The 121,896-nt window shown below is 46.3% G+C and overlaps 4 protein-coding genes across 6 annotated transcripts; 3 read left to right on the top strand and 1 right to left on the bottom strand.

Annotated features, from left to right (window-relative positions):
* The first annotated feature begins 30,407 nt into the window (after positions 1-30,407).
* Positions 30,408-54,100, top strand: LOC146189899 (carbohydrate sulfotransferase 8-like). Its single transcript, XM_084603344.1, has 5 exons — positions 30,408-30,530; positions 35,675-35,902; positions 38,665-38,835; positions 51,481-52,045; positions 53,913-54,100. Exons 1-4 carry the CDS (start codon positions 30,408-30,410, stop codon positions 51,982-51,984), a joined length of 1,026 nt encoding a protein of 341 aa, XP_084459470.1. The 3' UTR covers positions 51,985-52,045; positions 53,913-54,100.
* Positions 54,101-57,795: 3,695 nt separating this feature from the next.
* Positions 57,796-94,331, bottom strand: PGAP1 (GPI inositol-deacylase). Its single transcript, XM_084604637.1, has 21 exons — positions 94,040-94,331; positions 93,230-93,297; positions 90,618-90,835; positions 89,542-89,627; positions 86,811-86,907; positions 85,503-85,669; positions 83,702-83,754; positions 83,527-83,593; positions 81,573-81,758; positions 79,178-79,249; positions 79,042-79,109; positions 76,864-77,017; positions 74,720-74,927; positions 71,701-71,770; positions 70,155-70,314; positions 68,814-68,907; positions 65,531-65,621; positions 63,242-63,412; positions 61,914-62,073; positions 59,806-60,068; positions 57,796-58,198 (listed from the first exon to the last, which is right to left on the bottom strand). Exons 1-21 carry the CDS (start codon positions 94,178-94,180, stop codon positions 58,027-58,029), a joined length of 2,766 nt encoding a protein of 921 aa, XP_084460763.1. The 5' UTR covers positions 94,181-94,331; the 3' UTR covers positions 57,796-58,026.
* A 57-nt stretch (positions 94,332-94,388) lies between these two features.
* PolG2 (DNA polymerase subunit gamma-2, mitochondrial) lies at positions 94,389-104,206 on the top strand. Of its 3 annotated transcripts, none has more exons than XM_084604639.1 (9): positions 94,389-94,542; positions 95,355-95,518; positions 95,945-96,033; positions 96,594-96,729; positions 97,916-98,015; positions 98,451-98,639; positions 98,759-98,934; positions 100,744-100,840; positions 101,548-104,205. In XM_084604639.1, the coding sequence occupies exons 2-9, from the start codon at positions 95,409-95,411 to the stop codon at positions 101,617-101,619; spliced, it is 969 nt and encodes a 322-aa protein (XP_084460765.1). In that variant the 5' UTR covers positions 94,389-94,542; positions 95,355-95,408; the 3' UTR covers positions 101,620-104,205. The 3 variants fall into 3 exon arrangements, with proteins under 3 accessions (XP_084460765.1, XP_084460767.1, XP_084460766.1); XM_084604641.1 differs by having other exon boundaries at positions 94,390-94,542; positions 96,594-96,714; positions 101,548-104,203; XM_084604640.1 differs by lacking the exon at positions 94,389-94,542 and adding an exon at positions 94,600-94,662 and having other exon boundaries at positions 101,548-104,206.
* A 5,768-nt stretch (positions 104,207-109,974) lies between these two features.
* LOC146189902 (uncharacterized) lies at positions 109,975-121,283 on the top strand. Its single transcript, XM_084604642.1, has 6 exons — positions 109,975-110,143; positions 110,440-110,536; positions 115,295-115,413; positions 116,090-116,146; positions 116,256-116,300; positions 120,965-121,283. Exons 1-6 carry the CDS (start codon positions 110,089-110,091, stop codon positions 121,033-121,035), a joined length of 444 nt encoding a protein of 147 aa, XP_084460768.1. The 5' UTR covers positions 109,975-110,088; the 3' UTR covers positions 121,036-121,283.
* Positions 121,284-121,896: the final 613 nt, after the last annotated feature.

Raw genomic sequence — 121,896 nt, forward strand, 5'->3', positions numbered from 1 at the left:
CCTCATCTAGATAGGTGTCATACCGTTTTTACTTATGTAATGCTCTTAAGGCATTTTAAAAGCACTTCATGTCATGCCCTTTAGGCCTGTTGTTTCCCCATGCATGACCGAAAAAATTATGCCCCCGCTTCCTCTCACCCACTCACATAAAATATATCACGTCGAATCAATCAAGCTTAGATTGTTATAATATCATTTTGCATAACCAAATATTTCCTTCTTTACTCCGGATATCCGAATAATAGAATCCCCGTTTATTAATGAAGGAGTTGGAAAAAATTTGCTTAATAGCCAATTTTGTAACATCCCACTGTACTGTGAAGTTCCTTTCTATACAGTATGTACCACAGCGTCTTCCGCACTTAGTCCATTTGAACAATTCCGCGTCCAATGATTGTTTCAAAACTGCGGGTTACATGAAAGCATAGCATTTTTGATGAGTAATTATCTATGTATTCATGCTTTGATCGCAGATGGGGACTATGAGTCAAGGAAGGGGGGGGGGGGGGGGGGTCGGAAGAACATCGGTGCCACGGTCGGTATTTTATGTTCCTACACATCACTATTCCCTCGTGCTTCACCACAAAGTAGCATATACGTTTTCCTTTTCTTTCTACTTGCTTCTGGTAAGAATACTGAGCAGATATTTTGTTTTTCAATATCGTCGTCACTCAATCTAGACTTAGTATTCGTCAACTGCGAGAGAAATGCGGACCGTTTGAAAACAAAATGACACTGTAAAGTAAATTTATCTTGGGTATCTACGCTTACGCTAATGGCATCCCTTCTCGCTGAAAAACAATGGAAGTAATTGCCAATAGTAAGGCACTACAAATACTGCGCGACTAGTTTCCCTATACACAAAGCAACAATTTATTAAACAAATTTCTAAAGAAAAAGTCATTCTTGAAATAATATTTTTGCTAGAACCGGACAGTGCGTAAGGAATACAGGAAAACTCACTTGTCATGCCCCCTCCAGGCCGTCGGAAGCACTTCTGCATGGCTGCACGGGAAAAGAAGAAAAATTGTAATTTCGCTCAGCTCCCGCTTTCTTAGTTCTTCCCAGGGGTTAAGCTGCTTGAAATTTCTTAAAGGGTTTTCGCTTCTACTTAGAAAGAATCGACAATAGCCTACAAAGGGTGGAGTACAAACAGAAGACCCGAAGCTCCAAAAAGCAATCTGGATTTAGTCAGGCATGCTGACTTATCCCACATTTATCAAGCTATAAACATTTGCGTTATCAGCTATCAATGCAACAGCTTAAGGCTCGGCAAGACTCGTCATTCGGAGTGTTGTTGAATGTCGAAACCCACCGAGACAGTTAGTATGTTGGAGTCCATAGACAGACTCCTCCCGTGCCACATATGTACAACGGGTACCCACCGAGACATACAGTAAGATGGAGTCCAAAGACAGACTCCTCCCGCACCACTAATATATCGCGGGTACCCACCGAGACGGGACGATCATTTGATATGTTCACTGGAGAGACAATTCCAGTTGGCGCAAGTCTCACCTTATCTATACAGTTAGTCTTGGGATTGCGCCAGTCTCGTCTTGATTCTCCAGTTAACGTCTCAGATGAGAGGCCGGTCTCGTCAGCACAAGATAATGGAATTCAATGCTCGGGGTAGCTGCCAGTAAATGACAATACAGCGGGTGATAGGTGGCCTGCTGGTTTTATTGGGAAAAACCTAGCCACTGATATCGGCTACTGTTTTGCGCACGGTGTAATTAAAGAGGTATTCGCAAAGTAAGCAACGCGTGTGGGGTTTACGAGGCTACCCATGTGCGGCGTTGTGATGGGAGTATAGCATACCTTCGCCGGCTGCCAACGAGGCCAGCGAAACCAGCAGGATTCCCACGAGCGTGACTCTGCCCATTTGTCCCAGCAGAGGCAAAGTGACTGAGTGCCGACAGCTGCACATGCCTCTCTTTAACGTTCGCTACGACCCTGGCCCGTTGTGAACGGTAGACCTTGGTTCGTGGTGGGAGCCTGGCTGTGTAGTATGGAGGAAAGAACGAGGGCAAGTCGGGTGGAATTTTCATACGAATCAGTTACAGCTGTTTTACTGCGACCTAATTTGGCTTTGCCAGTATTTACCGTTATTCAAAAAATTAACTAAATTAACTAATTAAAGAAATATTTTTAAATGGCCACAGAGCTTTTAACCTTTCTTCAACTCTGTATTGTCTGTTTATGCAAAGCCTATGATCTTTTAAATTCGTGTAGCACCAACAGGGAACCTAGTCAGGTCCCCTTATAGCATTTGCTGCACCCTTTTCATCCCCTTCTTCTTTCCGCTCAGAAGTAGGTCACAGCTGTTGAATCACAGTGGACATAGTTATTGCGACGATCCTTTCAGCATAACTTCCTCTTTTTCTCTTTTCTTCCCTCTACTAGTTTTTAAAATATTATTTCTATACAATTTGTACCACTTTGTAGTTCGTACTGATGTCGCATATGCGCATGCATTAAAACGTAGTGGAACGGGGTGCGTTCAATGAAGAACAAGATTAATTTTCCTGCAGCAGGTTGCATAAGCTGCAATTCAGCTGAACGCGTGCATGACTCATTGCCTTTTCCAAACGTTTCGTCTTCTTCATTAAACGGCATTACATGGTCATGAGGCTATGAGAACGCCTGGAACAGCAAAAGACCACACTGTGACGTCACCGAAACAAACTATTGGGCCCACTTGCGCGCACACGAATTTGAGGAACTCGGTGGCGATGATAGCTACCAACGTGATTTGCGACCATCGAGGAACAGTGTGTCCGCCGCTCTGCACCGCGCTCAATTTGTTCTCACGAACACCACTCGATTCCTCCCTTCTCGATTAGCCTAAACGGCGTCCTTTAACTAGCCCCCTGCACAGCGGTCTTATACGAAGACTGCGCAGAGGATGATAGCCTCCCAGGTCTTGTGTTCTACGTCGACGTATATGACGAGTACGTCGTCGGTCGTATTGTTCACGCCGTTGGTCAGCGGATAATATGAAGTCTGTCGCTGGATTCTGTGCTTAAGCTCGGGAGTGAATGCTGCTTCCCTATCTGTAATAAAAACTTCTCAGACGCCGGCAAGCAAAACGACCTGTTCGAGAACAAATACTGCGAGTTCAGCGGAAGAATCATTGGGCATGGCTCTTGTTTCAGCGCACTGGATCAAGTAAAGAACAGCCACGAGGACCCACCCATTCCCAGATTTTGACGTTCGGGAAAGACCAAATACATCCATACCAATTAGTTGAAAAGACTCGGCCGCTAGCGGTATCAGGTTCTGTAGATAGGATGACCTGATCGTTGGCATGTTTCGTCGCTGACTATTATGGCCTATATTTCGACGCAACGTGCAACATCTCCAACTAAACGCACTCACTATTACTAATCTTGGAGTCGGCGGAACGTGCATGGGACACCTAGCTGTCGTGCTCCCGGCTAGCTGTGTGAACCCTAGTGAAGTTCTTCTTGAGGAATTTCTTCTTGAGCAAGTCTAACGAGTTTGCGGTCTTGTTAAGCGTAAAGTTACCGCACTCCACCAACTAGCCCAAAAAGCAGCCTTGCTTTCAATGAGCCCCTCCTGGCTTTGTATGCATGAGTACAGGCAGCCAATACAGTACGGAACGAGCTTCCACAATCGATCTTTCTACACACCTCCCTTGGTGAAAACATCAAGTGTTTTATTCTATTTACGTAAGTGCAGGAGCTAGGGCCCAAAGTACCTCGTCATTCTTATAGGTTAGGCATGTGATAATTTTGATCGTCAAAGCGTGCTCCGTACCATTGTAGCCAGGACTGCATATAAGCTCAAGTCTTGTAACAGAATGAGACTGCTCCTGACCGAATTATTGACAACGAAATAGATGAAAATCATATCCATCAATAAACCAAATACCCGCAGGGCGTAAGACTGGGTACTGTGCCGGGTACTGTGCACCCAAAATTTCAGGAAGGCACTTTGACTCACTGGAGTACTTTAAGGAGGAAGCCTTTCCTGGCACACTGTTAGGCATTGCCGGCAATCCAAAGTTCCAATTCTGTAAGCGCAAACTATAGCTTATCAGTGTATTGTACTTCAGTCAAGTACCAGCACAAGGCATACTTATCAGTAAACCTTAGTTCCTGTTCAGCAAGCACAAACTTGCACTAATTTCCTAATTAGCACTACAATGCTAATTAGCTAATTATTGTAGTTGACCATCACTTCGCTCAATCGTAAGTACACCCTCGCTTGACTGCGTCCACATTTAGGAAACTAAATAATTATGAGTTAACCTAATTATGTTAATTAAACTAATTTGTTAATTAACTAAACTCAGTCTCACTAACTTGGAGCATCACTATACCATCCATTTAATTGGCTGCATAGTTACTAGCCAAAATACAATTGGCCCCGTTTGAAATTCGCGCAATGTGACGTCACGAGCATTTTGACCAATTGAAAAGCGTGACATTTCTGTCGACAATTCCTGCTTACAACGATGAGGCATTAAAAGCTTCCGCCTTAAAGCTCAATGAACCACCCAGATGCAGCAGGGGCACAAGAAGACTGATATTCTTGCGGCAGTCAAAAGCTTTCGTCTTCTTTTCTTCAGTTACGCCCAACATCAGCCCTCCTCCGCACAGTTCATGCTTTCTCAATGAAATGGGCGCTCCTGATCTAACAAAAGTATGGCTCGTTGCTTTCATGCATGCGCGGGATGACGGTACATGTGTGGAATACAGCTGATCCGTGATCTAACCAAGAAAAAAGACGCCGCCCACTCGTGAGTATGCACTGTTATTCCAAAGCCCATGAACTCGATTACGCACTACAAAGGACAACGTCTGGTGTCCCACTTTATCCCCCACGTTATTTCCATGTCCTAGAGCCACCGTGACGACCTATTTAGATCAGTGCATACAAGGGGTCTCTTCACTGGCACCTGCTTTTAAGCTGAGAAGGCGCAATCTGATATGAGCGGCTAGGCCATGGCACAACAGAGTTAAAACATTTTGCACTATGGCAGTGGTATGATTCCGTGGTTATTGACAGTGGCTGCTCATTTCCCCTCATCCCCCCCCCTCCCCATTTCTAGTCATTTGTTTTGTCACACGTTTCAATCCGCAACTCTCACGTAACGCTGATTTTCCTGTTTTGCGTTACAACTGATCCTTTCGTACGGGCACCTTTCTTAATGGTAACTATAGAACCTCTCTAGCATTGCCACAGGGAAAGGCGTGAAAATTTTTTGTAGTGATTCAGTTTACCGATTTACAGAATAAATCAGAGCCAAAACAAAAAACAAGCTTCAAAACCAGTGGATCGAAAGTCAGAAGCCTGCGACCCAATTTGAAGCCATTTGTGAATGATCTATCTGCGAATAAAAGCGCGAAGAAAAGCAAACTATACTATGCCTCGTTGAATAGAGAGCAAAAATAGCTGCTGGCAGCTTGCGTCAGCATCTGTTCACAGAACGCAACCTCTTTCGACGTTTATTTTCGCATTAGGCACCAAGGTGTATTCGTATGGCAACGCTAATGGCTCTGTTGACAGCACCACTAAAAATGATTTACGTTTGCCTGTCAGCATTCGCCACTTTGCAAGCGATAAAAAATGAGTGTCATTAGTTTTTCTTTTGTGCATTTAGTCAGTGTCAGCCGCAGAACGAAACCACCCAATGTTGGTTCCAGCAATCAGGCTGTTCCTCACTTGATCCGCTCTTCAGATTCCACGAAACACAGACTGAATGAAGGTTTTTAAATTTTGCGCCTTATCAGAGTTAAATCTTGCGCATTGCCATTTCACCGCCTTTTTATCGTTTACACCTCAGCTGCCCGTGCAGATTACTCTAGCGTTCCTGCAAGTATCTTGCAGTCAAGAAACATTCTAATCCCAGACAAAATGGTGAGAATTTCTGGTTGGTGGTTTGGTTTGTGGGGTTTAACGTCCCAAAGCAACTCAGGCTATGAGAGACGCCGTAGCGGAGGACTCCGGAAATTTCGACCACCTGGGGTTCTTTAACGTGCACTGATATCGCACAACACACGAGCGCCTTGCTTCTCGCCTCCATCGAAAAGCTGCCGCCGAGGCCAGGATTCGATCCCGCGTCCTTGGGAACACTAGTCGAGCACCGTAACCACTGCGCCACCCCGGCAGGGTCGAGAATTTCTGGTCTGAACCAAACTGTTTACTTAAATAATTTAACTCACCCACGTAATATGCCTATAATGCACAATTCGAAGCGACGATACGTACCCGCATTACGACCGCTTCAGCTCCTATGCAGCTCAATTAGGCTCAGAAATTAAGTAAAGAAGTTGGCTTGTTGAGACTCCTGCATGCCTAAAACACTTTTGCTAAATTATATCTACAAAGAATCACATTCATTAAAAAAATTCAGGCTCAAACATTGCTGCTTCTATTAAAACAAAAACAAAGCAAAGCTAATTTTTTGTTATCGGTGCATCAGACAAAAAAGAAGTAACGCGTGGAACAAAGAATTTTACCTCTACATTTTTGTCCCTGTTGCACTGAAGCTGGCTTATTGTATACATACACCAGGTAACTTCAATGAAGGCGCAGTTAGGTGTATGGGAAGTTCCATGGGCCTGGAAAACAATGCCATGGTCCATGGGAATTGATGCTGCTGTTTCTCACACTTAGAAGCTCAAGCTGCGGATTGTTTTACAACTTTATCACAGCGCTTTTTAACAAACCCAAAATGGTATAGTTTTGTTTTTCGACTGTTGCGTTGCTAATGCTCAGATTATTAGTTATCAACAAGAACATACAGTTCGCAGCAACGATTGCGTTACCTGTTTATTTGTTTCATTCATTCAGCTATTGTGTCACGTTAAACTTGAAACATAACCCTTCCCTGGCATGACACACTATACTTACAAATTCAAAATTACCATTTAACTAAGAAATTTATTTCCTTAGCGAAATGAATTTTTGCAAAGTAAAGTTCAATATTATGAGTGCTCCCGAGAGAATCAGTATTCGAGAAGAAACATGGCGAACAGGGCCAGTTGGTACTACGTCTCATAGCTGCAACCACGACAAAGGGACATGTATGACACGATAGCTAACTAGCTGAGTATATCTAACATTTATGCTCTGGCCTTGACGGTTGTGCCAGAGTTTGAAAGCATGGAACAAATAATGTTAGGAACACCGCAGGTGATAGAAATAACTGCGCAGAGTCCATTCCGCCATTTCTGCTGTGTCCAAACTTTTTCTGCTGCCTCCGTGTATGAGAACAAGATGAGACGGTGAGGAATAGAACAGTTCTATGGAAATTTCTGTGGTGGGTGGACTGCGGATGAAGGGAAGGGGTTGGGCGGAGGGGCAAAAACCAAGTCAGCCGTTCAGAAGAGCGCCGTGGCAAGGTGTCGAAGGCGTGCAAAGCACGTTTCAATGGCCCTCCTGATGGCCACGAACACAGCAGTAGTCGCCACCTCGATCAACAGGAACTGTGTCAGATAGAAAGAATGATGCATTGTTAATCAAGATTTGTTTCTCATTTTCAGTGCACTGAAGGCGTACTTGGAAGGGACGACTTAACACTCGAGCCTGTCAGTGTGCACCATTCACTGATACCAGCAACAATCAGTGGACAGACATCCGCGCGATACTTTTGAGCGCAATTACTGTGCAGATAATGTTAATGAAGATGAACATCCAATAAAAAGGAGAAGTAATAATTTGGACTTCAGAGGAACCTAAATAATACGCGAATGACTTAGTGTTACATTTGGTTGCTCAAATTGGGCATTAAAAACAGTTGTATGTTGTTATTTTTAGTTACTTTTGATGAACTGCAGCGCTTCGCGGCTTTTATTAACCTCGGGTGAGGAAAATTTACAATGATAGCCTTCCAACGGAGCTCATAATATTTTATTTTTTAGCTGAGTTCTGCTGTCTACTTCCCCTTATCTATATGTCGTTTGCTTTTTTTTTTCGTTATTTTATATCGAAGGCATTTTCAGTTTCAATACTTTGCAGACAGAGTGAACGAAACAGCTAAAGGGCGCATAGCACTCAGTTATACTGACGCTGCAAACTTCCCTCGTACACATAGATCACAAGGAGCGAGTAACTATGGTGCAAAATTAAAGAAGAGTAAAGCAAATACAAAAAAAAACTAGCACTGAACGAAAAGGGGACACAGAGCTCGACTTGCACGCGTTCTCCTTTCAGCCTTTGTTCTCAGGGTTGTAACATGATACGAGCATTACGCTCGCTTGACGACCTCATTCAAATCCATCATCTTCGACTTTCGAGTTCACTCAGAGCATTTTTTTTTTTTTAACACAAGTGCTTTCGGTTCACCCTCAAGCGCATTCTTAGTGACAACGCATATGACCACATGATAGAGCAGGCTCTTGCAACGTGTTGCTAGTATGGCTGATGTAACCAATGCGACCACACCGTTAACCTAAAGCTAATACGGTGACTGGTATGAAATGTTGCAAGATGATGTTGGTTGAAATTTTGAGCTCAAACCGTACACTCTCCTACCTCGCTGCCTCTATGTAGTGCATACGCTCGGCTTCACTCACAGAAGCTCTTTATGTCACATGCGCTATATTGTCTAACTGTTCGCATTGGGGGCAACTTCCTTTACGCTACATAAAAATGACATTCTGAAAAGAAAACATGGTGTCTGCGATGAATGATCTCACCATAATCCTTAGAACAGTTATATTCGGTAAAAGACACTGTGCCTTAAACTACCACTTTAACCAATCTTCATGACGTAAAAACATACGAAGAAACCCAAATTGAAACGGCCATATACATCATCAGCGCTGGTGTTCTTGACACAATAATGGCTCATGCGTTATTACAAAAAAATGATGCGTGTAAGTTTGTGGATGGTGACAGCGTGAAAGCAACCTGAGGAACAGTTGAAAAAAAGACGGACACTCCGTTCTTCAGCAAGTCTAGAGTCGGAATAAGTTGGCATGTAATGTATGTGATGCAGCCATGGAATTACGATTACGAAACCGTGAGTATCAAAATTTGCATGCTAAAAAGCAAAACTGCCAATAGCCTCGGAATTTGGCATAAATGTGTAGGATTCAGAAAATAAACTGCAGTAAAAGTTTATTAACGCGTGCACACTGCATAGCAGGTATTCTATAATAAGCTAACAGTCTGTACACTTCCAAATTGAGAAAGGCCAATAGCTTATTACATTAGCTTTGATACTCACCGCAAAAATGAACCTGACGTAATCGATGGCCGATACCTGCAAAGCGGACAGAGAAAAATGCGAGTAAGTACTATCAACGATGTGATGCAAGATTAGCCAAAATGCGTCAACGATAACAATAAGAAAGATAGGAAAGGTGGTGCATTGCGAAGAATAAAGGCCAACCTAAGCATCCGCAAATGAGAAACAATGCTAATGTATAACACTAGAAGTAATTGCATAAAGATATTCCGAGGGGGCATGAAATACATTGTTCGCCAGTTGAAAGTTGCAAGTTTAAACTGCGACGCGTGATCGGCGCGGCCTGGTTTCCTTTCTATACCTAATGCTTCAATATGCATGAGTGCTCGAGGCCAGGGCACAGTTTTCTGTTCAGAATATTGCGTCACGTGCTCTCCTGAACCAGGACGATGGCTTTCGTCTGAAAGTGCTAATGCCGTTGGAAAGTCTCTATCTGGAGGAATCTCAAGGAACGCTTATCTCAGGCAACATCGTACGGGTGCTAAACTAAAGCTTCAATCGTAACTTTCGCTGCTTTGAAACAATTTTTCCCTCATGGCTGCCCCCCCAGCACTTCCTGGTAATATTCTCTAACTTAATTTCACTTCTACGACACTCTACGGAGCAACATTAGCACTGGCACCGGAAATATTCCCGAGTGTACGAGATTAGCTCTCGTCTATCTGCCGTAGAGCTAACATTTCATTACAATCCGTTTTGTGATTTCACCTTCGTACATTGAGACGCCTCGAGTAACACCTACGAAAACTGGTGCGTAGCGCATTTTCCCAGCACATACCTTCCCGGGAACTCCACCCCCGTCGCGAAGCCGGCATGTCGCGTTCGTCACCTGCATTGACGACATACATGATTCATTCGGAGCAGATACGGCTAACTGTTGCGCAAGTGTGTTTTTGTGAATGAAGCCATTCAAATTTGCATTTAAATGGCATTGTGTTTTCAACCTTTAATTCATCAAGCTCAGTTGCGATGGCAGCAAAAAAGCAGGAGGATACATTTCTGAAACATCACATGCTTTAAATGATAAAATTTCACAACTGCCTTTATATCTTAATTTTCTAATGTAACAATTTCCTTAAAAGTTCATGCTCATTCGCACATCTGCAAATCTAGATATAAGAAAATCAAGCTTTTTAACCGAAAATAAAAGTTGATTAAAGAAAGCCTAAGAACAGGACATGGATTACAGGCTTCGCATCAAGGAATTACATAGCTCGGTAAACAATCTCAGCCAAAGAGGTTCTGTCCCACAGAACCGGGAAAACCCAGTTTGTAGAGACGCCTTTAAGCAAATAACGTGCGTTTTTCTACAAAATATTTTCCTGCATTTCTTTTGCACCATACTATACTTGAATGACTTTGCGTACGCTCGTTTGAACGTGTTCTAATTGTTGCAAAATTTGCCAATTTTTCATTGTCCAAATTTACCTGGACTACAAGTGCGCAATCGGCATCAAAGAACCCAAACACCCGAGACAAAAGACGCAACTGCACGACGGCACATCTAAGGCAACTGGGTATCTAAATGGCAAGCAGTCATCCCGCGACCATAAAAGCTCAGTGCTAGAAACACTAACCGCCACCGGGCAGCAGTAGAGATGCGCTATAGATGCCCTAAAGAAAGAAATCAGCAATAGGCTCCCAGAATTAACAGCTAACCGCAGTGCCTCTGGCAGGTCACTCACCGGGATTTTCTTGCTCTCTTAAAGCTCACTATGCCTACTCACCGCGACTAAGGGCGACTGTTCCGCCTCGCCTCCAAAAGCGTCCCAGTCGTCGTCGTAGCCGTCTTGGCTCACCACTGCAGAAGAAAACATGAGCGACATAGAAAGCTTTATTATAATTGTGCGCTCTAATACTCAGACTGCCGCGCCGCAGGTGATGGGTTCGCCAAGTACACCCGTTCGCTGCCGACGCTCTGCGAAACAACATTCGGGGCATCAATACTGAAGAAACGCACCGCAGATTAGGTTCACTTGTCCTCGGCTACAGAGGCAATGCAACCAAAATCGCAGTTTCCTCTCATTTCTCGTTACCAAGCCACTTCCTTCCTGTCCTGTACTTCTATATCAAGAAGTATCAGAAGCAATGCGACAAACTGTCGGACGGTCGCTACCATTCGTCTCTATATAGACAAAAATATAGCTGGTTACTGCTTAGTGCTGTTAATAGTTCACTTTTGCAGAAGAGTGCTGCGAACTTTCGGTGTACCTAATTCGCCATTTTATACTCACCACTTGCAAAATAAATGTAGGGGGGATTAGAGAGGAGGAGGAGGAGGTAAACTTTATTAAAGAAGAGGTCGTAGGCGCGGGGTGGGTTGACGTTCCCGTCCCCGCGGTGGGCTCCTCTTCTAAGCCGGACGCCAGGTGGCCGGCCGACGATGTCGTTCGGCGACCTCTTCGGCTCGCTCAGTGACTCGGAGTTGAACCTCCGGGTCGGAGCTGAGCAGCGCGGCCCCCCACTGAGATTGGGTAGAGAGCTGCAGACTCTGTGATGGCTTGTCTTGATTACATGAGTATAGGATGTGTGGTGTGTCTGCCTTTTGAGGTCCACAGAGAGAACAGACAGGGCTGAACTGCTCTGGGAACCATATGGAGTACATGTACGGATTAAAGAAAGTGTCTGTTTGAAGCTGCCGCCAGGTGACTTGTTGTGTTTTACTTAGAGATCGATGTGGTTCTGGGAAGATTTGTCTTTCTTTCTTGAAGTGGGCAGTAATTTTCTAGGTTGTCATCCGCTCCCTAGCCGACCTGAGCTCAGGGCAGCGCACCTCCCGGTTAACTACGAATCCTCGGGCAAATTGGTGCGCTGCCTCGTTCCCAGGATGGTCCGAATGGGCAGGGACCCAGATCAATGTGATAAGGCGGGTATGGGAGATTTTTTGTAAAATTTTTATGGCTGCGGAGTGGGCCCTTCCTTTTGCAAAATTTCGAATTGCGGTTTTAGAGTCGCTAAGGATGTATTTGGCAGTGGTGGAGGTAATGGCTAAAGCTATGGCAGCCTCTTCGGCCTCCTCCGAAAATTTTGTTTTATTGATTGTCGCCGATGCGAGGGGAGAACCTCGATGATCGACAACTGCCAGGGAAAAGGCATCTCTGTCCGCATGTTCTGCCACGTCCACGTGCGCCGTGTCTTTCTGTACTGAAAATATTTCGTGTAATTTTTGTGCTCTAGCCCTTCTTCTGTCCGTATCATATTCTGGATGCATGTTTTTAGGCAGAGGACGGACTATTAATTGCTCGCGCACGTGTCTTGGAATCGGCAAAGTGTGGGCCCGGGTTCCTTCATATTGTATTCCTGCTTTTTTTAGGATGAAACGTCCCGTTTCAGTGCTTGACAGTCGTTCGTACTGTGCGGTGAGGTGTGCTTCCACCATTTGCGCTAAGGTGTTATGAATTCCTAACTTTAGTAGTGTTTCATTTGGGGTATGACGAGGGAGGTTTAGCGCAATTTTATAGGACTGCCTATTTAGTGAATCCAGGTCGTCTCTTTCTCTAACTGTGAGGGTGAAGTATGGTGTAGAGCAGATAACTCTGCTAAGAACGAAGGCTTCAACTAGTTTCCTGGTCTCAGCTTCTTTAACTCCTCCACGCCTATTCGCGATTCGTCTGAGGAGGAGGGAAATTTGGTTGACGGTGTTTTTCAGTTTCTTAATTAGTGTGTCGTTTTTTTTGGTTTGACTGTATGAGCATTCCCAAGACTCTTAGTGTTGCGGTACGTGCAAAATATTCACTTTGGTGCGCGGTACGCGCCTTAATATTGAACGGCGTGCACACCGTTGAATATTAAGGCGAAAGCCTTCATAAGCTCCTTAGTGTGCGTCCGTGAGTGCGTCCGTCAATCAAATTATGTCATCACCCACCAACGAGTGACGTCCTCTTAAACAAAAAATCACCGGTGACAATATGACACAAATACAAATCAATTAATTACAGAAGTAATTGATTAATATAAAAATATGATTAAAATAAATAACAAGTTACCCAAAATGCTTCATTCTTCAATTGGTAATTAACTGCGTGACGTCATCAAAGTTAATCTCATGATCTCAATGGGTGGTACCACTACTGCGTGAACAGGTCGCGCGAGAGGTGGCGTAACCAGTGATGTCAGAGGTGGCACCACCATATCGCGGCGCTCGCCTGTACGCTGGCACGCAAAAAAAAAAGAAAAAAGAAAGGGCTTTCGCCTCATCACACTTTAGTAAGCCAAAGTGCCCCCTCGAATTATTTCGAGAGTGTACTAAAACACCTCTGGTTTATTGAGCATATAATTTATCGGGATCGAAGCGCTCGCTTATTCGCGTTGTTCTTTTTACGCCTCTACAGTAATTGGCATAAGCTTGCAGGCTGCGGATTCCTGATCAAAACTTATTATTCACAGTCAAGCAAAGTATTCCAACCAAAACCATCTAGTACTGCTTCCTCTGAAGGGGGCCTGCATCTATGCTTTTAACGAGGCAGCGGAAAGACAATGTTTTTTCCCCTAAAACCTTGCCGCGGTGGCTCAGTGGCTCGACGCCTGAACCCAAAGACACAGGTTCGATCCTGGCTGTGGAGGCCGCATTTTGATGAAGGCGAAAAGCAAGGCGCCCTTTTACTGTGCAATGTCGGTGCATGTCAAAGAACCCCAAGTTGTCGCAATTATAACGGAACCTTGCATTGCAGAGACTGTGAGAGCGTTCATTATGAGAAACAAGAATGCTTTAATTCGATATTCCTTCTATTGAAAAGAAAACGCCACTATCATAGTCGAGTGCTAATATCAAATGGCGAAAAACAAATTGGAGCTAAAATCGTGATTTGAGGTGAATCTCAGCAAAAGTTCAAATCCCATAAAGCCACTTTCTTCGAGGGGTCTACCCGATGTACAAAAGAATAATCAAGTGACGCATGGAACTTCTTTGTCCTTTTTTCCGCCAGTAACCGAAAAAAAAACACAGACGGCCGACACCAGATCTCCGAGAACATCCGCTCGCTGAGAATGCGACGTTCCGCTGCAAGTGGAACCAGACCTCATTCCGCATCTTTAGTGTTACTTCAAGGAGGCTGCTGCTGCATGCGGCCGGGCAGCGTGCCAGCCAAACTTGGCACGCGCACTCCGCGAGCAGGAGGGCGAACTGGTTAACGGCTGCGCCTGGGAAAGGTTTCAGGTATCGCACGGTCTGGTACGGTATACTCGGAAGCTGGAAGAGGTCAGCTACACGACGGAGAGGCGTTTCAGGAAGAAGACACTGCGAAAACATGTTCGCAGTGTCCTCTCTACAGCCACAAAACGGACAAGTTGGTCGCAAGGTGGCCCCTGTAAACGCTGGAGCTAGAGAGCCTACACATATTGTGGTGGTGGTGGTGACAAACATTTATTTACTCTTTACACCGACGCCGCTAAACCCAGGAACGGGCGCCAAAGAGCTGCGCTCTAAAACGCACATTACTCACAGGCCAAAGCACTATACGAAGCACGATAGGGTACTAATACATAAGAAACTCCAAAAACATGATTCCCCAGAGAGGGGAAAACAATATAAAGGAGGGCGGGGGGTCTAATAACGTATCTACAGTATCACAGGACATTTCAAGTCTGCACCCAGTACAACATAGAAGCGCGTGTGCCAGCGCTAGAACAGTCGACGTGGAAGATTGCTGACAACCGTCACGAATAACAAACACCCTTTTGCGCCGCACTGGTACAAACAACTCAGCCATGTTGCGCTGGTTGTTTGGTAAAAGCGACTACAATATCCTAGGTCAACTTCCGCGAAAGAACCCGCGAGAAGGTGCTTGTCGCTTAGCTAATCGAAGCGCTAACTTTTGTTACCCGGCAATGCTTGGAGGCACATAATTGACGAGAGAAATAACGCGACTTCACAAATGCGTCCTGCAAAATTTAGTGGCTCGAGAATTAGCCAGCCGAGCGGTGGCGCAAAATCAGGAACCGGAAACCTTCGGTGAGCCAGCCGTATCATACCACGAGCTCACTGCACATTACAAAGCAATACGAAGAACACTCCCACCACCCCATAAAGCACCGACCAGGCCACAAGTGATATGAAGACAGCTACAGACGGGGACCCTCTCCAATCCAAACTACATATCAAAATTCATAAATAAGGATATGAATCCCTTCTGTCAGTTTTGCGGGGAGAAATACAACTTTGAGCATGTGATCTGGGCGTGCAAAGCCCATATGCCTCCCTCAGAACTCTTGCCTGATCTCTCTAAACAAGCTTGGGACAAGCTAAGGTCCAGCGATGACACTCAGCGATGACACTGGCATTCAGTCCAAGGCCGTCAAATGGGCCGGCGTCGCCAAAAGTCTCCACGGCCTGCGGCACGCTGGCTGACTTCCCCTATTCCTCCCACTTAATGCGAATAACGTTTTATCAGCCTCAGCCTATTTGACTCCTGTCCAAAATGGTGCTGAAGCGACTGCGAAAGGGTGTACACAGTTGTACTGCTTCACTCCTTTCTCAACATATACATGTGCTTAATTGATTGGTTGATTGATTGTCCTTTATTGAATGGGAAGGCTCATGGAAATGGATGGGGGTAAACAGAAGTAGACAGAATTTTTATTGTTTACACAGGTCGTCACTCAAATCATACTGCTCTGACCAGGCCACTAAGGGAGCCATACTTGGCAAATATTATCTGTATGTTAGCATCAGTTTCTATAAGAGAACGGTAGCTCAGGCGGTAGGGTTTGATCTTGGAGCGTCCAGTAGAAAAAGCAAGGCAATCCTACATTAGATGAGATATGCCGCCGCGCGTTATAGTCGTACAGCGGAGGCACGTAATCATTTCCTCTGTATACTGACGCCAGCGGGCCATAATACGTGGCGTGTAAGCCGCATGGGCGATGAGCTTATTCAAGAAGACTTCTTGACTTCGGGTGAGGTGGGTTTTACCCCTCTTCATGCTGAACTCCTCGCGATTTGGGGAGCGTTATCAGGAGTGCCTTGCACCGAAACTAGTTCAATACGTATTCTTACTGATTCCTATGAAGCTTACAAGGAAATCGCTACTCCGGTTTCGCAAGATGCAACCGCTACGGCCATACAGCGCCTACTTAAACGCCACCAACTCGCGACCAGAACTGTTGTTATTCAATGGACCCCAGGTCACTCGAACGAATCAGGGGGCAATGCGGCGGCACACGCCGCGGCTGCCTTGGCAGCTGAGATGCCCACATTTATAACTTGCGAGTACGCTTTTGCAGGTTAGTTGGAGCCTAAGCATTCTGTTTTTTTGCGCAAAAAAACAGAATGCCCACATTTACTTCCCCGCTCCCCTTGCTTCATCCTTACCCGGCCTTGGGCGGGCAACACACCCCTTCTCTTGCCCTATTGCACTATACACGGACCAGTCTTCGTAACCTGTCAGCATCGTATGCAGGCGGCCACACCAGACCCACCTTTTACGCACTAGAAAATGTTCTAGCTCATTATACCCAAATCAATCCCTGCACAATTCGTATTCCCGTAGGCGTTCATTAAAACCTACTTTGAAGGATGTTTCGCTCGAGCTTTCTTTTAAGGCGAAAGCCTTACTTGCCTCGTGATATTGGCACCAGCAGGAAGATTGATTGATTGATTGATTGATTGATTGATTGATTGATTGATTGATTGATTGATTGATTGATTGATTGATTGATTGATTGATTGATTGATTGATTGAAACTTTATTTTCCACCGATTTAGGAGGCCCCCTACTCCCCGCTCCTGGCACGCAGGCCTGAGAACAGGGGCTGGAACCTCCGCGACCAAGGACTGGCGAATATACATTGGTTATTCGCGGCCTCAGCCGCCAGGCGGAAGGCTCTTTGCTGGTCAGCGGGGACGCCACTTCGCAGCAGGGTCACCCAGGCTTATTTACTTTTAATGTTGTCCCTAGCGTCCGGAGACTTAGGTCATTCCCAAAGTATATGGTCGAGGGTCCCCCTCGCTTCGCAGGCTTTACATTGATCATTTTTTCTCCCATCTATCTGGGTGTGAAACAACCAGACAGAGTTTGGGAAATTTCCGGCTTGTAATCGCCGCCAGACTATGGCCTCTTCATTATTTAAGCTAGGATCTGGTAGCGGCATCAGACGTCTTCCTAATCTATAATTTTCGATTATTTCTTTATAGGTTTGCAAATGTTCGTCGATCTCCTGGCAGTCGGGCGGCTCCGCGTTTGCCCGGAAGTAGAGATCTCGGACTAAATTATGGGCCGCCTCGTTGCCGGGGACGGATGTGTGGGCTGGGACCCAAATTAGGGTGAGATATTAATTAGGTCAAGCACGGGTCGAACCATCTTAATATGGATGGGTCGAAAAACACATCGGGGCACAGCCGACAAGGTTGCCCTACCACCACAATGTCACGAGAACATCATTGTCCGTCCTCTTCCCCGCGACAAGAACCCAGAATACCACAAGGAGATACGGGGAAAGAATACAGAAGAACTGGTTAAAAGAGCAAAAGAATTCAGAGTAAAAGAAGTTTCCTACGTATACGCTGCAAGCGGCCGATCGGGGGCGGCAGTCGCCGCGGTAGTCGATGGTAGCGGCGCACCAGTCGTCTCCGCCACCATCCGAAGTAGAAACGCGCAATAGCGCTCGCTTGCGTCGGAACGAAGGCTAGATTGATCTTTATCGACAGTAAAACTGCTATCTTGAATATCGAAAAAGGCATAGTCTCGAAAGAAGTCGCCCGAATTCTATCAGCTGCAACAAGCAAGAAGAGACACCAGAATGACGTGATTTAGTATCAAACTTGTGGCCCAATCAAAGTGCATGCAGCGTTTAGGGTGGCGTCATACCATTTCTCTTCGCATTTAGCACCCATCCGCTAGTTAAGTTGGAGATTAATTTGTGATGGGGATCAAAATCAGCGAAATAAGTAATACCTCCAACTATAACTCTAGATGTCTGCAGAGAGTAGATAGATAGAACGCCCTCCTTTCAACAGGGATGAGGAGGTGGTGAAGGGTGGCTATCCCTGGCCCTAAGGGGCTGGGAAGGGAGGTCAACGCCGCTTGCGGCGGGGGCTAGCCAGCCACCGAATTTTTATCTGTTGTAGGCCGTCATTGCACCCGTCACCCTAAGAGGGTGGACGACGGCTGTTGCTGCTCGCGTCTTTCTCTCCCTCTTCTTTCTCTTTCTTCTCTACTTTTTCTCTTCTGTCCGCACGAGGCAGCGGAGGTGCCCCGCCGGGGTGGTGCAGTGGTAAGACGCCCGACTACTGTGCCGGAGTTCCCGGGATCGAATCCCGGCCTCGGCGGCTGCGTTTCGATGGAGGCGAAACGAAGTGGCGTCCGTGTGCTGTGCGATGTCAGCGCACGTTAAAGATCCCCAGGTGGTCGAAATTACTCCGTAGCCCTCCACTACGGCCCCCCTTTCTCTCTATTCACTTTCACTCCCACCTTCATCCCTTCCCTTACGGCGCGGTTCAGGTGTCCACAGAGCAAGTGTGACAGATACTGCGCCTTTCCCTTCCTATGAACCAACCAACCAACGAGGCAGCGGAGGGGGGGGGGGGTCCCTCAATTGGGTCCTGGGGCTCCCCGGATGGGGCTGGGACAGGTAGGTCACCGCCGCTTAAGGCGGGGGCTAGCCTGCCACAGAATTTTTATCTGTTGTAGGCCGTTATTGCACCGGCCATTGTTTTGGTGGTGGACGACTGCTGTTGTTGCGGCGCACGTCTCTCTCTCCCTCTTCCTTTTCTTTCTTCTCTATTTTCTCTTTTGTCTGTACGAGGCAGCGGAGGTGCCCCGCCGGGGTGGTGCAGTGGTAAGACGCCCGACTACTGTGCCGGAGTACCCGGGTTCGAACCCGACCTCGGCGGCTGCGTTTCGATGGAGGCGAAACGAAGAGGCGTCCGTGTGCTGTGCGATGTCAGCGCACGTTAAAGATCACCAGGTGGTCGAAATTACTCCGCAGCCCTCCACTACGACTCCTCTTTCTCTTTCCACTTTCACTCCCACCTTCTCCCTTCCCTTACGGCGCGGTTGCGGTGTCCACAGAAAACGAGACAGTTACAGTGCCTTTCCCTTCCTATAAATCAATCAATCAATCAGGCAGCGGAGGTGGCTCAGCTACAGAGCCAGTAGCAGGTCCGTGCATTTTCTTTTCCTTCTTACTACAGCCGCAACAACAACTCCTTTCCCCAAGACACCAACATTACAGGTTTGAACCATCCCAACCGCCGGCGACTGTGTTTTGATGGAGGCGAAGGGGAGAGGTGTCCGTATGCTGTGCAATGCTGTTGTTGTTATTGTGGCTGTAGGAAGAAGGAAGAGAAAATGCACGGGCCTGCTACTGGCTCTGTAGCTGAGCCACCTCCGCTGCCCCGTGCGGACTAGGATGCCTCGATGCCAGCGCCAGCGGCGCGCTACATCTGAATGATTTATAGAAAGGGAAAGGCGCGGTAATTGTGTCACTTGTTTTCTGTGGACACCTCAACCGCGCCGTAATGGAAGGGAGGAAGGTGGGAGTGAAATCGAGGCACCCTAAAAACTGATTTATTTATAGGCAGGGAAAGGCGCGGTAACTGTCTCACTTGTTTTCTGTGGACACCGCAACCGCGCCGCAAGGGAAGGGAGAAAGGTGGGAGTGAAAGTGAAAAGAGAGAAAGAGGAGCCGTAGTGGAGGGCTACGGAGAAATTTCGACCACCTGGGGATCTTTAACGTGCGCTGACATCGCACAGCACACGGACGCCTCTTCGTTTCGCCTCCATCTCGAGGCACCCTAGTGCGGACAGAAGAGAGAAAGTAGAGAAGAAAGAAAATGAAGAGGGGGAGAACGATGCGCATTGCAACAGCCGTCGTCCACCACCTAAGCGGTGGCGGGTGCAATGACGGCCTACAACAGATAAAACCTCGGTGGCTGGCAGCTCCCGCCGCAAGCGGCGTTGACCTACCGTCCCAGCCCCATAGGGCCAGGAACAGTCACCCTTCACCACCTCCCTCCCTGAACCTGTGATGTCAAGTTGTTGTTGATGTGGCTGTAGGAAGAAGGAAAAGAAAATGCACGGGTCTGCTAACCTCCGCTGCCTCCTGCGGGCAGAAGAAAAAAAAAAGAAGAGAAAGACGCGTGCCGCAACAACAGCCATCATCCACCACCGAAGTGGTGGCGGGTGCAATGACTGCCTACAACAAACAAAAATTCAGTGGCTGGCTAGACCCCACCGCAAGCGGCGTTGACCAACCGTCCCAGCGCCGTAAGGCCAGGAACAGCCACCCTTCACCCCTGTTAGATCCCCAGGTGGTCGAAATTAATCGAGAGCCCTCCACTACGGCTCCTCTTTCTCTTTTTTACACTTTCAGTACCACCTTCCTCTCTTCCCTTACGGCGCAGTTCAGGGATCCACAGAACGTGTGTGACCGACACTGCGCCTTTCCTTTCCTGTGAACCAATTATTATTATTATTAATGTCTTTATTATTATTATTATTATTATTATTATTATTATTATTATTATTATTATTATTATTATTATTATTATTATTATTATTATTATTATTATTATTATTATTATTATTATTATTATTATTATTATTATTATTATTATTATTATTATTATTATTATTTGGACCATCGCATCTCAATGTAGGCGGAGCGGAGAGGCATCCGTGTGTTGTGCGATGTCAGTGCTTGTTAAATATCTCCAGGTAGTCGAAATTAGTCCTTAGCCTTTCATTACGCCCTCATTTTCTCTTTCCGCTTTCTCTCTCACCTACCTCCCTTCCCTTACGACACGTTCAGGTGTCCACGAAGAGTGAAAGACACTAGCCTTTCCTTTCGCATAAACCAATTAGAACCAAATAAAGAAGTATGAGGATGCTTAAGATTTGCCTTAAGAGTAGACACAATAGTGCTTTCAACACCTGTGATTTTAATACAATTAGTAGCCAGCAAATTAGAATGGCACAAACAAATCCTCAAGAAAATTCCAAAGAACCGCCTGAAAGTGACCCCCCACCGCAACTAGTTCCTGTACTTTTTCTTCGCGAAACACAGAACACCTCGTGTGGCAATGCCCGGCATTCACCCCGGAACGCATACGATATCGGCGGGCCAACACGTCGAGTTACAATGAGCAGATACAGCCAAGGCAAGATTCTTCTACCACTTTTACAACCCTGTGGAGCATCGCCCGTGCTTAAAATTTCCACCTTCTAACCTATTATGTAATAAAGTGCAGCAAAGAACTGTACTTATTAGTGCACCCTCAAATAACCGCTTTTTCTTACCCTACTACCCTCACCCATGTACAGGGTTTTGAATATTTGGGGGCTGGGATTTAAAAAAATTTCTATGCAAAATCTACTACATCATTCGAGCTGAAATAACGTTCACAAAGTAGCAAAATATCGTCTACGTTATCTGATAAGTGATTCAACATCGGTACTTGCCTAGATTTTCCGAAATCGAGAAAAACTGCTCTCGGCGGCGTGCACAATTTTCGCAGAAGAGAGTCGAAAAGCTATTTTAACATGATGCGTCATCTGTCGAGCAATGAGACAAGCTCCATCCCGGCCGTTGATGCGCTTGCCTCGCTGCCCGACAGATGACGCACCATGTTAAAAAAGCTTTTCGACTCTCTTCTGCGAAAATTGTGCACGCCGCCGAGAGCAGTTTTTTCTCGATTTCGGAAAATCTAGGCAAGTACCGATGTTGAATCACTTATCAGATAACGTAGACGATATTTTGCAACTTTGTGAACGTTATTTCAGCTCGAATGGTGTAGTAGATTTTGCATAGGAATGTTTTAAATCCCAGCCCCCAAATATTCAAAACCCTGTACATGGGCTTCAGGCCTTCCTTCTGATATACTATTCCAAGAGCATGAACGTTGCTGCTGCACACGGTGTATCCGCACCCATTGTAGAGGTTTCATACAGCGGACATTGAGAGCAGCTGCGCCGTTGACGACATTGTGTAGCAAGCTGCGCAGTAATCCCCGCGTGGAGTAACGTTGCACTACACTGAGCCACCACGAAAACGTTTTTGCACCGGCATGCCTCCTCTCCCAAAGCGCCTACGCATGCTGCGCTACAGTGCACACTGTCTCTCTCTCTCTTTCCACTTTCACTCCCATCTTCCTCCCTTCCCTTACGGCGCGGTTGCGGTGTCCACAGAAAAAACAAGTGAGACAGTTACCACGCCTTTCCCTTCCTATAAATAAATCAGTTTTTTTTAGCTGCGCCGCCGTCGTCAAAGTAGCTAGGGGCGCTCCATAGCGGCGTGTGGTTGCTAGGGACGCCATGGCGGCGCTGACGACGGTCACGACGGCTACGTCGCCGAGATGACGTCACCACATAGCCGTCTCCATTTATGCTTTTGCTTACTCCTCCTCGCACTCTTTTTCCCTAATTATATTTTCGTTTAATTAGCTCTCGTTAATCACTTTTTGATATCAATTATTAGCACTTTTTTGCTCTTACGTCGAAACACACGTCGTCTCGAATGCGTGACCTCGCTCGGTTATTTCGACATCTGATTTGCTTTTTTGGCTATCATCATCATCATCATCAGCCTGACTATACCCACTGCAGGGCGAAGGCCTCTCCCCATGGAGGAAGGATCCATTCATTCATTCACTCATTCATTCATTCATTCATTCATTCATTCATTCATTCATTCATTCATTATTAGGGTGGAAAGGACGTGACACTCACAGCCGGGCACTACGAACGCCGCCACGGTCATCACGCTGCTCCGTGCAAACAATGCCACTTGGCGCAAGCTCACATGAGTCACGAGCGCCACAAGGATGCACTGCGGAGAGATTGGAACGACTTGCTCACCACGTCATATACGCATTGTTAATTCAGAGCAGCCGCGCACAGAACCACCTAGTTGCATTCAATGCTTTCCAATAAAGACATCTCTGAAACGCCGAACTTGTTATCGATGCAAGACTTACCATTGCCTGACATGAGGGGCACAAACTCTACTGTTGCCCTAAATCACAGTTGTTTTAAAATTATCGTATCCAGTTCTATTGCACTTTCTCTCTCCGCCTGTCTGTTCTTGCTTGTATGGGACACACTCACCTAATGATTGAGTAAATCATTGAATTTATTAATAACTATGCCAATATTGCTTAATCTCTTGATTGATTGATCGATCGATTTATTTATTTATTTATTTATTTATTGATTGATTGATTGATTGATTGATTGATTGATTGATTGATTGATTGATTGATTGATTGATTGATTGATTGATTGATTGATTGATTGATTGATTGATTGATTGATTGATTGAACGTAATAGGTGTAACAATTTCGTTTTGCAATATTTCATTTTTCTAAGGTCTTGCCACTAAGTCATAGTGTGCACAGTTTGAAAGTGCTTGGAAAATAAATTTTGCCTCTCGTAGATAACTGCAGGAGCCTGAAGAAGCGTTTACTGTTTCAGGTCTGCCATTTTTTCTTAAATGGCTCCCATGAATCAGCGGTTGACGCCAGTATCCCAACAACATCTGAGCGCGTAGGCATGGGCGAACACTCAGTTCGCAAACCTCTGCAGGTTCTGCAACCCATTAGGCAACTCTACCTTCATCAATGACACGCTTCCTCACTATGGATGATGCCACTCTGCTTCTCACAAAAAATGAACACCTCCGGCGCCGCACACGTGCTCTTGTCCCACCGTGTGCGGTAACCCTCCCCAGCGGTCTTACCCGCGCAGAGGAGGTTGCGCTACGGAGCATCCGGGTCGGGGTTGCCCTCACACCTGCTGTAACACGAATATGGCCTCAATGTCGATATTTATATCAACGTTCAGGATGTCCTGTCTGCAAGTCACAAAATCATGAAGCAGATATTCACCACTTTTTAATTGTGGGTTTTCCCGGCACTGAAGCCGACGAGAATTAGGCACCTGACGGCAGTGGGCCTTTCGCCGAACAACTCATCTTCGTACATTGCTTGGGAGCAAGGACCTTATCATCGCTCTCTCTTGAACTGTATTGGAACAGCCAACCTTTTTTCTTTCATTTAATACCCCTTTAATTGTTTACATATTCCATTATGCCCTGAGGCAATAAACAACAATATTAAAAAAAAAATAGGCACTTGCCACGAGTCGCATTCTTTTCTCCCGACATACTCGTTTTGCTTAGGTGAAACACGGATAGTCCAAAATAACACACCATAAAGTACTTAAAATTTCAAGAGCTATAGTCAGCTCCTCCTTTTCCGTTGATTATACTAAATCACCAAGGACATGGAGGAAGCATAGAACACCCATGTGTGTCTCATTCTGCCTCTGTTCTTGTCCTCAGCTCTCTTTCGTTGCCGATGACTCCAATGAGGGATCGCATGACCCATTAAAAAGGAGATTCACTGTATAACACGTTCCAGCATTTTTGTTGGGTTATTACATTAGTGCACACGCCAATCGCCACAATAACGGCCAGATCAAAATCAATTTGGCACACGCAGTCACTGGAAATGCAACGCTAGAATCTATGGGCAGATTAGATTATCAGTCCCAAATAATCCTAATCTACTTGCTGACTCGAACCATGCATTCGATTTTCCTCTGGCAGTCCAGGAGCTCTACGCATCACTACAACACCCGGGAATATGGCGGCCACACTGAGTTGACTCCATGCGCGTTCTGGGTACATTCTGTGTTCCAGCAGAGGATATCGTGCGTTAAACTTGACACGAGCTCAGTAGGTGGTCTCTAAGCAACTGCAATAATTTCGAACCTTGCATCTTTGCTTTCTCGTATTGAGAGTCACTGCACAAGCACAGATTTTTTTTTTCCCCGTGCTGTCCAGAAGTTCACCGTTTCGTGATTTTGTCACCTGCTGGCCTGAAAACATCTCAACTGAATTGCTCTGTTTTGAAGCAGCTAATACTTGTAAATGGTTTTACGAATGCGCCCGTCTGCTTTTGAACGCAGCATGTATGGTTCGACTTTGGGTGAACTTCTCCACGAGCAGCAACAGCAAGCAAACCCCGCCGAGCTGAGTTCTGTCAAACTGTTCACATTCGGGCTTGTCTCGTCCGTTCGTGAAAATGATCTACTGATCCACGCCTCTCTAGATAAGGTAAGGAGATAAGCGCGCGCGCGACGTCCCTGTGAAAGAACTGCATCGTGATAACCGTTGGTTTGAATCGTCCGGTATAGCATGCGATGGCGGGCACGAACGGTAAAAGGATAGCAGCCTACAAGCAGCACCAGCCAATCAGGTTCTGTTACTAAGACAGTGCTTCCTGTCAGACTGGCAACCGACGTCTCTCAGCAAGTAGGCCATGACCGGAAATTCGAATACGCCCGGTGGCTGACTAAATGCCGGAAACAACACTTACGGTCAACAGCTTCCTCGCCGAGGGCTTGAGCGGCTTTATGTGGTGCCATGGAGAGGGAAAAAGGAGAGGCATTTTAGCGACAGATAAAATGCTATGAGAAGTGAAGGTTTCTCTGTAGCGTACAACTTCGCGTAACACTATATACAGGAGAAATAGCTCGTTTTGCAGCGATTTCTGCTTGCATTTTCTACTGCTTCTGTTTGCAATTCTACTTGGGTGGTGCCAACTGCATGCAAGAGAGGCTAGCAATCATGTGCAGAAACCGAGCAAAAAACTTCTTTTAAATTTATACCTTTTTTACTACAGCTAGAAGTGAAGTATAACAAACACGCTGCCATGAAAGAACTGGTTAATGTTGATTTTTGCGCCTGTAGCCAGCAATACAACCTTGTGAGGGAAAAAAACTGCGGAAAGAACGCGTTCACAAGTAGAAGTTCCCAGGACCACGCTGGAAACCGAACAAACTTATGACGTGCGGTGGAAGGTCACCTACAATCTCGGTACGCCAGCGTCCTCGCATTCTGTACTAGCCAAGAGAAACCGTCGTGGGCGGGATCGAACCCTAGGAATAGTATCCGGTAGTATGGCCTGAAGTGAGTAGCATTGCAATCGACAGCAAAAAAACGAAGCATTGTCCAAAGCAAATTATTTTTTATGCTTCTCAAGGCGTTGTTGTGAACAATATTACTATTTCTGTAACTTGATTGCGCAACAAAATGAAGCAGTAATATAGTTCTTTTCTGTTTACATTTGTCCCCCATTTCGGTGCAAAAACATCTTGATCGGTCACAGCTTTCTTTACCTTGCCACAGGTGCAGAGTTCGTCATTACAGCACTGAAAGAGAGAAAAGGAATTCCGATATAAATAAGTCAAGAAATGCGCCCGAACAAGGATGCTTGCGGAGGCCATTAGACAGAATGTTATCGCAGCTGTGCATTTTCATTGTTAGGTTTGGGTGTTTGGTATGGTATGGTATGGTATGGTATGGTATGGTATGGTATGGTATGGTATGGTATGGTATGGTATGGTATGGTATGGTATGGTATGGTATGGTGTGGTATTGTACGACGCCCCCCCCCCTCCCCCCCATCCCAATTCCCTGAGTCGCTCTGGAATGTTAAATCCCATAAAATCATAAAATCAAACCTAGCCTCCAGAAGCAAAGATGGGCATTTCGCATTTCTTTTGCATTTCATCTCCATCTAGCTGGGGATTCGGTCTAGCGACCTTGGGATCAGTATCCGAGTGAAAAGGTCACTTCAGTGGGTAGGCCTTTTGAATATAAGGTATGAGCATGTACCTGCAGATGCTTAAAAAGTCTTCCCAAGCTGTACTCAGGCAAAGAATAGTTTGCCTTTGTGCAGTGCTCATCAAATGCTTGAAGTAGAGTCCATAGTAAACACATACGTAATTCAGAGTAAAATCCGTTTCTGTGTAATGAGCGTTTCTTTCGCCTCTCTTTGCGCTGCGGCGCGAAGGCAGCCTGGATCTAATAAGAATAGTGCCCATGCCTGCCAGTAGCCGACGGGTCATCACGATATTGGCCAGCGGCAAAAAGCATCGTATAGCCTGAAATCTGGTTAGACGTGCAACGTATTCACGGCCGTCTGCAATCAGGGTGTCATTACCTAGGCTTGCTCTATAGCTTCCACGAAGAGTTACCTTTTCTGCAAGTCGTCAGCACATGACGCGATCTGTGAAACAGCGGCTACTTGAGCGTAGCCGTCTGGCTTCCACATACGCAGATAGGACCACCATTGAGATACTTAGCAGTCGGCGCCACGCGGTGAGCTCAGTGGTTATGGTGCTAAACAAATGATTCGACGAAAGCGGGTTCAATCCCAGGCGCGACGGCCGCGTTTGGATATAGAAGAATTACAAGACGCGTGTGAAACTCTGTGATGTCAGTGCCTGTTAACAACCCTGGATGGTTGAAATTACTGGCGTCCTTCAATACGGTGCGCATCATAGTCAATGTCGTACATTAAGCCCTACAAACCAAACCAAGCCAAAGTTCGCTGTCAGAAGTCCCACAATCGTAAAATAGCCTACCATCCTGGTAGTGCTCTCTGAATTGCCACTTTTCAGTACATCAGTAACGACGAAGGGCACAATCAGTAGCAAGGTCGGTCACCTGTAGATGAGCCTATAGACCACCTATACATATATACTACGCGTAAATCAGCAAGGACCGCAAGATAACCGGAAACGTTACTGAGTCAACGTGTGGGACATATCTCGCACTGCCTTCTGGTATTTGTCTTATTATTTCCAGTCGCTGCAGGTATCATGAATTCCTAATAGGCCTGCACTGCCGTCTTCAGCGACAGCTAATCTCACCTGGGGGCTCCCTTGGTCTGTCCCAGCCGGCTGCATGTCAGCCTGCATCGTCCCCACCGCCTCAGTCATCTTCAGTTCAGCGGCGGACTCCATCGCTAGGTTTTATGATGGTGTCGATGATTGTGACGGCGCTGTTGTTGCTGCTGGCCCCCCAGTTGTAACGGCTTCTATATCCGCTTTAAAGTGGGATCTAGCAGGGATAAAAGACTCGGCAGAATATATATTTCATGCTCGAAATTTATAAACAAACTGAACCTTGTCGTAAATAGTCGAATAAGCTAGAGAGCTTCTAAACTCATCTAACTAAAAAAAGAAGTGAGATAAAATACTGGTAAATCTTCATAGAGCCATTTCACACTTATTGCAATGCCTGTCAGAACATTTTTTTTGCAGAAGTGCGGGTGACGATGACAGTGATCGAAGTAATACGTTAATTGAGTTAAGTATACAATGCCGAGAGCAGGCGAATATACCGCGACTTTAAACTGACACGGCGCTCGCCCAGTCAAGAGAAGTGATAAAGATGACGAAGAGGAACCAACACGTGCTGATTTATTCTTTTCGTTTGTTTGCATCTGAAGTGGAGCAGGCCACAGTCATTATGCTGAACGCAGGAGCAGGCACACTTTGATAGTACTTGGTCCTCAGCATGATTCACAAATATGAAGAGCCTTAATTAAAGGAAGGCGTCGTCGCTTTGCAAGTCCCTGAAAATCACTAGGCCATGCTTACGTGTCGGTTAATGCCAAAAATATGGTTTCTAATTTTGTTATCCGCATTTTAGTCGTACAGATGCCTTCATCGTCAAAGCAGTTCACCCTTTTTCGCCTAACCTTGTGACGACCGCCTACCGCTCCGCTTTCAAGCGGGCCCATTTAAAACGCAAGACCGATTTTTTTTTCTTTATCTTTCGCTTATTGATACTTGTCATTCTCGTCAAACGAATGTCTGCCTCTCCCATGCTTGCCACCATTGACAAACAAGCACTAGCTAACCGCCGCATTTTACAACTGCTGCTCTTTTAATGCTACATGCAGATGGAGCCTTCTAATAACGCCCTCATACTGAATTACTTAACACGCCTCCTCTAGGTCTGAAAATCACCGGTTCGAACTTCCGCAGTTCTGACAAGTCACGTCAAACTCATTTCAAGGACTACGTTGGGAAGGCCTCCATCTCGGTCATAAAACTTAACAGCGAGCATAATTCAAAGAACATCTCCCTTCCTTTGGCCTACTTGTCTGGCATCCTCAATGGCATGCCAGTGAACGTGGGTGCACAATTTATTACGCCGAAGGCGTCCATACAAAGACCGCGCTGAGGATGTATCTTTGAGTTGTTTTCATTGACTCCTAACGAACTACCACCTCGAGCATTTCAATAAAAATTCCACGCACAGCTCCCCAGCATAGAATAATTGAGATACGCTTCAAACTCCAGCTTTCTTGGATATTAGATTAATATGTAAATCAAGTGTGGATATCAGAGCTAACATTTCTACTATTATTTTATCATATCCTTCATCCATCATAACCTATCAATACCATAGCAAAAGAAAATTGAGATACTGTTATGGAAAGATTGAAGGGAACGGTCCAACCTCTATTTCCCAGCAAAAGTTTTATTTTAAAGTTAGTCCTTCGCTCACATTTAGTTGTAATTTACCGTGAAAAGAAATCGGGGATGTTTTCAACGAGAGCAAGAACACCAATAACAAAATTAGCGATTGTTTAGCTATGCTATTTAGAGAATTTCACGAGAAAGCGCTGGTCTCATCTGATACGGTGGAAGACCAAAGTCAAATTTCGATTTTGGCGATATCATGGTCAGAGTTAAAGGTTGTGCTACATGATCAAAGCTTAAAGGCCAAAGGTCAAAATTATGTGACGTTTAAGGGCTATCAATGTGTAGCCAAAGCGCGAACTTACTGTCTTGTGGTTTGGTGAGATCTTTATTGGCTTGATTAGACAGCTTTGCCTCAGTTCGGCAGATACTTCGCACCCAGAGCTGCGAAGTCTGTCGCGAGCCCAGTAGAGCTTTTTGCACTGAAACTATGAGCCTCTAGAGGAGAGATCTGGGTATATATATGATGGTTGCAGTGGAAGTTTACGATATGTGAAAAAATTACGTTCAAAAATCAATCTCCCGTTAAAAAATGCGCTTTTCAATAATTTCTGGAATGTTCATTGACAGCCAAAGGTAGGCAGACAAACTTGTCTCGTCCTCAAACAATGCGGTACACATCTCCCGTCTAGAGCGTGGTTTGCTAAGTTCAGAGTTGTGCTTGAGGCTCCTGCTTTCAGGGGACAAGACAATTCAAAACCCGCGCCATGCCCTCCCCACTCAGCGGGGCCTGCGAGGGTGAACAACAGGTCGCGATAATGGTACGAGTGGTGGTGGAGAAGAGGGGGCTGCGGAACCAACACGTAGAGGCCACAGCAAGGAGGTCGTGCACACATCGCGCAGCCAAGCGAGGCTACGTGAGCAGCGTGAGCGCGGCTCGGCGGGCGGCCGGACGGCACGCATGAGGAAAGCGGCCGCTGCTTGGCTCTTGCTCGTGGCCCTGTTACTTGTCGCCGCTGCCTGGCTTCGCAACAACGGACGACTACACTACCTCCGTGCAGAGAACAACCGACTAGACAGCCAGGTAAAGCACGCTATGTCATCACGTCGTTGCGGCATGCGCTTCATAACGATCCGGAACATCAGCAGTGTTGCAGCCAGCGCGCGCTTGCCATTGCCCTTAGGCGACGCTACGTAGTGAATATATTGTAGCGGTCAGTTACTGTAATCTCTCTGCGCCCGTTACGTACTTGTGGAACTACTGTGCAGTTCATTTCGTGTGCTATAGGTGTTTTTTTTTTTTTTTTTCCTGCACGTGATAACCGACATATAACCACGAATGGTCCGCATTCACTACCTGTCATGACGCGAGTGAGCGAATTAACAGTTGCCGCTTGCTGCGAAAAAGCGGGTCACGGCTAGGATCGATGTTGACGAGTGGGTTCGCGCACGCGGTTTCAGTTATCAGTTGTTGCGTGTGGCTGCGAGTGGCTGCCCGCGGTGTGGCGAAGTTCATGGTTGTGCCACCCCGGCGACGAATCACGGAGCTGCGGTTGCATGCTTGCGTAGGGCGGGGTCCGGCCAATCGGATTTGCACGCGCAAGTTTTGAAAGGGTTTTCTCCGCGGCCAGTACATTGTTTTTCGGTATGTGGCTTTACTTCAGCTTTGAAGCCTCCCCCTCAAGGCGAGCGCTGACAGCTTATTCCTATTCATTATGTAAGCTGCATAAGAGCTTTTCATTGTCAACGCAAAGAATTTCACCACTCAATATGCAAATGGGTTCGTCGCAGTTTAGTTTCTAGCCCTTTCTTCATTGTGCAGATGTGCCTCACTTGAAGTTGGGCAAGCTAGATCTTACAAGTTTCCAAACTCCAAAAAAAGGTTCCAAACTTAAATGTTTGGAGAGCGAGCAGTCAGCGAATTATTTACATGCATGGAAAGAACGTACGGAAACTTTGATCCATGTGTGTGTTTTGATGAAAAAACGGCGCTACAGACGTGGGCGGAGGTCAAGAACAAACAGGACGGGCGCTGTTTGTTCTTGACCTCCGTCTACGTCTGTAGCGCTGTTTTTTCATCATGTCACCGTACCAACTCGCCCAGATGTCTCTTCTATTACTGTGTGTTTTCCTTTTTCAAGAATTTAGGTGAGAGTGACTTGTAATCAGGCATTACTGTGTACTCATATCAATGTTTTGCGGTGCATTACACCATATAAACTTTGTGCAAGGTGAGGGAGAACACTGAGAAGAGTTTTTCGTGTGGCCTAATTCTTGCATAAAATGACGCCTATTGCAAGGATAAAACCAAACCATCATTCCTACAACTCAACTACTTTCAGTTCAGTTCAGTCGTTCAGTCGTGTCCGACTCTTCGTGACCCTATTGGCCATGTCACGCCACGCTTTCCGGTCTCTCACTATCTTCCTAACATCACATAACTTCATCTGCAGTGCCTCGAGGATGCCATCTAACCATCGCGTTCGCTGCCTACTCCTTCTCTGGCGACCCTCAACCTTTCCCAACATCAAATCTTTCTCCAGCGACTCCTCTCTTCTCATAAGATGACCAAAGTAGCTGAGCTTTAACTTTAGAATTTGACCCTCCAATGAGCAGTCAGGGTTTATGGTCGACAATATTGACTGATTTGATCTTCTGGCAGTCCAAGGAACTCTCAAGAGTCTTCGCCAGCACCACAATTCAAACGCGTCAATTCTTCGGCGGTCAGCCTTTTTCACAGTCCAACTCTCGCATCCATACATCACAACTGGAAAGACCATAGCACGAGTTATACGGATCTTGGTTGGCAGACTAATGTCTCTGCTCTTTACTAGGCGGTCAAGGCTAACCATTGCTCTCTTTCCCAGAAGCAGGCGTCTCCTAATTTCATGGCTGCAGTCTCCTTCCGAGGTAATCTTGGAGCCCAAGAAGAGAAAATCTGTCACAGCTTCCACTTCTTGTCCCTTGATGCTCCAGGACTTGATAGGGCAAGACGCCATGATCTTTGTCTTTTTAATGTTCAGTTTAAGCCCAAACTTCTCACTCTCTTCTTGTACGCGCATCAGAAGTCTCTTGAGTTCCGCTTCACTTTCTGCCATTAAAGTGGTATCATCCGCATATCTAAGGTTGTTGATACATTTTCCAGCAATCTTCACTCCAGCTGAAGACTCGTGCAGACCGGCTTTCCTCATGATGCACTCTGCATATAGGTTAAATAGGCAGGGCGACAGTATGCAGCCTTGCCTCACTCCTTTCTCAATCAGAAACCAATCAGTAAGACCATGCCCAGTTCTGACTGTGGCCTCTTGCCCCATACAGGTTCCTGAGGAGACAGATGAGGTGAATTGGAACTCCCATCTCTTGGAGAGCTTGCCACAATCTGCTGTGATCTACGCAGTCAAACGCTTTCGCATAATCAATAAAGCAGAAGTAGATGGGTTTCTGGAACTCTTTTGCTTTTTCCATGATCCAGCGAAGGTTGGCAACTTGGTCTCTAGTTCCTCTGCCCTTGCGAAACCCAGCTTGCACGTCCGGAAGCTCCCGATCCACATACTGCTGCAGCCTACCTTGGAGGATTTTCAACATCACCTTGCTAGCATGCGAAATAAGCGCGATCGTGCGGTAGTTGGAACAATCTTTGGCACTGCCTTTCTTTGGAATGGGGATGTAAACTGACCTCCTCCAATCCTGTGGCCACTGCAGGGTTGTCCAAATCCCCCCCCCCCCCCCCCCTCTACCCTTGTTCATTGCTCTTTCATGCCATGTCAGCCATCTTCTTCATCTCGTTCTATCTTTGTCTACCAAAGTGACTTTTCGTTGCTTTCAGATGAATCCTAGCAGAAATTTGCTCTTGAGAAAAACGACAAGACTGTTACCACTCGCCAAGCTAGGTGCACATGCTTCGTGTTCTTACGATGCTCGAGATGTGTCACAATGCAGCCTTCCTCAAAATACAAAAAAAAACATTCAGAATTACGTAAGCTAGCACACAGCATCTGCAAGGGATTGGGTGCCGACTTTTTGATGCCGACCGGATTCGAACGGCGGTCTGTTTGGGACAGCAGGGGGAAAGAGGACTGTTCTATCACAAATTATTTTACTCCTCCCTTGCGAGCTTTCTGTATGCTTCTTGTACCCCTTTCACATGCTGCGGCTGGAATGAAAAACTTTTCTGCAGTTGCTGGTGCCGCTGGTTCAATTTTCAGTGAAGGCGTTCGCAAGCACAGCATGCTCATCAAATTCGGTCGGAGTGGAGTGCTGTGACATCATGTCACATGCGGTCATTCCGAGTTTCCTGTCGAAAACGCATACCCGAAGGCTCGCCTCCCTTCGCAACCCCGAGTCTGCTGTTTCGACCGACAACTCCGAATTGACCGCATGTGACGTGACGTCACGTGCTGCCCAACTGGTTGGAAACCCGTCACTCGTAGCCTGCGGCTGCAATGACGGGCTCTTCTGTCGCAGACCTAAGTAACTCGCAGCGTAGGGAGGTGGAAATTGCAGCGTATAAAACAGGCCTTGCTCTACGTCGTGGTTTCCTCCTTCTGAACACACACCTTCATTAAGTGAGGCCTCGATTTCAGCGCAGGCGTGTCTTGTGGTGTCCATAGCACTGTAATGGCTTCTTTGTAATGACGATCGACTCTAGGAGACCACAACGATAAGCGTAGAGTGGGCTGATTAGGCACCACCCTGCCAAGTTTGGCTTAATCGCAATTTATAATGATCTTGTATCGAATGGCAAACAATAAAAAAGACAAACATCGGTACAGAACCACAGGACGAGCACCGTCCTCAAATCTGAAAATTTATTCAATGAGAGCAACACAATTTATGGTAAACGTGGCCAACCTATCACCAAATAGGCAGGCAAAAAACACGTATTTATTTTATGATTCATTATGCGCTTTAATGTTGTTTTCATTTGCTGTCTCTTGTTGTAATTAATAGCAAACTTTATTTATGATCTGGACTACAGTCAAGGTTCTCATGACACACTGCTTGTGATTGTTTCGACTATAGGCCAGTGAAGGCTTGAGAACGCTTTGTAAATTCTCTCTTGTCTTGATGATCAAGAGATTATTAATGACTTACAAAGCTCATTATCCAAGTCTAGCTTTCTGGTGCACCAAGTTTAATTTTCAGACAACTGCGAGTTATTGCAAGATACTGTTTATGTAATGTGGATAGTGATGGTGTAATCTACAGATGCGTATAGAAAAAATCATTTGAAGTTTTCCCTGTGCTTTCATCGAGTAGCAAAAAGTTGTGTAAAAACAATTGCGCGCATTTTTTGTGTGATAATTGCGGACTAGTTACGGAATATAACAAGATATTTTTACCATGCTGATAGGAACAGATTAAGCTTCATATAGGTGGCAAAATTTTTTTTCGGATGCTTGTCCCGAACTCACAACGAATAATTAAGATTGTCGTAATGAACCAGTGGGTGCGTTTTCCACAATAAATAGCAAAACAAACATAAGCCTTCAAAGGGAGGATCTGCGGACATTTGATTGGTATAGTTTAGTATTAAAATTTGTTCAATGAGCTGTGTCCAAAAACACTTTTACGGAGCTTGCTAAAAACTTCTGGGTATGTTGAAACTGAAAATGTTTCCGAGAAAAGAATTCAAGCGGGCATTTTTGGCGCGTGGCAGCGTTAATGGCTGATTTGCCATTCGGCTAAACTTAATAGCATCGTCTTCAGCGCACCGACGCCACCGCGGCCGTTATTTTCTGAATCGCAATTTCAAGCAAATTAATCAGCCTTCACCCATTAACGCGCTCAGCAGCTCTGGTTAGCTACGCCAAGTTTGTGTCCGCATTTTTACTTATGCTTGCTGCACTGGACGAGAAGCAAACGATGAAGGGAGGAAAGAAAGGGAGAAATGATGTCCAGCTTTCTACGTTCAGTTTATCCAAGCATAATCTGGTTCTTTAAGGCACAAGAAACATAAACACAGAGACATCTGTAAACCACAGAACCAGTGTCCGTGTCGCTGTCTTTTTGGGGCCATCCAAGATAAATCACCCCTATAAAACAGCTAGCCCAAGGCAAATTTCTACTCGAGAATCATATCCAAGCAAACGTCTGCTTATCCCCCCTTTACATCGTAGAACCTTACCGAACGTCGCGTCTAACGCCATCCTGTACAAAACGCATAAAAAGGTGCCCACGGGAACGATTTCGTTACACGTATTTATGTCCACTCGTTGTCCACCGCAGGACACTGAGGACAGCAACTCAGAGGCCTGGGCATCCGAGCAAGCCCGCCGCGTGCGTCTGCTGCGGGAGGCGTGCGCCCGTGGTCATCAGGACCGAGACCTGCTAGGCCCTCACTACCTTGGCAGCCGGAGCAACCGACGCCGGGGCCGACCCACACACTGTCCTCCACGACTCTGCCCCATCTTCGTGGATGACCACAGGAAGGTCGCTTTCTGTTTCGTGCCCAAGGTAGGAAGAGGACACCACCAGCTTTCCGATCCTCCTCGTGAGAGAGATAGAGAAATATATACATATATACAACGTTTATTTGGCGAAATAGGTTTTCTGCTGCGGTGAGTGAAGTGCCAATTCTAGGAGCTCGCTCATTCTTGCTGCCTTCGCCCGAGGCACCAACTGGCACTCAGTCTCAGCGTTCGGTTCGGACACCACTCATGCCCACTGCTCCATGCTAGCTTTCTCGATGGTGGCTAGTGATGATATCTTGGCACTTTCGTGTCATGTCAAACTCTGTCGGTTTTTTTTCACACCATGGCTATCTACTCATGTATGTGGTCGGCTGTGTATTATTAACGATACAAAGGTACAGGTACGTATTTGTTTGTGGCTGGTTCCATGCCCAGTCGCAACACACGATAGATAGACAGCAAAAAATGTGAAAATCTTGGCGGGCACAAATATGACCATGTGGGGGAATTGCCTCAGGCTGCTTGGGGAACGTTTCGACAAGAAAGGTTGTTTGGTTTGGTTTGGTTTATGGGGTCTAACGGCCCAAAGCGACTCATGCTATGAGATACGACGTAGTGAATGACTACGGAAATTTTTACCACCTCAAGCGCGAATGTAGTCTACTGTTTGAACGTTCTTGTAAAGAGCAGAGCTCTGTAATCCAACCCCACACTGCTCGCACCTTTTTACGAGCACTTGAGTTTTCGCCTCGAATGGCTCTTTTTTTTTCATTTTCATGACACACTCAATCTCATTTCTCGATAGTCATTGGCCCAATTAGTACGCTAACTCCTTGTTGCTTGAACTTGCAGTTTTGATAGATCCAGCGAACGCGTTATCAATATTCAGGCTATACTCCTGCTCTTTCTTTGACCATTTGCTACCATGACCTGCAGCTATTTTCACTGACACCTTCCAACATCTCGAAAAATCAGCAAGTATTTTTTCTTGGCGTTCAATTAGAGTTTTTCTGTACGGGAGCACAGCTTACAAGCCATTATTTACTACTCAAGTTCTTCCAAATTTCTTGACCCTTCAAATTGTTCCCTGAATTAGTTCCCGTGTGCTCATTTATTTATTTATTTATCTATTTATTTATTTATTTATTTATTTATTTATTTATTTATTTATTTGTTTGTTTATTTATTTATTTATTTATTTATTTATTTATTTATTTATTTATTTATTTATTTATTTATTTATTTATTTATTTATTTATTTATTACATTTCCCAGAGCGCAACGTGTGGCATTACTTTAGGGGGTGTGGTTATACAGCATAAGAAACTATCCACATAATATACATCACAGTAACGATACAGACACTTTATTGTCAATAGCATTAATAACAGATGAATATTGGGTATTTTATTCCCGACAAAACTGAAAGGGGGGGGGGGGGGGAGTGGAACGATGAACAGACTGGTTCGAGCTATGAATTCAAGCCCTTTGATTATGGTCAAAACGCTGAGATCTGTGGTGTAGGTAAAAATGTTTCTTTTTCTTGGACTAGTAGTAGTGTAGTTGTAATCGATAGCAAGGAAGAAAATTACAGCCGATTTGCAAAGTGAATCAAAAGCGAAGTAATTGCATAGCACTGCTTACACCATAGTGACCTCAGTAAAAGAGCGGCTCAGCCGCGCCTTAGGCTCTCATTTTCTCACATGAAGAGGTTCCCATTCTAATTTCTGCGTTACATTTGTCATCCTGGGTTTGCTTTAATCATCTATTCCCTTTATTTCCTCTCGTAAGTATACGAGGGGTGCGTTTTCAGTGAATGCCGGAGCATTGCAGTATTACTTCCAGCACGGTGGTCTATTTCTTAGCGATTTCTTAACATAATTCAACGGGCTCTCAAACAGAATGTTGGTACCAAGGCCTACCTGTAATATAAGATTTTTCCATACAGTGGAAAGTTCTAAAGTTTTATATCTTTTTGTCCTGATGAGACTGCTTAGCTTATGAATGAGCCGCATGATAGAGCACCACCAAGAGCATTGGGCTTTACTGTGGGGTGAGTATGCTGGGCGAGCTTGACCTATGTACTAGCACTGATTTATGCTCGTGCATGTCACACGGAATTTCTATCCACGGGAATATTGACAGCAATAAACTGATGTGACTGTGTGTGACGAGGTCGCAGAGTGTAGCATGGTTAAATTAACTAAATCCAGTACGTGCCGCTGTGCTCCCATGCAATAAAAAAAAACACTGTGGTGATGGTGCAGGGGTGTATTTCGCAGGGTAGCGCAGCTTCTCTATTCGCGCTTTCGAAGCCCACACACGGCCATGAAGCACTTTATTCCAAGCTTTAGTTTAGTTACAGTTTTAGATTAGTCAGTTTTAGTTTAGTTAGTTTAGTCTGGTTTTAGTTATTTGAGCTCAAGCAGGGTTCAGACATCACGCAGCAGGGAAGTTGCCGAGTGTCAGTTCTAGTGGTAGCGGAATAAAATGGCTCATCAAACCGGTAAACGCTGTGTAACCCAATATTCAGTAACAACTCTGAGGTTCAGAATGTGTTGTCCTTTAGCGCAGAGTGCGTGTGACGTCACTGCTGTGGCTAGTGGCGTCACCGTACTCCGACATGATTTATGTGACACGTCGCCACACTGCACTGGCATAATACGTGACGTCGCTGTGTGCAGACTTCCCAGTCTGTCACGCTGTTACTATACCGACGCCGGCTTCGTAGAACCGGAAAACGCAACATTAACAGCACTCGCAGTAAAATCCTGGCACTGACATCCGGGGCTCGCGCTGTTACAGGTGGCCTCAACGTCGGTGAAGTCCCTGTTTGCCACGCTGCTCGGGATCAACGCCACTTCCGGTCACGGCAGCGGTGACGACGACGACTCCCTGCACGCACTCTTCAACGAGCGCGTGTTCCGCATCGGCCCCACGCACTGGGCGCCCAGCAAGCTGCGGCAGTACACCAGGGTGAGCTGCCAGCAGCTGGGGAGAAAATAGGGAACCTCGATTTACAGCTTCACCGTTCAGGGTGACTACAACTGTGCCGTTTGGTTTCATATATGCGATTTTATGTCGGTGCACTGCCCTATCGCAAGATCCGCATTTTAGGCTCTCTTTACCATGAGACTGCCCTAAACGAATGCGCTGGGACGAAAGAAGCCCTAGAGATCCGTTCGTTTAGATGGCGAGACACGAAATGTTGGCATCCTGTTTCGGAGTTCGCAGCTAATTCTCCTCTCTTTATGTAATGAAGGCGCGACACCAGGAATGTACTGTGTAAGCACTTTACTGAAAAGAATATAAGTATGCATATAAAGTGTTCGGATAAATGCATAATGAAGAAAAGTGAATGAACGTGACATTCACCACCGTATTCTTACGGAAGTGAACTGAAATGAAAGGAGATGAAATGAAACACTGGCGATGTTAAATCACTGCAAGACGATCAGACGTTTTGATACGACAGTTTAACCAAAGAATGGGCAAATTGCGGAACTCTGTAAGTCAAGTTCTCTGCAAGGCTTGTTTCAAAACAGAAAAGTCTCGTTTCCAGACGCCACTCTCGCATTATTAAACAAGGAGAGGAAAGTCCTTTCTTAGTTGATTCAGGAATGTCTCCAGTCGGCTTCAAGAAGACTCAAGGGGCCGGAAGAATGCAATATTTGTATACAAGCTCTTTATATGTAAAATAGAGGATGAATGGTGTGGGGATTCTCCAGCGCCTTTCTCCTTGGGCGTGACCGGGTTCGGCCCATTCGTCGCGCTGCCTCCCTGCTATACCTTAGTAACCCGCAATCGTGAATGCGCCCTAAAAAGGTGCCTTTTCATTTCAACAAAGACTGCGCGTGTCGTCTGGGATGCATCCCGCCTCCTCATCCTGACCTTGACGGAGCGCAAGCCACCATGTTGCGTAAACTTCAAACAATTTCGATTCTCAGCTATTCGAGATTGGCACTGATTACTGACGTGGACTACGACCCCATTTGCCCCAATTGCGATTGTGCAGTAACGGCCACATTGGCACACACCCTTTGGGAATGTAGAGGAAGACCACTCCCTCGTACTTTACTGCCAGCTCCCTCCGAGGAGAGCTGGGACCAACTTCTTACGCGCTCAGACAAGAAGACGCAGCTAGCGCTTGTCTCGTGGGCCCAGAGCGTCGCCCCCACCTGGGGGCCACGCCAGGCCGACATGCCTTAAATATTACTCTTTGGCATTAAAAGTTATTTCTTTCTTTCTCTCTCACTCTCGATGCACAAAGCGCGAAAGCACGCGCGCTATTCTTAATGACTGTAATCTTTGCAGCCATGGAAAGGTCGAACAGCGCTGCATTTGCAAGCACCTTGGTTGTTTTGTCATTTACTTGGGTCCAAGTCCTTGGAGACACGCCTCCTTTTTGGAATAGTACTCCCAAAACTCTGACCGCCTCTACGAAGGGGATCGGCTCCGGGAGCGCCTCTTGAAAACCCCCAAGGCGAAGGGCATGACTTTTCCTCGTGTTCAGGTTTGCTCCTGAGAGCGACACGTAGCCCCTGAAGTATGCCAGGAATGTCTCTAGGCTCTGTACGTCGCGCACAAACAAGGAAATGTCATCTGCATACGCCATTATCTTAGCTGTATCCTGCCTATCCCCGGGAAACCGCGGATGCGTTTTTTTTTTTTTGGCGATAATGGGCAACACTGTTGCACGCCTCGGGTGACAGGAAAATTGTGGATCGCTTCTCCGTTGAGTACCAGGTCACATTTCACTTCTTCATACAAGAGTTGCATGATATTGATAAAATTTTCGGGAAACCCATAGCACCTTAGTACTCCGTAGAGGTACGGGTGTTCGACTCGGTCAAAAGCCTTGGCCTGATCGGAAAGAGAATTTATTGGGTACATACATACATACAAAAACGCACATTACTCACAGACCAAAGCACTATACAAAACACTATATGGTACATATACATAATAAACTGAAAAACATGATTCCTCAGAGAGGGGAAAACAGTAGAAGGGGGGAGGGGGGGGGGATTTTAAAGGACGGTTGGCATCTCAAGTTTGCTCCCATAGAAGCGCGCGTGTGCCAGCGCCGCAGAAACTGCGTCTCGCCGTCCGTTTCTAACTGTCCAGACAGATATACTTCCAGACGACGAGGCGCAGCCTCCGCAAGGCTGGGTACATTGTGCGAGCGAGAGTGAGGCGCGCCTCAGCGAGGCACCTGCGACGCCACAACACAAACAGAACCACAGTGAACACAAGGTGTTCAAAAGGGTTGCGCCGGCGCCTGACGCCGGTGTTCATGCGGACGTTAAACATCCTATATGCGAGCCGCCGCATTGTTCTCGCAACTACACATTCGAAAAAAACATGCGAGAGGCTCTCGGGAGCACCACAGTTGGCACACTGGTCATTGCGTGCAATACCCCATCTGGCAAGGCGCTGTCTCGTGGGAAGGACGCCCCAGCGCCTAAGCCAGTCAAAATCTCTCACTTCATTTGGTAACCGACAAGCTGCCCACGCTCACCATTTGGGGACCACGGTCTCTCGTTGCCCATCAGCTGAAAGCCTGCGAACAGCAACTAGTTCGCTCATGCGTATGGCTGGAAGGTCGCCTGACAGGTCTGCATCAAGAGTCGACTTTGTCTCGGCAACCTCGCGGTAAAAATGCCGAGGTCTGTCCGCCTGGGGACCGAGATAATGTTCGGGTGTAAGCACACGACGCGCCGTGCTCATCCAGTTCAGAATGAGCGAGCGACCAGGGTAAGACTCGTCAGCCAATAGCCTCTCCACCAGCCTTAACGCGAGTACTCGAGCCACTGTCGAGATGCACGGCAGGCCAAGGCCTCCTCTGCTCCTCGGAAGGTGTAGGATGTGACGGGCGACTAGCGCTGTCCTGCCATCCCAAACAAAAGTCCCTATAAGGGACGCGAGTCTGTTCGTCACACGGCGTGGGATTGTCGCGATGCGCGCCACATAAAGGGTTAAAGCGCACGCTCATGTCTTGACGACACTTACTTTAGCATTGAGCGGGAGGTTGAAACGCGCTGCGTCAGAAAGGGCGTGCATTGCTCGAGAGAGAACTATAAGTACCAGGTACGGGGAGAAACCCCGCTTGGCTCAAACAGCCAGCAAACACGCACTGCGTCCACAAACGGTACGTCGCCAGCTAAAGGGCCTCTGAACTGACCGAAGCGGAGTGGTTTACTTTTCTTCGTGTTGAGCTGCGCTCCAGATAAAGCTGCATATTCCAAAAAGATGTTCAAAAAGACAAGGAAACTGTCATTGTCACGCACGAAGAGTGATATGTCGTCCGCGTATGCAGATACAATGACAGTCTCCTGTCCTACTGATGGGAAACCTCGAATACGCCTGTCCGCGGCGACCCTACGCAGCAGCGGGTCGAGCGAAAGTATGAAGAGTACCGGCGAGAGCGGGCACCCCTGACGCACCCCCCGCGTAATCAGAAAGCTGCCGGCAATATGGCCATTCAGTACTAGTTCACTGCTAAGGTCTGTGTAAAAAACGCATAGGAGCTGAATGAATTCGTCAGGAAAACCAAATGAGCGGAGCACGGCGAACACGTAACCATCTTATACGCAGTCGAAGGCCTTCGCCTGGTTCAAGGAAACGAAAGCTGCAGTGATCCGTTTGGCACAGGCGTATTCGAAGACGTCTCTCGTCAGTGTCAGCGAAGCGAACACCGATCGTCCAGGTACCCCGCAGGACTGGTATGGGCTAACCAAATCCTGCAGGTAGATTCCCACCCTACGGACGAGCAATGTGGCTACGAGATTATAGTCGGTGTTAAGGAGGGTAATCGATCGCCACGATGAGGGACTCGATGTTGTCATGCCCTCCTTCGGAATTAGAACAATACGGTCGACACTGAACGAGGGTGGCTTATAGCTCCGCTCTCAAGGAAACAATTTACGAGGCTAAGTAAAGAAGTACCGAGAATGTCAAAGAAAGTGGAATAAAAACCGGCTAGTATCCCGTCAGGACCGGGTGCGGTCAATTGGTTCATGAAGCCTAAGGCAAAACGCACCTCCTCCAAAGTTGCCGGCTTATGAAGTGCCGAACATGCGTATTCTGGAAGTTGAGGAAGAGGCCCACAGGAGGAGCCGACAGCTTCTCGAAAACCCTGGTCGAGGCCTTGCGACGAAAAGCGGGCCGCAAAATTCTCGCTAAACAAGTTGCGGATTTCCGCGGGTTCCAAAGACGTAGTACCATCCGCAACCATGACGCTCTCCACGCGAGTTAGCCTATTAGTGCGCTGGATAAAGGTTCGAGCATGTCCGAGGTCTGCGCCATCCTCAAGTGGCACGTTGGATGGACCCGCGGAGAGTGATGGGCGTGAACTGTCCTCGATGATGCGGTGATCACGCTCGCGCAACGTCTCGAGATATTCTCGCATAGCGAGCGTAAACGGTTCATCGCCACGTACGATGCGCATACTGCGCAGAACGTCATTCAGCATGGTCGTAATGCGGACACGCCGCGCCTACCCTGCACACACAAGAACATTGCGCCAGCGTGTTTTCAGCGCGTCCCAAGTAGCAGGGGCTACGTTACTAACTGCGGACACAGACAATCACAACTGTCGCGTATATCATCAATGCACTCTTCATCCTGGAGTACCGCTGCATCCATGCGCCATATCAAGGGGCTGTTTGCACGGCCCGGGGCTGCCCGCAGAATAACCATAACTGGGAAGTAATCACTTAGTTTAATGCAGGGATGCTTGTACCTGTTACATTTTTAGCTCTTTTCGTACTTCACGGTTCCGTCCACCAAGGTTACAGGAGGTCTTGGATGCCCTATTGATGCTCTGAAGTGGTTCTATAGTTTTTGTGTCTTGTTCAAGTAAAACTACTTCAATGTATTGTCATGGGAAAACAGCACTAACTGCGACGGCTAAATTATTTGCCACCTACAAAGATGCCAATTCGAAGGCGCAAGATTTCTAGTCTGGGAGATCTGGCGTCACTGTCTCAAAGGTGGCACAACGGTGCCTTTGTGCATTCATAGCAAACACGCCGGCTGACAAAAATTATATATACTTTCATTATAGATACCAAATAACCACATAAAGCTAATACTGTTTCTAATGTTTTTTTCATAACGTCTCACAGGCAGAAAGACACTACTACCCTTTGACGAATTGCCATTCATTATGGTAAATTCAATGTTAAGCGTAGCGCTCACAACAAGAAAATTAGGTATTCTAACGATCCTTGAACTTCTTCAAACCATCTTATCTATATTACTTTAAAGATAATGAGGATAATCACTAGTGCTCAGCTTGGGGGGATATACACTAGTGCGTTGTTCACAAGGTGTGTCGCATATGTAGTGTGGCGGGGTAATGTGAAGTGGTGATAAAAAATATCGCTTACGTCCAAGTGATGCTGAAGTATCGGTAAATTGACTGTCAACGTTTTCGAGAGATATTTTGAGCCTATCTATAGACAGTAGTATTGATAGTGCAATTGATAGTGTTAAAATTGTTGCACAATCGGTAGTATAACTTCAGACCGTGTTGATAATACCTATGCAGGTTTTGGCCAGCGATACTTCCAGTGCATTTGCGATGACATACTATCAGCAGTACTCAATTCATGCAATTTATAGATAACTTTTTTCGGGAAAATTATTTTAACAATATAAAATCAAAATTACGTCCAATAAATACCGACTCAAAACTAATCTCTTAAACTTTACCAAAAAATATGGTTCCTGATGTTTATTATATAAATTTGATGGCATGCTATTCTTCGCAATTTTACGGCTTGGTTTTCTCTACATTTCAAAACTCCATCCTAGTTATCAGTTGTCAGTAACTTTATCAAGCATCTTGGTAACAGCTGTGTTGAAAAAGGAATAGCATGATGAGCTGACCAGAGCGGTGAAGAATGCGCCGCGCGATTGTCGAAGCGCCGACGAGTAGGATTGGCACTTTCGTTATCTGAGTGTTCGTAGCCACTGCAGTGAGCGCTGTTGTCAGCGGCTCCGGAAACACGGTGAAAGGGTAATCCTTTTCAAAACGACTGTACATTTGCAAATCTCGATGACGTCTAGACTGGGATAATGGAGGGTCTTGTAATAGTTACCCCCACCTCCTTACCACGCACTCATGCAATCAAGTTAATGCTGCAATGGGTTCGGGAGGTTGGTTTTATACTATCAATAGTACTGTCAAAATTACTACCTATACTACTATCGATAGCGCTATTGATATGAGGTAGAAATTATTATATCGGTAGTATAAAAGACAGTTTTAGCCTACATAATTTCACAGCGCTGGCAAATGTAGTGGCGCTGGCACTTCGGTCATGTTCTGCTACCGTGGACGTAATTTTCGCTGAACACGAAGCTGTAGCACAAACCTTGAAGGAAAAAAGTGCGGCGAAGCTTCAAAACTGACAAGCGCAGCAGCGAGGACACTATTTTGCTGGTAACTAAATCTTATTTGTATGTAAACATGTCAGGAAGCGTTGCGATGACCGAGGGCTCGGTTTGTTTATACACAGTGCAAGAAGGAGCGCAAAAGCTTGAGAAACATGTAAAGTATTGTGCATTACAAGCGCTCTATGTTTTTTTTTCTTCCTTTATGGGCCCGTCGCTCGGTAAATTACTCTCTTCATCGTTTTATTTATTTCGACTGAGGCCGTCATTACGAGTACGCTGTTGCCATGTTGGCCCTTGAGGGATGCGACGCCGCGGGCCGCGCCGGCTCGCTAGCTATCACAGAGTCTCCGCTTACGTCATAGTGTGCGTCACTCAACTCCAACTACGTAGTCGGAGGCCACAGTTTGAATTCGACCGGCGGGAACAAGAAAAAACCTCAACTTCTTATCGCAATATCTCAGCAATTATTCGATTTTTCGCTGCCGGATATGCGGCGACAGTGTCACCAAATGTAGTTTATTAGATTTTCATACCATCTTTGGCTGTCTTTAGTGTCCCTTTAAGGCCTGATGGGAAAGGCAATACTTAACACTGTAGCAAGTCAGGTGTCATGGCAGAGGGGATGTAAACTCGACTATGGTGGCATAACTCGACCTATTCGACTCGCGCTCTGGCCCCTGTCTCGTGTTGCCTCGAAATGGCATCTGTGAAGAGTGGACCCACGCGTCCTCTAAGCGCAATGATCGTACTAGCTTTCCAAGTTCCTTTGCGTGGTAATTGGAGGCGCCCTGACTAAGCCCTCTCATTCAGAATAAAAAAATGTTGCTTAAGACCAACGTACTGTCATCATTTGCATCATGTTTAAGTAAACGAACCGGTCATGCTGCGCTAGTGATTCATGATACCGAACAAAGTCTCCTAAGACAACTTTTGTTGAAGAGATCACAAAATGTTGTTTGCAACTAGGCTCTTGAGGACGCACACATTTGCTATCTCCGCAATGCGCTCTGCCGCGCATTTGGTAAGTGAAAGTGGGTGGGTGGGTGAGAATTCAATAACAGCTAGAACAGACGTGGCAACGAACGAGCACGAAACAATGTGCCACTAGAAAATAGATAATGAATGCATACATTCCCTTCGAACATGCTCTTGCATTGATTACTACTGCCAATATTGCGAAACGCTGTTCATGTGAAAGCATTGCTTGGCTATGTACGCAACGTCACGTGTACAGAACGTGTCCGCAGCTGTTGTGTCGTTCCTAGAAGAGTTAGGATCAAACGAAAGGTTGCGATTGACAGAGGATGATGTGAGGATGCTGCAGAAAAACAAATATGCCAATGATTATTTAATTAGAGCCAAAAATGAAAAGTAAATTCAATTGGCGCGCAAAATAGCCAAATAACTAATGTCGACGTCCAAGAGATGTGACGTCACGCCAACCGGATGCTCATGTCTTTCTAACCTATTAAGCCAAATACAACTTGGCGACGGTTACGGTACTTCCTAATGCGAAATTTGAGCTCATCTCATCAGCTGTTCTAGCTGTTCGATAAATTGAGGCACAGAATTCGAGCAAAAGATTACAGACAACTAGCTAGGAGGGACAAGTAACTGCGACACCTACGACGACTTAGATGGAGCTGGGACAGGTAGGTCACCGCCGCTTGCGGCGGGGCTAGCCGGCCACAGAATTTTCATCTGATGTAGGCCGTCATTGCACCCGCCCCCGTTTCGGTGGTGGACGACGGCTGTTGTTGCGGCACGCGCCTTTCTCTCCCTCTTTTTTCTTTCTTCTCTATTTTCTCTTGTGTCTGCACGAGGCAGCGAAGGTGGCTCGGCTACAGAGCCAGTAGCAGGCCCGTGCATTTTCTTTTCCTTCTTCCTACAGCCACAACAACAACCCAGGAACGGGAACCAAAGAGCATAATGCTGAAACGATGCCATTCGAGACATTTTTTGAAAAGAGGTTTTTATTGCGAAAGCTATACTGCTTGCACTTTCTGCCATTGATGGTCGTGGCGCCTCCTCACACAGCTGCGCGCCATGTGACCGTGTGACGTCACGACAGACCGAGAGACTGATTTAAAACCGATTTATTTATAGGAAGGGAAAGGCGCGGTAACTGTCTCACTTGTGTTTCTGTGGACACCGCAACCACGCCGTAAGGGAAGGGAGGAAGATGGAAGTGAAAGTGGAAAGAGAGAAAGAGGAGCCTTAGTAGAGGGCTACGGAGTCATTTTGACCACCTGGGGATCTTTAACGTGCGCTGACATTGCACAGCACACGACGCCTCTTCGTTTCGCCTCCATGAAACGCGGAGGCGTCGTGTGCTGTTTGATGTCAGCGCACGTTAAGGGGCCCCGGCTCGCGCCATCGATGGCGGAGGTGAGGCTTCACAAGAGCCGGAGCGGTGACGTCACGCCGTTGCCACGTGACCGCGAGACGTCACGACAGACCGAGAGACGGGGACCCAGCTAGCTCCATCGATGGCGGAGGTGAGGCTTCACAGGTCGGCTGCGCCGCTGCCGAGAGAAAGCGCTCGCTAGCGCGGGATAAAACGGGGGGCTGCAGCCGCGCTCCTCTCAGTGCGCTATGTCGAATGATGTGTACAAGGCGAGGCTGGAACGATCTGCTGCGGCCGAGCGACGGCGCCGTGCCGAAGAAACAAACGAAAAGCGGGAAGAACGGCGAGCTAAACACCGTGCGTATGTATCAGCCTGGCGAGCACGCCAGTCAAGATCGCTTGATACGGAACGGCCAAGTGAAACTTCGGAGACAAGTTTCATGGGCGCTCTTAATGCCGCAGATGTTGGTGAAGAATCTATGAATAGTATGGAGCGACACAATGTCATCGGATTAAATAAAGCAAAATTACAGTAGATTGATTGATTGAATGTCCTTTATTGAATGGGAAGGCTCATGGCCATGGATGGGGGTAAAGGAAAGTAGACAAAATCTTCATTGTTTAGAAACCATGTGTCCAGAGTGAATTCATGCATAAGCCATACGGGGCAACCATGTCCAAACTACCAGCTGAACCAGGCGTTGCTTTCGCAATCTTCCAGGCTTAACCAAGCTAAGCCAAGCCAATTTCTTTTACCGTGAACGATAGCTGTATATGCGCAAAGTACATCAAAATATGATGCTTTTCTCTCTGAGTGTGTGAATTCTTGGTCACTGCCCATATTATCCTGGAGTTCGGTGTGGGCGCTCGCATTATTCATGTATTATCTTTGCAGTGTGTACCATATGTGTGGTCACTTGCACTTGAGCAATTAAGGATGCCTTTCATAATTGGTTCACATGAATAGAAAGGCGCAGTATCTCATTTGTTTCTGTGGACACCTGAATCGCACCGTAATGGAAGGAAGGGAGGTGGGAGTGAAAGTGGAGCTGGTTACGAGGGACAACGCGGACGGCGACGCCGACGGCGGCATGGATTGATTTATAGGAAGGGAAAGGCGCGGTAACTGTCTGTTTCTGTGGACACCTAACCGCGCCGTAAGGGAAGGGAGGAAGGTGGGAGTGAAAGTGGAAAGAGAGAAAGAGAAGCCGTAGTGGAGGGCTACGGAGCAATTTCGACCACCTGGAGATCTTTAACGTGCGCTGACATCGCACAGCACATGGTCGCCTCTTCGTTTCGCCTCCATCGAAACGCAGCCGCCGAGGTCAGGTTCGATCCCGGGTACTCCGGCACAGTAGTCGGGTGTCTTACCACTGCACCACCCCGGCGGAGCCCAGAGCCGATGTTGTTGTTGTGGATGTAGGAAGAAGGAAAAGAAAATGCATGGGCCTGCTACTGGCTATGTAGCTGAGCCACCTCCGCTGCCTCGCGCGGACAGAATAGAAACTAAAGAAAGAAAAGGAAGAGGGTGAGAAAGACGCGCGCTGCAACAACAGCCGTTATCCACCACATAAGCGGTCGCGGGTGCACTGACGGCCTAAGATAAAAATTCGGTGGCTGCCTAGCCCCCGCCGCAAGCGGCGTTGACCTACCGTCCCAGCCCTGTAGGGCTAGGAGCAGCCGATGTTGTTGGTGTGGCTGTAAGAAGTAGGAAAAGAAAATGCACGGGCCTGCTACTGGCTCTGTAGCTGAGCCACCTCCGCTGCCTCGTGCAGACAGAAGAGAAAATAGAGAAGAAAAGGAATAGGGAGAGAAAGACGCGCGCCGCAACAACAGCCGTCGTCCGCCACCGAAGCGGTAGCGGGTGCAATGACGGCCTACAACAGATAAATATTCGGTGGCAGGCTAGCCCCCGCCGCAAGCGGCGGTGACCTACCTGTCCCAGCCCCATCAGGGGAGACCTTGCCTTGTCATATGGAAGGGAGGATGCACCAGGTGCAGTCCTCCTGTGAGGGTACAGACCTCAACCAGCGACTATCATCATCCTACGGCAACCCCAGGCAGGGCCTCCCGCACCACAGAGGTGGGGGGGGGGGGGGGGGGGGGGTGTTTCGGGGAGCGGGCTTTTCCCAGCCACGGAGCCCATGCAATCTGGCTTATTCCCACCGGGGCGGAGTCGCAGTGCCTGTGCACCACCACGTGCCACCCCGGCGGGTCAAAGCCTGACGCGAACAAATCTTCTGACTTCGATTCTTCCATTTTCTTCTCTGAAAGTTACCATAAGATGGCCCCATTCTTCATAACCGGTGTCACATTCTGTAAACAAAACAAACCGATGTCTTATTCATGTAAACAAACCGGTAATGTTGCGCCGGGTAATTGAGGACCGAAAAGTGTTTCCTAAGCTACCTTTTGTTAAAGAGATCGCGAAATGATATTTGCTACTAAGCTCTTCAGTGCACGCACATTTGCTATCTCGACAATGCGTTATGATGCACATCATCATCATCATCATCAGCCTGATTGTACCCACTGCAGGGCGAAGGCCCCTCCCATATTTCTCCACTTAACCCGGTTCTGTGCTAGCTGCATCCACTTGACCCCTGCGAACTTAATCTCATCCGCCCGCCTAACTTTCTGCCGCCCCCTGCTACGCTTTCCTTCCCTTGGAATCCAGTTTGTTACCTCAGCGACCATCGGTTATGATGCACATTGGGTGAGTAAAAGAATGGGTGGGTGAGACCCCAATAACAACTAGAATAGACATGGTGGCGGACGAGCACAAAAGCGAGGTGCATTTCACAAATATATAATGTAGGCATACTTTCACTTTCGAAGGTGCTATTTCATTTATTACTGATGTTAAATATTGCGAAACGCCATACGCGGCATAGCACGCAGTGCAAATATGGCCACATGATATTTCAAGCAATCTTGCTAAGTTCCGAATGGCTATCTTCGTTTGCACCTTGCTCATGCATACAAACTGGCTATGCTGCGCCGGATGATTGGTGACAAGAAATGGCACGTGAATATGGATCATAGGGATCAACAGTAGCAACAAACGCTAAATGTTTCGATTTCTGCACTGAAGCTTTGCTTGTGAAACATTTTATTTCCTACTTCGAAAAGGACGCGAGCCGGCGAAGGTGGTGAACGCCAGCCTCAGTTAGCAGCCCGCGTCCGGGCCGCCGCAAGTGCCAGCCGCGTCACGAGCACGGCGGGCACATGCCTTTTGGGCCCCGACCGACGTGCACTCGAGGAGGAAGGCCTCCCAAGCCTCTTCTGTGGGGTGGGATGGGGAAGAAAGGGGGGAATGTCATTTTGAACAAATGTCATTCGACGGAAAGGACATTAAATTTGCCGTGTGCCAGGGGATAAAGAGTAACGCCTCTCTTCACAGTGCGGGCATTCGGATTTCACATTGGGTTCGTAGCGAGCAGTCTGGGCCGGACGTAAGAAAGTGCTAGTTTGCAGCTGTCACAGAAAGCGTTCCTCGACTTTTGACAGCCTCTTCGCTGGAAGTAGGTAGCGTTGGTGCCGAGCTTTGCAGTGAATAATTTCCCTCCACACACCCTCCAACGTTTTCCGGAGCCCTCCACTACAACCACTTATTCCGTTGTCCTCCTCTAATTTTCTTTCGTCCTGCTTGCGTTAAGAGGTCCAGGAAGCATCGAAAAGTGCACTGATATACTGCAGTTTTCCAAGTTTTCCTCTCATGACGGTCGAAGTCTGACGTTGTTGTCCAGCACGTAGCTTCGTAATGCGGATTCCAATTCATGACGCTGTTCGGTGTTTTCCTTTTCTCATAAGCCAATTTTCAGTCAGTCTAAAAGCTTTCGCTCAGTTCCACATATCGCCTTGTGCAGGTCCTGTTTGTGCGACACCCCTTCGAGCGACTCGTATCCGCCTTCGAGGACAAGGCTGGGAGGCCGAGGGACCGGGAGCGCTTCTTCTATGACGTCTACTGGGACCGCATCGCAGCCGCCACTGGCAGCAACGCCACCATTAGCAACTCGTCGGGAGTCAGCTTCCCGCATTTCGTGGACTACCTGCTACGAGTGCCGGTGACTCAGTGGGACGACCACTGGGCCCCGTATTATTCGCGCTGCGAACCCTGCCTCTTCGGATACGACTTCGTCGGCCACCTGGAGACGGCCGCGCAAGACCTAGCGCTGCTATGGCAACGCATGGGCCTGCCACCTCTCAACTCCTCGCTCTTGAAGCGTCGCAACGCAACACCGCGCCGCCACAAGCGCTACTTCGACCAGCTGACGGCAAGCCAGGTGAAAGGACTCTACCGACGTTATTTCTACGATTTCGTGCTCTTCGGATACGACCAGCGCCTGTACGGCAATGCCAGAAAGAGCTGACAACTCTGTGGCTGTTTAATTGAACTCTGGAAGCGGTACTCCCCTGATGAAGCTGGGACAGGTAGGTCACCGCCGCTTGCAGCGGGGGCTAGCCTGCCACAGAATTTTTATCTGTTGTAGGCCGTCATTGCACCCGCCACCGTTTCGGTGGTGGACGACGGCTGTTGCGGCGCGCGTCTTTCTCTCCCTTTTCCTTTTCTTTCTTCTCTATTTTCTGTTCTGTCTACCCCGCCGGGGTGATGCAGTGATAAGACGCCCGACTATTGTTCCGGAGTACCCGGGTTCGAACCCGACCTCGGTGGCTGCGTTTCGATGGAGGCGAAACGAAGAGGCGTCCGTGTGCTGTGCGATGTGCGTTAAGGATCCCCAGGTGGTCGAAATTACTCCGTAGCCCTCCACTACTGCTCCTCTTTCTCTCTTTCCACTTTCACTCCCACCTTCCTCCCTTCCCTTACGGCGCGGTTGCGGTGTCCACAGAAAACAAGTGAGACAGTTACCGCGCCTTCCCCTTCCTATAAATAAATCTCTTCTGTCTGCACGAGGCAGCGGAGGTGGCTCAGCTACAGAGCCAGTAGCAGGCCCGTGCATTTTCTTTTCCTTCTTCCTACAGCCACAACAACAAAGCTAAACATAGTTGCGCTGTCTTGGCAGTGCGTAAGGAGAGATGCAATTTTATTTGCACTTCAGCACCTAATGTGCGCCTAAAATGTGCAGAATGGTACACCGCCAGTACGTAGAGATCTAGTTGACAACCATAAGGAAAGTACAGGTTCATCAACAAATTTATGATCCTCAGCACCCTTGGAGAAGAAAACTGCACACAAAGGTCTGACACTTCCAAATTTGGCCCGCTGTTATATAGGTGAAGAACTTGCATATATAATATATACTCAATCCATTTTATCATTCGTGAGAACTAAGTGAAATATTCGATGGGTAGCTGGAAACGCGACTTGAATAAATCGAATGAAAGTTGAAGCTATATATGTAACGGCGTCTTCGTCGACTGAATTCCTAAGGGTGATCACAAATTATGCCTGGGCCCGTATTCCGAGTTTGTGTCGTTATCGTAAATGTCGCTATCTCCCCGACCTCGAGTAATTTGATTGGTGGAAATGCATGAACGTGGCGTTGCCACCTCTTCCAGTTTCGTAGTGGCAACGCTCGGTTTTAGTATTTCGACCAATCAGATGACTCGAGGTGACGTGAGATAGCGACACTTCGATAACGACGCAAACTCGAAATACGGGCCCAGGTCTTGGGGAAACACGCTCGCGATTGCTGAAATTGGTTTGGTTGGTTTGTGGTGTGACACGTCCCAAAGCGACTCAGGCTATGAGAGACGCCGTAGTGGAGGACTCCAGAAATTTCGACCACCTGGGGTTCTTTAACGTGCACTGACATCGCACAGCACACAGGCGCCTTGCTTTTTGCCTCCATAAAAAAGCGGCCGCCGAGGCCGAGATTCGATTCCGCGCCCTTGGGAACAGTAGTCGAGCGTCGCAATACCACTGCGCCACCCCGGCGGGGGATTGCTGAAGTTAAATAAAAAAATTCGAGAAAAAGTCGCCGAGTGAGACATACGTATTATTTTTGTGTTGGCATCGATTTCTCTAATCGCGTCGTTTAGGATATATCAGCAGTTTTAGGGTATTGTTCCATTTCTTTCTAACTCTACACCCTGGTCGGTCTAATATGCTACCTTTGCTCAGTTGCTCATTTATTAATTCAAGTTCAGGGCCCAAGAGGACATTGAGTAATTGCCGGCAGGCTGTCACCTGACGTCGCCTTCAGAATGGGGCATTCCCAGACCTGCTACTCGTAAGCCATATGCTCCCAGGAGAATTAAAGATCAGAATTTTGTATAAACTGTGACTTGAGAGGGACCCTCGATCACATATCATCTGGGATTGCCCTTTTTCTCCAAGGAGGGGCTTAAATCTGACGCCGCTACTCTGGGAAACCATGCTGCGCTGCTCGGACCGTGGACTTCAGCTGGCCGCCATCCAGCTGGCCTGGGACACCGCCGGCTAATAACAGTCTGACAGCCTGCATCTGAGGCTGGGCCCCCCGCCAGCCGTCCCAAGCAACTAGAGGGCTGGAGCTCCTTTATCCGCTGGTGTAAATAAAAAGTTCTACTCTATATAATGATTTCCCTTATTGCCTGCCATGCCATGACATCGGCGGTAAGCTCGAACGCCGCTTCTTAAAGCGTGATGAGTCCCAGTGCGCCTTGAGCAGAACGCACTGTTTACGTTCGATGCAGCGTCGGGAGGCTCCACCGTTAATTAATCAATAGCGTTTCCCACCAAAGTTGATAAGCGAAAAGCTTCACTACGCTAGTAAACACCGTGCTTCGCGTGAGCCGGCGTATGTCGGAGCACGAGTGACGTCACGCACGGCGCAGGTGGCCGCCGCCGACTCCGTCACAAGAAAGGAAGGCGCACTATCTGTCACACTTCCTCTGTAGACACCTGAACCGCGCTTTAAAGGGCCACTGTCCAGGAAAGGACCTTTTAAGCGAAGGAGCCCAGTGTTTCGATCAGGTACCGGAGATAGTCTGTGCAAAATGCTACAGTGACACGCGCGCCGCAAAGCATCATCATCAGCCTGACTTTACCCACTGCAGGGCGAGGCCTCTCCCATACTTCTCCGCTTAACCCGGTTCTGTGCTAACTGCATCCACTTGACCCCTGCGAACTTCTTAATCTCATCCGCCCACCTAACTTTCTGCCGCCTCCTGCTACGCTTTCCTTCCCTTGGAATGCAGTTTGTTACCCTAAGCGACCATCCGATATCCTCTCTTCGCACTACGTGTCCTTCCCATGTCCATTTCTTCTTAATTTCCACTAGAATGTCGGTAACTTGAGTTATTTCTCTGACCCACTCTGCACGCTTCGCCGCAAAGCAACGAAAATACAAATCAAAACGCTCTCATGCTTAATGAAATAAAACAGCGCAAGGAACCGGACGAAACACGGTGTGTCCTGCTTCGGAATAAAATTTCAATTGTTAGTCAGCGCCTGTGTCTTTGTTTCCCTTCCTTCGTGTTTCGTCCGGTTCCTTGCGCTGTTTTATTTCATTACGCTGTACCAACTAGCCCGGCATCTTGCACTTCTCTCATGCTCTCCTTCGGGAAGCCAGCTTTCCCGTTCCCTGAGCTGGCCCGTCGAGCCGCAGCAATGACGTATTTGTCGAGAATGACGTCATTGATCCGTCTCGCTGTCGGGATGTCACCGCTCGCTGCGCGCTTTTCCCTCGCCACGGCCAGACTGAATCCAGCGGCGCGCGCTCCCTCGCCCGTTTTATTATTATTTTTTTTTTTTTCACGCACGCGGAGTGCCACGCCTCACCTCCCGCCAAACGCGGAGGAGGAAGGGGAATTTATCTTGCGGCGGCTAGACGACCTCGGGCAGGAGAGTGAAAAACCTTTGCGAGGGAACGGAAGGAGAGAAGCACGACAGAATCGGGTGATTGCGGTGGCTGTAACTGCGTTATTAGTTACTCTTTTCAAAAACATTTTGCGGCCTTGCGTTCTGGGGGCGAAGTCACCGGGGAAGAAAATATTTTTGAACGGAGGGTGGAAAGTGTGCTTCTAAGGGAAGGGAGGAAGGTGGGAGTGAAAGTCGAAAGATAGAAAGGGGAGTCGTAGTAAAGGGCTACGGAGTAATGTCGACCACCTTGGGATCTTTAATGTCTGCTGTACGATGTCAGCGCACGTTAAAGATCCCCAGGCGGTCCAATTACTTCGTAGCCCTCCACGACTCCCCTTTCTCTCTTTCCACTTTTACTCAAAAGCATCCACAATTTGTAGGCACGAAAGCACAGCGCCGTGCTAGCCGTAAACATGACATTGAAATATGAGTAGACACGAAGAACCCCAGGTGGTCGAAATTTCCGGAGTCCTCCACTACGGCGTCTCTCATAGCCTCAGTCGCTTTGGGACGTTAAACCCCACAAACCAAACGAAACCAAACGAAGCATCAAGGCAGTGGAGGTGGCTCAGCTACAGAGCTGTCTTTGTTGCAACTGTAAGAAGAACTAAAAGAAAATACATGAGCCTGCTACTGGCTCTGTAGCTGAACCACCTCCGCTGCCTCGCGCGGATAGGAGAAAATAGAGAAGAAAAAAAAGAAGAGGGAGAGAAAGACGCGCGTAGCAACAGACGTTGTCCACCACCGAAGCGGTGGCGAGTGCAATAACGGCCTACAACAGATAAAAATTCAGTGGCAGGCTAGCCCCTGCCGCAAGCGGCGTTGGCCTACCAGTCCTAGCCCAGTAGGACCAGATCAGCCACTCTTCACCACCTCTTTCACTACAGAGCCAGTAGCAGTTCAGTGCATTTTAAGGCGAAAACCTGGCTCATGCTGTCGTGGACAAAATGTGTCCCGCTTTTGTGGCAACTCCGATTGGCTGAGGCGGGATGACGTCATAGAGGTCTCCACCAATCACAAAGCGCCACCACAGTATGCGAAACTGCGTGCCTTATATTGTCACGTTGTGGTGACAACAAAAGAAAACACAGGGGTGATGGTACTAAAATGAACTCCTTATTGGGCTGACTTGCACCCGCAAAAGAATGAAGCAACTCGGCGGCGGCGATAGCAACAACCGTGTTCGTCGATCGTCGAACTAAGAATGCCCGTTACACTTGTCAGCATTCAATTTAAGGGCGGTAAGGAAATATCTAGATAAAGCCGCAAACGGTACTAGCATGACCTGGAACACTGCAGAAACACACGCGAGTGGCAGCCATCTTCGAGATCCGTCCCGACGCATCGTTCGCGACAAAGAAAAAGGTAACGTGTCGTATCGCGACAATGAGCATGAACAAACACGGGATAAAGAATTGATAAGCGCGCTAGAATCACAATGATAAGGCCGCATGCCAGCGGCTGTCGAACAATGACAAATAAAGATTTAAACAGTCTGCGGCAATATGGCCATATGCCTATCAATGGTAATTTACCAATTAATTATAGTAACTGATATATATAATTAATTCATTAACTATAAGCAATTATTAAATAATTAAGTGATTAAGTAATTGCCTGCCTTATGACGAATTAATAATTACTGTCAGCTGCGTAGCAGAATGCGGCGCTCAGGCTTTCGCCTTTCACTACTTTAGTCGCTAAAGTCCCTTGTAATTTTTTGCTTTTCCTTCTTCTTACAGTCGCAACAATGACACGAAGCCTCTTCAGCATACCACCAATACATACTACCGATACAGAAGTGCTATCACGGGAGTTGGCTGAAAAGGAGCGAAGAAATGAAAGGCTGAAAGCTCAACGAGTGTCCGAGACACCCGAACGAGAACGTTTCGCTAAACGATGTAGCAAAGCTGAGTCTGAAACGCCTAAAGCATAGCCATAAGCTAAACCGTAAGCACATCCATAAGTTAAACCGTAAGCATATCCATAGCCTAAATCATAAAGCATAACCATAAGCTAAAGTGTAAACATATCCATAGGCTAAACATAAAGCATAACCATGAACTAAACCATAAGTGTCACCCAAGCTTTTCGCTTCGAGATATCCAGGTTTACCATTAGCTAAGCCCCAGGCAAGTTTTTCAGTGACTTTTGGAAATTATCGATTTTGACACCCCAGTGAGACGTAGGATATATGGCGGACACCGCATCATCTCACTTTTGAGTAGACACCTACATTTAATTAGGTCAAGGTCACGCCGCCTTATAAGCCCAGCAACTAGTACCAGCAACCGGTTCTTCTGCTATGTAAAACGTGTGTGTGTGTGCGTGTGTGTGTCTGTGCATGCAAAAGATGAACAGCTCTCCAGGCTTCGACAAGAAAGAATGTAGTTTATTCTCCCTTGTGGGGCGTGACCTGGTTCAGCCTATTCGACCTTTGTTCAGTCATCATCATGATGTGGCCAGTGTGACCTGAGAGAAGGTTTCACATGATATACGTCTAGAGCCTGTCCTGCACGTGAAACAGAGAGAGAAAGCTCTTTTGATCTTCACGAGGGAGAATACTGGTTCCTATTCCCTCTAACACTTGTGACCAGCTCTTTCTTTATCAGTCGGCCTTGTGACCAATGGGCCAACGCCAGGAGATCAGTTGTTGAAGCGCCACCGTCATGTGCACCAGTGCGACCAGCGGAGCGACTCGGTACATCCGCACGGGAGATAGCAGCACGCAGGCAATCGAGAGAAGGCGGCAGATCCATGCAAGTGGCCGGTAGTACAGCCTGCACACAAAGAGGATGGCATGCTTTTAAGGCAAAAGCCTTACTTGGGTCATACTGAAAATCTAGTGAAAGATTGGCATGGGCGAGATGTCATTAACTGGACTTCTCTGATCCGCTCTGCACGCTCCCTATCTCTTAATGTTGCACCTACCATTTTCCAATCCACAGCTCTCTGCATAGTCCTCAACTTGAGTAGAACCCTTGTCGTTAGCCTCCACGTTTCAGCCCCACAGGTGAGTACTGGCAAGACGCAACAGTAATATGACCTGGGTGTGCTTGCCAAATGCTCTCCATCCCAATCTGGTTCTTCCAGTTATTTCCTTTTCGTGGTTCGGATCTGCGGTTACTACCTGTCCTAAGTAGACATAATTCCTTGCCACTTCCACTCCTTCGCTACTGCTGTTCCATTCCAATGCTGTTGGACGTTACCATATTTACACGATTCTAAGTCAACCATTTTTTTTTTAATTTGAAAATCCGAAGTTAGGCCGTCGACATACAACTGAAGTCAAAGCATGGCACTGTTAATAAGAGCAAGGCAGAACCATATCAGGGAGGCTACGGCGAATTTGTTTGGTCTACGGCTGTGCAACATTCAATACTGTGCGTGCTTCTCGGGAAAAAATTTTTTGTATCTTTTACTGCACAGCACAAAGTGCAGCTGTGGGAGTGTCAATAGTTTATGGAAGAGCCGCTGGAATAGCGTCGGCGCTCCCTTTTTTGCACGTCAGTCGCGTCTGGTCAGGTGACTTGGCGGCACTTCCAGGGAGTGTAGATGGTTGATGGAAGAGCCAACACTGATCATTCGTCGAGTTCGCGCTCTTTGCACTTTTGCACTTCTGACTTTACAACTAGCTACATGCTTTGTCACGAGCTCTCCAGTCCAAAAAGCATTCGCTGCTTGTTCCGTGCAGCGTTCAAGGAGGCAGCTATCATTTATGCCGAAGCAACCACTGCGCTGTGGACCACAAGTTCGAAGCTTCTAAACGGGTTTTGCGGGAGTGGCGATGGCAGCGAGACAAAATTTTGAACTCTGATGTCAAGCGAAGAGGCTTCCAAGGGATAGAGTTGGTATTCTATCCAGAGCTGGAGGCTAAGCTTGCCACGTATGTCGCTGAAATACGTGATTTGAACTGGAGGCGAGTATTACAGCCAGGCAATAAATTTTCATTATTGAGAGCATCCACCACAGTATTTTCTTTTTTTAGGACATGAGATTTGGGGGGTCAACTTACATGCGAGTAGACTTACAATTGTGTAAATACGGTAATTTAGTCCTCTACATATACCTAACGTTCTCAGAAGCTTTGTCTGTCTAGGTCATCAATTACGTGCAAATGAAGCCCTGGACTAGGGGAACCGACCCTGAAGAGAAGATGGACGACTCCATTTGAAGCCGCAAAAACCCCTGTAAAATAGAGCAAATAAACATTTTCCATCCATCCATCAGCGAATTACAGAGTGCTTAAGTATTCTCCACCAATCCTTGTCCCTAACTGCTCCAAATCCAGATCTCCGAATTCTTCCTCTAAGCAGGATGCTGTCGCCGCAATTCACACGTCCCCAAAACATCCGAGTCCCATCTCTTTTCATCTCGTTCTACTTACCCCTGTGGATTGGGCACAGAAGGCTGCCATAGGACGGCCTGCGCGAGTAGCAGGAATGCCGCCGGCGGCATGAGGGGGTCGGTGACCCCCGGCAGGGGGGACAAGGGCCCCGCCTTGAGCCACACCAACACTGAGGGCAGCCCCAAGGCAGCCACCCAAAGCCACAGCTGGAGCAGACACAGTTGCAGACGCCAGCTACCCGTTTCACTGGATGGCCCCCGCCGCTGCTCCTGGGCAGTCTGGCGTGCGCACTGTAATACCACCTTCATGAAGGGAAGAAGGGGAAAGGAGGAGAGGAAGAGAGAGAAGAGAATTCATATCTCCATTTCGCACTTTTGGCACCCTAGCTGTGTTTCAAACAGAGCCTTCTTCTAGAACCTTTCGATCAAACCAATTTGAAAAAATTACTAAGCAGAGCCTTTGAAATACATAACCAGGTTTTAACGCAGTCTCACAATCACACTCCACACAGAATTTAACAACCACAGTACAACAATCAGCTCCATATTAGAACAGCACAGACATACTACATTTGGAACGGCAATAATATTCACCCGGGCATCACTGGACAACCAAGCCCAAAAAAACTGAAGCGGCAAGGGCTTGAAGAAATTTTCAGGGAATTTATATTTTGCAAACAAAGCTCATGTTTTAATTAATGCAGTTATGAGGAGGCATCTAAAATCTAACACACTGAACCATCTAAAATCTGTTGATCATGTCAGAACTCCACTTCAACACCTCAAACACAAATGAGCGACAGTATCAGAAAACTAAGAATGGGGCACGAGCAAATGAGTAAAAATTTCATGCAAACAGATTTATGTAACATGAGAGATAAAGAATATTTTTAAATCTTGCCACAGAGCCCCCATAGTAAATATACCTCAGGTGTGGTTTTTACAGTCACGATAGCACAGAGGATGAATAATAAGACGTCAGTCAATGTACTGCTTAAAGCTGCCCGCAAACAATGGGCTCCAAAAAAAAAAAAAATACCATCACACTAAAAAAGCAGAATATATACAATTACACTTGTTCAAGTGACAGCTGACAGTTGAAAAGAACCAACTCACACAACTTACGATTTATACTATTGTTATTAGTAATGACCCTTTGTTTGTCTAATGAATGAGTCGGTGTTGCCTGGCTCGGCAGTTGAGCACCCTAACCAATGAGCCACTGCGGAGGGGAGCGCAAATTAAATGGTTTTTGCGAACTGGACATTGCGGCCAATGTATGTGCCGACTGAAGAACCAAACACAGTTCCCACACTGTTCAGGCGGCAAGCGTGAGTTTGGATGGTACACCATCGCTACTGTTGCGTGGCGTTCCTTGGCACGCGTTCAAGTGTGGGATTGCAGATGGCAGGAACGTTATACAAGAACACATCCCGCTGAATCTAGAGGAATATGACAGATATCGTGCACAAGTCTCACACACGGCACTTCGTTCAATGAGCCTAGAAAGGTTTTCACCTTAAGACTAATATAGCACTTGTCCCATCTTGTCTTCGTCCTCCATTCTTCCCGCGCTATGCTTCCAGAGTTGCAATTAAAAGATAATCATCGCTTTGTTGCTTTTGCTCCTCACAATACTTAAGCCAGCTTGCCTCAAGAGCCATAATCATATAATGAGTACAGAAGCAATGATCACATCGCTGCCATTTTATGCCTTACTCTATCTAGTATGCGGACCTTGGACGTCACAGCCATCATTTGGATGCTGAAACCAAAACGGCACAGAAGAAGAAGGTTAACTTCAAATCATTTACCCATACTGGATGAATGCTACCCAGTGATCAGTGTACAGCAATGTCTCACACATCCTTACAAATGAGAAAACAGGCAACCAAAATTTGCAACATGTAATTGTAGCCTGTAAATTTGTAATGTGTAACCAAACTTTGTAACCTGTAATTGTAACCTGTAACTGTAACCTGTAATTGTAACCTGTAAATTGTAACCTGTAATGTCTCGATTTGCGAGACAACAGTTCAGCCTCTCTGTGCCTTAGTTCCTTGTGTGTCTGTGTTTTGTTAGTGCCTCAGTAACGAGAGACACCGCCTTGTGAAAGAGGTGCGATGACCCGTGTCAGCAGCAGCTTACCCTGATGGCAAAGATGGCGCCCCCTACAAACAGGGCCACTGCGGCACACGCCACCACTGTCAGAAGGAGCAGTCCCGACACCAGCAGCAGCACGGCCGGTGACAGCGGCCGCTTCCCGGGTGGCGGGATCTTCTCCACTCCTCTGAGGGCCACGAGCGCCCTGCACATAAGTGACATCAACAGCATGGAGGTTGTGCTCCATAGAGAAACCTCACCACGCATCTTCTTTCATGTTTCCATGGTAAAGCATCGAGCGATGCCAACTAGAAACATGACGTCTATTTCCAGGTGCCTTGTGCTATGACTGGACACAATTTTTATTGGTTCGTTGGTTGGTTTGTGGGGTTTAACATCCCAAAGCGACTTAGGCTATGAGAGACGCTGTAGTGTAGGACTCCGGAAATTTAAAGTGCTGGTGGCATTAAAGGCGTCCAATATTCGCATACGTCTTGGAGACCGTTCTCATTGAGAGCTGGCAACAGCGGTTACCTGTTTGCACAATTAGTAACAAGCACTTCATCAATGCGCACTTTACGAAGCTCTAAATTTTAATCAATGTTTTCAGACACGGTTCGCAACGCGGTACACGCTTGCATGCTTGCGAAATGCTGCGACTGTGCAGGCACCAGTTTATGCTTACCGGTTTTTATGCGAGAGTTGTAGAGCTTCAGATATAGCAGCTGCCGCAATTATCTGTTCATGGATCACTTTATTGACATCCTAGAAAGCATAGCGTCGTGCCAACACACTAGATGCTTGACCCTCAATGCCTGTCAAGGAAAACAGTACCACTCACTATGACAACATGCCGCCTATGGAAACTGATACCACAACCTCCGTATCTCAAGCGTTGTGCTTAACCACATGAGCGATAACAAAGGTGACTCCTCTTTTGATTTCACAGGTATATATGTGAAGAGCAACATGATCTAACCAAAGCTATGGTTATTTAATTCCCAACCAGAAGCATCACTAAATATTAACCTACTCCGCCTCTTTATCTCCTACCTATAATGATTAATTCAATGATCTTGAAAGAATACCCCAAGGTGAAGCAGACCTGAAATAACAGAGTAATGGATCACTAGCATCCACCCAAAAGCAATCATACAGATTGGATGGATGAAAATGAGTATAATTACTCTCTTATCGTGACGATTAATGAATCTCTCCTCTTTGTACTAAAAAAGAAAAAAGAAAGAACACAATTACCGAAACAATCTTCTTTATTTTCCCAGGTTTCAATGCCAACTGACTTCTTCCGTACACATACGTTGGTAACGAAGGAAAACAACTAGTTATCGCCGCCGCAGACCTCAAACCCTCACCTGTTCACCACCATACTGGAGACGTAGGTGCCAACGGTGAAGAGGGACCCCAGCACAAACACTGCACCACATCCAATGCAATAGAGCGCCACTCGTAGCACCACATTCTCCCACAGACCGCTGGTGCCCAAGTTGTCCAGAACGAAAACGCCAACCTCCTCTGAGAAGCTTCTGGAAAGACCCACAGCACCCAAAAGCCACCTTTATGAACTTTCCCATGCCAACCTGTTGAGTGACAACACTGGCTTATGCTAATCTAATGTCAACCCACTGAATGTCACCCTAAAATTCATCAATCACTGTCACCATTGATGGGTATGCAAGCGGCTTCATTCGGTTTTCTGCTGTCGGGAAAAACTTCCAATTGCTTGGCATTTTCTCACTCAGCATGAAAAGAAATATATATTTATCACTGAAAAATGTTGAGCTTGCAATGAAATACAGTTGAACCCTGTTATAACAGGCGTGGATGTAACAGACAATTGGGTATAAGAGACACCCTTCATCCAAATGGTTAACCACCCTATGACTTCCATTAATTTATTCTCTTTTTTAACAGACATTTGATGTAGAAGACAATTGGCTATAAAGGACAAATTAGCCTTAAAGTTTGGTACTCAGTCTTGCTTGTAACAGACGTTTTAACATTAGGTGAAGCACCATCCATCGCTAGGTTCAGTAGCAGCTACAGTGAAAACAAAAAAGAAAGACACGCCTGTGACGTCATTATTATTAGAACTTCAGCAAAGAGCAGGTCAATCAGCTATGAAATGACTAAAAAATGGGCCCTGCTGTGGGAATGCAATGTAGAAAAGCTCCTCAGGCTTGCCACAAAGAGCACAAATGCAACTTCATATGCGAGCATCTGAGTGAGCATATTGGGAGCGCACGTTGGGTTCTCCAATAAGTGGAGCTTCCTATCACGAATAACCGTAGGTGTTGTGTCTACTAATCTGAAGAATATAGCGAAAATTGTCTATTAAGTTGCATTTCATTATGAGCGACAAATCTATCTAGTAAATGCAAAGAAAGTGCTAAGCTAGTGCCGCTTACATAAACAAGTCATTGTGCCTAGAAAGCCAGACATAGCAAAGCCAAGACAAAAACAAATGACATAAAAACAGAAGTGGTTCTGCTTTGGCAAACACAAATAAACTGCTCTGTTTGCTATTCAAACAGTTTCAACTCCACCAAGCAATGCCTAGCGCTTCTCATATATTTTTCATCTCAGGAGCAACATTCACAGACTTGTTACTCACAGCCGCTGTTACCCTTTGTCAAACAAGCACAAATTTCTAAGGGATGTTTCTGCTGGTGACGTTTTATAGTTTCGGCTGCTTCTAGCGCCTTGATAGTAAGTTGGTTACGTTTACAATTTCGTGGCGCTTTCTTCACTTGAATTTTTGTAGTGCTACCAGACACATAACTTAGCTGCGAATCACTAGTTACGGAGCCATGGCATAGTTTGCCAACATATACAGCTTTGGCACATCATCAGCCATGGGGCTCTTGGCTTGATTTTCAAGATGGGAGAGGCTGTGTTGAACAGCATCAATGCAGCCATGAAGCAGACCAAGATTTACAACTATTTCAGCAGTAAATAAATGCAAGAAAGTTCCGAGGTGCGGTCAGTGTGGTCGTCCACCAAGCAAATGTAATATATGTAAATTAAAGCTATAATAACGCTTTTGCAACATGATGTACCCTTCTTTTTTTTTTTGCATATTTTAGCCGTAGGACGCTTGCGCCGAAAGAAGGTGTGGTTAGAAAATGTAAATGTGGTACCCTGCTTATTAGAGACCTCCCAGATAAGAGACAAAAACTGCTACCCAATTCATGTCCCTTATAAAGGGGCTCAACTGTATAGTTTTCCCCTTACATAACTGGCCCAAACTCATGGTGACTCATGGCACTGATAATCAAAAGCGTTATAAATGCAGTGCTAAAATTAGACAGCGGTATGATTTCTCCTGATAGACAGACGAAAAGATGCACTCAATGTCACTGCAGTTCGCTCATGAAGACAGCGTAAGGTAACAATGTGTAGCGAGATCCATATTTATTTCTTGGCCAGTCCTAGTTCACAAGTAGAAACCGCACTTTCGAACTTGCACATGTTAATAAAGTGCAGCGCTAGCATGTGACTGCAGCGTACTAATCTACCCAAGGATCCGTGCTCTTTACAAAGTAAAGCTTGAAATCGCGGTAGTTAAAACTTTGCAAATACGGTACTTCCGTAATGAGCAAGCAATGCATGAACGAAGAAGGGCGACGAGACACCATCCTCACTGAAAGAAGTACTCAGCCACACTGGACAGCAGAGTCAGCTCCAAGAAGGTCTCCGCATTCTGCAGGGCACAGTTGAAGTCCAGGCACAGACCTGGGTGTAAAAATAAAAATAATATAATATATACATATAACAATATTTTACAATAATTTCCATTTAATTACCATGCCCACTTGCAATAAATGGCAATGTTTTGGGTGGCAACAATGAAACAATGGACACGGTTCACGCACAATGCAAACACACAATACATTTGAGACCCACCTTCAAAGGGCCACTGTCTGCGTGATTAAAGCTACAGTCGCCGACCGTTTTTTCGGACTTGAAGGGACCCGAAAAATGGTCCGAATAATCGAACAGTCCGAAAAATCCGTGAAGCACAAAAAATCACTTTATTCAGAGGAAATCGGCTTAAAAAAGTCGCCGATTTTACCTTGCGGCAAATTTCTTTTGCTGGCGACGATTTGCGCTTGTATTTGCGCCAAAGTTGTCGTTTCGCTGTACACGCTAGACAGCAAGTTCACAGCGTTCGTAATTTGTGCAAGCGATGGCTGTGGTAGGCCGCCCGAGTCGTCGTCGGAGTCCGACTCGTCTTCAGGTTGAAGAACCTGGCTCGTGTGACAACACGGCGGACGTATGAGACAAAGCACAAAGAAATAGCTGCCCGCGTCAGCGTTGGCGACAAAAGCAGGTTGACGGCGATGACAATCCGACTGCCACCTCGAAGTGGCAGAGATTGCAGGGGCCTCTCCTGGCAAAAATGGGGCACCGAAACCATGTCAAGCCAATCCAACTGCAGAGCCAATCCACCTCAATCCAAGATGGCGCTTGTTGCGCCGGCGAAAAGCCAATAAGATGGCAGATTTTGGCCTGCAGGGGACTGAAATTAGTCCGAAAAATCGAACTTTCGGACTTTTAAAGTCCGAAATATCCGTCGCGAATATGTATGCGCTTCTATGGGGTGACTGACGGTGCCTCACTGAAGTCCGAAATATCCTACAAGTCCGAATTATTGGAGTCCGAATTACCCGTCGGCTACTGTACTATGTACAGCAAAACCTTGTCCAAGCAAATCTTGCAGGGCTGCAGAAAAAACTATGTGCAAAGGCTGCAGCCCGGCACCTAAGCCTAAAACAGCTTACCAAGTATGTCCACTGATCCGGAAAGCAATGATACCCAACCCAACATATTTAATTGTCGTTGGAATGGTATTTTGATGCAGCTCTGTCAAAACTTCACCAAAAACGACCACTTGGTTGCCGCATGCAGCAGTTTTAAACATTTAATATAAACCAGGCTGGCCCCAGCACTAAACAAAATAAAAAATTACGCAAGCAGAAATGGCTGCCGCTTGATGATTTCGGCAGCACAACCATGTGCGACTTGTAACGTGGTCACACAAAATGACTGATGACGGCTGTCGACTGCACAGCCAATAGCCGTAAGCTGGAGGCGAAGCTCAGAAATGGAAATTACCGCATATTGCCTATTATAGGTCAACCTATAACTGGAGTCGACCTGCACACGAGTCATTAATTCGACCTATACGCCGAGTAAAAAGTATAGTTTAGGCTGAGCTGCGGGTGATATCAAGCGCGTTTGTACATAATTCTGCAACAGTTGTCAGACACTGTACGAATGCAGGTTGCTTAAAAAACAGGATTTCTGTCAAAAGACACGCCCCAAACCTTCTGTTTTCACGCAACAAAAACACTACGTATATATGAACTGTCTGCATCCCCATAAAAACTGGCAATGCCATATCTCAGATCCAATCTGATCTCGTTTCAAACCACATGACCGGTCAAGCATCTGTGTATTTTTTTCATGCCTAGTCATGATTTCTGCGTTTTGTTTTGTTGCAATTGGATTGTTGGCAATCAGTGGTGTGTGTGGGTTGTGTTCCTGACAAATGCCAATGTGCCGCCACAGCCTTGGCAACAATACAGTGCAGCTTTCAAGCAGCAAATGATCCTCTATGCAGAATCAGAAAAAAATGTTGCAGCAGGGCAAAAGTTTGACGTGCTGAAAAAGTGTCTGTGAGGAATTGGAGAAAGCACGCAAGTAAGATCTTTGCATGTGCTGCTACACGCCGTTCTTTTCGTGTGAACCGAAGTACGGACAATATCCCATCATTGTAGATGCAGTTCAAGACTTGGTTCATGACCAAAGGAGCAAGAGCCTGAACGTTTGCTGCAGTGAACCTTAAGTGAAGGCACCTGCTTCAATGACACTTGTTATGAACTGTCAACCGACATGGTCTCTAGAGCATTCACCACGTGCGACAGCTCATCACGACTTCGAACAGCCAGCAGCTGCAGTCGCAAAGATGACCATGACTACGTCCTTCTCGCGAGCGAAAGCAAATCGTAAGAGGCATTTCGTGAACAAATAAACGTCTTTGGATGACTCGGTCATCTGAAAAACTTGTTTGCGACCTATGGTCACAACGTGATTCAGTACTGACTTACTGTAAAATCCCACGTATAATAAGGACCTGCATATAATACGAGGTGTAATTTCAGGATAGCGAAAATAGAAAAAAAACAAAAAAAAAACAAGTTTTCATCCAAATGTAACGCGAGCAAGAAAATATCAGCAAAGGTATTCATACTACATTTCGAAATTGCCTGAGGCATATGCGTTCCACGTTTTCGCGTCCAAGGCCACCCCCCCACAAGGCGGCGAAAAGTGCCACAAACCATCATGTGCCAATGCTGGTTCACTCTTGTCGTGCCGCTACGGTTGATCAGAGAATTTCATGTTGTTCTAAAACAAGTCGGCCGCTTCCAGCTCAGACGTGGGAAGGCAAACGAGCTGCCAGCCATTAAGCACCGTGCCATGCTCATGCCAGTTCACATCTAGCACCGCATGCAGACGCGCGTCATGTGCAGGCATGGATAGCGGGGTCAGCGTGACAAAACCAAAACCACCGAAACAGTCAGCCGACACCTCCGCTAGGCAGCGGCTCCTCCCACTGGAAGCTTGATGATGATAACGCTGGTTAATAACGAGGCGGGAACAGCTGATTTAGGGTGAAATTTGTATCTGTATAATATGAAGCAGAAATCGGACATAAATTATCAAATAAACGCTATCAAATAAACAAATAAAATAAAACACTACGCACCTTCGCGTATCTGCTCAATGTGGGCAACAAATGGCCACCTTGTTTACATCAAGCATGTTGTGAGGCAAGTCGAGAGTTTTCAGACTGACAAGTGTTCCTTTGCGTGCGAAGGTCATGCCAGCACAACTCGTATCTACGCGTCACGACACGCTCACCCGTTCTGTGGACAGACAGCAGCTGTTCGGCCAGCACTGCCAGGAGGATGGCCACGCAGTATGAAGGCACCATGGTGATGTGTCGCCTCATCATCTGCACCACAGAGACAGGGACGCACGTCACAGTCACAACAGACATATTCTCTAGCAATATATATTGCAGTTAGTACAATGTGTTAAAAGGGTATTGCTCAATGTGAAGCAGCGTTTAATTAAGTAAAGGACTCAATACTCCCTATAACTAGTACCACAACCAGCATAAATGCCCAGAAGCCATTAGTTAATTAAACTGCATATAACCTAGCATTAAGCAACATCAGTGGTAGACATTTATGAAGAAAAGATGCTGCAAAAACTGCGGGAAAGGCTCCAATTCCTTTTTTTTACTGCATCAATAACAACAGTCCTCCCCTCATACTCACAATCTGGAAGCGCATCGTACGAAGGACATGAGCCACGCGACACTGAACACTGAAGAACAGTTTAATGATGTGGCAACCAAAAAAATGGGGCGTATTGAAAATGGGTGAAGTTTTGATGGTTAAGAAAGAAGAATTGCTGGGCTTGATTCTGCCTAAGTTATCGGAAGTTATCAGAAGTTTGCTTTTCTGTTCTTCAGTGTCTCATTCTGGAGTGATGAAACCCCATGAGAGAATAAACAGAAGACAACATCCGCAATTCTTCTTTTAAGAGTTAAAGATGTTCTTATTCTATCGAAACCATAAATAAAGAGGTTTAGTGAATAAGCGCGAACCAAAGAAATTATACACGAATCTCGACGTCCCCCTCCCTTTAATTTTTTCTTCTGTGCAATGATATCACTGTACTCTCCGTAATATTACAGGGGGTCATAGCCACAGTTATTGGTTACGTACTATCACGACAACCTCCCTCTGTATGTAATCATGCACTGTACCATATCCAACCAATTTCCCACATTCAACTCATGGGACAGCGAGGAAGTTCTAAAGACCAGCCTAAATAAGAAACGCCAATCATTGCCTGGCGTTGCGGACAGTTCAAGTGAGATTTTGAAATTTTCCCCGCCAGAAATCTTGGTTGTTGAAGAGAACTTGTTGGGCTAGTTGGTTACAGTGCATTCTTAATATTTAAAGCCGCAAGAAACACAGGAGGGCGAACGAAGCGAAGATGACAGGAAGAAGAACCTTTGTCCTTCGTCCATGCACTTCGTTCTTCGCTCAGGTGCTTCTTCCTGCCGTCTTCACTGCGTTTTTCCTGTGTTTTAAAATTGCACCTTTGAGTATTAAGAAAGCTTCGCCGTTGGCTGCAAAATGGTCCATTTATAAAGTTCCAAAAAAAAGTTCAGTTTGCCCCGCCCACCTGTCCTAGACTGCTTTTCCAGGCTGCCTCAGCACGCAGCTCATAGCTGCACTCGGGGTCGAGGTAGAGGTGCAGCTGTGGCGGAGGACCATCGCTCGATCCAGCACCACTCTGCACCTGAACTAGCATCCGCGTATCCTTCGGGCCGCCACGTGATCCCCTGGGAACACAGACAATCGCGTAATGGTGATGACTGTCACTGATGAGACCATTCTTTGCTTCAAACAAAATTGCCTATACTACGTATATCCCTAGATTCCCATAATCTTCAATGCTTCAAGGCTAAATGACTTGCTTGTTCGTCAATTTTACTGAACTCACACTTGTAGTGCGCAACAAGTAAAGACAAAAAATGTGACCATCCGTAACAGAAGCTGCTAGCTTGAAGCCCTCTACCTAACGTAGAAGGTTGTAAATCAATGTGTTGCAAATTGAGGAACTGTTCCAAGTCATTTTGAACACATTTCTATATTGCTTTTCACTTTTTCACTGTGTTGCATGCTCCTATGAAATTTATTTTTTTACGTTAGTTTTCAGTATGTCTATTAAAATTACCAGGTGTCTTCAGTTTTGTAATTACGTTTCCTAAGATTTTTTAGGTTTGCCAAGTAAATTACACACAGCTACAAGATGAAAAAGAACAGATATTTAGATACTCAATTCTCTCAGACAATGGACATACTACATAATAGTGTGCTGACATGGTTATTTATGCATAAGTATGACATGGAGTTAAATGCCACCGTTACGAAATTTGCATGATGGAGGGCACTGAAAAACATTACTTCCAGTTGTTTTTTTTTTCTTTTTAGTAACTGCGACCCATTTCTGCTCTAACTATGAACTGACTGTACAGTGACGTCTCAAATCAGTTAGTACACACTGATGGGGCAAAATTGTAAAATACACACCATGTAAAATAGCAAATACCTATCCTGCCCAAATGTTGTGATCTGAAATTTTTCCCACACTTACAAGCAAAATGCTTACACTGAAACTGCAATGCACTGCACCAGCCAGTCTATGATACCTGTGCTGACATGATAAGGAAGAAACAATGGTGCCCTAAATATTTACTCCTACACACTGCTTTTTGACAGGCCTAGTGAAAATAACAAGCCCAATAATTTTGCACCCTGAGCAATATTATCCAGTGCAGGCTACCAATTGGGATAGTAAGAACTAAACGGACAACATTCTCACAATGCCTCAGCCAACGACTGAATGGTCCCAAAATGACTCTACCGAGCTCAAACCTTAGAAAGATCAAAAGCAACCCGCGAAAGCACGAACAGTAGCAACAGGAGTCTCAGACTACGGGCCCCGGCTCCATCAAACTCTCTTTTGAACTGTCAAATACGCATTATTACAACCAGCAGATTGTGTCATCACTGCCTCTGCACTATCCCTGCTGATTGGTGAGAAGATTATCATCAGCTTAGCGCCCACAGAACTTCATATCTCAAAATTGCTATCGCCCCAGTGTCACATAAACGCGGTATTGTAGCATGCACGAAAAGGCTCAACGTGACTGAGGTGTGCGTACAGGGGGTACAAGATGTGGAAGAAGAGGTCCTCTCTGCCCCAGGGGACCAGGAACCGGACAAACCCATCACCTTAAAGGGAAAGAGAGAGAGAAAATGGGCAAAAAAAAAAGACAGACACAAATGTGTCACACGTGCACCTCACAAACATACAAAAATTTGTGTCGTCCAGTCGGTTACACGGCACACAGAAAGCAGCCCTCACAAAAAAGAAGACACAGACACAAGTGGAGAATGCAGTGTCCCACATAAAATGGATCAAAACATCCCTCTGAACTCAAACCACGTGAAAGATAATATGATCTATGTAAAGCAACTTCGAACAGTGATGTCATATTCACGCCTTCTGCACTATGCCCCACAGATGAAAATGTTGTAATCGCGGTGCACTTAAATTCTAGAAGTGTGCTGTCACGTGGTAGTTAGTGAAAATTTGCAGGCTTTCCAATCTTTTTTTTTTCTTTGCCTAATAAAAATTTCTCTGCTCGGGTGGCCTCATCGCAGCTACCTGGGTCAGACCGTATCTGTGGTACACGTCAACTTTCCTATTTAAACCAGAGTGTCATCATCATCATCATCATCAGCCTGATTATACCCACTGCAGGGCGAAGGCCTCTCCCATATTTCTCCACTTAACCCGGTTCTGTGCAAGCTGCATCCACTTGACCCCTGCGAACTTCTTAATCTCATCCGCCCACCTAACTTTCTGCCGCCCCCTGCTACGCTTTCCTTCCCTTGGAATCCAGTTTGTTGCCCTCAGCGACCATCGGTTATCCTCTCTTCGCACTACATGTCCTGCCCATGTCCATTTCTTCTTCTTAATTTCAACTAGAATGTCGGTAACTTGAGTTATTTCTCTGACCCACTCTGCACGCTTTCTGTCTCTTAATGTTACCCCTACCATTTTTCATTCCATAGCCCTCTGGGTTGTTCTCAACTTAAGTAGAACTCTCTTGGTTAGCCTCCACGTTTGTAAAACCTGAGTGTAAAAAGTTGTATTCAAAAGTTAATTAGGTAATGCTAGTTAATCGAGAAGGCAGAACTGAATCAACCTAAGTATTTAGTTGAATTGAATCAAGGAGAATGCTTAGGTCTTTTTTAAGTCTTGGCCCATATAGCTGGGACGCCCTGTAGCATACGCTCAGAAAAAGAAACAAAAGAGCAAGTGATGCTGACGCAATGAGAACACTGAGGGGTAAAAGCGCCTTACAGATAACGGTTTCCCAGGCGTCATTAAAATGGGACGAAGAAAGAGATGTATATTTCGCTCAAGCATTGGTTAGGCTACACTCTAGCATTACTACCCAACAATGCGTGCTGTCGATACCTGGAGGTGAATATTTTCATCTAGGAGCGAGTTACCTCGTTCATTTCGGTTCAAGACACTTCTACTATGTCATGCAATACATGGCTACAACCGAATGTTGGAAAGCATCAATGTCAAAAGAGCAGTGAGCCACAGAGCAGCTCAGGATATATAACACACTGAGACACGGGTCCTAAAACAAATTTTGTTATTTACTGGACAAACTTGATGAAACATCGCAGAACTGTTCAGTTTTTCCTGCTGACTTCAAATAGCCAAAGATTTACCTTGTAGGGAAATTAGTTCTAGAGGTATTAGGAAATTATCGCTATTGTCTGCTCAAGCAATAGGGGAAAAAATGCTCATCAGAAATCGATTTTTAATACATAGGTATATACTTTAAGTTGTAAGCAATGCTATCTTAGAAGCAGTTTTGAAATTGAGATATTAGGGATTTTGTAGCCCACCGAACTTGGCACTACCAGTCATGGCAACTATATTAAAATTTCATGATAAAATACAAATACTTTAGAGGTGAAAACAAAAAATGTGCCTCCAAAATTGCATTCCTTACTCTTTATAGTATCTACATGTATATCAAAAATTAATTTCTCATAAGCATTTTTTTACTTACGATTCGAGCAGACAATAGAAACAATTTTCTAAAACCTTTTGAAATAATTGCCCTAGAAGGAAAATTTTTGCAGATTTGAAATCACGAGAAAAAAAAAACTGAACACTTCTGCGAGGTGTCGCCAAACTTAGGCATTAAATAACAAAATCAGTTTTAAGACCCATTTACATCTAAAATTTAAGACCCAGTACACCTACAGTCGCAGACAGAAGTTTATAAGCCATGCTTTGAAGGTCAGTCTTATGATGCATTACATAAAGAAGAGTAATGGATGTTTGTTGTATATGCAAGTAATGTTCACTTCTGCACTTGCACACAAAGGCAGCAAACATTTTTAATTAAATTTTGGAATGCAACAAAAGAGCTTAAAGTGAAGAAGCGTGTTCTTGAAGCTGTACACGTAAAGGCTGCAGGTGCACAGAACATTCCAGCCCGGCACAAAACAAGAACATGTCGTATCTGGCGCTGTCGTTAAGCTCCCATCAAAGCTAACTCTTACAGTGACCACTTTCCAGCGTACTCCAAACTCTGCAATCAGCTGAGCATCTATTCTGCATACCCCCACTTTCATCATATCCAAATCCTAATCTCCCACCCTAGTGAAACAATCCATCTTATTTACTAAGGGAGAAAGCATGCTCCAGATTGTTGACTGAAATTCACCTCCTAGATCTTTTTATACTTCATTTCTCTTCTTTGGAAAGGAAAATATAACCCCACTAGTTGCAATGTTCTTGAATATACAGTACAGTCTCACTGACACGAATTTCCTAACATCCCAAAAAAATATGTGTATCATCTCAACTTCACAGCAAGAAAAATAAAAATAAAAATGACAGGGTCTCTAGATGTCTCTTGAGAGAACGGCAAAAACCTAGTCATCGGAAGCCTAGTTTTGTAGTCATGATGAGTCATGCCTAGTCACCCAGAAGCAAAGGAAATGCATTCGCACAGATCTGTTTACAGCTGGTGGGAATCATTTACAGCCGCGCACTGTTGCTCTCTGCTCGTGTTGCATACCAAGTGACACTGGTGGTAACACGCACACTGCATAAATAACCTCCCAAGGTCTCCTACTTACCCTTAGTCTCCGAGCGGCAGATTTTAACCACCAGAGTGAGCTGGTACACCTGCCAGGGGTGCCACAGGCCATGCATGCTCAAGTTGTAGAAGGCTGCGCCCTCGGTTAGCGGCACCGACAGGAGCACTGAGGGACTCCCCCACCAGGGTGGAAGTTCCACAGCCCGCCACCGCTCGGAGGACTGTAACCGCTCCCCAACCACGGACACCTGCACGCACACAGACACCTTTGCTCGGGACGCAGCGTGTATATGAAAGTCGGCACCATCGTACCACCACTAGCTGGAATGGTTGGGCGAAGAGCATACCAAAGCGCACGACAGAGAGCGTACATGAAAGTCAGCACCCCCCGGCTGAGAGGTGTAAAGCACATGGCAGATGAAAATGTGATATGTGAAGATGGTGGAGCAAGGTGCATACCGAGGCGCACGACAAAGAGTGTACCATCTTTGCCAAAAGTAACCAGGCAGCATGTTCCACTTCTCGGTTGGGTAGCAGACAAGTCGTACCCCTTCTGAAGCTGTAAATCTGTGTAAAAATGAGGTCCTGTCCTCACTTGTTAACAATTTGTGATCATCTGGGAATATACGTTGGCTTTACAATACAAGTGAAAATCAAACCATGCAGCCTGGTTACTTTTGGCAAAGACTGTACATTAAAGTCAGCACCCCCCCGTCTGAGAGGTGTAAAGTACATGGCAGATGAAAATGTAATACGTTAAGATGGTGGAGCGAGGTGCATACCAAAGTGCACGACAGAGAGCATACATGAAAGTGAGCCCCGCCCCCCCCCGGCTGAGAGGTGTAAAGCACATGGCAGATGAAAATGTGATACATGAAGATGGTTGGGCAAGGAGCATACCAAAGCACATGACAGAAAGCGTACATGAAGGTCAGCACCCCCCCGGCTGAGAGGTGTAAAGCACATGGCAGATGAAAATGTGATACATGAAGATGGTTGAGCAAGGAGCATACCTACCAAAGCGCACGACAGAGAGCGTACATGAAAGTCAGCACCCCCTGGCTGAGAGGTGTAAAGCACATGGCCGATGAAAATGTGACACATGAAGATGGTTGGGCAAGGAGCAGAACAAAGTGCATGACAGAGAGCGTACATGAGTCAGCACCCCCCGGCTGAGAGGTGTAAAGCACGTGGAAGATAAAAATGTGATACGTAAAGATGGTGGAGCAAGGTGCATACTGAAGCGTATGAGAGTGTGTACATGAAAGTCAGTACCCCTTGGCTGAGTGGTGTAACACCCCTGTCAGACGAGCAAGTTTAGCATCACATTCAACGAGGGACATTTGCATTTAGTGTCATTCGCATCGTTTCACATGATAAACTTTAATGACATTCACTGCTGAACACACGAAGTGAGTTTGGCGAACTCACTACATTTTGTCTGGCAGATGAGTGTGTAGTCTCGACAGCAGGCCATCCGCATATTATTTATATATATTTTGGTAATTACAATATTTTGAAATTTTTAACGTAATTTAGTGAGAGTGTCTTTCAATAAGCACCACATTTAAGCTGGATTTAAGTGGTGAGCTGGAACCGCACGACTGTAATAAACCTTCTCAGACGTAAGCAGATCTGTGTGACTGCCTTTCCAACGCTTCTTCGTGCTTATTTATCTTCGCGTTGATGATACAAATGTTCGGATGATACAAATTTTTTCCTGAACCCGTGATAATCGTATCACCGAGGCTCTACCGTACATCTGCGAAGCTGACAGCTTCTCCTGATTGTCAGGCAGTGCCACAAGTAAAAGGCTGTAAGTGAAAGGTAAATAACGGCAACAAAGTTCTTTTATAGAAAAACATGACGTTTTGGAATCGACTCTGCTCCTTCTTCTTGGAGCACCTCGTACGTAGCCGCACCACGAAGGAACCAAACCGATTCTAAAACGTCGTGTTTTTCCATAAAAAAAACTTGTTTACCGTTATTTACCTTTCTTTCAATTAAATCAAATTTCCCAACTGAGTCTAAGCAGGAAGTTTGCATGGCAAACGTATTGTGGTCCCGTTATTGGGCGGAGCATCAGCCCCTAAGGAGTCCTAGGATTGTGAATTAAAAACGATTAAAATGCCCATGCAGTACCCTCCACAGACTCGCATCACAGAACAGGTGCTTCCTGCTTACCTTCGACGTGGTCGGCCGAACATGCACAAGCACGGCTTGCAGGCCCCTGGCACGCAACTCTGCGCCCGATGCAAGGAAGCCCCGGCGCTCGACTCCATAGGCCCCCTGGTACGGCAGCGTCTCTCCTTCGAGGGACAGACTCACACCCGCCGTGCTAGGCGAAAAGGCCAAGGGGGAAAAAGAGAATGCAAAAAATGATGCATGCATCCAATTCATTCTCCAGTTTAAGAAGACTAAAAGACCCCAAGCAAAAAAGCAAAAAGTAGGAGGATGAAAATATCTTAAAAAACAGAAGTGAAGAAATTTTCAATCAATTCCGAACAAAAGGTACAATCACACGCAAGGTGACAATATAAGATAAAAGGTTAAAAAGGATGTACAATGCATTCCCAAAAGCCACAATGAAGTGGCTAGCCCAGGCAGCATCATTAACATTAAGAAAATGTCAAATACCATTAAAAATAATGAGCCCTTCGGTGTATAATGTGCCCACATTAAAAAAGGGCAAACAAGAATTTGTACAGTAATCCTATGTGGCTGTTGACAGCAGGTAGCACCACTTGCTTTTACATTATGGTACAATAAGTCACCAAGGCTGACACGCCAACAGTGAAGCCAGCCAATGCTGAGTAATGCCACTTGAGCCCGTTGCATCTTTGATGGTGTAGGCAGGGCATTCTATCTTTAGTTCATTCTAGCAGTCCACGCTGTTCTTTGTTCTTACGTTATCTAGCCAATGGTGCCTACGGTACTGTACGCTGGGCACTTTTATTTAAAAGGAACACCAAGTCCAGAAGGTGCATGAGAGAGGAATGCACACGACATCCTCATTGTAATTAAACATAAGGGAGTGATTACTCGTTAGCATCCGCCAGGCATACGGCTACAAAGGAAGGCTACAGAGCTTTCCGAGAAACTTTGCAGGTAAAAAAAAATTTGTCCTGATTTGGGGATCGAATGCGCTTTGCCACTTCGAGTTATTGATCAATTCGCTCTCGCAATACCATCTGCCAGCCTGCCTCGTTAACTCGGTAGAGTGACAGCCCTGGAAATACGGTGGTCCTGGGGTTCGAACCCGTTTCATCTGTCACCTTTATGACCGATGTTCCTTTTAAGAATGCGCTAACTGGTCCTGAATTCAACTTCTCAACTATCAAAACTATGAACTGTCCTTACATTAAAGGGAAACTAAATGACTACTACGGTTCCCAACAATTCTTCTCAATAAAAATTAATATTCTGGCTCTTTCTGCGCACGCTAACACTTGTCTGCAAGTAAAAATTTAGTTGTGGTTTAACTCTGGTTAACCCTAGCTGAATCGCGATAGCAACGGCGGAAGCTTCTTTTGCCTGCTACATTATTCCCCTGTCACGCCCTATCAGTGTAAGGTGCTACATTATTGGGGACACTTAATTAGGCTCATCCTTTAAGAGTACGACGCGAGAGCGCAAGCTGCCAGCCCACATATAAATGAGAAGGGTTCAGTGCTGCTGAACCGAATGTGGAGCGAAAGCATTAGCTGCGGGTGACCAAGCGTTCTTCGTTTTCTTCGTCGTCTTCTTTTTCATCTTTTTCTTAGCTTTCATCTTCGTCGTCTTCTTCGTCGCTGTTCAAGGTCAAACGTGGCCCTTCCCGGGACCACGCAACGGGCCGAAACCTGGCGTAGTATTGCTATCGCAATAAAAAAAGCCATTCATGGCGCCAAGAAAACTGGATTTAAAGATATTCCCGCTAATCGCTTCAAATTCATAACGTCTACATCAAGGAGGACTGGCTGGTGCTGTTTTGAAGCGAATTTTAGTGTCGCACACCCTCTGATACCCAAACGAACATTTCGTGTCAACACTTATACTCCCCTCACGATGCCGGCTGATGATCACAAAGCCTGTATTTCTGTCTCCGATCCATTCTAGCCCGTAAATACAACATTTCGTGTCAACACTTATACTCCCCTCACGATGCCGGCTGATGATCACAAAGCCTGTATTTCTGTCTCCGACCCATTCTAGCCCGTAAATACTACATTTTTCAGTGAGAGTGGTCTCCTTGTAGTTGGATTGCGGTAGTACTATATTCATAACGATTAACTTCTATTTGTCCTCGGAGCTCCTTTAAAGGTTCCAGCAACTCACTCAAGCCAGCACGCTAAGCACCACATATGCGCCCAAAATCTTCACCAGAGAATCTTGCCAGTGGCGGCCTCCTTGTGCACAGCTGTGCAACCGTACAGCCACTCCTTGTTGCCCTGCAGAGAAGGGCACACACACGCGGTCAGCCCTCTGGAAAGCCAGGGCACCGTCGGGCGTGCCTTACGAGACCAGACGCCCGCAGCATCACGTGGTGCGACTCGCGGACAGGCATCACCAGCCACCGGGAGACCAGGACCTGCAGAAAGACACGCACCATAAACGCACTTCGATAGTGATCCATGACAGCTTTCTCAGTACTATAAGTTTGCACCCATGAAGGCTTTAAAATATAAACTGACTTAGGCTATCGATTCTAGTCCCAGTCATGTGAAGGCCTAGATTTAACTCCGTAGAAAACTGTTTGCTTACACCTTAACCTCCAGAGACCCACGATGCATTTGGCGTAAGTTTTTTTTTTCCTCAATCTTTCAGAATTTAAGTCCGTCGGATTACGAAGGTGAAAAGCGTTAAATATTTTCACGATGGCACTCCTGTTTCACCTCAGTGTAGTATCCAACTTATTGAGCAGAAAAATAAGAAATGCATAAAAGGTTAATATAAGAGTGTGTACAGCTTAAATTACAACCTCCACACGTTGGATTAATTATTAACTTTGACATAAAACCATAGTTATGCTCTGAAATCATGTAGAAATACTAGCAATGGTATAGTACTTGCGTCCCTAGCAGGTGAATCAATGCTGTGACGCTGAATGCCACCAATCTGAAACTGAATCTTCCGGAATCTTTAGTCTGGATTTTGAGCCATGCAATTTCATCAATACTGCATAGTAGATGGCTCCAATATGTGTCCAACATAATGTACAGCCAGGTTTTGAGAGAATGAAAGCCATGAAGTGCAAATACTGGTTAAAAAGCTAATGCCTAATATAATGAACAATATGCCCACAGCCCTGTCTCAGGAAGTCACAGTACATGAAAAATAAAGTATATAATATACATACACAGACTCTAAGTCTGACGACACTCTCTGCTCTGGGCCGGTGTGATATAACATTTCTCAAACCAATTGCATTCTGATTTGTTCTACTTCCCAACCTTTGAAAGAGGAAAACTGGTGTGGCATCGACTCGACGGGTGATGACGAGTGGCAAATTAAAAATAGAAGAATAAATTCGAAAAGCGTTAGCTATACAGTCGAACCCGGTTATATCGAACCCGGATATATCGAATCTTGGTTATATCGAACTCACGAAATATCCCCTTGAAAATCCCATGTAAAAGTATAGGAAAGCCGAGTCACATATCGAACTAAATTTTACCGGTCCTTCGATATATCAAACTCCGCACCACGCACTGGAAAGTGTGCCCACCCCAAAGACGATTGCATCACCCTTGGCCGTTTGCCGCGTGACGTTTTCAAGCCACGCGCGGGAGGAATGAGAGGGGACAGTTCGGTGATGGCTGGTCTGGGCAGCGCCGCGCCCATTCCGCAAATGCACGTGCATCTGCAGTTATCGTTTCCCGCGCGCTAGCACATGACATTTGCAAGCCATGTGCATGGGTGTGCCCTTTCTTTTGCCGAGCTATCTCCTTCAGCACGCTACGCATACGCCAAGCCAGCTTAGCCCGTTTTAAGACAGACGTCGGACGCTTTCTCCAGCGTGTGTTGCAAACCCTCTGCATGCGGCGGCTGACGTGGCTATGGCACCTGCGGACGTTAAGCAGCGGCAGATCCCTCTCTCTCTCTCTCTCTCTTTTTTTTTGTAAGAGTCATTCATTCTTATCGTTGTGCTGTACGCGTGCCGTAGCGTAAGATATGGCGGCTGCGGACGTTAAGAAACGGCAGGCTGTTTTTTTTTTTTTTGGCGAGAGTCGTTTATCCTTGCATGTATGGATCAACAAAACCACGGGTCCGCCCCAAGCGCGGCGTGATAAAAAACCAGGCTTGTGCAATCAAGCCATCACGGGCACTCTGCCAAGTTCGTTCCCCGCCACCGCAGGAGCTGGCAAAAGATAAACACGCCGTGAGGAGGTTATCGCTGCACAGCATCTTGGCACGCTGCCAAGAAATGAGCTGTAAATGAGACCACTGAAATGGAGTGACGCGCGCCATCGACATGCAAGCGAAAACGCTCGTGATTTCTGTCGCGGCAACACAAAAACCTTTTTTTGAGCTGCCCCGGTGGCTCGAGCAACGAGACGCAGTTCCTACAAATTTGAAATTTTTCGCTCTGTCGCTGCCGCTCGTCCCTGAGATCGCTCAATCGCTTGCATGTGAGCGAGCTGGCCTTAACGTTTTTTTTTTTTCAAAATTCTCAGGTGCGAAAGTGGAGGGTGGGTTCATTATGCGAGTGGGTTGATTACGCGACAAATATGGTATCGTTTTTTCACATCGTAAGTGCCGTCACAAACCAATTTCTGCATATTGAATTATCGATATATCGAACTATTTCGCGATCCCCTTCGAGTTCGATATATCCGGGTTCGACTGTATTACATCTACAACGGTTTAAGGAAGACCATTTTCCGGTGACCCACGTGCAAAGTGACACACACCTTGTTCTTGTAGACCCGCCAGGAAGGTTCGGTGTGGTCCGACCATTCGCCGGCCGAGCCAAAGTAGGTCAGCTGTCCCTCCGGAACCTTCAGGGCCTCGACAGGAAGACGCTTCCCGTAAGGGCGCCGCATAAAATGGAAATCAACCACCGCCTTGATGTGATCCAGGTCCTTGGTCAGCTGCACCTGAAAGCAGCAGAGCGATTACTGTGATGATTACTGTCTACCGAGCTGGCAAACCCGGTTTCTAACAAGGATGCAATTACACAATTAGCACTCATCTATATTCACGGCAGTGGAAACACTGTCATCAGGAGTCACCATTTTCTTAGCATGTTTTAGGGGGATCCTCCAAGGTGAAGTAAGATTACTTGGGGAGATGAGTTGATGGGGGGGGGGGGGGGCAACGTTAACCAATCGAGTGATTGCAATTTCTTTTTTGAACTAGTACAAACCTTCTATCGAAGCTGTTTATCCTCTCTCGGTCACCGTTTGACTGCGCGGATGCCGGTCGTCAATCACTCTCTTTTTCAAGTCGCTATTTTGCTGATGTACGACAGCACAATAGAAAAAATTGACACTGGCTACCCTTGTGTCAAATGTAACTGATGCCATAAAGAAAGAACTCTAAACAAACTGTCTGTAAACCATAAAACCGAAAATGATACTGAACGACTTTTATACTATGCTTTGCTATACTATACTATAATATAAAATTTCGATACTTTCAACCATTCCTCCCTTCTCAATTCACACATGTGATCTTAACATTGGTTTCATAAGCCAAGTTTTGTTCATGAGTTTAAGCACCATAGCTCTTATTCACTCCATGGAAGCAGTATATGCTTAATCGGCCTTGCCACCTTAACGAGACTACTGCACTACAGCAACAGGATTCGTGCAATGTGGTTATGGTTATCATCACTAAATAGGTGTAACACTTGTATAAAGTAAATTAGGCAGTCTGCTTCCCCTTCCTTTCTTATTTGCCCTCTGGACCTTCTCTCTTCACCTTGAAAAAAGGCAAGTCATACTACTATAGTAGAACCCCTTTCTAGTAAAGTCACTGGGACCAGCAAAAATCTTTACTATATCAGGGTCTTTATCATATCGGTTGTTGGTGATGACATGAAATTTGGTTCATGTAATGAGCTCTTTAATGACTCGCTCATTGGTATATTTATGCCATTGTTAAGTAATTTTTCGCTTAACAGTGTGCTCAGCACTCCACAAAGTCAGGCGGTTAGTTTTACAATGAGCAATGCTAATGGTTATCCTTTACAAGCATGTCCAAAAACAGTTGGAAATTAATATTAATAATATCCGGGCCAATGAAATCAGCAGTATAGAAATTCTGGAACCATTTCCTGCTCCGAAGATACACATGACGAAAGAAATCCATAGAGAGAAGAAAAAGACATTCGTACATATAAAAAAATCCTTCAGTTACAAATTGGTGAAGGACGTCCTATCCCGCTCATTATTGCTTCATTTGCTAGTCGGCATAAAAAAATGTCAAAATGAAGAATGCTAAATTTGCCTGAGAACAACAAAATAACACTGCCTAAAACGCGCTCTTATAAAAGCCAGAGAGTTTGCAAAGTACACAACTGCGTACAAAGTGCCTTAAAGGAGTCACGACCTCGCTTCATGTGTTTAAACATCTCCAAAGCAACATCAGCCTCATTTGCATACCTGAAAACACTTTCCTTATGAGCACAAAAAAAGGGCTGTAGCACAAGGAAGAAAAACGAGGCCACAGTAACACACCAAAGGCAAGGAAACAGGCCACATCGCATGTTCTATGGCTGCCCTCATGTTAAATTTTGCATCCGGACTTTTGACGATTATCCCTGCTTTCTTTGCTCCCTCTGAGTTTGTACTAATAATATTCACAATCGAGGTTCGTGAGCACATCTTTAACATTTTTAACGAGATAAACATGAATGCCTACCTGGCGGTGGTGACGTGAGATGAGGTCGAACAGCGCCCTCGCAGACGCCACCACGAGCTGCTGACACCTGCAAGGACGGAGAGGGGAAAAAAACATGCATGCGTGCCCAGCAACACCAACGACTTTTAATCACCAGCATTAAGGGATGCAGGTGGTTAAACAATGCGTCCCTTACCAAACAATCGTCAGGTGATCGGTAGAACCCCAAACACCTGGCACAGCTGTGCTCTGAAAGAAAGCAGAAGAAAGAAGAAACCAAAGTCTATAATGTTTTTTATTGACACAACACTGTCGTAACGCAAAAATTAAGAACAAGTTTAGAAGAACTGCCAATCTGGCTGTCGAGAAATGATCAACCATGAACAGCCAACATAATAAGAAATTTTAATCTTTTCTTTTTTTTTTACCAGATATGCTGAAGGGCAAATGTACAAGACACCTACACTAGCGCAAACTGCAATAATTCGATCTTTAAGGCAATCCAAAAAAAATTTTCACCTTTTTCTTTTTTTTATAGGCCAGCTACGAATTCAATGCATATTAAAGGTGCTTAACTAATACAGCTGTTCTGATTAATTTAAACTTGCCACAAAACTTCCAGCACCCAAAAGAGCAGCAGCCAACTCCAGATACATCAAGTTTACGGCACCATGTAAGCAGAAAATTCGGCCCCTTCAATCTGTTATTTTGTACACGGTCCAGACAGAGTGTGGCTGTGTCGAGGCCCGAACTGCCCTTCAAGCAATTGGGGTGGTCAGAGTGGACGTCCGGGAAACTATCTTTATTTGCGTTGAAACACATTGCAAGGCACGCAAAGTGCTCGCAGGAAAGTCCCCCTTTCTTAACCCTTGACAATCATGAAAGCCACGTCAGTATTGCCTACACAACACGGCGATTGGTCTACACATCAGCTTCCACATCAGAGAACACAGTCATGGGGCTACGAAAATCGGGTATTTGGCCTTCCAACAGTAAGCCCTCCATGGCAGACAAATTCACAATGTGTGCCGTTAACAAACGACCAGAAACTCCCATTGACGGGCAGGTGTTGCCGCAGGAAGCCATCGTCATGAGTGAAACAAATGATTCTCTTCCTTTGAAACACGTTCCATGCTCTGACCCAAACAACAACAAAAAGTGTGCTAGATACCTCGATGTGCCAAGGAAGAAAGGAGAAAGGAATGAAGAAAGGTGGGACAAAAGTACTCGAAGACACATTTACTAAACAGACTATCTAAGAATACCGAAAACAATGTCATTGTGCGGATTATGAGGAAGACAGGTGAGAGCAAGCTTTTCTCTCCACCACAGGAAGATATAAGCACTGTAAAGATGACAAATATTGTGATGAAGATACCGCCACCAACGACAAATTGGGGAACAAAGCAACTGCGAGAGTGCTTAGTGCTTTATGAGCTGTTGGCACACGTCATTCATTAAGAATGCTTTTAACGAAAACTGCCTATTCCTTCAGACTCTTCTCTTCATTTGCCCACACACTACATAACTGCAGCCTCATTCCATACCAAAATAAACAAAATCTCCGCACAGCATTAAATCAACCTTGCGGGCACAAAAAATCCCGAGTTATAATACACGTGAAACTTGCACCGAGTATGCCATGTTTTTAAAAAGCTATCACTTTCAATAAACCACTCGCTCTGCACTAGTGGCCAGCATTTCATTCTTCAATCTTGAAAAATATGTCTCTTCAGAAACACACCTATAAAAAAATATGTGCATGACATCTTTCCCGAATAACAACGTTAAATTATGCATTTTCCTATGCGATCCTGCCTTGCACAATTCGACAACGTTTGCTCTAATACTGCCTTAACGCTATCTTCACCGTGCTCTTATATTTTGCCAGTCAGCTTAAGCTGACGGTAAATTATTAACTTTTTTTTCCACCAGCCTAACCACTTCCCGTGAACTGCTGAAAAAGAAAATATGCGACCGCTATCGCAACAATGTACCGTGGTGCTGATGTGGTGCGGGTGCGGCTCGAGGCGGGTCAGCTCAGTGCGGACAAGGGTGTCCCTTCGGCCACCGGCAATCGACAGCATTATCACGGGCAGGCGCGGCGGTGACCACGCCGCTTTTATCCGCTCGTACACCGCGTCCAGGTGTGAGTCCAAGATGGCTGCACACAGTACGCAAAAGCACAGACACTGTGCATAGAGAAAACACCACGCGCCGAGTTCAAAACGCTTTCGCGTGAACCGCACTGACCGTCGCTCAACTACCAGTGTATGCAAAATATAACCAGCTTGGAAGTCACTTCCACTGAGCAGCCTTTGCACTGTTTTCGCTGAGTGACACTCGTGCTTCAATATTCTGTTCACATTTCATTAGCTGTTGTCAGCACATCTGCGCAGATCTAAATGCACTCCTATTTATATCATACCATTCCCCATAAACTATGCAAGATACCAATAAACAGCATCCGATTCCCTCTGACAGGTACCAAGATTTCTTCCTTACAGGAACAAGTGCAGTTGATCTAAACACATCCCAGTATAACCCACCTAACTTACATGTGAGGTTACGTACAGTTTATTAGGAATGGACAAAAAGAGGAGCATATAGAGAAACACAAGTCAAAGAAATCAGTCACTAAAGAGGAGGCACAGTACAATTACATGTTTGATCCAAAATTTTGGGCCACACAACCTAAAATCAACCAATATTACTGAAACTCAAATACAGAACTGCCCTGATATCGAAACAAAACACAGCAACGTACAATCTCAAATGCGAGCCTACACCCCGGATGGCCAGCCATCACGGGATACTAATGCCAGAAGTGCAACATGAGTCAATTGATCATTCTACAACGATCGCCCAAAAAAAGGTGATGGCCTCAGAAATAGAGGTGACAACCTCATGTCTAACCAAGGATACTGCCCCATGCAGCAGCAGGTACAGAATAAAGGCCTGCAATAAGCGACACCATACTGGCTATCCTGAGCTGCCTGCCCAGCATAGTTCAATCCTTGTTCAATGCTTAAACCACGAAAGGCACTCAAAATAATGAACACAAGGGGACGTCTTCATCTCCTCAACCCTTTTTCAATGCTTGAAGCACAGAAGGCACTCAAAATAATGAACACAAGGGGACGTCTTCATCTCCTCAACCCTTTTTCAATGCTTGAACCACAGAAGGCACACAAAATAATGGACACTCTGAGCAGCGGAAAGGGAGACGGTCAAGCCCCTTGCTTGATTGCAGAATGGCTTTGGAAGAAACTGGTGCTCTGTCAGTCTGAGAGGGAGAGACTCACCAGCGCTATGGTGTGGTGTGGCGTAGCTCATGATCAGGGACACGCTCTCCGGCTCAAAGTCCTCGAGGGTGAAAAGGGCCCGAGCCACCACGCCACCCTGCAATGGCGGTGTCGTGCAAAGTGTATTACTCATACTAATAGTAGTAAAGAACTCAGCCGAAAGTCACGTCGAGAAGAAGCATGTTCTTCTGGCTGCGGAATGCAAGATAATTACAAACAGTACATGTCACCAAAGCAAGCGCAGACCCCCAACGACGTTCTACAGCCCTTTCACGTGCCATTCATTATCTGGACTGAAAGCAAGAAATTCATGGCCTATATAATGTGCCACGTAACGTTTTTAAAAGCGCATAAAATATTTATAACAGGCTGTCAAAATAGTTAGAAACTGCAGTATTAGCACACCAAGATGTACGAAAACATTTGGTTTTTGAGGATACACATGACGTAAAAAACCCAGAAAGAAAATAAGATAGTTAAATTCGCTTTAAAAAAAAAAAGGTGTGCAGCTGGCTAGAGCACAACTCTTAGGAAAACCAGCAAGTTGAAACTGCGTGCAACTGTGTACAAAGTGCCTTAAAGGGACACTGCATCCATATTTTCCTTTTCTGAAAAGCAATCCCTTTCTGCAAAACAAAGTTGCATTCTGAGGCTCAGTGACAAACAAGTACTAAATGCAGCACCCACAGAATGTTCCCCATGACGACATAGGCTATCTTCTATTCTTAACTGAAAACACTTGATGCCTTCAATTCCTGTCCTCGTGTCTCATGTCCACATAGTACTGCCCTCCGTTCAAGACCAATGTTAAATAGACAGAACACTGGCCAAAAAATGTCATGAGATTATGGTGGAAATGAAAAGACCTTGCCTCACATAGTACAGGTCGAGTACTACAATATGAAACAAAAGAGGTTTTACAAATTTAGGTTGCAATTTAAAATCACATAGAAACAACTGAGGCGCTATCAGTACTTCCACAACTCTGCAAAATATCATTGATATTTATTAAGTTTTTCTTAAACGAATGATATTTTGTTCCTTCTAGGAGTGCTTCTATTTTTATTATATCTTGCGCTCTCTCCAGTGCTTTCTTAAATAAAAACCACTTTTCCTTTTGCATAGACATTGGCATGCTCTCAGCTTTTGTCACCAGATGCACCACAGTGCTTTGATTCCAAAGCAAAAAAAAATACAAAGGGAATGGTCAATAAATAATAATTATATTATATTGCCGCGAAACCTGCAAAACAGTATTTGTTGTTTTTTAACAGCCGCCGGCATACAGGCTTATCACTCTGATTCTGGACCGCGTATCAGTTCTGTAATCTTTGTTTGTTACCGCTCGATGTCGCGAGTCACACCTTTATCAGTTTTGTCGTAGCGCAAGACACACCGAGATCTGTCTGGAAGGTTCCGGCCACTCGGGTGTCTTTCCACAATGTTCCAGCCCGTGCTGGTAGCTGTTTGCGACGTTATCTAGATTGTTCTGTGCAGCCTTTAAATTGAGCGTTGCCGAGTGTGACGGGCATTCTTTGTTCGACGATCGACGAGCACGTTTGTTTCTATCGCCGCCGCCGAGTTGCTTAGTTCTTTTGCGGGCGCAAGTCAGCCCAAATAAAGAGTTTCTTTAGTGCAATTATCGACCCCTTCATTTGTGTCGTCGACCTCGTCACTACTACGTGACAATATTATAATTATATGTAGCACTGCAATGAACGCCGGTAAAAGGCAAACAATAGGAGAGGAAGGGTAGACTTTCGTCATTCTCCTCTTAAGAGACCCTCTAATTTTCTCCTAGCGTTTTCGAATCAAATAGCGAATAAAAGATTGAGCAGAGTAACGTACATGGGTGCATACACAACACAGGTAGGTGAGTGAATTCAGTGAATGAGTGAACTGGTTTGGTTTATGTGGTTTAATGTCCCAAAGCGACTCAGGCTACGAGAGACGCCGCAGTGGACGGGTTCTTTAGCGTGCACTGGCACAGTACACGGGCGCCTTGTGTTTAGCCTCAATAGAAAAGCAGCCATCATGGCCGGGATTTGATCCTATGCTCTTGGGCTCAATGGTCGGGCGCCATAACCACTGAACCACCACGGCAGGGCTGAATAGAATGAATGAAAGAAACCTAGCGTGGCTCCAAGCACTAACTAGCCAAAACACGCGCTTTAACCTCCATATGTCACAAGAACAGCACCTCTCTCTGCACTCCATCCTCTCTCAAATAAACACCTTAAACACTGTTTAGTACATAGCTAATGAGTGCATAAACATGGATACAGAGAAAGAGAGGCCGAGAGAGAGAGGCTGCAGAAGCGCAGTATCAGAGCACGCCACTCACTGCCAATCATTGGCCATTAGAAGAAGATGAAAGGAACAGGCCCCAATAGCACTTTATTTAAATAACATGTTTAGATTAAGATAATTGAGTATATTAAGCAAGATTAAACAAACTGATTATTCCAGATGCCTGATATCTATGTCAATAATTATTTGTTATCTAATTTAAACAAGATGGTATACAAGTAAAGGTCACCTAGGAATAATTAGATGGTTATTAATTTAAACTGTCTTTTTAATTAATTAGCTATGTTACAGACAGCATATTGCTCACTAAAATAGAAAAAAAATTATTTACTCGATTAAATTTACCCAACAGCAGCCCCACTAATCTGCACGATGTACTTGTAAGTGGGAGGTGTAAATTTTTTCCGTTAAGAGTGCTCACCATGGAGTGGGCCACAATGACCAGGCTGGCATTCGGCGTGGCCTTGTACAGGCTGCGGATGGTGCGTACGCTCTCATGCAGGAACCCTGTGGAACAACCGTGACACGAAACCAGACTAAAGCTGCACAACTGGCTAAAACTGAAGTTGCCACAGCAAGGATGGGCAAACGTCGGGAAACTTGAAAGTCGTCATGAAATATCTTGACCCCCTCCCATGATAAAGCTAACTGAATCTACACCTTATTTACCCAAACAAATGTGAGCAATAAGCTCTGAAGTCATGCAATTTTGCTGAGAACTTTCAATGCAGTTATAAAGTCAAAGGCCCCAACTATACTCCGCAATTCGTTACTGTGACCGCAAATGACAATCCAGTTTGAACTCCTGAAAGAATGCTGAAGCAGACTACTCTGCAAGAAAAAGCAATGCACAGCAACACAATACAATACAATGCAATACAATGCAATACAATACAGAAGATGAAGGTGAATCAGGAGTAGAATTCCGAGCGTCACACATGCTTCTCAACCCAACTGTCCGCGTGTTCTCAACTAACTAGCTGCAACCAATAATCAGCAGTTAGAGGGATTATAATGAGCAACTATCACTTACCTTACCTTAACTATACACACCCTGGCCATGCTCACTTCTTCTCAGTTTGTCATTTAACTGTCATTTCTTATGTCATTCTCTTTGTCATTGAAATAGCATTTGCTCCCTAGCCCATTCTACTTTTCTCCTGTCTCTTACCTATATAATTTTTTTTTCTCCATTCGTCCTGTCCTTGAGCTGTTTCATTAGCCTCCAAGTCTCCGACTCACAGACGAGTACTGCGCTGTATAATTGCTGCAAACTTTCTTCTTGGTAATTACGGTAAGCTGAAATCCAAGACCATTAGGGTATCGAGCAAAAAGCATTCCACCCCATTACCACACAAAAGCAACGACAGCCACCTCTGAGCAAACATCACTGCCCTATATGAGCCGGTAAGAACTGCTGATGTACACCACCAGTCGTCACTCTGACATTGAGGCAAATTGTGCAGCAACTCCCGCAGTCACAAGAAGAAGACCCACCAATCTGGTCCCGTAGGAGGGGCCCATACAGCCCCGACAGCTCGCCCTTGAAGTCGGTTGCGAACACGTCAAAGTGGTATGGGAGGCCTTCGAATTCAGCCTTGCGCAGCAACACGGTACCAATGGAGCGAACCTGCTGGTAGCTGCCCGCATTGCCCGGCACAAACAGCACCGGCACGCCACGAAGCTGACCCCTGCGCAGCTGGCGGGCATAGACCCTGCACCACGAATGGGAAGGAATGCGTACAAAAAGCACACACAAAAGAGAGAAAGACTGAGCAAGAAGGCAGCAGTTCGAAACACCATAGCAAAAATGTGTGCCCGTCTAATTATTGTTTATTATTTATATATTATTTATGTTTCAGGTTTATTCCTATGCTCACTACAATTATGGTGCATAAAATCTCAAATTAGGAGAACTAAAATGCAGTTACTAGTTAGCGCTTGTAGTTGTGTCGTCCTTTTTTCTCTCAACTCTGCGTGTATGTGTGCTGCTGTTTCAAAGTACAGGGCAATCCAAAGTTACAGAAAAAGAAATTCAGTAGTAAAGAGAATTCAGTAGTTATAAAAAAAGAGACAGAGAAATACAATGCAATTTTCTCAGCACTGCATAGAAATAGACACCTTTTTTTTTTTTCTTTTCAAGTGACAAGAAAGGTTCCTGCCACATTTGTCACCAACAAGAGACGCTGCAACAACACTATGCAACCTACACACGCAACTGAAGTGCCAGCTTTGGTGGCAAATGCGACACCTCTGGCAGAAAAATGCTAAGCTATTTGCAGAATTCTCCACATGTCTCTCATAATTTCCATAAAATAAAAAAAAACAAGCACCATTACTGTCTATCGTTTTGAATTGTTGAGTTCTTTCATTTTCTATTACTTTTGGATCGCCCTGTATGACAAGCCAAACAGTGTGGCGCAATGCAATGGATGGACAGCATCCGCATATGGCCAAAATTTGCATTTGGTCTTAACTTGCCCCTGTTCATCTGACTTTTCTTATTGTCTGGTCTATTCATGAAAGATGGCCAAAAAAATTCTATGAATTTATTTATTCACATTTGGCATCCTTACAACCATGATAAGATAATACCTTCACAGCCACTATGAGCTTCCAAGAGAGCTCTTGAGCCCCCCCAAAATGCCATAAAAAGAAACAGTAAACAACAAAGATAAGCCACCACAACAAGCAGAGATAGATAAGATAACCCAGAGAGTGCCTGCATACAAGGCAGTTTGCCAATATCTTCATATCTGTCCAAGGTCCCAGCATTAGGATATGAATGCTAGCAATGACAACCACTGCATGCCCATAACTAAAAGTAAATGAAAGCCAGGGCCAAAGTATGGTGATAAAGAATAAAATACATGCAGGTGATAAAGACAAGAAAAAAATACCTGCCTGCAAATAAAAAATAATAAAATTCAAAACAAATTCCTAAAACAAAAATGTACAAAAATAAATAATACAGAAGGCCGAAATGCTAAGCTGGTGAAAATAAATACACACAGACATGCAAAACAAACAAGCATTAACTAAACTTACAGGAGTAAGTTTCGGGCTCTACTCTGAGTTAATGGCATAATTAATTGCTGTATTTCACCATAAGGGGTCACTCAAGGAGCCCTGTGCAATGTTCACGCATATTTACTGTTCTTCATTGTTCTGATTAGGCTTTATTTTTTCGAGCCATACAAATTCGGTTTTGCTGATCCAACTAAATGTAGCAATTGCCCGATAGCCTCACACACAGATTCTCTCCATCACTTACTCTTGTTTTCAATTGCTCGGTGTACTGTTCACCAGTTTTTTTCTGCAACTGGTTTGACTACAAAAGTGTCTTTTTCACAAATAATCATCCAGCAAAAACAAAATGTATGCTCTAGGGTCTAGAGTTTTATCTCATCAAATACCTTTCCAATGTGAAGACTCCTAACTTCACATGCACAACAATTGCGATGCATTAATTAAAACCTTCTTTCCATTTAAATGCTTGTGCTTATATATGCCGGAGGACTTTGAAATTATAAAATAATCAACAATGAATAAATTAGGATTACACTGATTGGTCTAACACAAACTGCAAAAGCATCCTTCAACATCAAGCTTCCCAGTTTCGTATGCACAAATTTATTGATTTCCAGCCTGCTGAGCTTCCTAACCTCTGTGATCTTTCCTCGCACTTTAGCACTGTTTTTTGTCCTTTTTGTTTTGTTCCCGTGACTGTCTTCTTTGTGTGCGCAACTCATCATTAAGAAAATAGAAGTCTCCTATCACTGATATAAAGCCAGCCACTTCCATTGATGGAGCTGACAGGGTCAAGTAGGTCACATGTGAGTGACAGGAAAACAATGGCATACACTGCTTCTGAATTCATTCATTCTGTATGAACACTGCAGCGGGATAAATGAGGTCATATGGGATGAACTGGGTGAATTCATTACAACAGCCTGAGAGAATACCATCAACTCTGCAAGAAGACATGGCAACAAGCGAAAATGTCATGATAAAATGGTTATACTTTTTCCATTCAATATCAGTTAAGCAGATAGATATGTTCTGGTCACAAGTAATAAAAGCCAGAGAGGTAAAAAACTTTTTCTCACCCTTCTCCATACACAATGAGACGGTACCTTGGATACCTCTGCTGGACATCTTTACTTAGCTTGATGGGCTGGAGAGAGAAGCAGATAGTTAAGTATGATGCATAACAATATTTGTTAGCAACACAATCACCATGAAAACGATTAAGTTTATCGCCCAGCACTGAAAATACATTGAAAAATATTTCCTTTAATTCACCTATATGAGATGTGCAGTCTAAATTGCTGAGGTGCTCGGTGTACAAAGACCTGAATGCATAGCTAAGTGTAAATAGCACAATTCAAAGCGTACACAAAAGCATGCTTCAGTTAACAAATCGAGGATGGCTCGCAAGATTGCACATCTGTTATATTTCAGCTTATCTGCAAGGTATGGTACAATAGTGTACGCCAGTAAGCCAAAACCGCTCTAACAGAGTTACAGCGGATCCGCCTTGGTAGGTAACGAGGAAACAGATTTTATTTAAGACAGTTGTCAGCCGAATATCGGTCTACAAAGATTTTATGAGCCAAGAAAAAAAACTGTAAAGTAAAGACAGCTGGAGCACAGCTAAGCGAAACTTGACATACATTCGCCTTGCCTAATTGCCCAAGCTAGCAAACTAGCAAGACAGCAAACCTTTCCACTTACTATCACAATATGATTCATGAATTTAAATAAGTTGCAGCAGGCATCGACAGCATGCGCTCTAGCTCTCTTGCCTAGAAATGAACTTGCGCTTTGCGATCCTGTCAGAGCGTACGGCTAGTAAAAATTCTCACTGCACCGCTCGGTTCATAATTCAATAAGACAGGGATCAAGATTAAGCTTACAATGAACTCGGGAAGTTCAAACATGTATGTCATATCGCACGCATTCTTCTCCCAGTTGGTAGTAAGCACATCGATGAACCCGATGAACAGAAGTACGAGCGCGCACACCCCCACGAAAGCTTTCGCACCGAAGTAAATCATTTCTTCTTCCTTTAAGCAAAACCTAAACCGCACTTTTAGTCCGTCTCCGCTTCATGCTGCGCGTTCCGCGTGAACACCTTAGCAACCCTCCGCAGTGTACCGGCGTTACCGGCGTTAACCTGCCGCAACGCGTGCTTTATGTGCTTTATCGACAAGCGGCCTTGGCCCAGCCAGGACAGGAGCCGGCCGCACGGCGGTCAAGCCAAGACGGGAACCGACAAACGATCGCTAGATGCAAGAGAAGGCGCTTTGAACGATTGAACCGGGAGGTCGTTTTAAACTGGCGCCCACTTTTCAGCTGATCGGATGTAGCACGCGACTTCACACACAGCAGCTGTGTTGAACTCGCTGTCAGAGCGCAGGTGATGGCTTGTCGCTATTGTTGTTGGCTTTCAATTGTTTCGATTTGCCTTGCTTCGCCGCGCGCGTGGTCACGGAAGTGCAAGCACTGCGCGTATACTGCGCGGGTGCATGAATAAATGGTGTGGTATACGTTTTACATGCTGTGCACGGCACTTGGGCGCCTTGCAGTAGTGTTTAAAATAGCGCACATGCTATTTGCAGCTGGCAACTGCATATTGTGTACTGCGCACACATTTAATCGCTACCGCGTCGAGCGTAGTTCGTTTGATGTTTGAGGGAGACGGCGTTTTTGAACCTTCATAGGCAGTGTCTTTCATCAAAGACACAATAATCCGCTGTCGTTCGGAGAACGCCGTGAACAGTGTATTTAGTCAGTCAACTGCCAGCAGAATACTATCTGTTGCTGCCGTTTTGATGTGCCTTGCAAGAGTGTTCATCGATGAACGGGGCCGCTTTTGCGGAAACGTTAGGGACATGACGTGCGTACTCTTGGGTTGTATGCTGTGATTTATCGGCAAGTAATGCAAAGCATTCTTCATTACAAGGACTTCGCTTGTGCTTTGCGCCTTCGCTCATTTGAGTCCATACGTGTTTCACACTCATGATCACATAAGAGACATTTATATTCCATCAGTATGTTCCTGACTTATGGCCTGATTAAAACTGTATCGTCTTTCTTTGTTATTCTCTAAATTTAGTTCATATCAGTGCACTGTGAGCTGATTCCATGGGTGACAAACATAGTAGATTATTTTGCTTTTTATTGGCCCTGCCATGCACGAAATAACATTGGACTTTTGCTCCGCAACAGTTTACAGAAACATCGCAACTGCGTGTTCGCTGAGGTCAGCATGTGCAGAGATCCATGGGCCCGTCGGCAGCATTCATGCAGTTGCTGCACAAGTATGGATTTGTGGGCAAGACAACTTACGGACCTTGTGGTACACTGCTTCGTGACAACCTGAGACGTGAATGGTGAAGTGTTTTTTTATCTTACAAACAGATGCACTGTAATCTGCAGTGTGAATGCTGTGTGATGCACTTACCATCATTGCATAAACATATAAGTCGGTGGTTTAAGCTTCCTTATGCTCAAATGGTTAAGCAGTCTATATCAATTGCTGTGCAGCTCAGCAGAGCCCAGCAGCCTTGCTGAGAACTTCCTCAACCTTTATATTTCAGTTTATTTGCTAGCTTAAGTTTGTAACAGTAACAAAAATGTAGAATAATATGACTTGCCATGCTATGTTGCACATAGAATGTGGAAGTGATATGTCCGTCAAATTTATTTAGTGACGAGAATCGCGTGTATGCGGGAAAGGAAAAAAAGTTACTAAGGTCGGAATACGCCAGCTGTAGTAGTAGATAGGATTTCCTTGTTTACCGACTGTGGCTTTGCAGGCGGCGGCATATTCTCCGATCAGCAGAGGCCAGTGTGCTACCTGTAGAAGAAGCATGGCCAGACCAGCTCAATGTTGATTCACCTGAAGGTGAGCAAAAGCGTGTTAGAGCAGTGGTAAACGAAAACCAAGAGTTGTTAGGTTCACTCAAGCACCAGCGAGTATCCACCATGCATTGCTTCAGGGCATTTTTTATTGACTCTGCCACTTATGTTCAGCACGCTATCTTGTCCTCTGACATTTGCTATAAGCGTGCTGAAAGGTATAGGGCCAGACACAGGCACCAAAAGCAACACATTATTTTCTGCCATTCATATGTCATCATTATACGTCATTTTATCCCCTTTCCCTGCTGCTTATGTTCAAACATTTCTTCTCTCCATTTATGAGGGTCAGCCAATCAATGGCACAATTATGTTTTAATTTTCACAACTTCAGTTGCTCAGGCACAGCACAAACCTCAGACAGTTGCAGGAAGTTGAGATGAACAGAACAGACCTATCGCACACTGTTTCAGGGTTTTTTTGTTATGGGTTCTTGCCTGTTACTACACTGTATATTTCATTTTGCAGCCTCGCTGACTCATTGCTGTTGACAGATATGTTCTCTGTAACAATCTCTTATTTGGAACTCGCTTCCCGATTTTGCAGACCTGAAGTTGCTGTTTGACGCTGCCAATGAGCTGGTTGATCCAGAGTCTTCCTTTGGGCTTCTGCTGAGCAGCAAAAGCAGCAGGGCCTTGTTTCCGGACAGACCAACGCAGAGCCAACAGTGGGCCAACTTTGTGTACATTTGACCTTCAGAAACGATATGGCTGTACCCCCTGTCAGGAATCGGGTATCAGCATTGAGCAAGTGAATGGGACTTAAATACTCTGAGAAAAACTGTTTTGGGGACAACCACAGAGCAAGGATGTACAGATGAAACTCTGCTCTCTAGCAATGCGGGACAGGGCAGTGTTTGTGGTCTGGCACATATAGTCACTACCACCTACAAGACCACAGTTATACAAAGCTCCACAATCATGCTCTCTAAAGCATATTAGCTGTGAAGGAAATCTGCAATTCCTGAATGCTGGAACCATGCTCAGCACAGCAGTTTTGAATGCAGCAGCACCATTTGGTGTAAACACTGCAGTAGTAAGAGATATCTTATTCTGGATATTTTAGATACAAAAGAAACAAGTTAATAGACTGCAGAGCACAAACCACACAAAGTTTAGAGCCGAGCAGTATGCACATATCAGCGTCCGTTTTCGCCTATGGTCTTTTTCACATGCATTACTAAAAGCTATATAAGCTACAGCTGCCATCCTTCAAAGGAATGAAGGGTAATGTTCTGCACCTCTATCTCCTCATCCCTTCTCCTTACATTTGTTTATTGCATTTCCTTGTGCTCGTCTTTGGAAGAATAGTGAATTGGGATTTTGACATTTTGATTTCTTTATACTGGTGTCAACATAACTCTGTATTGCTATAGTCACATAGAACTTATGTCCGCAGTAGCCAACACACACAATTCCTCCATCGCAGAAAGTAGTCTGTTAGGGCTTTTCAGGTCAACTATATAAAAAGCTAACAGTCAGAGCAAATTAAATGTGCTAGAATTTTAATGCCTCTGGCTTGCTTGGTATAGTCATTTTTTTTTTTTCTTTTTTTCATGTGTTTCCATTACCAGCCATAGCCATGCAAGCCTCCCTTCCATGATGAGGGCCTCAACAAGCCTATGCCATTCGTTTTTAGATTGTACTTCAAATCTGGCTCATAAGTCGTGTAAACTGCACTCATATTGTATTAGGCACAGTGAACTCTAACACATACAGCAACTCTCTTCCCACCATTTCTTTTTTTCTCCGTATTCAGATAGCAGTTACCATCATCCACACTGTCATTTGTGCCGAGTACACTGTCAATGTCTGCCTGCCCAACTGGGCTGCGTAATGTGTTTTATTTTTCATCCTGGATGTTTGCAGAGCTGGGACATTGGAGCAGCTGCTGTTTTTCCCGGCCCCGGGGGAAGAAGCACGTTGGCTCACTCACTGGCAGCGACAACGGCTACGTTGGTGGAGGCAGGTGGGTAGCTAAAAACTTATGCACACGGTCTCAACTGTGCCAGAGTTGATTTGCATCCGTATTGCAGTTGCAGTTGACGCAGGACTGAAATGCCAAATTCACTACAAACTTACGCGAGGAATAGTTGCATGAGGATAAAGATCTGACGAGCAGTGAAGGCAAAAGAGCAAAGCACTCGTTGCTAGTGTGACACCACTGGCATGACTACAGGAAAGCAATTGCAAAATGTTCTGTTTTTCTCAATGGACTTGACAAGGCTGATAATGACAATCAGATTTTCTCATATGGCAGTCATGATTGTGACAGTGATGTGTGCTCACAGCTTTGTTTCCTTTTTTCACAGCACACTCGAAAATTGATGATGATGACAAGGTTGGTTCATCTGCCTATAGTAATCGCGATTGTGTTGCATGAGAGAGTGGCATATGTTTGCAGCTTTCGCGGCGTCCATGGGCATTCCAGCTGGAGCAGACGGGGTCCCAAGAGTCGCACGTGGTCCACGCGGAGTCGGGTCCCCTGGAGAGGCTCTGGAGCCGAGGACGCCTGGTGGCATCCATTGGAAGCCTGGAAACAGCAGCCGAAGCGTTCCTCAGGGACGCTCACCAAGAAGGACCCCACGGACAGGTCAGCCACAATAAATGGCCACCGCTATTTTCCCTAAGGCATATCCCTGGCACTTATGCACGAACGCACCCAACATGTCACTATTTCTTTCGACAGTCTTTTGCTACGAAACCACGCAGGTGCTGTCGCTGCACCCAGGCCTTGCCCCATTCCAAGCAGCCGTGGCCACATCGGGCAGCGCGGCTTCACTGAAGCCCCTAGCACAGCTGCTGCAGAGGCAGCTGCGGGGAGCACTGGCCATCTACACCAACCCTGGGCTGGGCGCTCAGACACCGCTTAATGAACAGCTGGCCAGGTAGGCACGACTAGCAAAAATTAGAAAGTGCCTTTTCTGCCTATGCCCGACTCCGGTATTGTGCCATTATACAGGGCGTACGTGTATATTGTATACTTGCACTTGATGACGTATATTTATAGTATTGAAGCGAAAAGCTTCACTAGGCTAGTCAACACCAGATCTGGCGTGCGTGTGATCACTTTTAGCCGCAGCTGCGCATGCGGGAATTCGCCGAGTGACGTCACTAGAAGAGGCGCAGGTGTTTGAAGCAAAACGCTTCACTACGAGGGTCAGAGCCGAGCTTCGCGTATGCCGTGACATCACAGCCAAGGCCAAATGCGCAGCCCCCTCACAAAGCTCTGCCAGCGTTGCCTAGCAGCGCTTAAAAGGTGTGCGACTCCTCCTCATTAAAAAAAAAATTAGTATCCATCCGGGAATCGAACCTCCACCGCTTGGATCCCTGGCCGAGTGCTTTACCGCTGTGCCACGCCGTAGGTCGTGAAGCTCCGCTCATAATTCCGCTTGTGTACCATGAAGATGATAGCGGGATTCTGCGCGTGACAGATGCTGCGACTGGCGCGCAATTTGAAAGTACCAAAGACTAAAATAGTTAAGCACTCAATTAAGGGGACGTCAAGGATATGAGGTCACCCATCTGCCATCATCTGTGAGGACCAAGAGGGAACGAGTGTGCTCCAACGCTGCCGAGCGGCGCTTCTTGCCTTCCGCGAGTGACAGATGCTGCGCCTTTCCTTTCCTGTAAACGAATTATAGAACGCTGGTGAACTTAGACGCACTCGACATGGAAGCCAAGGATAGTTTAGCTGCTGATGAATGGCGCAGAAGACTAGAGAAATTAACTTCTGATCTCGAGGTAGTCACTACTTTTCGCTATGTATATCCAGGCAAAGCAGAGCTAAGCCATGTTTAATTTTTATTGCAGATGCTTGCACCTTTCTATGTTCATTTTCTACCACCTTAGTTTTCTTGTGAGACCGCACTATTTGTATTAATAAAACTAACATAAAATAGGAATCTGGGCATCTTGTTTAGGGCTAGTTGCTGGATTTTGTACTAGGTTCTAACCATATGAAGAAGGCACAAGGACTGTGTGTGTAGAACAAATGACAGCTGATACTCCAACCTCCAACATAGCAAACCTTTCTTTGCTGATTGGCAGTTCAAAAGGGCACAAGTTTTCTTTTTAAGATTAAAACGATTTTTTGTACTTGGTGCTTCAGAACCTATCAGCCTTTTTTGAAGCATTGTCTACTGTGTTGTGCCTACGAAACCTTGTGTGCAGGCATTAAACACTGCCTGCCTTATTTAACTTTACTACACTACTATATAGTTAATGCTGCTTAGTGTCCTAAAGCGACTCGAGCTGTGCAGGACAGCAGTAATTTTGATCACCTATAATTGTTTATTGTGCACTGACATCGCACAGTCCACTATGCCCTGCATCTTGCTACTATCGAAACATGGCCGCCACGGCTGGGATTGAACCCACATCCTTGAGTTCGGCAGATGAGTGCGCTAACCACTGTGCCACCACGAATTCCTTTTGCTTGTGGTTTGGTCCGAGGTAATGCTTTTATGTAAAGGATAAAGACACATTGATCAATTAATATTTGATTCATATGTGCCCACTTTGTTCTGCACGCCTCACTATGTCCATTCATCTTGTTCACACATCATCTTAACGTCCTGTCTGAAATCGTGGTTCCTTTTCTCCACAACGTTGGATGAACTGGCTGAAAACTTCCACTTGTTGATCCCACTATGTGTACAAGACTATTCGACTAATTTTTAACATGCACAATGCAGGTTTGACGAGATGGGTGTGGTGGCAGTGGTTATTTTGGACGAGACAACACTGAAAACAGGCGTTGCCCACGTTCGTCACCGAGATACGGGGCTCAAGGTAAGGACCATATTGGCAGCGATAACATCAAAGTTTTTTTCTCTTAAATAAGGCTTATGCCCAGTATAGCGCCAGGAATGTGGCTGGTTCTAACTTAGCCTATTGGTTATGTTGATGTTGAAAGGAACTTGTTTGAAATCATTCTTTTTGTTCTACACACAAAACATTTTAATTCTAGTGGAAGTTTGTTACATTCATGGTGGATATAACCCTGTGGTGCATGCAATGGCATATACAGGACACAGGGAGTTGCAGGAATAATATTTTACAAAGGCCGTAGTGTCTGTATCTATTTGCCCTATCTGCATTAGGCAGTTGTGTACATTTTCATATGCACCAAATTATTGACATTTTCTTCGTGTTTTGTAATATTAGTCTGCTTTTGCTGTAAAAGCCGCCCTAGTATGTGTGCTGTCAGTATTTTCCAGTTGAATGGATACTTCTTTACCTCAGCAATAACTCTGCAGTGCCCTTTTTCTGGTGGCTTATTTTATTTTTATTTATGCATACGTTTGACTTAAGTCATTTTCTCCCACACCCCTGTAATAATGCCTTCTAGTGAAATGTACATATTGAAATTAATGAAGAAAAGTAAAACCTTTCAGTGTTATTTAGTGTGCTTATCACATCTGACATATCAGTGTATGTTAACATATCCTTTACTTTGTACATGACTGAATGGAACCTGCACATTTCCTTCTGTGCAGGAGCAAGTTCACGTGACTGACGTGCACAGGAAGTTGCCACTGTATCTGCAAGCTGCGGAGAGCTCCCAGTGACACTCCACTTGTCTATATGGTTTGCCTGACTGATCAGGCTTCCAGCCGCCCAACATCTTGAGGGCAGCTACTAGTCGATACTGTAGATAAAATACGCCATTGAAAGATTAGATTAACCTTGGCCCTGTATGCCTAGCCTGCAGACATACTGTATCACATACTGTACAGACTGCACAACTGTAAGTAGCCACCATCTACACTAGCAAAAGGTGTTGGCAGTACCAAACTACTTTTCCAGACTCCTTTTGCTCAAAGTTTCAGCTATCCTAGATTCAGACAACCTACTGTAAGATTACAAACACCAATTAAACCCTAGCCTACTCAGTGAAACAATCCATAATTTTGATAAATGTGTTTCTGCATCATATGTGTAATGCAATGGTATTTAATTTCACTATTGGTTTTGATTTAGTTTAGTTTACATAGTTTTATCATTGTATTCTCTCAGAAGTTGGCCAAAATTGCCTATTTTAATCCCCTAGTGTTGTAGTCTTTGCATGTTATACAGTTTATAAAATTAGGGGTCATTAACAAAACAGTGCTTTAAGATGAGACATTTGTTTGCATTGCACATGGTTAACCTTATATGGACAGCCTAGTTAGGGTCTTCTAGCCACCCTATTGTTCCACAACCTGAACTTGACATATTTTAGAAGAATGGGGAAGAAAAATGATGGCTTTTAGTGTAGTGAGACCAAATGCAAATTAAGTGCTCTGGCTGTTTGGTTTTCACTTAGTTTCAGGTGACGCATACTCATTAGCATACTTTCATAATCTGCCACAATATGTGAAAGGCCACACAGCACATATATGAAGCCTTGCTTTAACTTAAGCAAGCTGTACGAACATGCCTGCATGGCCTACGTGTAGCATGTCCAAGGGTCCCAGTGGGTTCCGTTCTGAAAAGTGCAGCCAAAGTTGGCTTTTTCTACCGATTCGGTTGTAATGTGGCGTCGTGATGTCACACATGTCAACAACCAATCAGTGTGGGGTCATGTCACCTGCCAGCTACCACCTACTGAAAACGTGCTCATGAGGAAGACCGGACCAACTAACATCAGCAATATGCTGTGAGGACTTGCAGTACCAACACACTAAATAATGTGAGTGGAGGAAAGTAGTATAAAGTGCGTTTGACGCAAAACTAAACTGCCACATTCATGCTTGTATTCCATGTAGAGTTGGCATTGAGTGGCTTTCGACCGAGAGGCTCCCCTGATGGGGCAGGTAGGTCACCGCCGCTTGCGGCGGGGGCTAGCCTGCCACCGAATTTTTATCTGTTGTAGGCCGTCATTGCACCCGCCACCTCTTCGGTGGTGGACGACGGTTGTTGCGGCGCGTGTCTTTCTTTCCCTCTTCCTTTTCTTATCTTCTGTCTGCACGAGGCAGCGGAGGTGGCTCAGCTACAGAGCCAGTAGCAGGCCCGTGCATTTTCGTTTCCTTCTTCCTACAGCCACAACAACAACAACTTTATGCAATTCCATTTGGTTTTTAGCATATCCCAGTATCCAAAGCATGATGTAAGTACTATGGACCCGGTGGCACGACCAAGAGCTGTATTCCATAAGCTTCCATTAAACATTTCGGATCCATTTGGCCCTTTGGAATTGGATGGGTGACGAAGCCAAGGCTTTCAAGCATTCGTGGGAGGCGACCAGATCAATAACTGGCTCATTATTGACTGCAACTGAGCATTGGATCGTATAATGGTGGCATCCGCCCAAACAAAATGGGAGGCCCCGAATCTTATCCTCACAATTTTGAACACGACGCCGCCATGATAAGGGGGCCCTAAGCTATGGTGGCCATACTATCATAGTCATTATCTCCCTAACCTCGAGGCATCTGATAGGTAGAAACGCCGCAACAGGAAGTGACGCTGAGTTACGGTTCCGCGGCATTTCCACCAACCTGGTGACTCGAGGTCGGGGAGATGACGCTTATGAAAACGGCGCAAAACTCGAAATTACGGACCCGGGTGTTGAGAAGTCGTTCAGTACCGCGGTGTGACATTGTCGCTCAGTTTCAATGTCCTATCTGCTCTAGTGATTGTTCGGCGCCGCAGTTTCAGACGAGCACGCTCCGAAAAGCGGCACTCGACCCGCGCAAGTCTGGTAACCCGCATTGCTGTCCTTGCGTCACGTCGAGTCGTCTTCAGGACCAGGCTGGACTTCAATGGTGTGCGACAATTGACGATCATAACCACCAGGCGCTCAGGCCGAGGCGACCGTCCGCAATTGTCTGGGTCCGCGCAGCTTGCGAAAAGATCATCGTGAGCGCGGTGCCAGGCCGCCGCACAAAATCCAAGCTCTTGACAAAACTTGCTCGTGCACGGTGCTCGCCACAACGCTAAAGCCGAGAACTTGACGCTTTAAAACACAGAAGGCAATTTACAAACAGCGCCGAAAGTTGGACATGACATCACCTGTCTGATTCGCGTCGTCTGCGCGCCGCGGACGTCATAAAGATTTAACTGTTACAAATACGCGTCTAGTTACATTTGTAGGTGCTCATTGGACGGCCACAGCAGGTTTTAGAATCTTGAAAGCCCAATTACCCTTGTTGTGGCTGTAGGAGGAAGGAAAAGAAAATGCACGGGCCTGCTACTGGCTCTGTAGCTGAGCCACCTCCGCTGCCTCGTACGGACAGAAGAGAAAGTAGAAAAGAAAGGAAAAAGAAGAGAAAGACGCGTGCCGCAACAGCCGTTGTCCACCACCGAAGCAGTGCCGGGTGCAATGACGGCCTACAACAGATAAAAATCGTTGGGGAGTTGACCTACCGTCCCAGCCCCGTAGGGCCAGGATCTGCCACCCTTCACCACCTCCCCCGTGTTAAAGATTCCCAGGTGGTCGAAAACTCTCCGTAGCCCTCCTCTACGGCTCTTTCCACCTTTCTTCCCTTACTGTGCTGTTCAGGTGTCCACAGAAACAGATACTGCGTCTTTCCCTTCCATGTGAACCAATTATTATCTAACGTGCACTGGCATGGCACAGCACACAGATGCCTGTCCGTTTATCCTCCATCAAAACTCAGTCGCCGCTGGCTGTCGAGTTCGAATACGTATAATCCGAAACGTGGCTAGCTCATGACCCTACGGGGCTGGGAATGGTAGGCCCCTGCCGTTCGCGGCGGGGTCTAGCCTGCCACCGGATGTTGTAGGTGTTGTAGGCCGTCACTACACCCGCTTCCGTGGCGGACGACGGCCGTTGCGACACGCATCTTTCTCTCCCTCTTCGTTTTGTAGGGAGAGCTACACTACGCTTGTCAGCAGCGCATTTCGCCGTGTGTAAAACAGGCCACTAGTGCGCATGCGCGGAAACCAGTACGTTGCAGAGACGTCCGAACAAAGAGAAGGACGTCTTGCCAAGCGGAGACGCCAAGATGCAGAGCAGTCTAAATGCCCAGTCAAAGAGAACTTCATTTCGCCTCCATCGAAACGCAGCCACTGGCGGCCGGGATTGAACCGACTACTCGGAATACCCGTGTTCGAAACCGACTGCCGGCGGCTCCGTTTCGATGGAGGTGGTGAAGGGTGACAGTTCCTGGCCTTACGGGGCTGGTGGTGGTGAAAACATTTATTGTATATTTGGAGGTTTGACGCGGAGCCTTAAGGCCTCGGCCTTACATTACTGGTGGAGACCCTACCCCATTGGCGGTTGCCACCAGCCGCGCACGCCGCGTTCAGGCCCTTTGGGCCTCTAGGTCGCAGTAGCCGAGCAGGGTCGCCTCCCAGGAAAGGTTAGGGATAGGGGGAAGGGGTGAGTTTCGTTGGCAGGTCCATACATACCATGTGGTAGGTGTCAGCCATCTCCCCCACAAGTACTGGCACTGGCCAGTGAATTGGGAGTCAAAATGTTGAACAACGCCGCTTGCGGCGGGGGCTAGCCAGCCACCGAATTTTACCTGTTTTAGGCCGTCATTGCACCCGCCACTGCTTCGGTGGTGGACGACGGCCGTTGTAGCGGCGCGCGTTTTTCTCCCTCTTCTTTTTTCCTTTATTTTCTCTTCTGTCTGTACGAGGCAGCGGAGGTGGCTCAGCTACAGAGCCAGTACCGGGCCTGTGGATTTTCTTTTCCTTCTTCCTACAGTCACAACAACAGGCGAAACAGAGAGGCGTCTGCGGCTGTTGTCGCTGTAGGAAGAAGGAAAAGAAAATGCACGGGCCTGCTACTGGCTCTGTTGCTGAGCCACCTGATTGATTTATAGGAAGGGAAAGGCGCGGCAACTCTCTCACTTGTTCTCTGTCTGCGGACACCTCAACCACGCCGTAAGGGAAGGTGGGAGTGAAAGTGGAAAGAGAGAAAGACGAGCCATAGTGGAGGGCTACGGAGTAATTTCGACTACCTGGGGATCTTTAATGTGCGCTGACATCGCAGAGAACACGGACGCCTCTTCGTTTCGCCTCCATCGAAACGCAGCCGCCGAGGTCGGGTTCGAACCCGGTCTTGGTTGGTTGGTTCACAGGGAGGGAAAGGCGCAGTATCTGTCACACTTGTTTCTGTGGACACCTGAACCGCGCCGTAAGGGAAGGGAGGAAGGTGGGAGTGAAAGTGGATAGAGAGAAAGAGGAGCCGGGGTTCGAACCCGGTTTTACCACTGCACCACTCCGGCGGGGCAGCTGCTGAGCCACCTCCGCTGCCTCGTGCAGACAGAAGAGAGAGGAAGAAAAAGAAGAGGGAGAGAAAGACGCGCGCCGTCCTCCACCACCTAAGTGGTGGCGGGTGCAATGACGGCCTACAATAGATAAAAATTCGGTGGCTGGCTAACCCCCGCCGCAAGCGGCGTTGACCTACCGTCCTAGCCCCGTAGGCCTAAGAACGGCCACCCTTCACGTGTCAGTGCAAGTTGTTGCGTCTGTAGGAAGAAGGAAAAGAAACTGCACGGGCCTTCTACTGGCTCTGTAGCTGAGCCACCTCCGCTGCCTTGTGCGGAAAGGAGCAACTAAAGAAAGAAAAAGAGGGAGATAGAGAAGACGCGCGTCGCAATGGCCGCCGTCCGCCACCGAAACGGTGGCAGGTGTAATGACGGCCTACAACAGTCCACCGGTGGCAGGTGATCCCCGCTTCAAACGGCGGCCGGGGACCTACCAGCTTCAGCCCCGTAGAGCTAGGAGCAGCCACCCTCCTCACTTCCCCCCTCGCTGCCGTCAGTGCACGTTCCCCGGGTGGTCAAAATTACTACGAAGCCCTCCCCTATGGCACACATTTTTCTCTCATCAATCGCACCGGCGGCCAACAACCAAACCGAACCCTCATCTCTTAAAGCCAATGAAAGTAAATGTTTTCCCATCCATTCATTCCTCCCTTCTTACGGTGCGGTTCAGGTGTCCACGCAGATGTGTGGAAGGTACTGCGCTCTTTCCTATAAACCAATTTCTGACACAGAAATGCCTAATTAAAATACCCCCACTGCTTCATCCTTACTCGACCTTGGGTGGGCACGCCCGTCTACAGTTCCGCGGTACTCGTGTTCGAACCCGACCGCCGACGGCTGCGTTTCGGTAGAGGCGAAACAAAGCGGCGTCCGTGCGCTGTGTGCGATGTCAGTGGACATTAAAGAACCCCGAAAGGTCGAAATTTCCGGAGTCCTCTGCTACGGTTTCTCTCATAGCCAGACGCTTTGGGACGTTTACCCTACTAGCCAAACCAAACCTTCTCTTGTCCTTGTGCACTATAAACGTATACAACACCAATCTCAGCCTCAATCAGCCCTGCATGCAGGTGGCCACACTCGTCCCACCACGAGTGCGATCCGCTCCGGCGCGCCACGTCCGGACGAGTCCGATCCGGCAAACCGGCGCTCGCCGCCCACGTCCAACCGGGCAGATGTCTCCGGCAGTCCGCATGCGAAGCCTGGCGAAGCGACGCTCCGGCTGGTGGCTGCAGCCAATGCGAGCACGAACAGCGGCGACGTCACGGTGACGTAGGGGGCTGTGCGTTGGAGCGCCTCTCTCGGCTCCACCGTCGACTCCGAGGCGCTGCCGAGCGGACGACGCGGATGCGCCGGCCGCTGGCATCTGAAAAACCCTTTAGTATTGTTTCTTCGTGTACATAAAAAGTCACCAAGTACAGCACTGTCAACTACAAGTGAATTGAGAAGATCGCCGGCCAATACTGAAGTACTGGTACGAGTGATAACTGCGACACAAGCGAGGTTGTTCGCACAACCACTGCTGCTGCCCGTTCGATCGCCAAACGTCTGCTCGCTCCGCTGCCGAATGCGCCGCTCAAATCGAGCTTATATTCATTCTATTATAAGATGGCCTTCTCAGTACGCTGGTGACAAAATTCGAACCTTTATTACACCGTTGGCCTGTTTCGAAGCGCGGTCCGCTGCCTCTTCGGTACACCGGCTAGGCCTAGCGACGGCTAGGGGAAGCACGAATCGGTGGAATTCGTCGCCCAGCGCGTCCGCGGGTGGCATCGTTGCCGAAAGCTTCGTACGTGTGCAGGCATGCTGTTGTTGCACGAGTACAGTAGACAACCCTTCTGATAACATCGCTGTTTTGTCATTTCTTGTACGAACGTGAATTCATGTGAAGTTTATCAAGCCAAGCAGTCCCGTCTCCGCTGGGGTGACACCGGCTGTGGGCGGAGCTTGAGGGAGCTCGCTCGCCGGACGCACGGTGCTCCATGTGTCCCGGCTGGCACTGCGGCGGCAGTTCGCATGCGGCGTTCGCTGCGGCATGCCGGTCAAGCTTTCGCTCATGTGTCTCCTGCTTTATGGCTCGCTGACGTCGGTACACAGAGGAAATAATTATGTGCCTCCAGTGCACGAACGCTCGGCAGCATGTCCCATCTTCTCTGGGATTGCATTCCTTTCCTACTGGACGCTCCGAGATCGATCTCTACCGCATGAACTACCTTCCCTTTCTAACAATGGAGTCTCAACATGCTAATATTATTTGCAAACTATGGCTCCAATGATTGACGACCGTAGCTAACGCCATGTTGTACGGGGGAGCAGGCTTCAGATGCCTGTCGTCCTTTATTACACCCCCCCCCCCCCCATTATACTGGGGGGGGGGGGGGGGGGGGTGTAATAAAGCAAAAGCCTAGTAGAAGATGGTTCAAATGAACCCCAAGCACTCCCCCTTCCATGAAAGACCCGAAAATCCGCCCTCACCATCCCTATAAAAATGTATCTATTCACCAAATTATATATATATATATATATATATATATTTCAAGCACTAGTGGCCCGAACTTCATATAATTTCTTACACAGTGATCATAACTAAAACATGCCATTAGATGCAGCTGGCTTCACGAGACATTTTATCTGAGAAATAATTGTGGCAGCATATGTCACTAGGAAAGTGAAAATTTCGAAGAAAGAAAGGACAGGAACAATTGTGAAAGAATTTTCGTGCGAAATCTCCTAAGCCAAACCACTGTAAATGTGAACATAAGCGCCGCACGTGGCTCTTATTTCATTCACCTGGGACATCTGCAGTCATTACAAGCCTTACAGAATCGGGCATGGGAAGCTTATAAAAATACATGCTGCGAAATATTTCGACAGAGACGGCACAATTAATGACAGCAATTTTGGGGATTTGTGATTTTATGGGGTTGGACGTCCCAAAGCGACTCAGGCTATGAGAGACGCCGTAGTGGAGGACTCCTCCTAATTTCGACCACCTGGGGTTCTTTAACGTGCACTGACATCGCACAACACATGGGCGCCTTGCTTTTTGCCTCCATCGAAAAACGGCCGCCGAGGCCGGGATTCGATCCCGCTCCCTTGGGAACAGTGGTCGAGCGCTGTAACCACTGCGCCACCCCGGCGGGGCAGCAGCTTTGGGGCGTTGTATTGTACTCATTTAGAAAGAATGTCCTCACTAATCGATCATTTACTTAATGTTTTTCGATAACTCAGGGGTCATCGTCGATGATAGATTTGAAAATTAATATGAAGAAAACAGGAGTAATGTGCAATAGTTAGGGAGGCCGACACCCGATGACGATTAATCAAGTTTTAAAGGTTCGAACTTGGCGCTCAAAATAAGGGAGAAAAAAGGATTGAAAAATAACACCAGTGACGCACTATTTGACGCCAAAATGACGCCAAAATGACGACAAGGCGATGCATCCAATGGCAGTGCGTAGCGTTCAATTTTTGCCATGACGCAAACCAGACCATTTTTGGAAGATAGGAACGTTGAAGCCATTATAGATCCACTCAACACTAAAGAAGATAATATAATCGTAAACTGTAAAATCTAGGAACATGTAATATGACCACAAAATGACGACAAAACCCACCGATATGGGATCAAAACTGGTTGTTAGTTTTTCTATCTTTCCACAGATGACGCCACCGCCGCGTTGTCTGCCCGTTTTTCAACTGGGTCGTTCAGTAAACAGCTGGGCGCTGGGAGCCGTGTCGGGGGTAGGGTGGTGGCGACAAATTGCCGCGAACTTTTTTTTTTTACGTAATCACCAATTGGCTGCCGTTACGTGAGGAATGTATACTGTTTCCAAAGCGCCTCACCACGTTTTCTCCAAGTCAAGAATCATGGGTAAGTTCTCGAACCACTCTGCATGCGGTTTGTTTGCTAGAAGGAATGCCTTCGCGGAAGCATCGCGGCGCAGTAGAAAAATCCAGACTCCGCACGTGAGTGCGGGGATGCACGGACGAAGAAGCGTGTGTCCGCTCCGCGCCCCACGTGGATGAGGTCCTGCGTAGAGCTGCACTACGGTCATTCACTCGCACACTACGCAATGGGCTGCTAATCCGTGTTAACTGCTTGGCGCTAACAAATGCATGCGTACTACTCTCTCTCGCTGAGACCCTCGCACCGTATACCTCTCGCAGGGGCACCCCCGAAACTGGCCAACTCCGAAACGGCCGCCAACAGGAAATCGACCACGACGAACGGATTCTACCACAACGGCGACGCCGAAGAAATCAGGTCTGTTCTTCTCCTGAGGTCGACTTTTCTTTTATTATTACGATTGCTGGGAGAGCGCTGTACGACACGTCTTCGAGTACGCAGAAAGCGGCCGATCTCCTGCGGTTTCGCTTGCCTAGGTTATCAGCTCTGCCGTCGGGGATCCACTGTCCCACGTTGTTTCGATTGGCGAGGTTGTCGGCTGGTCGATGAACTCCTGCGTTTCAGGCGCATAACATTGGCGCTTGGTGCGTCGGGATCCGATGTATGAGCGTAGAAAATAAGAGTTGCCTGTACTCTGCGGGACGATCGCACCTGGAAATTATGTAGCCTTTCTCGATCTGCAATGTCGATCTGCATCTTCTCAACTTCCTAGAGCGTTTTCAGATAAGCGATCGTTAAGATCGGAGGCTTTTGCGTTACGCTGTGTCGAACAGCAGTTGCGATTGCTTGCACATCGTTTGCGTCATTCGGTGCACACGGCGCAATCCGTCGTCTGGCTGCCTTGGTTCAATGAGGCAGGAAATGCACGAAGGTGCAGAATGCCACATTCCACGCACGTCGCGTCTTGTACAGAACAGAACGTCCCGGCGCGCCCGTCTTTTTTAGGCGGCTAAGCAGAGTGCTTGCCCATGCCGCTAGAAAATTGGAATGGCGCCAGAGTTCTGCTCTGCATGGTTTTACCCTTTAAACGGCCCTAGCGGCTGATGTATGCACCGTGGGTGAAAGTGCCTGGAAGCCGTGCAGGGTCGCTATATGATCGACGGTTAACGTTCTTCAGTTAAGAAGCTTTCTTATCAGTGGCGTACTTTTTGTTTGTTTTCGTGAGTACACCAAGGATGTGAAAGCTAAATTCTGTTTCTTTTCTTCTTTTTTGCTTTTTGTGTAATGATGCGATTAGCAGACATATGATATGATACAGATAACCACTTAAAAATCAAGCACCAGCACAACGAAGGGTAATTTTGGTTCAACTAGTTTCAACAGTGGACACCAACCTACAGCTATAGTGGAACTGAGGCTATGACGTCACAGACAATTTCAGACAACGCTGAGATCATTATACAGAAAGAGCGATCTAATTACCTTTCCACTCGTTGGTTGGCAAGCTTGCGTAATTATGCAATCAATTAAAACAACGAAATCAGTGATGGTGTGACCTTGACTTTCCTCACTCGCCTCAACTTGTCTGTGACGTCGTATGTCCGCTGTTGAAACCGAAACTACAGGTAACAAAATTAATAATTATTTAGCGAGCGTAATTAATAGAATTCCACTTGTATGCAAACCATCACATTCCACTGCAAAGGAAAATAAAACGCGACCGAGAATGTGGTCTCTTCTCGAGAGCAGGCTGAAGACATGTACTTCACCTCAAATCAATATGTACTGTAATTTTGGAGCTTCACAAGAACGCCCCGACTTCTTGGACGTCTCTTGATTGTAAGGCTACGGAACTGTACTCTTGGATACTGTATGACACTGTAATGCACATAATAATGGGGATGGTCTAGACCATCCCCATTAGTATGTGCATTATCCCATTATCGAATTTTCGTTTTTTAATTTATCTGCGTTCACAACGAGCACAAAACCCCAATGAAAAACCAGTAGGCCGTGCCTTTGAATATATATATATATATATATATATATATATATATATATATATATATATATTAGGCAAATGTGGAATATTGCAGCATAATTGTGAATAATGACAGAAATTTTCTGAGCTTTCTTTGCTTAGCAAACTTTTGCTTCTGGAGATTGTCCTGCGCTGCCATAGAAAGCCAGGTGGGGCGTGCTTTCGAAAATACCAAAAATTACAAGCCTGCTGAGGGAGGATTTGTAAATATATTGATTTTTATGGGGTGCTGGTACAGTATGTGAAAAAATCGCGAAGAGAACTATTTCCCGGAATGTGCCCAAGGTTTCTTAGTATGTCAATTTATTTTCTGGAAATCCAGAGATATAAATAGACGAAAACGGCGCCTTTTTTTTTTTTTTCCCCACGAAATAAGCCAGAAACACCATTTGGACTTTTTTTCTTTTTCTTTTTTTTTCTTCTCGGAACTCAAACAATGGCGATGTCGGAAATGACTGAAAGCTTGGCGGCTTCTATGTCATGTACCGTGAGTGGTACATGACATGTACCACTCATGTATCGCATGAGTGGTACAAGATCTCTTGAGGTTGTTGTGAACGCCTCAAGATTTTGTACATGAAACGTTTTCTGCCATTCCGGGCAGATTAGGGCGAACATGAAGCCGAACGTATCCGAAACTGTCCCACTGAAAGAGTAATGGCGCAATCAGCAGGTTCGTTTCCTTTAAGACCACTCAGATGTAGGATTTCATTTCCTTTCTTTCTTTCTTTCTTTCTTTCTTTCTTTCTTTCTTTCTTTCTTTCTTTCTTTCTTTCTTTCTTTCTTTCTTTCTTTCTTTCTTTCTTTCTTTCTTTCTCTCTCCCTCTCTCTCTCTCTCTCTCTCTCGGCCATACAGAGCAGCCTTCCGCTCTGTGCGTCGTACATACCCGTACTCGTCGTACAACTGTTCATTTTTCGCCGCGAATGTATGCGAAGGCCACTGAGAGCAGTCGAAGGGACCTTAACGAATGCAGCGCGACGCGTTGAACGAGCTGCCCTGCGTGCGGGAAGGAAAAGCGGCGCCACCTGTTTGCGCAGCGCTCCAGCCACGTGCCGAAACAGGAGGTAGCGGCAACAGTAGAGACAGCACGCGTTGTAGTTCTTTCCCCCTTTGGTTTTGGCTTCAACTTGCTCTCTCTCTCTCTTCGTTGGAAAGAAAATAATATTTGATTAGGATTAGTTTGATCTGACATGACGATGGACGGAGCTTCCTCGCCACTAATCTTCGGAACGTGGCCGCAGCGCTCTCACCAGAAAGCGGAGAATGGAACCGAACATGCTCAGATAAAAAAAAAAGGGGGGGGGGGGGGGATCTTTTTAACAGTATGAAGCGAAAACGTTAATTAGAGTATTTTAGCATACTGGAGACGTACTACGGTAGACGTATATCAGTTTACCGGAAGCCTGCTCCAGACGCGCAGCGGCCACACCTTGCCTCACCCCTGCCTGCGGAGGGAAGTCCGGTAAACCAGTATACGTCTAGGTAGTACGTCTCCGGCAAGCTAAATCGCTCTAATGGGTTACTTCAGCGCCCTGGTGTTCTTTGCATTTCGCGGGACAGTTTTTTATTTATTTAATTATTTACCGTTAGACACACAGTCCAACAAACGTGCTTCTGGGTACCGTCTTCGACTCGTGACCCAAAGATCCTTTGTTCCCGTTTCCATCTCACCCCGCGATTTTTTTCAGGGCAGTTAGTTTGCATTCTTAAATGTCGTAATAACGTTTTGCTCATGTGACCTTATACCTGCAAATGTTTCTGATGTTTTCATCAGCTCTTCATGAAGTCACGACCCTGTATACCCGTAAGGAATGTGCAATGTCGTATTGTGTGAGCATTGTAGGGTGTTTGAATTACCCGCGCGAAGTCACGCGGGTGTGACGTTACAGGCCTCTTGACCAATCCCGACTTTCTGCTCCCAGTGAAGGACCACAGCGACCGCCGTTGCGGCTGTGCTGGGTTTTGAGCTAAATTGGTAACGGCCTCGCGTTAAGGCTGGTGACGGAGGTTCTTCCCGACTCATTGCGGCCACCACCGTCGTAGAAGTTGAAGACCACATGCAATGCACAGCGCGAGAGCATGACAGTTAACCACGAGCGGCGATCGGTCGCGGCGGTAGGAACGTGCCCGTCTAACTTCCGTCAGACAAAAACAGCGGCTTATCGTCGGACTGAGAACCAGCTAGAAAAAGGCGCGATAGATCATATCCCCCAGATAATCTCGGAGTAGCAGCGATGGTCCAACGAAATTATCTGGACGGCCTCGGGGCAGCGCCTTCGACTCGAGACCGAAGGAAAGTCTTGTGCGATGTAACGTTCCGAAAAGTTGCCTTCGAATGAAGCTTCGACTGCCGTGTGACGCCTCTCAAATTGCACCAGTAACCGCGGTGAGCTCAGCTGGCGGCATTTAGTTGCGAGTGCAAAATTCATTTCTTTTTTTTTTCCGTGCTCCTCGCGTAGTGCGTAACCGCGCGGACGTGCTGCTTTCTTTTTTTCTTTCAGTTGTTTTTACGCACCTGCTTTAAAATCCGGCGCCGCGGCTGCTTTCCGCGTAAATGGAGCAATGAACGGTGCCGATGACGTCAATCACGAGTATTACCCACGTGGTGTGACCGCAATATCGAACACCTGCTCTTTACGTCCGCAAAGGAAATGTTTAATGATGACACTGCATCAATGTTTACATCCCGGCTTATTTGGCTGTTTCATTATTATTTCCAACTTCAGTAATTAAATTAATTTCCTATTTGTGAAGCCAATTCACAGTAACTTAATGTTTGAGTCCCTGTGCACTGAGCCCTCTCATGGTATTGGAGAATCCCTGTTCTGGGCTGTCAGTTGTCATCTACTTTTGGGTATAAATGGACACTTACTTTGCAACCGTACTATAACACCCTTTCAGAGTTGAATTAGTTTGTACAGTATGTAAGAAATATGTGATTCTCTAAATAAATGTAAAAAAGATCTGATTTCAAAGAATGGCAATACCTCAATCATGCTTTCGTTACGTATAATCATTGCCGATGTAACAACGTTATTGCCGTTGCTGTTAATAACTTGTACAACTTAAAATACATTCATGCCTGCATTTGGAGGGGGTCATTTGGTCACTCACTGCCATCTGTTGCCTCTAGGGGACCACGGCCAGTTTTCTATCAGGTGAACAGTCGGCGACTTCACTCACCATCGTCACACCGGCAACAGGAGCCCGTGACGCCACAGCACGAGGAGCTGGCCCAATACCTCAGTGATTGTGAGAACCTCCTTGAGCTCGGCCTGTTGCCGTTTAATTAACGTGTGGCTTCAAAAACAAAGTCTCTATTTAACAGGTATTATAGAAACCTATGTACAGTGCACACACCAATGCTGAATATAGTTGATAGGTTACTTATATCGGCAGCTGGTAACTGTCCTCCTGGCCATTCTAGGACGTTTAGGACACCTTGTCCATCTTTACTTATTTGACCAAAAGGGGCAAAATGGCTATTCACAGAGCTATACATTTTGCAAAGTTCAACCAAGTCCAATTCTGTCTCTACTTCGAAAACTTTCCGAGTAGATATTATGGAGCAGTATTATGATGGTTGGAGACTTCAAACTAGATGCTGTGAAAACTTTCTGAGGTTGTGGGCTGAAGTACCAGGCAGAGAGCATAAAAATATGCGATCATCTGAGCACTTGCTCAAAATAATTTAGTTTACACAGAAGTGTTTGTGAAAAGAAGGGCGTGCTCTATAGCTGAGATGGAGAATGATACCGTGAGAAATCAGACTGCCACTATCACGAGAATAACTATACAAGAAATTCCATGACAAGATTTCCTATTTTGATGACTGTTTTTGGGACTCTGTAGACCATGCATGATGTCATCAAGATAGCCAAAATTCTTATTAGACGGCAACAATTTCTTTTCTCCTTTGTTTGTACAGCTTGGAAGATGGTTCGACGAGAATATGAGCATGCCACCCAACAGGCGCAAAACTCTGGTGAGTACAGTGCATACGCGTTCCTTTTGTTCTGTAGCAGCTGCTGCTAGTCGCATGCTATATGTATTTATTGCCGAGGGTTCTCATATTCCGGGCCTCTTTCTTTCAGCCCCGCAAGTTGTCTACAAAAAAGTGCAGCCGTCTCGAACACCTGGTAAGCCTCGCATTTGTCTGCAAATGCTCTGATGAATGAGCCCACTAACTTCTGAATAGCCTACCGAGAAGTAGTCAAGCTTCTCAGCAGAAGGCTTGCTTAGTGGCATTGGCAGTGGGGAACTATTCCTTTTAGTTTACTTTGGTTTGCAGAAAACTTGGGAAGAGCTTCATTCGCTATATTTTTTTGTTACATATTTTCACCTGTCGTGGATGCACGGCGTTTATATATTTAAGCACAGCTAGTGGCAGAAGCTCCCATGGAGCATAATTGGTGGCAGAAGAAACTTGTGTGATCAGTGGCCATTAGGTCCTCAGTGTTGTATACAGTAAAAGCTCGTTAATTCGAACTTTACGGCACCGGGGAAAAAAGTTCGAATTATCGAATGGCCTCGAAAAAAACTGCCAACAATGATTTGTATTACGGTAAATTTACCGCATTTGCTCGAAGAATGAACCAACTCACATGATGAGTCCCCCCCCCCCCGCTTTTTTTGCCACTGAGAATCTGAAATAAAGAAGCGTTAAGGCCGCTTCACATGAATGCGATTCAGAGTGCGATTTCAGCCGTACAGCGACGGAAGGGCACGCCGCTCCCGTCGCAAAGCGGCTGCGGCAGACTTCCAACGAGTTGGTCGCACTCCAGAGTGTTGCAGCGATCGTTGCGAACGAGGCGGCCGCCAACCAATGGAATTCAGAGATGTGACTGTTGTACGTAGTTGCTACAAAACGAAGGGTTCAATATGTCTTTTTGCATAGCGTGCTTTAGATTCTAATAAAAGGACATAAATTAGATAAAATATTTAATATACGCGTGTTCTACGTTTATTATTGGCAAAACATGATGAGACCGCCGCTCGTGTCGCGCCAACAAAAATCGCTGACGCCGCAAAGGGCTGTTGCGACTGGCGTCGCAACGACGCTGCGACTGGACGGAAATTTTTCGCTCGTGTCGCATCATGTCAAACGGCCTTGGTCGTTGGCGCATCCCTTCGTCTCGCGCCGTCGCCACTCCGCAGAGCATTTCTTGGCAGGGCGCCGAGATGCTGCGCAGCGATAACATCACGATGTGTTTACCTTTTGACACTAGCTCTAGCCGGAAGGAGTGGGGAAGGGGAAACCTGGCACAGTGCCAGCGCGCATCCAAAGGGCTGTAATAACAACAGCGAAGTCAATGAGTGTGGCTTAGATTATTAGCACCCTAGAAACCTTGCGCCGTCTTTCCAGCACAACGGAAGGCTTGTTGGTTCACAGGAAGGGAAGGCGCAGTATCTGTCACACTTGCTCTGTGGACACCTGATTTATTCATAGGAAGGGAAAGGCGAGGTAACTGTCTTACTTGTTTTCTGTGGACACCGCAACCGCGCCGTAAGGGAAGGGAGGAAGGTGGGAGTGAAAGTGGAAAGAGAGAAAGGGGAGCCGTAGTGGAGGGCTACGGAGTAATTTCGATCACCTGGGGATCTTTAACGTGCGCTGACATCTGAAGGTCCCACTTCCAATATGTAAATATTGAACTCAACTATCCGGTTATAGTAGCAACAATTGGTTTACAGGAAAGGAAAAGCGCAGTATGGTTCACATTTCTCCGCGGACAACTAAACTACGCCGTAAAGGAAAGAAGGTGGGAGTGATAGCGGAAATAAAGAGGTGCTGTAGTAGAGGGCTACCGGAAGCAATTTCGACCACCTGGGGATCCTTAACGTGCACTGACATCGCACAGCATACGGACGCCTCTTCGCTTCGCCTCCATCAAAACGCAGTCGCCGGCGGTAGGGGTCGAACCCGGGTACTCCGGCAGGTGCTGTTCCGGCACACTAGTCGAATATTTCAACCACCGCGACTGTGCAACCCTCGTTTCAGATGTTCGCTTTATCGTGCCGCGTTTGGGCCTGGCGCCGTTCACTGTTATTGGAACGCGTGATAGTGCAAACGTCTTTTGAATTGAACGATGCTAAAAGCCGGCGTCGTGATCGCGGCTTTCGTTGATGACTGACAGGTCGAAGGATAGATGACTGTGGATAAAAAAAACTTTTCGCGCCTGCTTATTTTATTTTTTTAAGGTGAAAACCTTTCTAGGCTCATGGAACGAAATCCCGTGCGCGAGAGTTGTGCGCGAGATCTGTTATATTCCGCGAGATGTGTTCTTGTCTAGCGTTCCTGCCATGTGCAATCCCACACAGGAGCGACCGCCCGAACTCACTAAAGCCCCTTTAGAACTCACACCTGCCGGAGAGTGTGACAGATACTGCGCCTTTCCTTTCCTGTAAACAAATTATAATTATATGTAGCACTGCAAGGAACGCCGATAAAAGGCAAACGATAAGAAGGAAATGATAGGGGAGGAAGGGCAGGCATTCGCCATTCTCCTCTTTAGAAACATCTGAGATACTTTTTTTTTTTTCTAGACCTGTAACGCCCGTCCGACGTCGTAACCTTTCATGGGCGTTGGCTCGGCGCGCTTAATCGTATTTCCGAACAAACGGGGGTCGGATTAACGAGTATACAGCTGCAAGTTACGGAGTTTGCGCGAAAGAGCAGCCAGCCGTCGCCGCGGTCGCCAACCCCTATCCTCCAGCGCTACCGGCCGCCGTGTCGGTCATGGCGCCATTTAACTTTATCCACTCTTCCGTGGATTTACCTGGTTTTATCTTTTGCCCCCGTTTTGGACGAGCGCGGCCTCTGACTATGCCTTCCTATCGCGGAGGCGTTTCTTTGGCCATGTGCTGGCCGCCTGGCCGCCCAGACGCGGCGGTGCAGTTCGAATAATCCGTAGCTGAACCGACTCGCGTTCGAGTTAACGGGATTTTTTTATACACAGACCTCTATGAAGCTTGGCCGGACCAAGTAGTATAGTTCGAATGATCGATCTTTCACAGTACTGGGCCTATATTCCGAGTTTGCGTCGTTACCGAAGTGTCGCTATCTCACGCGACCTCGAGTCATCTGATTGGTCGAAACGCCGGAATCGGGTGTTGCCACTACAGAACCGGAAGAGGTGGCAACATCATATTCCGGCGTTTCCACCAATCAGATGAATCGAGGTCACGTGATATAGCGACACTTCGATAACGACGTAAACTTTGAATACGGGCCCTATTACTGCAAGTATAAATGATCAAAAATAATCTTTTTATGGTCACTGTCAACTAAATAATCGGATCCTATGTACCGCAGTGTGCCTTTTTTATAGTTTAGCACGTTAATTAAAATTATATGCACCCAACAAGCCCCCATTGCTATAGAATTCTGCCTTGCATGTGTTAACACTTCCACAAAGCTGTCTTGGCTTAGTTGTGAAAAGCAAGTGTACTAGGCTCGGAGATACCTTTCTGGGGCTCTCCAGGTCAGGCTATAGAGGCTTCCTTGCAGCGTTACTACACCAATTCATGCATATCTGGTCTTAGTTATAGAATTGACTTTAAATTATTAGTTTTCAAGCTGTAAACTAAGCATAAATGTGTTTCTCTACGTCACTTGAAGCGTAAATTTACGGTTAATCCGTAATCCACGAGAAGTATGTGGCCAAAACAAGCGAATTGCAAAAGTGTACAGGAAAAGGCGGGGAGATGTGGCAGGCGCGGCCCACCAATGCTTCGCGGGATTGCCGGCAGGCGGTGCAGCGATCGGCATGCACACGGCATGCTATGCTCACACATGTACTGACTAGTATTCTTGCGTAATCTTGATGTAATAATGAAGTGAATAATTCCATAATGGAGTAATGTTCCGCCTCGCCGTGGTGGTGCAGTGGTTAGGGCGCTCGACTGCTGTTCCCAAGATTGTGGGATCGATTCCCGGCCGCGGCAGCCGCTTTTCGATGGAGGCGAAAGGCAAGGCGCCCGTGTGCTGTGCTATGTCGGTGCACGTCAAAGAACCCTAGGTGGTCGAAATTTCCAGAGTCCTTCACTACGGCGTCTCTCATAGCCCGAGGTGCTTTGGGACGTTAAACCCCACAAAACAACCAGTAATGTTCCAGATCAACATCTGAGAAATTTCTGGAGTGAATGTATTCTGCTGGAAAGCGAGCTGTTGTGTTTCGGCTTTGTAGCTCTCGTCGCAGATCCACAGAAAATTTTCCTCGAGTATAGTATTCAGTGTTTCTCATATGAAATATTCTTGCTTTGCTGTGCGCGTCTAAGATTTCTTATTTGCGTTTCATCTGTTGATGAAGGTGGATACTAACACCCATGGCTGCATAATGGCATCATTTGGAATGCAAAAAATGGAAGCGATAGATCGGTAACCTTTTCCGCTGTTTGCACTACGAATAATCGATCACACTTGTTATAACTATGTTTCAAGTCTCGAAATAGCTGAGCTTAAGTTGAGGGAAAAGAAAGACATCGATTGCAGTTTCACATGCTACGAAAACAGCCATGAATTTTGTTAAAAGCAAAAAAAAAGTACTTGGTATGAATTTTGTTTAATGATGTGCTAGTATGGGGTAATAAATTAATAATACCAATTGCAAAAATGAAGCAAGCAAAAAAAAACACAGAATTTTGAAATCTTATCGACTAATTTGATTTTGTTTGATTCTTTTGGTGTGCATACGTACACTTGATTTCTTGGAAGAATTTATTAAAAGTGAGAATAAAAATTACACCGAGACTTTACAAAGCAGACTGACCAAATATTTGTGTGCCCTTGCCTTTCGATGTGCAGACTTCGTGCCGTGCAACTTCGAGAGAATCTGGGCAGAGCACCACTACTGGAGCATCGTGCAGTCGGCCTGATCCCGCACTTTCCACCCTGCTATCCGCGCCACCTCTCGTTTTTTTTTTTTTTTTTTTTTCACTGGGAGGTGACCACGCCCCATGCCACGAGTGTTCGCCGCACATCTCTCGAGCAGCCCCGCCACAGTGGCACGCTGCACACTCGCCCGGGGCGGGTCGCCATGCCAGCCTTAGTCGAGATAGCGCCCGTGGCAGCTCTGTAATATACGCTAGGTATAAATAAATTGTTACAGTGGTTTCTAGCAAGAGTGTTCTATTGTGTGATCGATTTATTTACTATCCGTCACTGTTTCCTAATACTACTGGCTACGTTGTTTGGCAGCTCAGCCCGTGGCGGCAGCATCTCGCCGGAGGCGAAACACTAAAATGCTGATGTAGTGATTTCAATGCATGTTAGAGACCGTCTGGAGACTGTGCTTCGTGTGTTGTGCTCCTCGGCCGAATGGAACGCGGCGGCTTCCCCGTGCCGGCGCTGTGTTTGTACAGTCGCGTTAATCAGCTGTTTCGGCCCCCGTGCCGATGTTATTGTTTTTTTGTTGAACCATGTATGTAATTTAGCGTATAAAGACATCTTTTTTTCTTTTGTTCACGTCGTCTCGTGACAAGATGGTCTAAGCGGCACCGGCTCCTGGCATCTAAGAAACCTATAGAGGAAATGTTTTCGAAGTTCAAGTCGGAATTCAAAGTTTTCCTCAGCGAGCGGAGGGACCTGGTGCTAATCACTCCTCCCGGAATGACTAAAAAGGACCGTCGGCGCAGTTTGTTGCTCGACGCTTCCCGACACTCTATGTAGCAAATACAAAGGGTAGAGTGTGCGGCTTTAGACCGCTACAGCTCAATTTCGGAGTGCCTATAGACTCT

This window comes from Amblyomma maculatum, chromosome 5 (assembly GCF_055883805.1).
Source record: "Amblyomma maculatum isolate TAMU_Amacu chromosome 5, ASM5588380v1, whole genome shotgun sequence".
Classification (NCBI taxonomy): domain Eukaryota; kingdom Metazoa; phylum Arthropoda; class Arachnida; order Ixodida; family Ixodidae; genus Amblyomma; species Amblyomma maculatum.

Bases quoted from the DNA above. Each gene is read 5' to 3' on its own strand.
- LOC146189899 (XM_084603344.1), top strand. From the start codon at position 30,408: ATGAGGAAAGCGGCCGCTGCTTGGCTCTTGCTCGTGGCCCTGTTACTT. The intron at 30,531-35,674 runs GTAAAGCACGCT...TGTCCACCGCAG, and splicing joins ACAACCGACTAGACAGCCAG to GACACTGAGGACAGCAACTC. The intron at 35,903-38,664 runs GTAGGAAGAGGA...GCGCTGTTACAG, and splicing joins CTTTCTGTTTCGTGCCCAAG to GTGGCCTCAACGTCGGTGAA.
- PGAP1 (XM_084604637.1), bottom strand. From the start codon at position 94,180: ATGATTTACTTCGGTGCGAAAGCTTTCGTGGGGGTGTGCGCGCTCGTA. The intron at 85,670-86,810 runs GTGAGTCTCTCC...TACTGTGTGCAG, and splicing joins CACACCACACCATAGCGCTG to CCATCTTGGACTCACACCTG. The intron at 71,771-74,719 runs GTAAGTAGGAGA...TTTCCCTTTAAG, and splicing joins CTGCCGCTCGGAGACTAAGG to GTGATGGGTTTGTCCGGTTC.
- PolG2 (XM_084604639.1), top strand. From the start codon at position 95,409: ATGGGCCCGTCGGCAGCATTCATGCAGTTGCTGCACAAGTATGGATTT. The intron at 95,519-95,944 runs GTGAAGTGTTTT...GTGGCTTTGCAG, and splicing joins GACAACCTGAGACGTGAATG to GCGGCGGCATATTCTCCGAT. The intron at 98,016-98,450 runs GTGGGTAGCTAA...ATATGTTTGCAG, and splicing joins GGCTACGTTGGTGGAGGCAG to CTTTCGCGGCGTCCATGGGC.
- LOC146189902 (XM_084604642.1), top strand. From the start codon at position 110,089: ATGTATACTGTTTCCAAAGCGCCTCACCACGTTTTCTCCAAGTCAAGA. The intron at 110,144-110,439 runs GTAAGTTCTCGA...TACCTCTCGCAG, and splicing joins CTCCAAGTCAAGAATCATGG to GGGCACCCCCGAAACTGGCC. The intron at 110,537-115,294 runs GTCTGTTCTTCT...TGTTGCCTCTAG, and splicing joins GGCGACGCCGAAGAAATCAG to GGGACCACGGCCAGTTTTCT.